The 144,179-nt window shown below is 42.2% G+C and overlaps 1 protein-coding gene across 1 annotated transcript; it reads left to right on the forward strand.

Annotated features, from left to right (window-relative positions):
- Positions 1 to 20,567: 20,567 nt before the first annotated feature.
- PUM3 (pumilio RNA binding family member 3) lies at positions 20,568 to 85,371 on the forward strand. The gene is made up of 19 exons (XM_075827597.1): positions 20,568 to 20,709; positions 23,371 to 23,465; positions 30,550 to 30,750; positions 31,434 to 31,569; positions 32,679 to 32,754; positions 39,318 to 39,411; positions 40,194 to 40,260; positions 42,072 to 42,246; positions 44,265 to 44,368; positions 50,170 to 50,248; positions 50,510 to 50,608; positions 55,986 to 56,039; positions 60,384 to 60,464; positions 67,256 to 67,398; positions 75,713 to 75,935; positions 77,337 to 77,424; positions 79,889 to 79,979; positions 81,571 to 81,769; positions 84,885 to 85,371. The coding sequence occupies exons 2-18, from the start codon at positions 23,381 to 23,383 to the stop codon at positions 81,701 to 81,703; spliced, it is 1,929 nt and encodes a 642-aa protein (XP_075683712.1). The 5' UTR covers positions 20,568 to 20,709; positions 23,371 to 23,380; the 3' UTR covers positions 81,704 to 81,769; positions 84,885 to 85,371.
- The last annotated feature ends 58,808 nt before the right edge of the window (positions 85,372 to 144,179 follow it).

Here is a 144,179-nt window from a genome sequence, read left to right on the forward strand (position 1 = left end):
TCTTTATTTGTGAAAAATTGCAAAATTTAGAGAAAATTTACAAAAAATAGCATTTTTCAGAATTTAAATGCATCTGCTTGTAAAACAGACGGTTATACCACCCAAAATAGTTACTAGTTCACATTTCCCATATGTCTACTTTAGATTGGCATCGTTTTTAGACCATTATTTTATTTTTCTTGGACGTTACAAGGCTTAGAACATAAACAGCAATTTCTCATATTCTTAAGAAAATTGCAAAAGCCTTTTTTTGAAGGTGCCAGTTCAGTTCTGAAGTGGATTTGAGGGGCCTATGTATTAGAAACCCCCATAAAACACCCCATTTTAAAAACTAGACTCCTCAAAGTATTCAAAACAGCATATAGAAAGTTTTTTAACCCTTCAGGCATTTCACAGGAATTAAAGCAAAGTGGAAATGAAATTTGCAAATTTCATTTTTTTCTGCTGAATTTCAATTTTATTCAATTTTTTTTTAGTAACAGAGAAGGTTTTACCAGAGAAACACTACTAAATATGTATTGTCCAGATTCTGCAGTTTTTAGAAATGTCCCACATGTGGCCCTACTGCGCTCGTGGACTAAAACACAAGCCCTAGAAGCAAAGAAGCACCTAGTGCATTTTGAGGCCTCTTTTTTTTTTAGAATATATTTTAGGCAGCATGCCTGGTTTGAAGAGGCGTTGAGGTATCAAAACAATGGAAACCCACCAGAAGTGACCCCATTTTGGAAATTACACCCCTCAAGGAATTCATTTATGGTTTTTGTTATCATTTTGACCGCACAGTTTTTTCACAGCACCTATTTGAATTGGGCTGTGAAATGAAAAAAATGATATTTTTTCCAATAAAATGTCATTTTTGATCAAATTTTCTTATTTTCACAGGGAACAACATACCCCATTTTGTTGCCCAATTTGTCCTTAGTGCGGCAATACCCCATTTGTGGTGATAAACTGCCGTTTGGGCCCATGGGAGGGCTCAGAAGGAAAGGAGCGCTATGTGTTTGTTGGAGTCCAGATTTTGCTGGATTGGTTTTCGGGTGCCATGTCGCATTTGCAGAGCCCCAGAGGTATCAAAGCAATGGAAACCCACCAGAAGTGACCCCATTTTGGAAACTACACCCCTCAAGGAATTCATTTATGGTTTTTGTTATCATTTTGACCACACAGGTTTTTCACAGCACCTATTTGAATTGGGCTGTGAAATGAAAAAAATTATATTTTTTCCAATAAGATGTCATTTTTGATCAAAATTTCTTATTTTCACAGGGAACAACATACCCCATTTTGTTGCCCAATTTGTCCTTAGTGCGGCAATACCCCATTTGTGGTGATAAACTGCCGTTTGGGCCCATGGGAGGGCTCAGACGGAAAGGAGCGCTATGTGTTTGTTGGAGTCCAGATTTTGCTGGATTGGTTTTCGGGTGCCATGTTGCATTTGCAGAGCCCCAGAGGTATCAAAGCAATGGAAACCCACCAGAAGTGACCCCATTTTGGAAACTACACCCCTCAAGGAATTCATTTATGGTTTTTGTTATCATTTTGACCGCACAGTTTTTTCACAGCACCTATTTGAATTGGGCTGTGAAATGAAAAAAATGATATTTTTTCCAATAAGATGTCATTTTTGATCAAAATTTCTTATTTTCACAAGGAACAACATACCCCATTTTGTTGCCCAATTTGTCCTTAGTGCGGCAATACCCCATTTGTGGTGATAAACTGCCCTTTGGGCCCATGGGAGGGCTCAGAAGGAAAGGACCATTTGGCCTACTGGAGCTTTTCTGGTGCTAAGTCATGTGTGCAGAAGCCCCTGAGGTACCAGTACAGTTGAAACCCCCGAGAAGTGACCCCATTTTAAAAACTACACCCCTTAAGACATTCATCTAGAGGTGTAGTGAGCATTTTGACCCCACAGGTACTGTGTAAAAGATAATGCGCAGCAGATGGTGCAGTGTGAGATTTGCAATTTTATATATGTATATGCCATTTCAGTGTCCAATATAGTGTGCCCAGCATGCGCCACCGGAGATATACACCCCTTAAATTGTAATGTGGGTTCTCCTGGGTACGACAATACCCTACATGTGGCTGTTATCAGCTGCCTGGGCATACGGCAGGGCTCAGAAGGGAAAGGTGAGGGGGGTAAGCTGTGCGGAGTGCATCAGGGTAAATTAAAAATCAAGGGATGTATGATACATTTTAAAACAATCTTTTATACAGAGCCCTGGTTTTTCGGGACACGTGTCACATTGGTATATTGTGTTCTTCCTTATCCCCCTCTTATAGCAGACTCTGCACCTCTTTTGACTCTTTCCCTTTCCACCGGTTTGGGGACCTTCTCCTGGAAAGTGTTGCCCTGGTACGATGCGTGTGGCCTCGCTTCCAGAAGTACTGGGTGCCCCCCCTTCCTGGTCCCTAAAGATTAGATCTTGAAATTCCAGGAAAGTTCCCCTCTGGCCTGCACATCGACGTAGCACATACGCATTGTACAAAGCCATCTGTATGATGTGCCCGGCCAGCTTCTTATACCACACCGCATGGCGCTGTAGGGCTTCAGGACTTGATTTGACAAGTCCATCCCTCCCATGTACCTATTGTAGTCCAGGATGCAGTCTGGTTTGGGGGTGGCCTTTCCTTCATATATCCTAAACCTGTAGGTATACCCTGATGCACTCTCGCACAGCTTATACATCTTCACGCCATACCTTGCCCTCTTACCTGGCAGGTACTGGCGGAATTGAACCCTCCCTTTAAAATGTACCAGGGACTCATCAATAGAAAAACACTTCTCGGGGGTGTATGCTTGGGAAAACCGGGCACTGGAACGGTCTAATAGGGGTCTCCGTTTATACAAACGGTCAAAACTGGGGTCATCTCGGAGTGGGCACGGCTCATTATCAGTATAATGTAAGAAGCGAAGTATTGCCTCATTTATTTATTTTTTTAGGTTCCAGTTCATTTCTGAAGTTGCTTTGAGGGGCCCATATATTAGAAACCCCTATCAAACACCCCATTTTAGAAACTAGACCCCTCAAAGTATTCACAACAGCATTTAGAAAGTTTATGAACCCTTTAGGTGTTTCACAGAAATTTAGAGCAAAGTAGAGGTGAAATTTACTCTTTTTATACCATTTTTTTTATAACACAAAAGGATTTATCAGAGAAACGCAACTCAATACTTATTACCCAGATTCTGCAGTTTTGAGAAATATCCCACATGTGGCCCTAGTGCGGTAATGGACTGAAGCACCGGCCTCCGAAGCAAAGGAGCACCTAGCGGATTTTGAGCCCTCTTTTTTATTAGGCACCATGTCCGGTTTGAAGAGGTCTTGTGGTGCCAAAACTTTGGAAACCCCCCAAAAGTGACCCCAATTTGGAAACTAGACCCCTTGAGGAATCCATTGTAGTTTTCATGGGGTGCATGCAGCTTTTTGATCAGTTTTTATTCCATTTTTAGGTGGCGTGGTGACTAATAAACAGCAATTCTACTATTGTTTTTGTACACTTTTTTTTTTACAGCGTTCACCGTGCGCTATAAATGATATATTAACTTTATTCTGCGGGGCAATACGATCACGGCGATACCAGATGTTTATAGTTTTTTTTTATGTCTTATGGCGTTTGCACAATAAAATACGTTTTGTAAACAATCATTCACTTTTTGTGTTACCTTATTCTAAGAGCCAGAACGTTTTTATTTTTCAATCAATAAAGCCGTGCGAGGACTTATTTTTTGCGTAACGAACTGTTTTTTCCATCAGGACCATTTTTAGGTACATGCGACTTTTTGATCTCTTTTTATTCCATTTTTTGGGAGGTGAAGTGACCAAACAATTGTGATTGTGGTACGGTTTATTAATATTTTTTTTTACGGCGTTCACCGTGCGGGATAAATAACAAAATAATTTTGTAGTTCAGGCCGTTACGGACGCGGCGATACCAATTATGTATAGTTTATTTGTTTGTTTATATATTTTTATTAATAATAAAGGACTGATAAGGGAAAAAGTGGGACTTTTACTTTTATTACTTTTAAAACTTTTATTTTCTTATTTTTACACATCTTTTTTTAACTTTTTTTTTACTTTATTACTTTGTCCCACTAGGGGACTTGAGGGCAGGAGGCCCTGATCGCTATTCTAATACACTGCACTACATGCGTAGTGCAGTGTATTAGAACTGTCAGCTACTCACTGACAGCAAGCATAGTGGGTCCTGACGTTGTCAGGACCCACTAGGCTTCCGTCTATGGCATAGCCGGACGCCATTGTTTGGTGTCCGGTTGCCATAGTCACCATCGCCGGCCGCTATCGCGTAGCAGGCCGGCGAAGGCAGCTTAACCCCTAAAAAGCCGCGATCTCTATAGAACGCGGCTTTTAAGGGGTTAATCAGCGGGGACACAGCGATCGGTCCCCGCTGTAGGAGCTGTGACAGCTGCTGAACAAGACAGCAGCGTCACAGCTCCTGTATGTGTCGGGAGGACGGCCGAAACGGCCGTTACTCCCGTGACGTACTATTACGTCATGGAGCGCGAACGATACAGCTGCCATGACGTAATAGTACGTCAAGGAGCGGGAAGGGGTTAAACAAATCATCCACTCCTAAATTCATGTCCCCAGATTTAGAGGGAAATATTTCTTCACTTTTCCATTCTGGTGAGATACATAGTTACATAGATTGAGACACAGGTCCATCAAGTTCAACCTTTCTCAATCAATTACCCATCATTCTTTGCTTGATTAAGTATAACCCTCAATGCCATTTGTCAGTAAATAATGAACTAGCATTTTTTTAATTGCTGACATAGTATCTGCCATTACTACCTCTTGGGGTAGGGCATTCCATAGTTTGACTACTCTAACTGTAAAGAACCCTTTCCTATATTGATATTTGAAACTTCTTTCTTCCACATGAAATCAATGTCCCCATGTCCTTTGAAGAGCCCTTGGAAAGAACAGACTATGTGCTAATTCTTTGTACATGCTAATAAGATCACCTATAAGAATAATCTAGTCACCCGCCGTAGAACCCTCTCTAGTTAACGACTCCTTGTTTCGGTTTAACCAATTCTTTACCCACGTGCATACATGGTCCCCCAGTCCCTGTGTCTGTAGCTTCAGAACAAGACTGTTGTGTGAAATAGTATCAAATGCTTTTGCAAAATCCAAATATATCACATCAGCCGCATGACCAACATCCAGATATGCACTTACCTCCTCACTGAAAACCGAGCATGTTAGTTAGGCACAACCTGTTTTTCATGAGTCCATGCTGGTTATCAGTTATTAGACTGTAGCTATTCTCCGCTATATACCTTTGCAGTTCATCTCTTAGAATACCCTCAAATATTTTACATACCACATGTCAAACTTACTGGACGGTAGTTACTCGGTTCCACCTACTTACCCTTTTTAAATATTGGTACAACATAAACTGTCCACTAATCAGGTGGCACTGATCCTGTTACATGAAGATGCAATATACTGGTCTGTCCAATACTGAGTTCAGTTCCCTTAATGCAGCTGTACTTCCTCCTGTGTTAAGTAGTTAATATTGGGTGGAGAACCTTTATTACTGTCCCCCTGAATATCAGCGAATAAGTCTATCTGGGGAAATCCCGTTTTGTTTTTTTTGGTTAAACGCAGAAAATATCTTCTTTTAGACTCCACTCTCCTGCATTTTTAGATGTTTCCTGCTTAAAAAATTCCAGATCATTGTCTGTCCCTTTCACGTGTACTGCAGACAGTGATATCACATTCTCTTTTGTCAGAGAAAGATTTTGTCTGACAGGGATTGCAGCAATTTGCTCCTTGTACCATCTTGATAGGTTATGTATTAACCCCTTAATGACCGGGCCATTTTGCGCGTTAATGACCAAGGATTATTTTTTGTTTTTTCACCCTTCGAATTCCAAGAATCGTAACTTTTTTTTTATTTCGTCGACATAGCCGTATAAGGGCTTGTTTTTTGCGGGACGAGTTGTATTTTGTAATTGTACCATTTTTAGATGCTTATAATATATCGATTAACTTTAATTAACTTTATTTTAGGAGAGTATTGAAAATAAGCAGCTATTCCAGCATTGATTTTCACGTTATAAATTTACGCAATTTACTATGCAGCGTAAATAACATGTTAACTTTATCTTAAGGGGATACCAAATATGTAAAAGTTTTATATGTTTTCCTACGTTTCCACAATAAAAACCCTTTTAGAAAAAAATTACTTGTTTTTGCATCGCCGCATTCCAAGAGCCGTCATTTTTTTATTTTTCCGTCAATGTGGCCGTATGTGGGCTTGATTTTTGCGGGCCAATGAGTAGTTTTCATTAGTACTATTTTGGGGTACATAGGACTTATAGATTAACTTTTACTTCATTTTTTATGGGGGGGAATGAGAGAAAAAAAGAGAATTTTGCCGTTGTTTTTTGCATTTTTTTTTGGACGCCATTCATCCGGCGGTTTAATTAATGTGTTCATTTTATTATTCAAGTTGTTACGATCGCGGGGATACCCTATATGTGTATGTGTTATTTGTTTTGGCACTTTTACTAAATAAAACCACTTTTTGGGCAAAAAAAGTAGTTTTATTTGATTTTGACTTTAATTTTTTATTTTTTTTCACAAACTTTATTTAACTGCCTTACATATTTTTTTTTAGTCCCACCAGGGGACTTCACTATGCGATCTGCTGATCGCATATATAGTGCTTTGGTATACTTAGTATACCAAAGCATTATTGCCTGTCAGTGTAAATCTGACAGGCAATCTATTAGGTCATGCCACAGGCATTTGCTAAAGACAGACCTGGGGGTCTTTGTTTGGCCCCCGGCTGCCATGGAAACCCGACGGCGACCCGCAATTTCTTTGCGGGGGCGCCGATGGGGAGACAGAGGGAGCTCCCTCCCTCTGTCAAACACATTAGCTGTCGCTGTCGCTATTGACAGCGGCATTTAATGGGTTAAACTGCCGGAATCGGAGCGCGCTTCGATTCCGGCAGTTGCAGCAGGAACCAGGCTGTGTATAGCAGCCGTACTCCTGCCGCTGATAGCGTGGGTACAGTGGCAGTACCCGCGCCATCACAGGACGGATATATCCGTCCTCCTGCGCGAACTAGCAGCTGCAGAGGACAGATATATCCGTCCTTCGGCGTTAACAGGTTAAACCAACCATAATGTTGTCTGATCGTATCTGAGCATTTCTGTCATGTATTGTTAGGGTATGTGCACAAGACCTCTTCTCAGACGTAATGGGGGCGTTTTACGCCTCGAATTACGCCTGAAAAGACGGCTCCAATACGTCGGCAAACATCTGGCCATTGCTTGCAATGGGTCTTACGATGTTCTGTGCAGACGAGCTGTCATTTTACGCGTCGCTGTCAAAATACGGCGCGTAAAATGACGGCTCGTCAAAGGGCAGAGCAGGGCAGGGCACTTCTTGGGACGTTTTTGGAGCCGTTTTCTCATAGACTCTATTGAAAACAGCTCCAAAAACGGCCGTAAAACACGCAGCGAAAAACGCGAGTTGCTCAAATAACGTCTGAAAATCAGGAGCTGTTTCCCTTGAAAACAGCTCCGTATTTTCAGACGTATTTTGTTAATCGTGTGAACATACCCTAACTGAAAGAACTTTCAATCCTTCCCAGACTGCATTTTGTTTCCTGAAAATGTTGGCCATCATTTGCAAATGATCCCATTCCCCTTGGAAAGAAAGATGAGGGAAAGATGAGACTTGCATCTGCTGTTAAAATTTGCAAGTCGTGTTTTACCGAGAAAACACCACTTAAGGCCTGATGCACATGGCCGTGCCTGTAATCATGGCCCGTGATTACAGTCACAGCCCGGCCGCGGACACCCACTCGCATTTTCGGCCCGTGCTTCCATATATGGGAGCACGGCCCGTAAAAAGCACAAAGAACGGACATATCCCAACATTTGCGGTATACTTCCACGGCCCGGACACCTTCCCCTAAATAAACGGGAAGGTATCCGTGGTCAATAGTAAAGAATAGGTCCGTAACTGCGGACCGTAATTACAGTCCGCAATTACGGACGATTTTGATGGTTGTGTGCATGGGGCCTTATAGGTTGTCTATGGACTCCCACCAACTTAGGGAAAAGCTGATATTAACTCTTTCACGTCGCTAATCTGTAGATTAACGTCCGGAAAGGGTATTTAAACATAGCGACCGCTCAGAAGCAGAGCGGGCACCATAGCCACCGGGTCTCTGCTGTGTTACACAGCAGGCACCCAGCGGTAATGCTTGCGATCAGAAACATCTCTGATCGCAAGCATTTAACCCCTCAGATGCTGGTATCAGATGTGACCACCGGCATCTGAGTGATTTTCACTTTCACATTCTGTTTGGAGCCGGTCACCGGCTCCTGCGCGGCAAGATTGCGTGAGCCGGTGTGTTCCACTAGCAGCTGGGAGCTTTGTGAACGCTCGCAGCCCTGCTACAGGAAGATTGCTATTGAGACCTGCCTGTGGCAGTGCAGACAGTCCGTGATTTTTGCGCAGCGTGAGTGCGTTGCGTAAAACTCACAACATGTCCTATATTTGTGCGTTGTTCGCGCATCACGCACCCATTGAAGTCAATGGGTGCCTGAAAATCACGCATGCCACACGGAAGCACCTCCGTGGGACGAGCGTTTTTCACGCATCACTTGTTGACAGCATGTAAATGACTTTGAAAACTTGTCCAAACAAGCAGAAACCAGGAAGTGCTTTAGATTCTACAACGTGTTTGGCCCATAGCTACCTGCTGAGAGAGAAGTGCAGTCATGCCGCGTGCTCTTGATGTAGGAGAACTCATCTGCCTTGTGCAGGAGAGGCCCGAGGTGTGGGACACCCGCGAGGGGAGTCCTACCATGACCGGTCGGCCAAATAAGTGGCCTGGGACCACATCGCCACGGCGCTATTCAGCAGCGAATGGGAAAAAAGCACCACACGAGACCGGCAGAGAATTGGTGAGTACATGTCTTTGTAGATGAAATGTTCTCCCTATTTAGTAGTGTGTCCGTGTGTAAATACTTTTCCAGAATGGCCAACTTTGCTTTTCTGTCGTTGCAGCATCATCTTGTGAAATGTACTTTTCTGTGTAAGGACCGTAATGTTTTTGCCAGTCCAGTTGTTTGTGCTGGAACACAATGAGTGACCATGTTTTTTTGGTTCATCCTACAGTCCATGATGTTAAGACCCAGTGGAGGAGCTGCAGGGATCAGTTCTGGCGGGAGTACGGCGACAGAGGCCGAAGTGGCGATGGTGCCTCTAAGAAAAGGAGGTAACTGTACACCGATCAACTTATGTTCCTCAAAGACATAATGGAGATGCGAGAGTAAGTACATGTACTCTTGCCTGTCAAAATGTTTGTTTGCAAATGTCATGCCCTCACAACAGCCTGTTTGTTCGTTGTTGATAAATCGTTTCTCATTATGCTTTTCTATTCTAGAACCACCGACAACCTGAACGACTCGGAAGAGAAGCCTGACCATGCGGAGTCGCAGCCGCAACGTCACTCCAGTCGTCTGCTGCCCCTAACCCCGGAGCCGACACCACAAGACCCTGCGCCACTAGAGTCCGGCCCACCAGAAGTCCCACCGGAGGATATTCCTCTACATCGTGCACCAGCCAGATGCCGACGCACTCAGATGGCATCCGCTGGTGCGCAAGTGGATGGAAGGGTCCTTGAATACCTGCGTCGTGTAGCAGATGAAGACGGGTATGATTACTTTGCCCGCAGCATCGTGCCTCTGCTGTGCAAGATACCAGACAATAGGCTGGCGCGCCTGCAGTGCGCAATCGTCACGTTAATTGACTCGGCAACACCACCGAACAATCCTCGACAGTGTTTCTCAGCACTGGAGCATTCGCGAGTCTTCCCCGAGCATTCTGTGGTCTCAAATTTCCCTGGCCAATCCAAACCAGCCACCCCCAGCGCACGCCAAAAAGCAGTATCGGCCAGTGCCTGCCCGCTTTTCCCCTGGTCCACTGCCTGCCTGTGACCGTCATTGTGCACCGTACAGCAAAGCACCAGAAACCTATGCACCGCCTTTCCCAGGCCACAGCTACCAGGCGCAGCATCAGCACCACTATGCTGTAGAGGAACATCCACTGTAGGTCCGTGGACAACATAGTGGTGCTGAAATGGGCGCCTACAATTCCCCGCCTCATCAGTACCAGGAGTTATAGATCTGTGTGTGGGATATCGTAAACTACTGGGTTTTGTTTTATGCCTTCAGTGTTGGGCTCATATTTGTGTTGCATCATGTTGGTGCCAAGTTACCAGTTGTATGTAAATATTTTTGCACTTGTGTTTTTGTGTGCTGACAACATAAAAACTATCTATGTTTGATTTGCAATTGCGTGTGGACATTAATTATTCCTCCAAATATTCACAATGTTTACCTAACTTGATGTTACTGTACATTCACACACTGTTTACCAGGGCCCAACATAGTAGCATGCGTTCATTGAAGTATTAGTTCATGTGTTGGGGTTTGGCATTATTCCAAAGAGATGTGAATGTTGCGGTGAAGTGCTTTCACATTTGCCACACAAAGGACAGTTGGGATTGTCTGAGAAATCAATGGGTTAGAGCAAATTTGTTTCTCATGCAATCACTTGTTTGCTTGTTAAATGCCAACTTCAAACCCAAACACATGTAAGCTCGCAACCCACGTCAAGGGTCCTCATGTATTGCGAGTCCCTAACACTACAAGCCCCTAACATAAAACACAAAACACGGGCCACTTAGGACCTGTGGACGCAATAATAATAACTAGGCCACCATTTAAATGGCATCGAGCTGCCATGGTACGGCTCCTGCAGGGCTCTCAAAATATGCTGCAAAACTTTCCCGCACTCGGAGTCCAGATGTTACAGATCTCCCTAGTGGAATTGGCGGCACTGTGTTGATGGTGGATGCATTTGTTTGGATATATTCAGCATCAAAACTTGCGTCATGGATGCGGCTGAAGTTATGCAGAACTACACACGCTTCGATGATACGTGTCACATTCTGCGGTGACATTTGCATTGTTGTCAGAAACACCTGCCACCTGTTAGACATAATGCCACAGGCGCATTCGACACATCTTCGCGCTCTGCATAGTCGGTAATTGAACATGTGTCTACGGTCGGTCATCCAAGCCCCTTCTTGCAAATGGACGCATTACTTGCCTTGTCAGGGCAAAACCCTCATCTGCAACAATGACATATGGGATTGGGGAGCCGCTTGAGCCAGGGAGGATTGTAGGTTCTGGCACAGCAAGTTGATTATTCCTCAGACGTTTACCCATTCTGGACGAACTAAATATGCGGGCATCAGCAGAGCTTCCATACGACCCGATGTCTACTATGGTAAAACAATAATTACTGTCCGCCAAGGCCAACAACACGATTGTAAAAAACTGCTTGTAGTTATAGTATCGGGAGCCAGTGCGTGGGGGCTTCTTCACACAAATGTGCTTGCCGTCTAGGGCACCAATACAATTAGGAAATTGTGTTGCGGTTAGAAATGCGTCCGAAATACTAAGCCACTGTTCTGCCGTGAGCTGAGGCATGACTGTGGCCTTTAATCTCTGCCACAGCACAACACAGGTGGATGTCACAATGAAGGAAATGATGGTCACTCCCAGAAGGAATTCGAAATGTAACGAATGGTAACTATTGCCTGTGGCCAGAAATCTACATGACGGCAAAAACACAAACAACAAAGAACACATGTTATGTGTGACATGAAATCCATACAGCATCCTGTAAGCAGTAATTGCAGAAACACACATACCTCAAGGTCACAAGCAGTCGTTCCTCAGGGGAAATGCAGCGCCGCATGTTTGTATTCTGGTAGGTGATTCCTGTTCGAATCTGCGCAAGCAGCATATCAAAACTGGCCACAGACATGCGGCAAAAGGATCTAAATTTCTCAGGGTGCCGCCGTAGGTCCTCATAGAGGGTATGAAAGTGGCCTTTGGAGGTACGTTGGGCCACAAGTGGATGAACCCAAATCCTACTTCTTGTACGCGGATGGTGCTGTAGCATGGCACTGCGTTCGCCAAATCTCCGCTAAATCATCCACGCGAGCAGCACACGTGCCAGAGACGGAGAAGGCATAAATGTGGATTGCAAGACAAGGCACGTGTCAACTGTTTGAACAAACAGTGTTTTTGCTGAGGAGGAAATAAGGCTCACAACCTGTTCACCCAGCAAGCAGGGGTTTTGCAAGGGTGCCTTTTTGTAGGCTGGCCTCTCATGAACGCATCCTTCCTTTTTTATGCGTGTTTTCAACGCTGGTCACACGCACGTAAAAAACGCATCAATGCAGCGTATACGCATGGCAAACGCATGTGCAACGCGCGCAAAATGCTGTGTTTTTTGCGCGCGCAAAACGCACACGCTCGTGTAGATTTTTGTGACCTCAAAACACAATGAGTCTCCCTCCCACATTTACAGTAGCTGTGAGTCAGGTTGCTTCTGCCTGATTCACCTTGCTGTAATTCTTGGAAGTGCTCGCTCTGTTGGCCAACATAGGAAAACATGTCAATTTATTTTTTAATTTTTAATACTTTCCACTTTGTGGAAGAAAAAACCCCCCAAAAATGAAAAAATATATAATAAAAATAAGTAACTTGCTTGAATTTTTTTATAATTCGCTACACATACCCTTTAAATCTCAGAATTTATTAGAAACCCGAAAAAGACAATCTTTTGTGTTGCAGAGACATTGGCATGCCACGTGTTTTTATCATATGATTTTGTTGAATCTTGTATTATTAATACCATTCTTGATTTGCGCTGTTGGTGCGGTGCTACACTGTCAGCTTTTTCTTGAACAACTTAGGCTTGTTGGAAAAGATCCGGACAAGCTATTTTTGTCAACTGTGGAACAACATAGCCCAGCTGACCATCATCCGTTAAAGTGCCGAGCGTCGCATTTTTAAATTTCCACGTTGTGCAAGGGAATTAAGCCCTAGTACAAGGAGTATTTTGCAGGCAGAAAAAATCTGCCTCTAAATTCCTTCAGTTATTTTGAGGCAGATTTAGACCTGCATGCGCTTTTTTGACACGGCCTTCGCAGCATTTTTTTGCCTGCGCCCATTGAAGACCGTGGGCAAAAAACGCTGTGAAAAACACTTTTTCTGCATTCCATTGATTTCAATGGGAGGTCAGAGGTGGATAGCCCCCCTGGAAAAAAAAGGCTGCGCCTCCCATTGAAATCAATGGGAGGCGATTTTGGATGTTTTTGGCGCTGATTCTGACGTGGTTTCCGCATCAAAATAAGCGCAAAAAAAATCCATGTGAACTGGGCCTTATACTCCCTAGACGTAGGACTTGCTCTTTGTGAACTCACATTTGGTCATTTGAGCGGTAAAGTTTATTATCTGTTTTATATGTGTTAAAAAGGAGGTTGTTTCTTTGCCTGCTCGAATGCTAAAAAGTGTGCGTGGTACATACCCATTTTATTTTTTAAAAGAGACCTTAGCATTGTAAGAGGGGAATTTATATATCTTACCTCCAGACCTCATATCAGAGGGCAACTTCCAGCTTAAATCCGATGCCAGTTTTTAGCCAATAGCGGCGCTAGGCTACTAGTCATTGCAAGAGATCCATCTGCAATTTAGAAGGCTTACTAAACGCCCTGGATGGACCCCACTGGATGTCCAGGTACCCCAAACCCCTCTCCAGATGTTGGAGGAATAGGAAGTGGACGGTCAGATCCTGCGGCAGCATCCAGAAAACAGTAAGCTTACTTGGCCAAAGTAAGCCTGCCATGGCAGCACCTACTGCCGCTAGCAGATTGCTCCTCTCCCCACAGAAAGACGCTGAGGAAATGAAGGAAGGCCATTTTGAGCTTCCGCTTCCTGTCTTAATCTGGTGGGAGGATGATAATCTCATTGTCAAGGTGCCGTCATGAAGGATGAAGGGGAAAATGTCCCTTAAAGAAGTTTTCCCAACTTAAAGTAAATGTAAACTTTTGAAAGGGATTTTTTTTTTAATAAAAATGTCAGTCAGTGTATTTTGTGCAACTTTATAGTTGTTATTAAAAAAATATTTTTACTTTTTGAGATACAGCTGCTCTGTATCCTGTATACAGAGCAGCTGTATCGTGCGCTAAGACCTGAATCCTAAATTATGAACTTAGATGTGATGGATAACAGGTGGATCCACCCGCTGACACTGAACCCGTCAGCCCCGCAGACCTGACAGGTACAGGATTCAGCATAAGATACAGCAGCTCTGTATACAGGATACAAAGCAGCTGTATCTCAAAAAGTCTAAATTATTTTTAATCAAAATTAATATAAAGTTGCACAAAACACACTGATTGTCCTTTTTATAATAAAAAATCCCTTTCAAAGGTTTACATAGATTTTAAGAATTTATGGCCCATAGGACTTGGTTCTTTCAGTAACACTGATAGACCTCAACAGAGAGCGCTTTGCAAAAGAGCGGCCCCCTCTCCAATGAATTCAATGGAGCATGTCACAAACGTGAATTGGCAAACAGGAGTCAACTAAGGCTACAATCACACGAGCGTGACAGATTTACGCGCGTAAATCTGTCCGTGTGCATTGCATTATTGCATCTGTGCTTTGCGAGTGGCATGTGTTTCACCAATATAGGACACGCAGTGAGCTTCACGCAGCGGACTCTCGCTGCGTGAAAACTCACGCATGTATGAATAGCTCCATTGAAATCAATGGGGCTGTGTGCTGTGCGTTGTTTCCATGCACAGCACACGCACAAGATTCACGTTTGTGTGAATGGGCCCTAACTCCTTTTCTCCAGAAAGGCAAGGGTCCCAGAGATGGGACCCACACCTATCAGACGTATATATGACTGTGGATGTGCCAGAAATTCTGAAGATGGGAATCGCCATTTAAGAATTGTTCATTCTGTGCAAGATTACTCCAAAGTGAGGTGGCAATGGAAGAGCGTTGCACAGTAACTTACACCAAGATTGACTTTCCTGGATCTTTCTAACTTAGGGTATGTTCACACGGCAGCGTCCAATACGCCTGAAATTACGGAGCTGTTTTCAGGCGAAAACAGCTCCTGAGTTTCAGATGTAATAGCTCGTACTCGCGTTTTTCGCGTCCATTACGGACGTAATTGGAGCTGTTTTTCAATGGAGTCAATGAAAAACGGCTCCAATTACGTCTCAAGAAGTGACATGCACTTCTTTGACGCGGGCATCTTTTTACGCTCCGTTTTTTGACAGCGGCGCGTAAAAAAAAAAGCCCATGTGCACAAAACATCGTAACCCCATTGATTTCAATGGGCAGATGTTTGCCGGCGGTTTGGAGCCATATTTTCGGACGTAATTCGAGGCGTAAATTACGTCCGTAAATAGGGCATGTGAACATACCCTAAGGGTGTGTGCACACGTAGTGTTTTCAGGCGTATTTCGGGGAGTTTAAGCCTCGAAAAACGCCTGAAAAAATGGAAGCAGAACGCCTACAAACATCTGCCCATTGATTTCAATGGGAAACACGGCGTTCTGTTTCGACAGGGCGTTTTTTACGCCTCATTTTCGCAAAAACGGCGCGTATAAAGACGCCCGCGAAAAAGAAGTGCATGTCACTTCTTGAGACGTTTTTGGGGCTGTTTTTCATTGACACTATAGAAAAACAGCCGTAAAAAACGCAGTGAAAAACGTGAGTTGCTAAAAAAACGGCTGAAAATCAGGAGCTGTTTTCTCCGTATTTTCAGACGTCTTTTGTAAGCGTGTGAACATAACGTTAATGTAAAGAACAATAATATAAATCCAGCTATTATCATTTGTCATCTTCATGTGTAATGGTCTCTAATTTGGGAATTTCCCAGTAGTGCACAAATGAACCTAAAGAATGTGGAACAATGTTCTCAGAATCTAATAGCAATTAGCACTTTGTGATGTGCCTCTAATTCCTAAGCTTTTCATCCAGAACGGTGATGGGCTATATATATGGTAATTAAAGTGTAATGATCCACTATCCTTAATGGACGTATGAAATATGTCTTCAGCTTCATCTAAGCACGCAGGTAATAGCAGCAGTAGACAAGATCTGCTATACATCTTGTTACACTCTGGATTTAAGGAATAGATTTTTATGTAATGTATAAGGCTATATGTCCAATGGTTGTGAAGGTAATGGTATTAGTATAGCACCAAAACCAATTCAAATAAATATTTGACATTATTTCTACATTTGCAAGCTTTGCCCCTATTTTTTTAATCAAGCAGTACTAGGAAATTTTTTCTAGAAGCTTCTCTATTAAAAAGTAATTGTATATTTTAAAATCAGTAGAATAATGAAGGCCGCAAACGCTGGGATCGAATTAAGGGCATGGCCAGACGTGGCGGAATTGCTCTGTAACTCCGCTGCGGACACTCCGCAGCGGAAATCCGTAGCGGACCCGTTTCTCCATTGCCTTCCACAGCTTTTTAGTAGGGTTCGTTTGCACGTTGCGGACAATTCCCCTGCGGAGCATGGGCTGCGGTGCGGAATTTGGTGTCCGCAGCATACAATGGTTGTTGCGGACTGGTTGCGGACTCATTGCGGAATTTCTCCATTGACTTCAATGGAGATTCTAAATTCCGCAATGAAGTCCGCAGATGTCATGTACATGGTTATGTGTGCTGCGGAGCGTATTGGTTTTACTAACATGACATTTCTTCATTCTGGCTGGACCTATGTATTTCTAGGTCTACAGCCAGACTGAGGAAGTCAATGGGGCTCCCGTAATTACGGGTGACTATGTGTGTGCACCCATAATTACGGGAGCGTTGCTAGGCGACGTCAGTAAATAGTCACTGTCCAGGGTGCTGAAAGAGTTAAGCGATCGGCAGTAACTGTTTCTGCACCCTGGACAGTGACTTCCGATCACAATATACATCAACCTGTAAAAAAAAATAGAAGTTCATACTTACCGAGAACTCCCTGCTTCTTCCTCCAGTCCGGCTTCCCAGGATGATGTTTCAGTCTAAGTGACGGCTGCAGCGGTCACATGGACTGCCGCGTCATCCAGGGAGGTCGGGCTGGATGGCGAAAGAGGGACGCGTCACCAAGACAACGGCCGGTAAGTATGAAATTATTTTACTTTCACTAGGGAAAGTGCTGTCCCTTCTCTCTATCCTGCACTGATAGAGAGAAGGGAAGTACTTTCACCTCAATACGCAACGGCCAGTCCGCATCAATTTACTGCACATTTTGGGCAGAGCCGCAACAGAATCTGCAATGCAGATTCTGTGCGGCATTGATGCGGACAGTTGCGGAAGAAATCCGCCACGTCTGGGCATGCCCTAAGAGGTTTACCAGGTCCCCTAAGGGTATATTCAGACGATACAATTTCATACCGCGTTTTATGTAGTAATTCACGGCGATTTGACCGTACCGTCTGAATATAACCTAAGTGTGAGTTTCGACATAGTAGAATATTTCCGCAGATATAAATATACGTATATATATATATATATATATATATATATATATATAAGGAGATCCAAACATAGGAGCAGCACTGTGTCAATAGCCAGAAACGGTTGGTGCTAGCTTCAAAATATCAAGGAGTGACGAGCTCCTCATGCATATATCCAAGAAAAAGAGACTGGAAGCAGCACTCAGCAAAAAAATGTGAATTTATTCACCCAACACAGCAACGTTTCACTTCCTCCATGGAAGCGACAAATTCCAACACGGTAATGGGTGCAAGCAGGTAATCCAGATCCGTGGATTATAAGACATAAACGAAAGAAATCCCACAGCACTGCGGTGGTTCCAAAAAGTATGTGATTTATTCAGTCAACACCTGCAACGTTTCCGTCCTGCTATAGGACCTTTTTCAAGCATTGAAAAAGGTCCTATAGCAGGACGGAAACGTTGCAGCTGTTGACTGAATAAATCACATACTTTTTGGAACCACCGGAGTGCTGTGGGATTTCTTACGTTTTTTTATATATATATATATATATATATATATATATATAAAAATACAGAGTCTGAACGCCTCCAAACATCTGCCCATAGATTTCAATGGGAAAAACAGTGTTTCCTTCCCACCGGGCATTTTTTTACGCGGCCATTTGTAAAAACGTGTAAAAAGTGCATGTCACTTATTGAGACGTTTTTGGAGCCGTTTTTCATTGCGTCAACAGAAAAACAGCTCCAAAAACGACCGTAAAAAAACGCATCAAAAAACGATTGATGCTTTAAAAACGGTTGAAAACAGCTCCGTATTTTACAGCCGTTTTTAGTTTAGCGTGTGAACATACCCTAAGTGTACCACACTAAGTACTGACACCCCATTCTCCCCAAGTACAGACTGCATCCTGCAAAAATGGTAAACATGGTAGGATTATAAATTGGACTTAATAGACCTGTGTCTTTTTTCAAATTTATCAACTATGTAACTATGAGGTATTAGTTGATATTTTGGCCAGAATACGCTAGCTTGCAACCCTCTCTCTCCTTTCTTGCTGTAAGACTGTCCGTAGCTGATTGGACAGTGTCACAGCCATAGTAACCCGCCCCCTTGCCAGTACACGCCCCATTGACTGTTCAGGGGGTTATTTAAATATCGGGCGCCAAATATAACGGCACCAATATCTAAATAACGGGGGAGGGTAGAAAAAATAATGTAAAGTTCCCCAGGGATTGTGCAGCCCTCCCCATTACATGCTGCACATGTATGGGGTGGTGAAAGGTTCTCCATAATACTATCCTGGCAGTTAGAGAGGGGTATCTGTTGTATAATGCAGCTGACAAATGCAAGTGATGGTGCATCTGTTCCCGCACCATTACTGCACCGTAAGGCCGGGTTCTTACGTAGTGGAAACGCTGCACAATTTCCGCAATGGAATTGTGTGTGGAAATTCTGCAGCAAAAAAAAAAATCTCATACTTAGCCAGAACTCTCTGCTTCTGCGCCCAACCTGGCCCCCCAGGGATAAAATTTAATCCCATGTGACTTGTGCATCCAATCACAGGTTGCAGCGGCCTCATGGAATGAAATTTCATCGCAGGATCCCGGGCTTCAGGATGTCATGGGATGCATTGCCATGGTTACGGCCGGAGTATGATCGTGGATTTTTTTTCTAGCGCTGATTTCCGCAGCTGAAATTCCACCCGAAAAACTGCACCACAATGTGGTGCAGTTTTTCGGACAGAATGTGCTGCGGGTTCTAGGTCGGATACGCCGTGTAGTTTTACGTAGCGTATCCGACCCGTGGGAACCTGGCCTTAGGGTGCACTCACACGTGGCGTACTTTGTATTGTGTTTCGTTAGCATAAATATACGCTGCGGAAAACTTTACAATGTATACCTATGGGGAAAATATTCCACAATGCAAGAACTAGAGAAATCTGTCTAGTTGATGATTTTTGCGGTGTTTTTTACGGACGTTTTTGGAGCTGTTTTTCTATAGAGTCAATGAAAAACGGCTCCGATAACATCCCAAGAAGTGACATGCACTTCTTTTTACGGGCCGTCTTTTTACGGGCCGTTTTTTGAAACCGAGGTGTACAAAAACGCCCCGTCGGAACAGAACCCCGTATTTCCTATTGAAATCAATGAGCAGATGTTTAGAGGCGTTCTGCTTCCGTTTTTTCAGGCGTTTTTCGAGGCGTAAACGCCCCCCGAAATACGCCCGAAAATACTCTGTGTGAACATACTCTTACACTAACGGGAATTATTCAAAACGTACTATAAGGCTGAGTTCACACGTTGCGGATTTGTCACAGATTTTGTTGCGGTTTTGACGCAGATCTCACTCTTTTGCATTGAAAAGTGTAAAATCTGTGCTGAAAATCTGCGTCAAATTCGCGACGTGTTAACTCAGCCTTAGGGTGCAGGCGGAAATTTTGCCAGGATCTGGCAACGATCTGTGTATGGCACAAACCAACGATACCAGGAAGACAGGAGCGGCATGTATTATGTAAGCAACAGGAAATATATATTTTTATTCCATGAGTAAAAGGGATGGCCAATGTTTCATTTGGAACATAACATACAAGATTTTTTTTTAAAAACTATTGCTTGGGGCACTCGGTGGTTGAGAACCTTTATCTTTACTGCCTGTGATCTACGGGCGAAGGATGAAATCCACATATTACACATCCTATATGGGAAATGTTGTGTTCCAGCTAATAAAATGCTCCAGACAGGCAGGAAACACTGCCATCTGCTGGAAGCACTGGTTACTACATATGTGAAACAGTACTAAGCATACCGCGTCTACACAAATTATATATATATATATATATATATATATATATATATATATATATATATATATATATATATATATATATATATATATATATATATATATATCAGTAAAATCTATAGATATACACACACATTATGTTGCTCATGTTCCTGGACGAGCATTTATAAAGCTCGACCTTGTTTTTCCACGCAGCGAGTTAACGAATGTTCCATCGAAAAACTACAATAGTCACGTGTTATCTAACGTACGCACATACAATCATACATTCCGAGGGACGTATTAACTGCCCACAACCAATATGGCTGTGCGACGTTCATCCATTCTCAACAAGCTTTATTTCATTAACACAGTCTGAGGTTTCGCTTGACGACTTTTTACGTAGACGTAAGTCGCGGACATTACCCATGCGCAGTAGGGTTTCTTCTGCGTTCGGGCCACACGTGTGTATCGGTTGGCACGGAAAGCGTACTCATTAGAACGGGGCTGCATCTATAAAACGGTGAGTAGTGTAGTGAGTAGGTAATTATCTCCCTGGTAACCGTTCTGCCGCTTTTCTCAGCCTGGTTTTTGCATACACATACTATATAGCCCTGTCGTATCGGCATGGCCTCTCCCGTATATAGCACGTTTGTACATATAATAAACTGTTCCCATGCCTGTTGCTCCTGCCGTCACCGCTCATAAATGAATAACTTTTAAAACTAAAATTCCTTGAAATCGTTATTTGCTAGTAATAGACTGTAACAATGAGGACCACTCAAAAATGTTCCAGTAAGTCTCACACTAGTCTGCTTTTTAGAGCCAAGTCGTGGCCACCATGTCAGGTTTTGTTTTTTTAATGTTTCCCAACAAATCGTGACTGACCCCATTGACTTAGGGCTTATTCAGACGAACGGGATATACGTCCGTGCAACCAGCGTGATTCGCACGAACCTATATCTATGGGGCTGTGCAGACAGTTGCGTGAGACTGCTGTGAAAAACTCACGACATGTCCGCTCTTTGTGCGTATTTCGCCTATCACGCACCCATTGTAGTCAATGGGTGCGTGAAAATCACGCGCACCACACGGAAGCACTTCCGTGGGATGAGCGTGATTCGTGCAACAGTTGTCAAACTATGAATGTAAACAGAAAAGCACCACGTGCTTTTCTGTTTCCAAACGGAGTGTCATAATGATGGCGGCTGCGCTAAAATCACTCAGCCACGCATAATACGGGGCTGACACACGGAGCTGTTAAGTGCCTTTTGCGTGCGCAAAACTCACACACGCTCGTGTGAATCCGGCCTTATAATGCATTCTGTCTGGTTTCCGTTACAGTTCCGGTATTGTTTTTGCAAAAAAAAATGGGGCTGCACACTGTGACCCCCAATGAAAATAAATATTGCCAGTAAACAGCCTAAGTTTGTGAAAGTGCATGGCTTCTCCCCTTCTCTCAGTACAGTTGGGGCCTGTTCACATCAGCGTTGTCTTTCCGTTGAGGGGTTCCGTCTGAACTTTACGTCGGGGAAACACCTCAACGGAAAGGCAAACGGAAATCTTAGCTACCGTTTGCATCGCCATTGATCTTAATGCTAACGGTTTCCATTTGTCACCGTTGTGTTTGACTAAATCAATATCGCAGTCGGAATGGAAATAATAAAAGTAAAAATCCCCCTCTTTCCCTTATCAGTCCTTTATTATTAAAAAATAAACAAACCATACATAATTGGTATCGCCGCGTCCGTAACGGCCTGAATGACAAAAGTATTTTATTTATCCCGCGCGGTGAACGCCTTAAAAGAAAATAATAATAAACCGAACCACAATCACAATTGTTTGGTCACTTCACCTGCCAAAAAAATCGAATAAAAAGAAATCAAAATGTCGCATGTACCGAAAAATGGTGTTGATCGAAACTACAGTTCGTTACGCAAAAAATAAGTCCTCGCACGACTTTATTGATTGAAAAATAAAAAAGTTCTGGCTCTTAGAATAAGTATTTTATTGTGCAAATTCCATAAGACATTCAAAAAAACTATAAACATCTGGTATCGCCGTAATCGTATCGCCCCGCAGAATGAAGTGAATATGTCATTTATAGCGCACGGTAAAAATAGAATAAAAAAACAATAGTAGAATTGCTGTTTTTTAGTCACCACGCCACCTAAAAATAGAATAAAACTGATCAAAAAGTCACATGCACCCCAAGAAAACTACAATGGATTCCTCAAGGGGTCTAGTTTCCAGAATGGGGTCACTTTTCGGGGGTTTCCCCTGTACTGGTACCTCAGAGGCTCTGCAATACATGTGGGGTGTTGCGGTAATCGGGAGAAATTGATTTCCATATGTTGGGGGGGCTTTTTCTTCTTTTTAAAAATAAAAAATGTGCACGTTTTATCAGGAAAATGTGATTTTCAGTTTCACAGCCTAATTCCATGAAATGCAGCAAAAAAAAACCTGTGGGGTCTAAATGCCGACTATACCCCTCAATAAAGTGGGTTAATGAAAGTTTTTTCCAGAGATTACAAAGCAACTTTCATATGGCTCGATGGCGGAAACTAGCTGGTACTCTTTAAAACTCCTCAGAAATCTCACCTTGTAGTGATTAAAAAAAAAAGAATAATTACTAGTGACTCACTTGACTGAAGGGATTTTGAAGCTACTCAAAACATTCCTATGAACAACAATTTAAGAGTGATTATTATTATTTTTAGCGAGCGCTAAGAAGTGTAGGTTTAACGCAGCACGTATCGGACGACCACCCTAGAGTTATGCCATCTGTTATCAGTACAGAGCCTCTTTATTATTGGACACTAATGTGTTTTTGCGCCCGCAAAAGTCTGGATGAATTGCGGACCCATTTATTTCTATGGGCCCATACACACGACCGTGGTTTGCACGGACCTTGTGGGGGCCGCAATTGTGGACCGCAAAAACTCAGGACAAGTCATTTTACGGTCCGCCATTTCGGTCCGGCACCATTAAAATGAATGCACATCTTTTATGTGCATTGTCAGAGATTGCGGACAGCCCGCGGATGACACTCCGCGCCATCCGTGCCTGTAATCGCGGGCTGTGCACACGGTTACGGCCGTGTTCATGAGGCCTTAATGTCATCTATTTATTATTCGCTGCCAACATGTTCTAAATGCCTCACATTTCTTGTTTTTTTTTATAGAGCTTTCATTATGGAAGCAAAAGGCAAAAAACAGATGAAAACAAAACCGAAGCCTCAGCAGAAATCACCTAAGAGTGGCGTGTTTAAGAAAAAAGGTAAAACTATATTCATTTTCTAAATGGAATTGTACGTATTTATGAACGGAGCTTTCCGTCGGAGTGGAGCCCATTGATTTCAATGGTGACGGATGCGGTGCCAATGGTTTCCGTTTTGTCTCAGTTGTGCGAGTGTTCCATCGTTTTGACGGAATCAATAGCGTAGTCGACTATGCTATTCATAAAGTCAAAACCACGGAACCCTTGCACAACTGAGACAAACGGAAACCATTGGCACCGCATCCGTCACCATTGAAATCAATGACGATGGAAACAGAAACCTATGGTTTTTGTCAGTCAGGACACCATTCCGACGGAATTCAGATGTGAACGAAGCCTAACCAGTGCTTGTAAATGGTCATCAGATCTAGCCCAGCTATTATCAGACCTACCAAAACCTTTTTTCAATCTGATCACCGTGGTTGCTATAGGATACATTTTTCTTCTTCCTATCCTAGCAAAACCACTCTGTATGTATATGCGGAGCTCAGGTCAGTGTTACTATGGTTAGCCTGACATTTGTTCAAGCGAACATCATCAATCTTAGATTCCTGCCATAGTCTGATTTACTGTATTTAGTGTAATGTATGACTTCATCTACATCTGGGGTTGGCAACCTACGGCACCCGCTCTCAACGTGTCCAGAGCCGTTGTGTGCTGCAGCGCTGAACACATGGAGAGACACGGGCAGAGAGGGTTAGAGCGATGAGCGTGCCGCTTCCTTAGGACGGCAGAGCGGCACTTCAGTTTGAGCTATGAGATTGCTGATTTAATAATGAAGCGGCGCTCTGCTCTGCTGTTTGTGTTTCTCGGCGCTGAACACTGGGCAGCGCTGTTTTGTGTGCTTGGCAAAGACGCAATGCAGCACCACTCTTTGTCCTCTCTGTTCTCCTGATCGTCGTCGCCGCCGCCAACATTACGGGTTTACCTGTAAAATAAGAGCTACAAGTTAAAGGGGTTTTCCCACGAGGGACATTTATGACATATCCACAGGATATCAGAAAAAAGGAGATTTTTGAAGCAGCACTAGTCCCGAGTATGGTGCGGTGCACGCTGTCAAGCCAGGCAAACCCACTCCAGCACGATGTATATCCAAAGAAGTAGTAGGACAACAGCACACGTCTTCAAATCATCAAAGTGGTTTTATTGTCAAGACATCCACAAACGACAAGCAACGTTTCGACCCATAGTGAGTGAAGGGTCTTGACAAAGACCCTTCACTCACTATGGGTCGAAACGTTGCTTGTCGTTTGTGGATGTCTTGACAATAAAACCACTTTGATGATTTGAAGACGTGTGCTGTTGTCCTACTACTTCTTTGGATATCCACAGGATATGTCATAAATGTCAGATAGATGCGTGTCCCATCACTGGGACCTGTAGCTATCTCTAGAACGGGGCCCCTAATCCCTGTTCTACTTCTTTGTGTGTCGGCTGAAGGTGGAAACAGCGTAGCTCGCATGCTACGCTGCTTCCGTAACTGCTATTCACTACTATGGGAGTTACGGAAACAGCGTAGCTCTGGGGGCTATGCTGTTTTTGTAACTCCCAACCATAAAGTCAGGAAGTGGCCCGGAGTCCGTGATAGCAGACAAAGCTAGAATGGGGTTTAGGGGGCCCCGTTCTAGAGATAGGTGCGGGTCACAGAGGTGGGACCCGCATCTATCTGACATCTATGACATATCCTGTGGATATGTCATAAATGTCCCTCGTGGGAAAACCCCTTTAAAGTTCTGTTATAAATCACTGAAAATATTAAAAAATTCTGAGCAGATTTTTCTCAGGCACCCCCCCCCCCCCCCCAAGCTGGTGTTTAGCACCCCGCAGGAAAATCTCTGTGCAGCCCCCCACAAGTTGGTGTTTAGTAGCCACTCTTCTGTGAGCAGCCCCCCACAAGTTGGTGTTTAGTAGCCACTCTTCTGTGAGCAGCCCCCCACAAGTTGGTGTTTAGTAGCCGCTCTTCTGTGAGCAGCCCCCCACAAGTTGGTGTTTAGTAGCCACTCTTCTGTGAGCAGCCCCCCACAAGTTGGTGTTTAGTAGCCACTCTTCTGTGAGCAGCCCCCCACAAGTTGGTGTTTAGTAGCCACTCTTCTGTGAGCAGCCCCCCACAAGTTGGTGTTTAGTAGCCACTCTTCTGTGAGCAGCCCCCCACAAGTTGGTGTTTAGTAGCCACTCCTCTCCTGTGAGCAGCCCCCCACAAGTTGGTGTTTAGTAGCCACTCCTCTCCTGTGAGCAGCCCCCCACAAGTTGGTGTTTAGTAGCCACTCCTCTCCTGTGAGCAGCCCCCCACAAGTTGGTGTTTAGTAGCCACTCCTCTCCTGTGAGCAGCCCCCCACAAGTTGGTGTTTAGTAGCCGCTCTTCTGTGAGCAGCCCCCCACAAGTTGGTGTTTAGTAGCCACTCTTCTGTGAGCAGCCCCTACAAGCTGGTGTTTAGTAGCTGCTGTCTCCTGTGAGTATCTGTGTGAGCAGATCTCCTCACATATGAATTCCATCCTCAGCCCATCATGTAGGGGGCTTACTGTCAATCACTCTGGGGCCTGTTTTCTTCTCAGTCACCTCGTATTCACCACAGATCGATTTATCTTGGCAAAGAAAGTCAAGGACAAGGCACACGCTGAAATGTAAGTTTAATTGATTTATATCACATACCTGGTAACAGTTTGTCTTTTATGACTTTCATGTTTGCATGGCACACTGATAAAAAAATAAATTATCAAAGACTAAGTGTCTTTGATTATTTTTTTTTTATTATTATTATTTTTTTTTATCGTCACACCGTACAAAAAAGGTTGGCTACCCCTGATCTACTCTGCCGTAGGGAATAGAATCACTATCTGATGGTTATATAGGACAGCCACACAGAATTAAAAATTTCCCACCGTCCTTTAGGTTAAAGGGATATTTTCATCTCCGACATTTATAACATATTCACAGGATATGCCATAGCTATTCAACAGTGGCAGAGTGATTTATTTCCCAAGTGCATTGCTCATATGTTTCTACTGGAGTGTATAATCCTTTTCTTTCATGATCTTTATTGTAATATTTAGGGACACTGGTTGTATTCTTTGTCATCAGTGTGATTTTTCAGACATGATATAACTGGTATTGTCTGATCATTTTTCCCATACGTATACTACCTAGATAGATCTGAGTCTCACGCGATGACGCTGGCCTAGGAGTGTCTGAAGGAAACAGCCTCACGCTGATAGGTCTGCGTCAAAGGCTTTCTGCTAGCTCTGCCCGCTAGCCAGCGCTTAGTTTACATATTGTATAATAAATGAAAAAGGGTCAATATCTCAGCAACGGGGGGGACACAGAAGTAAGCAGCAAACACCACTGGACTCAGACACCGCGGCAATTACTAATAACTCACTTTGTAAGAGCTTGTGACAGCTCCTCCTCTTAGGGGTTTTCCGAGATTCTCCGCCCCCCCCCCCCCCAAATTTAATTTCCCCAACTGTAAGCAACTTGATGACCTCTTTTCTATGAAAAAATCACTACCTAACATGCCTCTCATACCCCGTAGGGTGCTGTTTGTTGACATGGCTCTGTGGGCATTTTTGTTTACTTACAGGCTCTGAGCAGCTTGTATTATGCTCCTCCCTGACATTCCGGTGTATCTCCTTACTCCCGGTTGTCACCGCCTGACATTCTGCGCTATAGAGAATAGGGATGCATCGAAACTTAGATACTGTTTCGATACTCTGCACCCCCAAACGGTTCGATACCGTTATTTCATGTATTTCGATCTCTGCGGCCGCACAGCTAAGTATAGTAATACATGAATGTTGTTAGAGCGGGGCTGCAGCTGTGTAATACAGTCAATGTCCCGCTCCTGACAAGTGCACGCCGTCTGGATGATGCGATGCGGCCAGCACTGCACTAATGAGCGGCGGCACTGAAGACCGAACATGGCGGGTGGACTGAAAAGCATCCCTATGTTCTGTCTTCAGCGCCTGAATCGCCGCTTATTAGTGCAGCACCGGCCGCATCACCTCCGGCTGACCACGCGCGCACCTAATGTCAGGAACGGGGCAATAGCTGTATTACACAGCTGCAGCCCCGCTCTAGAACGGCGGAGATCAGAGAAACCTCTTATCTCCGCCGTTATTCCCCTGAATGCTGCGATCAAAGCTGACTGCAGCATTCAGGGGAAAAGAAGGGGGGATGCCCCTGGATCGCATCACAGGAATCCCCAGGGCTGTCCTACCATATTTCCTGTTAGGGCATACTTAGGTATGTCCTAACAACTGCCTGTGTACGATCAGTACACAGGCTAATGTACTGTAATATAGATATGTCTGTGTGTACTCTCTGTATATAGATATATACCAGTACATTACTATCAGCGTATAGATATATGTCAGTACATTAACATTTAAAAATTAAGTAAAAACGTAAAGTAATATTAAATTTTAAAAAATACACATACACCTTTTTTACAATAAACATTAAAATAAGTCTGAATACATAAAATATACATATTCGGTATTGCCTCGGCTGTAATAACCTGCACAACAATTTTTTTGCATCATTTATGATGTACGCTGTAAAAAAATAAAATAAAAACTGCTTTCTTTCACTTATTGTGGGGCACGAGGTGTGATGAATTTAACCTCCATGTGCCTCACATTAATAGTAATTAACCCCATCATGTACCTCACACCTTAACCCATTATGACTGAGAAACATGATGGGGTTAATTACTATTAATGTGAGGCACATTCAAAATTCATCACGCACACCTCATGCCACACATCAGAAAATTGAAGAACTTTTTTTTATTTTTATTATTGTTGGCAAAGTATCGTTTTGGTATCGAAATCGCAATACTACACAAAGTATCGGTATCGAAGTCCAAATTCTGGTATCGTGACATCCCTAATAGAAAGTAGCGGGGACCGCGCATTTGCGTTCCCCTGCTGTGAAAGTACACGCCTCATTAGTGACATGTCGTATACTGGGCTAAGACTATTGGCTCCAAGCCTATGTGACCAGTATACAGCACCTCAGAAGAAAGTTAGGGAAATGTGACGTCCGAGGTCATGTGATGTGTGATGAGAGCAGAGGAACGGGGCACTTTTGAAATCGTAAGTTAATTAAAGAGTTAGTGTGGAGGAGAGCCTAAGAATAGTGACCACATAAAATGCAAACTCCGAAAACCCCTTTAAGGCCAAATGCACACGATGCGTATTACGTGCGGACTTGCCACACGTATTTTTGTGCGTAATGCAGTACCAGCAAAGTAAATGAGATTTCAAGAAATCTCATCTACACATTGCAGATTTTTTCTGCACGTAAATTGAAATCTGCGATGTGTAAATGAGATTTCAAGAAATCTCATTTACTTTGCTGGTACTGCATTATGCTGCGGATTTGCGCATTTTAAAATCCACAGCATGTCAATTTATCTTGCATTTCCGCTTGCGAATTGTAACTGATTAGAGTTAAAAAAAAACAAAAAAAAAACTATTTCCGCATCAAAATGTAAAAATGTGTAAAAAAAAAAATGCACTATTAGGTGCAGATTTTCCTGGGGTTTTGATGCGAGTTTTGTGCACCAAATTCTGCAATGTGTGCATGTAGCCTAATAGAAAAATAAAACAAGAGTATTCGAAGGAAAAAAGAAGGTGCCTATTTTATATTGTTTTTAAATATCATTATTGATAAATTCACAGAAGGTGATTCCTACTCTATAGCAATTTCATATGGATTCCTGAGTTTTTTTTTTTGTTTTTTTTTTAGTTCACCCTCTAGATTAGAACTGCTAGCCCATCATGGACATTTATGGCATATCCACAGGATATTCCATAAATGTCAGATAGATGCAGTTCCCACCTATGGGACCCGCATCTATCTCTTGAACGGGCCCCCTAAACCTTTGTATATGCCATAAATGTACCTGATGGGCAAACCACTTTACGGACGTTTTAGATGGGCCAATTTTCGAGCGAACGAGCGTTCACCGAACACTCGTTCCCGATCATTGCCCCGTGTAAACGGGCCAACGGTCAGCCGGTGAACGAGCAGACGCTCGTCCATCAGCTGATTGTGTGGTTTATGCAGCCCAAAATGTTTTCATTGTTGGCAGCACATCTCCCTGTGTAAACAGGGAGATGTGCTGCCAACATGATAGAAATGTGTGGGGACGAGCGATCGGAGTAACGAGCGCTCGTCCCCATACAGTGCTTCTTATGAAAGGAACTAACGAGGGCTCTCCAGTTTAATCTCCGTACTTGTAAGAAGTGTTCCTTGACAATAAACTGATCACATAGTGTACCGCTGCTGGGATCCCCAGTGATCAGCTGTAATCTGTGAGGAAACCTGACAGTAGGGGTTTAAATTTCCCTGCAGTGCCGCCACAGGGGAATTTAAGTATTACATAATGCCCATTCATATCGAAGTGTTGTCTGTATAATGCAGGACAGGTCCACCAGAGCGAGAGATGCTCTATGTAACCGCTCTCAAATCTGACCAAGAAATTAGGATCCAGAATAGGGGAAACCCCTATTTAACTCTGAATTCACGAATGGGGTGTATAACAATGGATGTTCTAAACTAGACAGCACTTTTAAATAGTAACTGCACTTATGCAAAACTTTTGTCACAGGGACATATCAGAAGATTTGAACGGTCAGGGTCCAGGTGCAGAAGTGCTCAGCGACCTGCGCTCCTTGTCAGCCTGAAGAGGGGCTCACATAGAACGTCTATGAGCCTGTCTTCAGCTTATCAAGGTGCACTAATCATAGCCAAAGGTGCAGAGCGCTCATCTGAGCGCTTCTGTCCCTTCGGTTCAGGGATGGGCCGTCACTTAGCACTCAGACCTGCACCGATAAAAACTTCTGATAGGTCTCTATGACCTATCAAAAGATCTGCGAAAATACATTTACTCTTTAAGCTCTTGCATACTGTGTGCATCATTTGTCTAAAATACTTCCTGTTATTTCTGGTTTTAGAAGTACTAGGCTCTATTTTGCCAGCTCATAGCTGTAGAGCTTAATTTTTTAATGCAGGCCCCCTCCCGCAGCCTTATTGACACTGTTTCTGAAATGAAATGTTTTTTTTTGTTTTTTTCGTTAGCACTTGGTACCCAAAAACATGGAAAAAATACAGAACAGAGCCCAAAGGTCAATCGTAAACCTATGAAGTTTGAAAAGGGCAACAAGAAACCGGACCATGCAGGAGGTAAAGCCGGTGTTAAACAGTTTACATCGAAAAACAGAAAACAGAATGATGGCTTCATAAACAAGAGAAAGCGACAAGGAGAGGATCAAGAAAGTGGTGCGTTACTTAAAACTGTCTACAGTTATTTTAGCTGGAATGGACTTGAATATAAAATACATATTTAAATATTACATATTGAGGGTTATTCACTGGTTAATCCAATTTACCATTTTAGTTTAAAGAGGCTCTGTCACCAGATTATAGGTGCCCTATCTCCTAGGCAGACATGCAGGTTGCACTCGTGTCACTGTAAACCACCCTTTTAGACTATATGTCCCAGCAACCCTTGTTTTCTAGTCCCTACACCACACCCCTTACATTGAAAACATAGCTCACAATAACAAAGTCTGACAAATTATCTTTTTATAGAGTTTTCATACAGGAGTACAAAAGAATATTTGAGAGGGTGAGGTAGATGTAAAGAATTCTATGTGGATATATGGGCTATCATTGCAAAGACTGCGCATGCACAGATTCCTTGAAACTCTGCCAGTACTTTGTTAGCTTCCTTTTTGGGGTCTGGAATAGAAGTTCTGATAACCTGACAAGCCTTTACACCGGGTTAGTTTTGAGACTATTACTAGTCAGATGTACTCTGAAATATGGTCAGGTTCTTTCCCATTATTAGAATTGGATGATTCTGCAGGCACGTGCTCTTTTTGTATGACAAAGGAAATCTGTATTAATCGATGGTTTAGAAAAGACTGAACAATTTATTAAATCACTTTCTCCTGTCACAGGCTCTGAAGCCAAGAAACCAAAGTGGGATGACTTCAAAAAGCAGAAAAAGGAGTTAAAGCAGACCCGACAGAGTAATGACAAAAGTAATTATGAAATCATGTCAAAGTCCAAGCAGATTTGGGAGAATATCAGAAGGTATGCTTCTAGGAGCCATTACATCCAGTTACCATAATGCAACGAGAATGACCCTTCTTCTTAATTGTGTTGTAACAGTATCCTAATTATACAAAAGGTTATGTAGTGGCCAAAGAAGTATGTAAGCATATTAAGGATAAAAAAATAAAGATAAAACAGATGTAGATAGAATATACCAAAAATATTTGATTAGCTGGGGTCTGGTCACGACACTGGAGGTCCCATGGCCCCTGTCATACAGATCAAAGAGGGGAGGGGAGTGGTGTCCTAAAGAAAATGTCTAATTGTATCGTAAAGACAATTCCTTATTGGGTTATTACAATTAAATTGAATACCGTAATAAGACAACAACTGGATCGGTTGTTATTACCCCAGTATTGACCATGTTTTGAGTGCCAGATTTTACCTTCCACTTAGATAAATAACATACATGTATTTTTTTTTTTATCCCCAGAAGTGTAATAACCCATACAATAAATGCAGAAACACTTTATAGCACATGCACCTGACCGTATTACTGTACCGCCATGAGCCGGTGATTTCGGTTTCACATATTCCATTGCGTGCCATATTGCGGAGCATTAGTTGTAGGGGAGAATACGGTGTCTCTTGAGTGCCTATTCATCTGTGATAAGAACCCTTAGGGACTCCATGGTGAGTAGAAATAAAACCCAGAGAGGCCAGAAAAGTAAACAGAAAAAATTATGCCTTCTGAAATGCCGAGGGATTAAAAAAAAAACCTTAAGTCTACACACACACACACACACATGTGAATTTGGTTGTGATTGCGTGGAAGATGTGTAATGTAGTACAGTACAATGCACAGGAATATAGATCAGATCTAGAAAATCCAATTAACATGCAGTGGGAAAAATTGGAGAGCATGGTGAGCTGTCATTGTATGGCCATATGGTTATTGTTTAAAAAGTAGCAGACGTTGACTATATAAATTATTTGCAGAAAACGACTGTAATGCAAATTAGTTTTATAAATTCGACACTGTTTTAGATATAGCTTTATTATTGCTTGTTTACATAGTTGGTAGAGTTTACATTTGTATTAATCCTTGTAAAGATAATTTACGTTCTGTTTTTCCTTTTTGTGTCCAGAAAAGACTGTGATGCCAAAAAGAGATCCAAACTGATGGATGAACTGGAGAAGATGCTTCGAGGGAATGTGAAAAGCGTAAGTTGAGCTGATCCTTCAGCCAGGGTCGGACCACATCATATGACAATTACACGCTCTATGCTCAGGATTTAATTGCTTTTACTTAGGAAAGAATCAATGAGAGCAGCTGAATGTAAGAAACATAAGTCAGTGTAACTAGATTACATAACTGGTCAATCTACATTACAGTTACATGTGCCTTTTTAGTTTCTCTTGAGAGCTGATTATTGGAGTGTATGTGAAAGGAAGTCTGATACATATAAGCAGTTATTCTATTTATACCCTTAACATTCTGTTGGTACATATTGGACCTCAAAATATATGTTCTCTACTCCGTACTATCATCGTAACATTCCACTTTACTGTCAGCAGAAAATATATACACACATAAGGTACAGTGCATAAAATATTAGGGTAATGCATAACCAGCAGTTTGTTGTTGCTCTAAATAGAATCCGAAGGATCCATCTGAAAATATAGCTGGTGAATTAGAGTTTTCCATTAGGTTCCCTGTCACCGTGCAAGGGTCAAAAGATATTATTTGCAGTTAAAGAGGCTCTGTCACCACAGTATAAGTGCCCTATATTGTACATGATGTGATCGGCGCTGTAATGTAGATTACAGCAGTGTTTTTTTATTTAGAAAAACAATCATTTTTGACGGAGTTATGACCTATATTAGCTTTATGCGAATGAGTTTCTTAATGAACAACTGGGCGTGTTCTACTTTTTGGCCAAGTGGGCGTTCTGGAGAGAAGTGTATGAGGCTGACCAATCAGCGTCATACACTTCTCCCCATTCATTTACACTGCACATAGCGATATAGCTATATCGCTATGTGCAGCCACATAAACACACTATAACGTTACTGCAGTGTCCTGACAATGGATATACATTACCTCCAGCCAGGACGTGATGTCTATTCAGAATCCTGACACTTTTCTAACACAATCCCGACACTACAGCACAGGAAGCGTAATCTAGTTTGAAATGACAGGTTACATCGTAATCTCGCGAGATTACACTTGCATTGCTGTAAATATCACACAGACGCTACAGAAGTATCAGGATTCTGAATAAACATCACGTTTCGGCTGGAGGTAATGTATATTCATTGTCAGGACACTGCAGTAACGTTATAGTGTGTGTATGAGGCTGCACATAGCGATATAGCTATATCGCTATGTGCTGTGTAAATGAATGGGCAGAAGTGTATGACGCTGATTGGTCAGCGTCATACACTTCTCTCCACAACGCCCACTTGGCCAAAAAGTAAAACACGCCCAGTTGTCCATTAAGAAACTCATTAGCATAAAGCTACAATAGGTCATAACTCTGGGCACCGGATGTCTATGCCGGAAGCAGATGGCTCTGGTTACAGCATAGCGGCCGAGCTGCAGTACTGCAGCTCTTCTCCTATTCAAGCAGAGTTGCTGTTCTGCAGCACGGCCGCTATGTGGTAGTCTGAGCTATCTGCTCCTGGCTTATAATTCTGCATACCCTTCATAACATCCGTGCGCACAGGCAGCTGGAGCAGCTTATCGGTGTGCGGTCCGGGTGTTGGACCCCCACCGATCATATACTGATGACCTATCCTGTGGATAGGTCATCGGTTGTCTGTGCGTGGACAACCCTTTTAACACTATGGTAAAACTAGGTCATATCTTTTTAATAATCTTACTCGCTTTTGATATTCCGTGTGGCTCAACAGTATCTATTGTATTTAATAGTGGCTCACCACATACGAAAGGTTGGGAACCTCTGCTAAAGATCGTACCACAACAGTGTATTGTCTACGCCACACTTGTACCTTTTTATAGTTCACTGTATATGGAAACGTTTAGTTTGCTGAAAGAAATCGGAGCAGTTTGAATTTCCCTCACTGATTCCTTTTTGGATTTCTTCCACTATTAGTGGGAGTAATTCTGTTTAAGTGAAGTGTTCACTGTGAAGTCCCTTTAATAAGTTAGGGAATTGCATCTTCCATATATAAATGATTTGGCAATGGGGAGAGCAGCAGGAAGGGAATCCAAATGTTCAGATGCTTTCCACGTTCCAGGTTGTGTTTGTTCTGTGCTGATTTGAACAGCCTCTCTGCTCTCCATTAAGGATACTGGGAATGTGGGGAATTTGAGCTCCTCACATCTGCTATATTATCCCAATTGTTATTAGGTTGGACTAACACCAAGATCAATGCGGTTTCTAAATTCACTACAGGGAAAGGCACTTTCATTGTTAATGGCCATGTGGTAAACTGGCGTCTAGCTGCGTAACGGTGCGGCCATTTACAATAAGGCCTCATTTACACAACCGTAGAGGTGTGCACGGTGCGTAAGTACGGCATAGATAGGCCGCGGAGTGTCATTCGTGGGCCGTCCGCAATGACTGACCCTGCACACACAATATGTGCATGGATTTCGATGAGCCCGGACCGCAATTTCGGACCGTATAATGACATGTCCTGTGTAAACTACTGTCGTGTCTATTGGCCCATAGGATATCATGTGTTCTATACTATCCGCAATTGCGGATAGTATATGGCCGCAAATTCACGGCCGTGTGTGTGAGACTTTAAAGTAATTTTTTTCCTGTAGTCAATTTTGAAAAATGCGCCGATCTATGTGTTGGCACGATTTCGGACACAATGCGTCCACACATAGTTTTGCTGCGTTTTTCATAACATTTTTTTTAGGTCAAAAACGCTGCAGCCAAATGTTGTTTTAATGTTTCTATAGTGAAATATTAACTCCTTAACGCCGAAGGACGGATATATCCGTCCTCAGCAGCTGCTGGTTCGCGCAGGAGGACGGATATATCCGTCCTGTGATGGCGCGGGTACTGCCAGTGTACCCACGCGATCAGCGGCAGGAGCACGGCTTTTATACACAGCCTGGCTCCTGCTGCAACTGCCGGAATCGAAGCACGCTCCGATTCCGGCAGTTTAACCCATTAACCCCTTAGTGACCAGCCCATTTTAGGCCTTAATGACCAAGCTATTTTATTCGTTTTTCTATAGTCGCATTCAAAGAGCTATAACGTTTTTCTTCGTCTACATAGCTGTATGAGGACTTGTTTTTTGCGGGATTAGTTGTGCTTTTTAATGGCACCATTTTTGGGTACATATAATTTTTATATTAACTTTTATTAACCTTTTTGGGGGGGATTATAACAAAAACCTGAAATTCCGCCATTGTTCTATGCGTTTTTAAATTGACGCCGTTCACTGTGCGACGTAAATAACATGTTACCTTTTATTCTATGGTTCGGTACGATTACGGCGATACCACATATGTAGAGTTTTTTTTATGTTTTACGACTTTTGCACAATAAAAACACTTTTGAACTAAAATTATTTGTTTTTGCATCGTCGCTTTCCAAGAGCCGTCACTTTTTTATTTTTCCATCAATGTAGTGATTTTTTGGGCTTGTTTTCTGCGGGACAAGACGTAGTTTTGAATGGTACTGTTTTGGGGGGTGCATGGGACTTATTGATTCATTTTTATTATGACTTTTTTGGGGGGCAATGGAAAAAAATGGCAATTTCGCCATGGTTTTTTGCGTTTTTTTTTACGGTGTTCACCTTGCGTTTTAAATGACATATTAACTTTATTAATGGAGTCATTACGGTCGCGGCGATACCACATATGTGTACTTTTTTTTTTTTTTTTGGACTTTTACTAAATAAAAACACTTTTTATGGAAAAAAATGATTTTATTTATTTTACTGTACTTTTTATTAATAATCTTTATTTCACTTTGATGACTTATTTTATTAGTCCCTCTAGGGGACTTTACTGTGCGATCTTCCGATCGCTGCTATAATGCTTTGGTATACTTCGTATACCAGAGCATTATTGCCTGTCAGTGTAAATCTGACAGGCAATCTGTTAAGTCGTGCCTCCGGCGCGTCCTAACAGGCATATGTCCAGGGCAGACCTAAGGGCTTTTATCAAGCCCCCGGCTGCCATGACACCCCATCGGAGACCCGCGATTGCATTCGCGGGCCGCCGATGGGTGACAGAGGGAGCTCACTCACTTTGTAAAGAAAGTTAAATGCCGCGGTCGCTATTGACGGCGGCATTTAACGGGTTAAACGGCCGCGATCGAAGTAAACTTCGATCGCGGGCGTTGGAGCAGGAGCTCAGCTGTCATCAGAACTTAGACTAGGCTGACGTGAAAAGGCGTCAGCCTAGCCTAAAGCCCATTAGTGACTCATGTGAAAAGGCGTATTGGTGGTCACTAAGGGGTTAAATGCCGCTGTCAATAGTGACAGCGGCATCTAATGTGTTTGACAAAGGGAGGGAGCTCCCTCTGTCACCCGATCGGCGCCCCCGCAAACAAATCGCGGGTCGCCGTCGGGTTTCCATGACAGCCGGGGGTCTAACAAAGACCCCCAGGTCTGTCTTCCACAACTGCCTGTTAGACGATGCCGGTGGCATGACCTAACAGGTTGCCTGTCAGTTTTACACTGACAGGCAATAATGCTTTGGTATACTAAGTATACCAAAGCATTATATATGCGATCGGCACATCGCATAGTGAAGTCCCCTGGTGGGACTTAAAAAAAAAATGTCAATCAGTTAAATAAAGTTTGTTGAAAAAAAATAATAATAATTACAGTCAAAATCAAATAAAACAACTTTTTTTGCCCAGAAAGTGGTTTTATTCAGTAAAAGTGTCAAAACACATGCACATACACATATATGGTATCCCCGCGATCGTAACGACTTGACCAATAAAATGAACACATTAATTAAACCGCCGGATGAACGGCGTCCAAAAAAACAACGGCAAAATTCTCTCTTTTCTCCCATTCCCCCCATAAAAAATAAAATAAAAGTTAATCTATAAGTCCTATGTACCCCAAAATAGTACTAATGAAAACTACACATTGGCCCGCAAAAATCAAGCCCACATACGGCCACATCGACGGAAAAATAAAAAAATGACGGCTCTTGGAATGCGGCGATGGAAAAACAAGTAATTTTTTCCTAAAAGGGTTTTTATTGTGCAAACGTAGGAAAACATATAAAACCTTTACATATTTGGTATCCCTGTAATTGTGCCGACCCATAGAATAAAGTTAACATGTTATTTACGCTGCATAGTAAACGGCGTAAATTTATAATGTGAAAATCAATGCTGGAATAGCTGCTTATTTTCAATTCTCTCCTAAAATAAAGTTAATAAAAGTTAATCAATATATTATAAGCATCTAAAAATGGTACAATTACAAAATACAACTCGTCCCGCAAAAAACAAGCCCTTATACGGCTATGTCGACGGGAAAAAAAGTTACGACTCTTGAAATGCGACCGTGAAAAAACAAAAAATAATCCTTGGTCATTAACGTGCAAAATGGCCCGGTCATTAAGGGGTTAAAAAAGCTTCATACGAGGCGTTTGGTTTGTGGCGTTAGTTGGGTCCAGTGGCATTTTTTTTCAAAACGCAGCATGCTCTGGGTATGGTTTTTTTTGTGGTATTTTTCCCATAAGCTTTTCGATAGGACTTTAAAAACAGCAGAAAAAAAATCTTGTTCACAGCATGCTCTGGGTATGTTGATTTTAATTTTTTTTCTGGTGTTTAAAAAAAACATTTACATACGTTTTAATGCAGTTTTTAAATGCCGGACAAAAACTCCTTATGAAGGAGGCACACGTGGCGGATTTGTAGTGGATTTTTCGCGGCAAAGCCACAGCAAAATCTGCACGTGTAACTCGGATTTTGTTACAGATTTAACCCCTTCTACATCCACGACAGAATGAGCATACTTCGGGTTTTAAAATCTGCATCCAGCTCTTATCTGTGTGGAAAATATTCCACAGCATGTGGATGAGATTTGTTCAAATCCTATCTACATAACTGGGACTGTAATCCGCTGCGGTTGGGTACCCATACACATGGCAGATTTCTTGCAGATTTTTGTAACAGGAAGTTTTGGTGCAGATTTTACCTTCTGCTTTTAAAAAGGTGAATTCTGCTGTGAACATCTATATCAGAATGATCATGCTGCGGATTTAAAAATTCTCAGCAGGCTCTGATTTCATGCTATGAAATTGTCCCACAGCATGGGGTAGAGATTTGTTCAAATCCACGTGGATGGTACTGTCATCCGCTGCAGATTTTCTGTGTGCAAAGCCGCATGGAAAATCTGCAGCATTTCTGTCTTGTGTGCAGGGGGGCCTAAAGTGAGTTGTTTGGATAATAGAAGTATGTTGGGGCATTGCTACTTATGTTGGTAACTAATATTTTATCTAAAGCACCTTTTAACTAGAGTCATTTAAGATATATCTGAGTGTGTTTCTTTCTATATAATAAACAAGTTCACTCTCCTGTCCGGAAACCTATGATTTGGGAATCTTTCCTCCTTTGAACATAAATACTGTATGTTGGTTGGGACAGGGTCCGTAGACTTTGGAAGGCCACATGTGCAGATTATGTGTTGATCAGTTTAGAAGGTTTCTTTGGTAATCTATCGAATAGTAATTTGTATTGCTGAGTTTACTGGGGAAATATAAAATATAGGTTTCTGTTTGCCCTTTTAACCATGTATTATGTAACTGGAATGTATTGTCCCCACAGATTGCATTTGCCCACGATACTACCAGAGTGATCCAATGTTATATAAAACATGCAGATGAGAAAAGAAGGAATGCTATATTTGAAGAACTTAAAGGTATCGTATTGTTTACTTGTGTGCATTGATTCTTTCATGCCAACCATTTAAAGTCTGGTATTGTTTCATTATGCAAGGAAGAGCTGATGCCATGTGTATAGCTCGAGGCAAACCTGGAACAGATCAGCCATTAATACGATTAAGTTCCTTTCATAACCTCAAGGATTATTAAGGTTTATTAAGATGAAAATGGTTGAGTTGAGAAGAGTTTAAAGTGACCCTTCAGGGAAAAAGCTGAAACTGCCACTTTAATTTGGAGGGAAGGCACCAACCCCACCCATAATTATACTTCCCTAATGCCCACCTTACAGAGATTCATGGGGGTCTCTCTGCGACCAGCGCTTTCACTGCGGCAGCTTGTTCAGGCTCTGATGAACAGTTCTCATAAGCTGTCTGGGAACCCGTTAAGGAAATAACTCTTTGACAGCGTGGCTTTCTTTCTCATCCGAGTCAACACTTTGGAGTTAAAGCTGCCGCTGGCACCCCAGACAATTAGTTGTTTTTGCCAGGGGAAGCAGTGGCCATCCAGGCGCATTGCCTACAGTTGTCATAATACTAGGATGGTTTGAGTCTGCCAGTGTGAGAGCAACTCTTTGTGAGAGGCCGCCCTTTGCCCTGGCTCATAGAGGGGGGGGCGGGGGAGTCCCGGGTCATGTGATATATAAGAGAGTTGGAGTTATGAAATTAATTAAACTGTGCATTAAAGTTTCCATGAACACAGGACATGATCTGTTCAAATGATCCATTGATAATGTATTCTAAATATTTTATGTATCCTACAGAACACATAGTGGACTTGAGCAAGTCTAAATATGCCCGAAATATTGTGAGGAAGTTCCTTATGTATGGGTAAGTTATTATATTATGCCCCGTTATATAAATCAAGCTATTTCACATGGCCTTTATAGATTCAGTAAAAAAATCATGTTTGCGCTAAGTAGTGGGTGGATGGGCCGCAAGCACTGCAACTTTACTGGCGTTAAGACGGTTTGTAACCCAATCAAAGTCTGCAAACAGTACATTATTGTGACCCTACAAAAAACTTATAATTTTAGGTTTCTAACAAATATCAATATTTGTCTACATTTAAAAGACAAAAATATCACAGCTACAATAAGCTGAGTACTACAGGTGTTCTACCAAAAAACACCGCAACCCTAGATCCACTGCACATAAGTATAGATTGTCATTGAGTGCCAGTACCAATAAATCGCTAAATGTAAAATATACATGGGAATTAGTTTTGTTTGCAGAGGATGATGCAAAGTAACAGCTTCGCTAAGCAGTACTCTGTGTGTTCTGTGCTCTACCCTATGTTTTAACGCAGCTTCGTGTGGAGGGGGAGGAACAAATGAACGAGATTTAGGAACTACCAGCTAATGGGAAGTACGAACACTGGTCACATGTGACTCATTAATCACACGTGGGGGGAGAGGAGGAGAGTGCGTTCTGTTTTATTGGAACATGCCCAGATTGTTGGTCTCATCACTTCACAAGTTACTTCTGCTTATGCGCCAGGCTGTCACCTGGTAGACACGTTTTCCTGGGTAAAACATCATTGCGCAGTCGCATTTAACTGGCAAGTTGAAGTCCTGGGTCTAGATCAAATCGAGACGTGTGAACGAAACAGGGAACGAAGGTCTTTTACATTCCGACGTCCAAATTGGTTTGAGTTACCTGTTAAATAGCCCATTTTACTGGGGAAGCTACCAAAACAATATTTACTATAATGCCGGTGGTGGTATTAGTGTATCATGTTCTAGCATGTAGCATAAGGGGTAAGTATGTGTTTACATAAATAGAATATTTCTATATCTACACTACAATACATGTATAAATGCAGGGTTGAAGATTATATGCAAAAAAAAAAACACCGCTAAATTGGTACTGCATTTGTTGTTAAAATCTGTACCACCTACAGATGAATTGAACTACTTGCCTTTTCCCATCCCTTGGTTGAACTTGACGGACGTGTCTTTTTTTTCAACCGTACTAACTATGTTACCATTGACCGTGCCTGCGAGGCCATAAATATTTTAGCAACAAATGGTAAGTCTCTTATTGTCTTGTAGTACCAATTTAGTTGGTTTCATTTTATTTGCTATATAATCTTTAACCCTGTATTTATACATGTATTTTAGTGTAGATAAAAAATATATGCGATTTTGATCAACACCCCAAGATATATATTTCTTGGTCTCTCAGAACTGCAAGTTTTTTTTTTTATAAAAAAAAAAAACCCTCCTCAGTTGTAACGGAGAATGCGCTGGTTACTTTTGTCAACAAGAATACCTAGTAATTCTCTTCTACCCATATGACACTTTAGGGACTTGATTCATACTGTCTAGGTTAATTAATATGCTAAATATGAATGGAAGTCATATGTAAATAGGAGCCCCATCAAAATATTTGTATTACATTTTCTTGGATAAGACCAGATTGATTTCCTCTTGCCATGTGTGAATTTGGTGAAATTGTGTATGTCTACATATTCGTTCTGCACCTAAAAGGACTGACTGCATAGGATTAATGTTCTATATGTAAATACTTTAGCATTCAATTTGTACATATAACCTGCTTTGTCATGTTGAATAAACCTGTATTGACATGCCATTGGTATTCCTGGTATGATAAATCCCTCTTATTTTCTCTATTAACAGATCAAAAGCCCAAGTTGCAGAAATAATCAAAAGTTTTAAAGGACAAGTGAAGAAACTGTTGCGACATTCTGAGGCTTCGTATATTGTGGAGTACGCATACAACCACAAAGCCATTTTAGAGCAGAGAAACATGTTATGTGAAGAACTGTATGGAAACACATTTCGATTTTACAAGGTAAGCTGAGCAGGAGGAAAAGAGTACACATCCTCTAGTGTATAGCCGGCCTACACTAGTGATTTTAGAAGGCCATTTTCCGTAACACATAGAAGAGAGAGTACGGATGGCCGCTTTCAACACACACACTATTTGGGATCCTGACAGTGGCCTTTGCGTGCCTTTTAGTCCAACCACGTGGTCCCCCACTTTAGCTGACAGCTCTTCGCTGCTTGGGGAACCAACAACTGTGCCGTCCAACAACCGTGAGCCCCCATTCCAGCCAACAGCTCTTCGCCGCCCAGAGAAGCTCTCTTTACGACTGTGTTGTCCAACGACGTGGGCCCCCGTTCCAGCCGACAGCTCTGAACACTGGGATTATATTTTCTAATTGCATTACATTTTCATTGAACATAAAAATCAAAATCTATATTATCAACTTATTCTGCCGAGCTTTACACAGATTGATATTGCTCACATCATTCCCTGTTCCCAATGGGACTCTTATCCTGATTTTTCTTTTTGTCACACATCCACCGAATCCCATTTCATAGGAAGCGAATTAACGAACCAGTATGTTATTTATCTAGAGGAAACCATAAAACTACATAGAGATTTTGTCCTGTTTGGATTGAATACAGGTTCCCAGTGCTGCAAGGCAAAAGTGCTAACCACCGAGCCACCACCGTTGCGGCTCCTACCTTCTTAGGCTAAGTTCACACTAGCGTTAGTATACGTTTACCTGTCTTCCATTAGAGGAAGAGCGGATCGAAAAATTAAATGGAAAGCAACGGTTCCGTTAGAATTACAATTGATTTCAATCGTAATTGTGTTTCAGTTGCTTTCCTTTTGGCTCCGTTCGCTAGGTTTCTACTTTTTTTTCATGGAAACAAAAGTGCAGTCAGCAGAACATTTTGTTTCTGTTCAAAAAAACGAAAACCTAGTGAACAGAAAGCAACTGAAACAAAAGAATTACCATTCAAATCTATGGTAATTCTAACGGAACTGTTTCTTTCCGTTTAATGTTTCGACCCTCTCTTCCTTTTTACTTCAACGTTCTCCTTAAATTGTTCCTAGCTCCCTTCTGTTGCAGGTGTCTGTTTTTTATTGGATATGGTCACTGCAGTGGTGGTTGCGGTAGCGCAGTGGCATCTGTAAATATTTCTATTATGCTTGCCGGGTTCTCTGGAGTGTGCTGAGATGCCTGACAACAGCAGACACTTGCTTCTCCTCCTGTCTACCAGGTACAACAGCTGCCGACCGCCGCTGATAACTCTGCTGCAGACGGAGCAGAAACAGGTGCCCCGCTTATGGAGTACTAGTTGCTGGCTGCAGCACTACCATGCCATCTCGTCAGTAAGCTGACCTGCCTCCTACTGGAGTACTGAAGCGCTGCAACGCCGGGGCACTAATCTGCAGCAAGCTCCTTCCATCATGGTTGTCTTTCATGGGCAGCGTGGATGGTACCCCTGCATTCACCCGGGAACACAGTCACCTGGTCATTGCTTACTCCTATCCTTGGTACTGGAGCCAGCAGTATTACATACAAGTTGAATGTCGCCAAGGCGTCATTACCGGTCCTGGAGCCAGCAGATTGTGAGAGCCTTGTAGACGCAGAGCATTGCTCTGTTTCATTGTTACCATTCATACACTGCTTGCTCCCGTCCACGTTACTGGAGCCAGCAATGTAACACACTAACATCGCACTGTTTTCAAACTCCTAAGTAAAAAGCCTCCTGATGCTGCATACAATACTGTATAGCAGCATCGGGAACACGCAAAGCATAGTCCCACGCACAAAACTGGCTCATTAGCGGAACAAGAAGCAAAGCGGCAGAGGAAAAAAATTCTGAAGTTGGGAGATAGAAATAACCCTGTGTATGCTGAGAAATCCAATACTTCAAAAATAGATTTGAGATGGTTTAAGCACCTCCATTTTCTTCCCTCCCTCTTTTTTTTGCATTGTCTCTATTTGCAGACAAACGCAAAGCAAATAATTGTTAGCATTGTTTAACTTGCTGTTTTTTATTTTGTTCCAGTCGACTGTTCATCCATCTTTAGATCAGGTGTTGGAGGCCCACCCGGAAAAGAAGGCATCTATTTTGGATGAAATGAAACAGATTCTTGTACCATTAGCACAGAAGTATGTTGTCATTTTGCAGATAAAGGCATAAATTACAACCAGATGTAGTAAAGTTGCCCTCATTCAATTGTCAAAATCTACTTTACAGAATTGAATTGTCACTGCACATAATTCAGATTGTATTAATGTTAGAATTTTAAAGAGGCTCTGTCACCAGATTTTGCAGCCCCTATCAGCTATTGCAGCAGATAGACGCTGCAATGTAGATTACAGTAACGTTTTTATTTTTAAAAAACGAGCATTTTTGGCCAAGTTATGACCATTTTCGTATTTATGCAAATGAGGCTTGCAAAAGTACAAGTGGGTGTGTTTAAAAGTAAAAGTACAACTGGGCGTGTTGAAAAGTAAAAGTACAACTGGGCGTGTATTATGTGCGTACATCGGGGCGTGTTTACTACTTTTACTAGCTGGGCGCTCTGATGAGAAGTATCATCCACTTCTCTTCAGAACGCCCAGCTTCTGGCAGTGCAGATCTGTGACGTCACTCACAGGTCCTGCATCGTGTCAGACGAGCGAGGACACATCGGCACCAGAGGCTACAGATGATTCTGCAGCAGCATCGACGTTTGCAGGTAAGTCGATGTAGCTACTTACCTGCAAATGCTGATGCAGAATCAACTGTAGCCTCTGGTGCCGACACGATGCAGGACCTGTGAGTGACGTCACAGATCTGCACTGCCAGAAGCTGGGCGTTGTGAAGAGAAGTGGATGATACTTCTCATCAGAAAGCCCAGCTAGTAAAAGTAGTAAACACGCCCCGATGTACGCACATAATACACGCCCAGTTGTACTTTTACTTTTCAACACGCCCAGTTGTACTTTTGCAAGCCTCATTTGCATAAATACGAAAATGGTCATAACTTGGCCAAAAATGCTCGTTTTTTAAAAATAAAAACGTTACTGTAATCTACATTGCAGCGCCTATCTGCTGCAATAGCAGATAGGGGTTGCAAAATCTGGTGACAGAGCCTCTTTAAAGTTTAACGAGGCATACCCCAAAATTTTTTAGGAAGCTCTTTAAAGAGGCTCTGTCACCACATTATAAGTGCCCTATCTCCTACATAATCTGATCGGCGCTGTAATGTAGATAACAGTGGTTTTTATTTTTAAAAACTATCATTTTTAAGCAGGTTATGAACAATTTTACATTTATGCTAATAAGTTTCTTAATAGACAACTGGGCGGTTTTTAATGTTTACCAACTGGGCGTTGTACAGAGGAGTGTATGAGGCTGACCAATCAGCGTCATACACTTCTCATTGTTCCAGCCCATTGTTACAGTGTGATTGTGCAATGAAAGAAGTTGGGCTGGAAAAATGAGAAGTGTATGATGCTGATTGGTCACTGATTGGTCAGCCTCATACACTCCTCTGTAAAACGCCCAGTTGGTAAAAAGTAAAAACACGCCCAGTTGTCTATTAAAAAAGTCATTTGCATAAATCTAAAATTGGTATAAAATGATAGTTTTTCAAAATAAAAACCACTGCTGTTCTCTACATTACAGCGCCGATCAGATTATGTAGGAGATGGGGCACTTATAATCTGGTGACAGAGCCTCTTTAAAGGGAACCAGTCACCAGCATTTCACCTATTGAACTCTCCTCAACTCACTATCCACTGCTATGAAAAGTTCATTGCCGTTATCCCCTCTCCTAAACTCCTCCTCCTACTGTAAATAACGGTCTGCAAACATTTTGCAACTTTTATAGTAATAATCCGGCAGTCTCGCTCGTTCCTCTTATGTCCGCCCTGAAATCCAAAATCTCGTCTGAGATAGCACGCATGTGCCTGTCATGTATGGTCTGATACCCTTCCGTGCTTAGTGCAGGCCTTAAATCTAGTTACTGTGCATGCGCCGCTATAGTGTCCCGTTGTGCGCACGCACCAGAACAGGACATCGATGTGCAAGATTTTGTGTGTGCTGGGGGGAGGCGATAAGCTGTCGATCAAAAGTAAGGGGTGAACTCAAAGGCTTGAGGAATGAAGATATGATGCTTATACTCATTAGCCTATGATAAAGGAACACAAAAAATCGGAATACTAAAGGTACAGAGCCTGCTTAGAAGATAATTATCGGTTACATAAAAATGATTTTTCACCCACTACCACCAGGTATTGCTGGTTTAATAGATAAAAATGCTGGCGACAGGTTATCTTTAAGACTAGGAATCCATCACTTGGTCACAGTTAAATTGCGGTTTACTGTGATCATCGAGCAACGATAATATTTCTCTATTTGGGGGGGCGGAGTTAACCGCTTGGCAATATAACATTGAGCCAAGCCTTAATCTATGTTATAATGAGAGAACCGTTTTTAATACTTTCTGTGCTGAGATATGGCTGCTTGACGTTACAGGCCTAAAGCTAGGTTTATGATGAATGGGTTTCCGAACATAAAACATGTGATTTCATCGTTTGAGCACATAAGGCGTCGCTCACACCTTCCAATATATAGGCATTAGGCTGGGTTCACACGAGCGTGTGCTTTTTGCGCACGCAAAAAATGTGGCGTTTTGCCTGCGCAAAAGGCACTTAACAGCTCCGTGTGGCCTCAGCATATGATGCGCGGCTGCGAGATTTTCGCGCAGCCGCCATCATTATGACACTCCGTTTGGATGTTTGTAAACAGAAAAGCACATGGTGCTTTTCTGTTTACATTCATAGTTTGACAGCTGTTGCGCGAATCACGCAGTTCGCACGGAAGTGCTTCCGTGCGGCATGCGTGGTTTTCACGCACCCATTGACTTCAATGGGTGCGTGATGTGCGAAAAATGGCCAAAGAACGGACATGTCGTGACTTTTTTTCAGCGGACTCACGCTGAGTAAAAATCGCACACGTCTGCACGGCCACATAGACTAATATAGGTCCGTGCGCGTTGCACGGACGTATATCCCTGAATAAGCTTTTAGAATGAAGGAGCAGTCCATGTATGTAGCGTTATCTGAGCTCATGGCTCTAACGTAGGAGCTGCTTACAGTAGTTGTCGGCAGTCAATATGAGCACATGAGTAAAAGCTATATTGTATTCGTTTAGAATCCTTTAACCCCTTCCCCCTGCTTGCATTCTGGGCCCTAATGACCAAGCAATTTTTATAGTTTTTCCATCGTCCCATTCGAAGAGCTATAACTTTTTTTTTGTGTGGACATAGCTGTATAAGGTCCTGTTTTTTGCGTGACAAGTTGAATTTTTTAATCGCACCATTTTGGGGTACATATAATTTATTTAACTTTTATGAACTCTTTTTGGGGGGGGGAATAGAAAAAAAACTGACATTTCGCCACACTTTTTTGCGTCGTAAATCTACGCCGTTTACCGTGGGGTATAAATAACACAATAACTTGATTCGACGGGTTGTTACGATTGCAACGATACCAAATTTGTATAGATTTTGTATGTTTTACTACTTTTACACACACTTTTAAAAACACTTTTTTTATTTTATTTCAAAATTATTTGTTTTTGTGTTTCCATATTTGAAGAGCCATAACTTTTTTATTGTTCCGCCGATGCAGTTCTATGAGGGCTTTTTTTTTTTTGCGAGATGACTTGTAGTTTTTATCGGTACCATTTTGGAGTAGATGCGACTTTTTGATCACTTTTTATCACATTTTTTTAAAGTCAGGATTCACAGAAAACAGCAATTTTTCCATTATTTTTTATTTTATTTTTTACGGCGTTCACCGTGCGGGTTAAATAATGTAATTGCTTAATAGTCAGGGTCGTTACGGACGCGGCGATACCAAATATGCGTAACTTTTTTGCTTTTAGTTTGTTTTGTTTTTTTAATAGTAAAGCATTTTGTAAGGGGAAAAAGTGGGTTTTTCATTTTTTTTAATTAACTTTATTCAACTTTTTTACTAGTCCCACTAGGGGACTTTAATATGCGATCATCCGATCGCTTTTATAACACACTGCAATACTTCTGTATTGCAGTGTATTACTGCCTGTCTGTTTTAAAGAGCGCTCCGATTCCAGCAGTTTAACCCATTAGATGCCGCTATCAATAGCGACATCGAATGTGTTTGACAGAGAGAGGGAGCTCCCTCTGTCACCCCATTGGCACCCCCGCAAAGAAATCGCGGGAGGACGTCAGGTTTCCATGGCAGCCGGGGGCCAAACAAATACCCCCACGTCTGTGTTCAGCAAATGCCTGTTAGGCCATGCCGGTGGCATGACCTAATAGATTGCCTGTCAGTTTTACACTGACAGGCAATAATGCTTTGGTATACGAAGTATACCAAACCATTATATATGCGATCAGCAGATCGAATGGTGAAGTCCCCTGGTGGGACTAAAAAAAAGTATAGCGGTTAAATGAAGTTTGTGGAAAATATAAATTAAATTTTTTTTACAGTCAAAATAAAATAAAACTACTTTTTTTTACTAAATAAAACAACTTTTTGGGCAAAAGTGTTAAAACAAATAACACATACACATATATGGTATCCCCGCGATCGTAACAACTTGAACAATAAAATGAACATGTTAATTAAACCGCCGGATGAACAGCGTGCAAAAACGACGGCAAAATTCTCTTTTCTCCCATTTCCCCCATAAAAAATTAAATAAAAGTTTATCTATAAATCCTATGTACCCCAAAATAGTACTAATGAAAATTACACCTTGGCCCGCAAAAATCAAGCCCACATACGGCCACATTGACGGAAAAATAAAAAAGTTTCGGCTTTTGGAATGCGGCGACGCAAAAACAAGTAATTTTTTTCTTAAAGGGTTTTTATTGTGCAAACGTAGAAAAAACATATAAAACCTTTACATATTTGGTATCCCCTTAATCATGCCGACCCATAGAATAAAGGTAACGTTATTTATGCTGCATAGTAAACGGCGTAAATTTGGAACGTGAAAATCCATGCTGGAATAGCTGCTTATTTTCAATTCTCTCCTAAAATAAAGTTAATCGATATTATAAGCATTTAGCGTCCCGCAAAAAACAAGCCCTTATACGGCTATGTCGACGGAATAAAAAAAAGTTACGACTCTTAAAACGCGACCGTGAAAAAACGAAAAATAATCCTTGGTCATTAACGTGCAAAATGGCCTGGTCATTAAGGGGTTAAAGAAATAAAATTAATAAAAGCCAAACATTGTAGAAAAATCTGTTTATAATAAAAAAAAATGCAATTTAAGATAATCATTTTTGATGATGCATTCCATTTAAAAATAAAACCCTGCTTTGGCTGTTGTACTATGTTGCCAACAACAGACCTTGGCTTGTACAATAGCAAAAGATACAGAACTTTTTTTTTTTTTTTTTGTAATCCGCCAAAAGGGACCGCTAGGTAAAGCAATTTGTAATGGTCTGAAATAAACTATAGATGGCACATTTGCTGCTGGTTTGTAGGGGTGGGTTATTTCAATATATGAAAAGATTTCTTATGCACTATTGTACATATACTGACCCAGACAATTTGTAATTGATAAGTGCCATGACACCTGGGTCATCCAGTTTTATTATTTTTCTTGCTTTTTATTATTTTCTTTCAACCACAATGTTCAATACTTCTTTATATATGCCTTTTATGAGGTTGTCCTTGAACCTGACACAGATCTTACCATAGGTTACTTTCCATGGAGAATCACTCTAATAAATCCTGCTAAATAGGGCACCATAAAGTTCTGTTGGTCAGCACTTAGTAGATTGTAAAACGGAGTTGTATGAGTTTCAGGGCACGCAATGCTTTACTATTTAGGGTTTGCTTTTCATGGTGGTAGGGGGGTTACTAAATCTATAGAGATAGAAAACGGTTGCATAATACTATATGCATTTTCTATTCCCCAGGGAAGCGGTAATCAAGCACTCACTGGTACATAAAGCTTTTCTGGACTTTTTTACCCATGCCAGTTCTAAAGTAAGATCGGTACGTACATACTGACTGTAAGCCGTAAATTCGGCATGTTGTGTTTTTTTTATCAGTCAAATTTTGTTTCCTTAAGTCCGGTTTTGCCTTGACTTTGAATGTTCTTTAAGAAACCATATCATGCATGTCAGGCACTTTTTCAAATGACGTCAAGGTTCCACTTTTAAAAAAATATCACAAACGGTCCATCAGGAACAGTACATTTGCGTTGTTTCTTTTGGCTGTGGTGTTTCATTTACGGTTTTGTTTGTTTTTCTCCAGGAAATGATTGAGGCGATTAGAGAAGCTGTAATTTATTTGGTCCATACACATGATGGCGCTCGAGTAGGAATGCACTGCCTATGGCATGGAACACCTAAGGTTTGTTATACTAAATCATAGACCATCCGTAGTTTTAACCCATGAGACTCCCACAGTTCGCTAGAATGAAGCTGCTAGCGCATGTCCGTTTCAGCTCCTGTCTGTTTTTTTGCTAGCTTATCTGAAAAGATGGTTAAAAGACTATAATGCAAGTATAAGGCTGTGTTCACACAGAGTTTTTTTGCAGGAGGAAAATTCCTCCTGCAAAAACTCCTCCAGACGTTTTTTGCACAGTGGTTTGATAAAAACTCGTCAAAACACTCGAGGTGTTTTTTTCCTCTTTCTGACTGATTGAAATGGGGTTTTGGAGGCGGAAACCGCCTCAAGATGGGTCATGACGCTTCTTTTTACTGCGACGCGTTTTTTTTAATTGCGGTATAAAAACTCGTCCAACTCCCATTGAAATCAATGGGAGGCATTTTCGGGCGGTTTTGTGGCGCGGTTTCCGCGTCAAAAAACTCATCTAAAAAAACTCAGTGTGAACAGGGCCTAACAATTTCTTTAGCAGCTTAGTACTAGTTAACAGTGGGGTTTCCAAACTCAGACCACCACTGATGAAAGATTCTGACATGTTTTCTGTAACTAGATTTACACTTACAATAATCGTAGTGGTTTTAGAGCAGTCTTTTTCTAGGCAGTGACGGGCTACTGAAGCATAACATTTAGGCCTCATGCACACGACCGTATTTTTTCACACCCGTAAATACTGGCGTAAATACGGGTCCGGTGTCACACGTATTCCACCCGTTTTGCACCAGTATTTACGAACCCGTGCTCGTAAATATGGGTCCGGTGTCACACGTATTCCACCCGTATTTACGAGCACGTTTTTGGCAGCAAAATAGCACTGCACTAATCGGCAGCCCCTTCTCTCTATCAGTGCAGGATAGAGAGAAGGGACAGCCTTTTCTGTAATAAAAGTTAAAGAAATTCATACTTACCCGGCCGTTGTCTTGGTGACGCGTCCCTCTCTTCACATCCAGCCCGACATCCCTGGATGACGCGGCAGTCCATGTGACCGCTGCAGCCTGTGATTGACCTGTGATTGGCTGCAGCGGTCACATGGCCTGAAACGTCATCCAGGACGTCGGGCCGGATGTCGAGAGGGACGCGTCACCAAGGCAACGGGCGGGAGACCGGAATGGAGAAGCAGGAAGTTGTCTGTAAGTATGAACGTCTTTTATTTTTATTTTTTACAGGATAGGGGATACATGTCTTTTGTTTATGGCAGAGCGGGGAGATACCTCCCCGCTCTGCCATAGTTTTCATTGTAGTCCCGGCGGTAGTTACGCCACTGGGCTGTGGCCTGCAGACCGGGTAGTCCCCTGACCTCGCCTCACCTCGCAACGCTCCCGTAATCACGGGTGAACACACGGAGCCACCCATGATTACGGGAGCCCCATAGACTTCTATGGGATGCCCGTGCCGTTATTACGGCATGAAATAGGGCATGTTCTATCTTTTTTAACGGCACGGGTACCTTCCCGTGAGCAAACGGGAAGGTACCCGTGGCTAACAGAAGCCTATGAGCCCGTTATTGCGGGTCGTAATAACGACCCGCAATAACGGGTGTTTTTACGGTCGTGTGCATGAGGCCTTAGACTTCATACATTTCACACTTCTTTATAACATAGTGCTGTTCTTCTCTGTCATAATATGCAGTTTTTGGACATCTCTGTTTAAAGAGGATCTGTCACTAGTTTAGCAATGCCCTATCTCCTAGCTAATCTAATAGGCGCTGTCACACTGATAATGCTTGTGAAAATTGTGTCCCAAAACGTTTATTATTTTAAAAGTTAGGAGCTTTTTTCTAAATATGTAAATGAGCCCTTATTAGACAAGTGGGAGGTAACCGCAGCGATTCTCCTGAGGTGGAGCTACCGAGCAGCCTCTGATGCTGTCCTATCAGCGTCAAGCTGCTTCACACTGCGTGAGAGGCTGGAGGGAAGGGGGATCACTTCAAACGGACATATCTCGGGCTGTGGACCACCTAGAACAGTTCTGGTGGCATATGCTAGAGGAGATTATAATCTTTCATGACCCCAGGATCGCAGTTCTAGCTGTGACACAACCAGAGATATCGACAGTTGAATACACAGTCGGGAATGGAAGCTGTATACTATATGATCACGCTGTGTTGCAGGACTGGGAAGGGGGAGAAGCTGTATGCTGATTGGACAGCGTCATACAGAAAACATTTTACCGCCCACAGAGAAAAGAAAGTCACCTCCTATTTGGCTATTAGAGCCACATTAGCATATTTAGAAAAATGCTCATAACTTTGCAAATAATGTTTTTTAAAACAAATCACACTGTAGTTAGCAGCAAAGAGCCTATTAGATTAGTTAGGAGATAGGGAATTAATAAACTGGTGATAGTCCCTTTAAAGGGAATGTGTTGCCAGAAAAACATGTTTTTTTAAAAAAAATTAAACATTTAGTGTGTGGGTGATTAAACATTGTTCAAATTTTTTATTTTTTTTTGCACGAGTCCAGGAAATATTATTAATTATTTCTAATTTATAATACTACCCATTTTTGGTCACTAGATGGAGCTGTTCCCAAAATTGCAACATTGGGTTAAAAGCCCTCGCTCTAGTGAGCTCTCAGCATTCCCCCCTCCTTTATCCTGGCTAGTGCCGGGATAAACGAGGGGTTTGAACGATGTAACCTCCTACACTGTGTGTCGCCATTTTTTTAGCTAACCCACAGTGTAGTAGGTTTACATACAGTAGTAAACACACACAAACACGAACATACATTGAAATCTCTTACCTGCTCCTGCCGCCGCGGCTCCCTCCGGCCCGTCCGCTCCGTTTGCTGCCGCTGGTGCAAGTGCACAAATCCGGAAGCCGCGACCGGAAGTAGTAATATTACTGTCCGGCCGCGACTTCCGGTCCACAGGAAAATGGCGCCGGACGGCGCCAATTTCGAATAGGACTGTGTGGGAGCGGCGCATGCGCAGTTCCCACACAGACGCCGTACACTGCAGTCAATGGGACCGGAGCCGTTCGCAGTCCCTATGGGACTGTGGCTGCCGTATTCCATGTCTGTATGTGTCGTTAATCGACACACACAGAAATGGAACAAAAAATGGCAGCCCCCATAGGGAAGAAAAAGTGTAAAAATAAGAAAAAGTAAAACACAAACACACAAATGAATATAAACGTTTTTAATAAAGCACTAACATCTTTAACATATAAAAAAATAATTTGTGATGACACTGTTCCTTTAATGTTCGTACTGAAAAATAAAAACGTAACGTTTTGTTCCGTATATATTTTTTTTATTATCTAATTGGGTCCAAAATTCTGTGCTTTATTAGTTTAATCTTATATCTTTATATGGGCCAGGTCTCTGTTTTTACAGAACGCTAAACTCCTGCTTCCCTTCACACAGACATAGAGTTAAGTGCTAAAATTCTGTCAGTCTGCAGCTGCCACTAGGTGGTGGTCACTGCATACATATTTATTATAGAGTTTAATTGGAACTGGATAAATATGTAAATATGCATGTAGTGAGCTCAACATAATGGTGGCTGCAGGCAGTTTGAAGTAACTTTTATTGCTGCTAGATTTGTGATTTCAAGACCAGAATTGCCTATACACACTCTGGCACGGTCAGTGGCAGGTCTTCTTTTAGGCCAGGATCTCACACCGTTTTTGGTGCAGGTTTTTTAGCCAAACACAGGAGTGGTCACAAAAGAAAGGAGATTAATCAGTCTTTATACCTTTCCTTCCTTTTGGGTCCACTTCTGGCTTTGGCTAAAAATACTGCACCAAAAACTTTATCAAAACTGTGTGTGTGATCCTGGCCTTATAAAGTTAAACCAATTAACCTTTTAAGTCTGTTTTTGTCATCTGCCGTGGATTTATAATATTCTTTGCCTTAAAACTTTCAGTAATGCTGAAACCTAAATGCCTGACCTGTGGTAAATTCTCAAATTGATTATTACCATTTGTTGTGGTAACATTTCTTTGTATAACAAAGTCTGTCTCTGGGAAAAAAACCTCAGTCAGCCAAGTGATTCATTTGTTGGTTTGCTGCTGGGGTACCCTTGGGATTGTGAAGACACTTTGTGATTTATTTCTAATCTTATTCTGAAGGATTCACTTGCAAGAGGGAGATAGATTATAACCATTCTCACTCATCTGGTTTAATGCACGTCACCATTCCAGCTCACGCAGTTATCAGACTGCTTGAGGAAATCCCTGGCAATACATATGAGTTTCACTTTTTTAATTGAATTACTGAAATAAATTAACTTTTTGATATTCTAATTCATTGAGAAGGATTCGTATACTCTGTCGGATCCATGCTGTGTGGTGTGTAGAAACTAGAAGGATATTTTCAAACAGGGCGGATATGCTGCGTAAAAGTACACAGCATTTCCACCTTGGATGTTGCGGGGAAATCCCTCTGAAAAAACGCAACAAATTGTGGTGCGGTTTTTCGGCCGGAATGTCTGCTGCGGAAAACAGCTTGTAATAAAAATCTATGCTTACTCGTAGCCATGGTGACACATCCCTTTGACATCCTGCAGCCTGGCCTCTTAGGATGACGTTTCATCCCATATGACCGCTGAAGCCTGTGATTGGCTGCAGCAGGCACATGGGATGAAACGTCATCCCTGGAGGCCAGGCTGGATGCAGGAGCATAGAGATCTGGGTATGTATAAGTTTTTGTTTTTTTCTGAGCTTCAATTTTTGCGGTGGAATTTCAGCCTTTCTACCACAAAAATCGCAACATTTGCTATTTGTTGCAGGTTTTGCCTCCACATTGAATTTAATGAGGGAAGCGCACAACAGAAAAGCAGCGATTCCGCAACATAAATGGACATGTTGCAGATTTTAAAAAAAATCATTTATGAACTGTTTTTCAGCAGGTTTTTTTACACCGCATGTGGATGAGATTTGTGCAAATCTCATCCACTGTGCTGCTGCTGAATTACGCTTCAGATTTTCCGCAGTATTTACGCTACTTGTGGACTTGCCTGAAATCTGAACATACTTCTAGCTCTATTTCTAAGACTTGTACAGAGTACACAAGGGGAGCCTTGCTGCAGTGCCCCCATGGAGTTCCCCTTATGGAGTTGGGAGAAATAACTTTTGGCTGTACAAGTGTTTTGCTGACTGTGATGTTGTGTATGGCCAACTTAACAGTTTCAGCCTGGCTCACACCCTGGGGGTAAATTCCGCTAATAACTATATTGAAAATAGAACTAACCTAGTAAGTCCTAGCTTGTTTTTTATGTTTTTGCAACAGCAGGTACACTTTAAATATATTAGTAGTAGTTATCGCATTTATTTCTTCTACGCTGGATTACACTGTATTTGTTGCTGCCTACTAATAATTTGTTTTTGCATTCTATTCTGCAGGACAGAAAAGTTTTTGGAAAAACCATGAAGTCATTTGTTGAAAAAATTGCCACAGTAAGTCTTAGGCAAACTACAATTTTTCTTGAATCATGTTTAAACATTAGTTCTAATTTTTATTTTATAGCTGACCATAAAGAGAACGCAAAGGGTTGTACTGCCGTGAGGGCCTAGCAGATCTAGGCTTACGGCCTGTACCTTTTAAGCATTGATACAGTAACTCAACTAAGTAGAACATTTCACTCATCACAAAAGGGCCCTTTTATAGTGTTTTGTTTTTTTTTTTTGTTTTTTAATACAGGTATGTGAGTCTGTTATGTATTTTTGTGCCTCTTTTTTGTAACCCTGGTCGAGCCTTTTTTAATTTTGTACACGTGAACAGAATTTTATATATTGGAGTCACTCCAAGGTTATGCTTCATAAATGAGCCGCAAAACGTCAGTGTTTTTGTAAACTCTTTAAATTAGAATTCACTTGATCCTCTATCAAGTCCTCTACAAAGGATGCTGTGGTCTTGCAACGACTAAAATTTTCGGTTCAGCGAGTCGCCGATTTAAAGATCAGGCAAAGGCCAGCTTTTGATTGAAATGAAACAAAAGACAACGTTTGTGCCAGGACTGCTGGAAGAAAATAAGCAATTCACAGGGAATTAGCACTACTTGCCCGTCTTTTCTTAATCACTTTGTTAGATTATAAGTCTCCGTGTAGTAACTGATGGATGGAAGCTATAGACTACTATAGTGTTACATTCTCATGTTAATGCATTCCAAGGAGAAATACAATTCCATTTGGAAGATCAGTTGGTTGGCAAGTATTTAAACTCCAGTCTGGCTTCTTTTACATAATACAAGATATTAATAACATTACCCGCTAACTACCTTGTTTTGTTCTCCTGGTAAATTTTTTGTCCACCTAAATTTATTTGAGAAAACTCTGTGCAATAATTTTCTGCCTTAAAAGTTTTTTGACACTACGTTTTCCCTGCACGTTTGACGTATGTGCTGGTAAAGCTCCCGGCACATACAGCAAACCTACCAAAAGGCTCCAATTCTACCAACGGAGACCAAAACAATGCTCGGTCTGTTGTTGTTTTTTTTAATCTTGCAAATAGAACCATGCACTTTTTATAACACAATTCATTTTTTTTTTTGCTAGAGTAGATCTTTATCATGTGCATTGGTGGTATATATAATATATAAGTTGTGTAAAAATTCATGTTGATGTTACAGCAATTCCAGGGAGTTGCTTTATAGCAGGCATCTAGATAGAAGAAACAAATCATTGACTTAACCCCTTAATGACCGCCGATACGTCTTTTTACGGCGGTCATTAGTGGGCTTTATTCTAGAGCGCCGCCAAACTACGTCGCTGCATTAGAATAAAGTAAACAGAGCAGGGAGCCGTGAAATCTCCCTGCTCTCAGCTGCCAGAAGCAGCTGAGGGCTGGGGGCGTCCCTGCTCTGCCGGGTGAGATCGATATTAGTATCGATCTCACCCGTTTAACCCTTCAGATGCGGTGCACAATAGCGAGCACCGCATCTGAATGGTTTTGCAGAGAGGGAGGGAGCTCCCTCTCATCTCACTGACACCCGGCGATAAAATCGCCGAGTGTCTGTGTCTTCTATGGCAGCCGGGGGTCTAATAAAGACCCCCAGGTCTGCCTGCAGCGAATGCCTGCTAGATCATGCCGCAGGCATGACCTAGCAGATGCCTGTCCGTTTTAAACGGACAGGCAGTAATACACTGCAATACAAAAGTATTGCAGTGTATTATAATAGCGATCGGAGGATAGGGAAGTCCCCTAGTGGGACTAGTAAAAAAGTAAAAAAAAGTTTAATAAAGTTAATTAAAAAAAAAGTGAAAAAAAAAAAAATGAAAAACCCAGCTTTTCCCCTTACAAAATGCTTTACTATTAAAAAAAACTACAATAAAGCAAAAAAGTTACACATATTTGGTATCGCCGCGTCCGTAACGACCCCGACTATAAAGCTGTTACATTATTTAACCCGCACGGTGAACGTCGTAAAAAATAAAATAAAAAACGATGGAAAAATTGCTGTTTTCTGTTAATCCTGACTTAAAAAAAATGTGATAGAAAGTGATCAAAAAGTCGCATCTACTCTCAAATGGTACCAATAAAAACTGCAAGTCGTCCCGCAAAAAACAAGACCTTATACAGCTATGCCGACGCAAAAATAAAAAAGTTACAGCTCTTCGAATGTGACAATGGAAAAATGTAAAAAATCGCTTGGACATTAGGGCCCAGAATGCCAGCAGGGGGAAGGGGTTAAAGGGAAAAAGCTAAACTAAAATGATGTTGACAAACAGCAAGTTTTTGAGATTACTTGGCTCTTTCTCGGGCATAGTATAGCACGAAATCTGAAGTCACATATTGGTACACAAAGGGCATAGAATTGGGGTCCTCTTACACGGCCCGACGTGGGCCGTGTAAACAAGCCCAAATCAACGAGACAGCAATGCCTGGTTATGCATGGGGACAAGCGTTTGTTACTCCGATCAATCGTCCCCATACATTTCCATGATGTCGGTAGCACATCTCCCTGTTTACACAGGGAGATGTGCTGCTGACCACGATGATTTTTAATGCTGCATAAAAAAAATCAGCCGATGAACAAGCGTTTGCTCGCTCATCGGCTAATTGTTGCCCTGTTTACACAGGTCTGTGATAGGGAACGTGTGTTCATATGGACGCTCGTTTGCCCGATAATTGACCCGTGTAATAGGGCCTAAAGTGTGATAAATGAGACCACTTATATAAAGTAGATTCTTCAATATGAGGAGGTGAGTAAGGCTACATTCACACGAACGTGGCCAACCTCGGACATGAAAAACTGCTGTTTTTCATGTCTGAGGTGCACCTGTGCAGGATGGTTATCACGCATCCCTCCATAGATTAGAGTCCATGGAGGGATACCTGAAGCGCAAAAAAATAGGACATGTGTGAACGGCCCCATTGAAATACATGAGTCCGTGTGATGGCCGCTGTTTTAACGACCGTCACACGGACTTGATACACGCTCATCTGAATGAGCCCTTCACAGTAGCAGAAGTCAGTACAAAGATAAGGGATGTGAAAGTTTTATAGTCTTTCAGATTTATTGTGATTCAGATCTGGTTCATAGTTGAGATGCCCCGCGAGGAGACTGTTGTGGGCATGCTCTGTGACATGTGCAGACTCTGCGGGGAGGTGGAGGAGTTGGTGAGCTTTTACATAGTTAATACGGTTGAAAAAGGACACATGTCCATCAAGTTCAACCAAGGGATGGGAAAGGGGAAGGGACAAATGTCTACATATAGGAGCTAATACTTTTTTGTTCTAGGAAATTATCTAACCCTTTTTTAAAGCCATCTACTGTCCCTGCTGTGACCAGCTCCTGCGGTAGGCTATTCCATAGATTCACAGTTCTCACGGTAAAGAAGGCTTGTCGCCTCTGCAGGTTGAACCTTTTTTTCTCCAGACGGAGAGAGTGCCCCTTGTTTTTTGAGGGGGTTTTACATGGAACAGGATTTCGCCATATCTTTTGTATGTGCCATTCATATATTTATATAAGTTAATCATGTCCCCCCTTAGTCGTCTCTTTTCAAGGCTAAATAGGTATAATTCATTTAATCTTTCCTCATAACTTAGATTCTCCATGCCCCTTATTAGCTTCGTTTCTCTTCTTTGTATTTTTTCTAACTCCAGGGCATCCTTTCTATGAACTGGAGCCCAGAACTGAACTGCATATTCTAGATGAGGCCTCACTAATGCTTTGTAAAGTGGTAATATTACATCCCTGTCCCGTGAGTCCATGCCTCTTTTAATACACGACAATATCTTGCTGGCCTTTGAAGCAGCTGATTGACACTGCATGCTGTTATTGAGTTTATGATTTACAAGTACACCCAGATCCTTCTCAACAAGTGACTCCCCCAGTGTAGCTCCCCCTAGGACATATGATGCATGCAGGTTGTTGTTGCTCGGTTCCAATCATCTATTGTCAATTTTGTGATTCTGTGTTATCTGCCTCCAGCTTTATAATATGTGTGTTATCCTTTCATTATATTTCTTTCTGTGATTAGTGTGATGACTGCTGCCCCTGCCCCCAATGTACACCTCAAATATCAGTCCGTTATGAGGGTTTAGTAGCCAGTGTGAAAACTGCTAAATGTCAAAAGTATTTTAATACAGTGACATGTAAAATATTTTTAACATATAAACTTGATCTAATCAATGTCATTTTCTGACTATAGACTCCATTCCAGCTTTAATTTTCACTTTTTTTTTTATTGCTGAAACATTAACTTTAAAAACATTAAAAATAGATTGTGAAGCCATTTATGATAAATATATTTGAGTTTGCATGACCATAACCTATTTTTTTTATGTTTTTTTTTCAGGGGGAATTTTCTCATCTGGTTTTGTTGGCAATGTTCGATTGTGTTGATGATACAAAACTTGTGAAACAGATAATTCTTTCTGTGAGTATAAGCCGAGTCAAGTTTTACAAGTTTGTGTTCATACAGTATGCTACTTTTGTCTTTTTGGAGTAATTCTATATGTATTCAACAGACCACGAAAAGATGAGTGATCCTCAATAGTCTATCAAGCACTGTAAATAGTATGAAAGGATTTCACTTAGAAGATCTTAAAATTCATTTTTAATCTGACCTGACAGGTGGCAGAGGTTTCTAAAATCTACTTGTAAGGATAGAGATGATCACTCTTATTAGCTGACTTCCTTTGCTCAGTCCTCATCATGTTCAGGACTAGTGGATGCCAGATTAAAGGAATTTTATTGTTTGTAGTTACTTAAATACTTGGATACCAACTTTGCAAACAACTTATGCTAAGTATATTTGGTATAAATCAACTTTGTAATGTACTTACTGTTCAAATGTAGTAGTTTTATCCATGCAAATTCTGTGTGAAGTACTGACACTAGGTATATACCTTCCTGTAATGTGCTGTCCACCCCCTGTTCTCAAGCATTGGCTGTCCCTGGTTACAGACAGACTGCAGAGGGTGGGGGGGCTGTCCCTTCACTGCCTGGCTATAGCTTTCTATGGAGAGGGGAGGGGGGGTGAGAGTGTGTGACTCAGCAACACACTCTGCATGTAAGTCTATGGAGGGGGAGGCGTCGGCAGGGGGAATAAGCAGGAGCATAGGGAAACACCGACAATGCTGCTGGTAAGAGTAATATCTCACCTCCGTGCTGGATTCTCAGCTACGCTACTCAGTACTGCTATATATTCTCCTTCATGTTGCTGCAGCTTCTATATATGTGATCGATCGAGATAGGAGAGCAGGATTCTCCTCTTCTCTATGTGTGCTGTGTATAGAAGACATAATAGCAGTTAGGCTCTTGCCCTCTAGCTCAGAGACAACTGAAAACCAGAGATAAAGCCTGCAGAGGGGAAAACTGCCAAATAATGGCCAGAAATAGTGTTATCACTCATGTACACACATATCACCGCTTATTCTGAAAAGTTAGGTACACTTTAAGGATGCATTCAGAAAAATTAAACCAGATATTTACATTATTTACTTTTCAGCATAATTTGTTGTGATTTCATGTTTTTAGATGTTGTGCCTTTCACTGTATGATTTACTTGTAATTGGAAAACATTCTGCTTTCTTAGCTGCAATGTTTCTGTGGGCCAAGAGCATCAGACATGGAATAATATAGATAGGCACTCCATGCGTTGGCTGCACTTTGTCACGTCGATGGCGTCTTTCTAACTTGACAGTAGATTCTCCACAAAGCACCCATCCTGTGAGATTCTATGCCTCATTGTGGTCACTAAAGCGCTTTTTCTGCTTCTTTTATACCACAAATCCTGGCAGTTGTGTAGCAGGGTAATAATCCAGCACATTGCATCTCAATTGCTTGAGAGGGTCTGTTGCACCAGATAAATCTGCTAGTCATACATTAAGTAACTATTCAGAGCCCAAGTCATTTTGATGGTTCTACATTTTTATTTTTCTGGAATCTATTTCTAACTTGTGTTTGTGAGTGCAACTAAGGGACAATTACAATAATGATCCCCTGTTAGGTCCTGGTATCCTTTGTAATGGCACTAGCCCTTGTCTGCTAGCATGCACGTATCTGGTGCACCAGCTTGGCAAGGAAAGCTTTAGCCAAAGGATACATGGGTTAGTATTTGGCATGAGACATTCCGGTGACACTTGATAATCCTAAATGCATAATTCTCTATAGTATGACTGTGCTTGTACTTAAGCTCTTGTTTAACCTGTTTTTAAATATTTTGCATCACTAAATGGCTTGCTTTAACCCTTTAGTGACCACCAATACGCCTTTTCACGGCAGTCACTAAGGGGCCTTAGGCTAGGCCGTCGCCTTTTCACGGTGACCCAGTCCAAGTCCTGCACGGGTGTCCCATGCAGGCTGGAGCCAGGGCTCGGCTGTCTAATGACAGCCGGGCTCCAACGACCGCGATCAAAGTTTACTACATCGCGACCAAAACTGGACAAACCCTTTAAAATGTGTTCAAAGGTGGAAATACATTTTAAAGGGGTTTCTGTGGGTGTAAAAGAATAAACTTTACTAATTTTCCTTGGTTTCCCACGGCTTGTTGTTTTTGAACGGTAGGCCATAACATTCCGGCCATATTGGTGTCCCTTACCATGACCTCGCTTGGCCACCATGGGCACGTGAGGTATCGTCACTATGGATGACACGTCATTTCCAAACAATCCTCCGAAAAAGCCTTTTTTAGAAGCTTACAGTGTAGCGCACATTGCTGTTATCTTATACCGGTAGTTTAACCTGCACATCAGACTGATCTTTTATGTGCGGTCTTTTTAGCATTTTACAGTGCTTTGTATTTCGACAGCTAACCTTGTATTTTTCAGTCAGTATCTGAGGCACAAAGCTGTCCCTAACATAAAGTCCCTTTATCCTCTTAACAACTGTTACCAGGTGAAGATTTCCGTAATGGAAACATAGGATTAAATAAAGATTAGTTAAAGATAGCAGAGTATTTATTAAACCAGCCAGCCAGAAAAATCGTCATGGAATATAGTCCTCACGTACTTTGGTGTTTTCCGAAAACATTTGTTCTGGCACAAAGAAGCCTGGGAGTAGTATCATAAGGGAGCAGATGGTAGAGCAAAATATTAATCGTAGACAGAAAACATTGTCTGTCTGGATTAAATGCATGGCTTTATTAGAAACAGTCATTTATTACTACCCTCTATGCATTGCAGAATCATCCACAGTCACGTTGGTGTATTTCTTAGATCTAGAATGTATTTTATCTTGAGCTGATGTATTCTGTTTTGAATACTTGTCTTCCTGAAGATGTTCATCTTTTTCTACGTCATGTCAGGTCTTTTGATAGATCTGCTGAAAGGTTCCCTGACTCACCCCTGTAAACCACTCTCACTGCTGTGTAGGGGCTACAGAAAGGATTGTGAACGTGACTATGTAATAGAAAGAGAAGCTTTAATAACTCCCACTCTGTATGCAAATTACTAAGTGTCATGTGATGTCGGCAGCAACCCTGCCCATGTAAGTTTGATTGACATCTTTGCAGGGAACAGTGGATGATGCAAGAGGTGTCAGAGGCGGCTATCAAGCCTTGATGGGAGCGGTTGCCGCCCAAATGGCAGAGCACTTTCCTGCTGAAGAAACGCCCAGCGGACACTTCTAAAGTAATTTGCACACCGGGCGGGAGTTATTAAAACTTGTTTTTCTAAGGTACACTTTATTATTGCTAGCACACAGGAGTATGTTCAAAAATGTCTCTCTAGCCCCTATATAGTGGTGATAGCAGTTTAGGGGCTGACTGGTTCTTAATGTTCACCCCAAAAACATACCAATAGGGAATTTAGATTGTGAGCTCCAATAGGGACAGTATGCAAGGACCTCTGTACAGGGCTGCGGAATATGTTGGTGCTATATAAGTAACAGAAATAATAATAATGTTCGATTAAACAAATCATACTGCGTGTAATTCTGGGTGATTCATTTAATTTATTTGCCCTCAAGGCCCCTAACGATTTTGTTCTTTAACGGATTAGTTGAATTGATTCTTTAGTGACGCCGTCGCGCTGTGCTGCAGGGGGAAGCTCCGCCTCCTCACCTGCCTGGTTTGTCAAACTGCGCTCCGTTCTGTCCCTGCTTCCCCTTGGAATTGCTGTTCTGTACTGAACAAAATGATACAGTACGAAATAGTAGTTCTGTGGGGAAGCAGGGAATCCTAGTATATAGCCACACCGCCCTGTAGATACTACCCCCCCCCTTTCAAATTGCACCGCCACCCCTCCTTGTAGATCGCACCGCCACCCCTCCTTGTAGATCGCACCGCCACCCTCCTTTCATCCTTCTTGTAGATTGCGCCACTGCAGCACCCACTAGGAGCTGAATCCCGGTCAAAGTGTTGGCAACCTTTGGCTGGGGATTCACCTCCTAGTGTCAGCTATAGTGGCGCTATCTAGATGAAGGATGGGGGGTGCGATCTACATGTGGTGCGATCTACAAGGGGGGTGGGGTATGTGATCTACATGTGGGGGTGTGATCTATAAGGTGGGTGGGTATGTGATCTATAAGGGGGGTGGGTATGTGATCTATAAGGGGGGTGGGTATGTGATCTACATGTGGGGGTGCGATCAAGGGACGGGAGTTCTGCAATGGGATGGGGTGGGGGTGCGATCTACAAGGGGGTGGGGGTACTATCTGCAATGGTGTGCGGCACTATATGTGGGCTCTGTGGCACTATATGTGGGCTCTGTGGCACTATATGTGGGCTCTGTGGCACTATATGTGGGCTCTGTGGCACTATATGTGGGCTCTGTGGCACTATATGTGGGCTCTGTGGCACTATATGTGGGCTCTGTGGCACTATCTACATGGGCACTGTGACAAAGGAAATTCATTTGGAGGCCCTGATGCAAAATGGACATGAAAAACTGACCATTGATCCTTTTTTAATGGCTATTTTTTTCTCACTGTCGTGTGACTGCAGCCTAAATGTCTATGATGCCAGGAGTCCCGATCACATGTACCATGGTTGGGCCAGGAAATCCGGCTGACACACGGTCCGTCACTTATTTAAAACACCATCTTGGGGCTGGTACTGCACAAGGGTCCTGCTCACACTTCAGACATTATAATGTAATCTCGCCCTAGAGTGCCCGCTCTGCGCTGCCAGGCCCTGCTGCAATTTACACTGCTCTCGCTGCAATGTCGGAGACTGGCTGAGGTGGTGACGGGCAGAGAGGGATGTTAGTGCATAATTCATTATAGTTTCTGTTAACCTGTTCCCTGCCAGGGAACACAGAAATTATAATCTATTAGATAGACATTTTTCCAATTGTATTTCTGATGGGGAAAAAAAGTATTTGCCGAGTACAATTATAGCAATATATCTTAAAAAGCTATTTATGTAGAGAGAATTATTTTATTAAATGATTGCTTTGTATTACTGTTAAAAAAATTTAAAAAATAGTCGCGATTCGAATCGAAAATGGCCATAAGTGTTGAAAAAAAATCGAGGTTTGATTTTTTTAGACAAAATTGCCCAGCCCTAACCGCGTGTGTGCGTGTGTGCGTGTGTGTGTGTGTGTGTGTGTGTGTGTGTGTGTGTGTGTGTGTGTGTGTGTGTGTGTGTGTGTATAGGTAACATTTAAAAAAAATATGTCCGTAGCACGTCTATATAAACCGTATTTATAAAACAAACGTGACCAGTGACTCCGCTTGATACATAGTGCTTTGTTACATAGTGGCAGCACTTCTAGTCCTAGGTTAAGCAAACTTGATTGATTTGGAAACTGGAGAATCCCATTAAATAAATTTTTATTAAGAGGCTTCCTCAGTGCTGCGTGGGTTATCTGTTAGCCGTTTGTTTCATAGCTAATTTCTAAAAGGAATTAGAAGAAGTTGAAAGCATATTTAGAGGCGGTGTCCTCAGGTCCGTTCTGCTGTGTGGCTCTGGAGCAGGGGAACGGTATTCAGAGACTTCATATTGCATACTTATGAATACGTTTACTAAAGCTTTCCTCGGATTCTGTTTAGTCTCTGAAACATTGATATTAGATGCAGTTTTATAAGCTGCTGTTTACTGAAAGCTAATGGAGCTCTGCGTGCTGCCGTGTGTATGGAGGTGTTTTTGTACGCACTCTGTGTGCCCCAATATTATAAAATTGGGTTGTTCTAATTTGGATGTGTTATGGGTGCTGATTTTCCCCAAATAAGTCAATGGGGCCATGTAAAAACGAACTAATGCGTACTGATCTTCTAAATGTTGGCAAGTATAACAAATTTTGCCACCGGAAGTACATCGGTACTCACACAGTACCTGTATGGAAAACCACACGGAACATCTTATGGTAAAAAATACAATACCTTATGAAACTTTACAGGTTATGGATGTACAGAGTGCCATTGGTAGGGATTTTTCATACATGACGCCGACGTTCTAAGATGATCTATACCAGTGGACAGTGTTGCAATCGTGCAACTAATGTCCCTCTTGGTGGCTTATTTATGACTTAAGTTTTTGGATTTAATGTCTGTTATACATTTGTAGTGATAAATGAGGTAGTAACCATGCTCACTTATATAAACCAGTGCAGACAGAATGCCTATAGCAACCAGTCAAGATCTGTACTAATGTTGGTACATGAAGGCTATTATGACTATGAAGGCCATGGTTACGAATGATGGAAAGTGTTTTGCAGGAGATGGTTAAAAGGCTGAGTATTAGGAAAACCTGGTAAACGTAATATCGCTATTATTGTGCGCCTTAATACTCAAAATAGCAAAGTTCAATAAACAATCCATGAATGAATTTCTAATTACATATGTTGTCATATTCCATCAATCGGTAAAGACGTGGTAGCATTTTTTTAATCCAGGCTCTTCAAATCAGATGGATACGAAATCACCAACTTGGAAAATGAATCTTAAGTAGTCTTATTTAATATCTCAAACCACCAAATAATTGAGTAAATTGCTTACTGTTCCTAATGTGCTGTTTACTTTTAGATTTCTGCCTCTGTGTGTTTATTACAATGAAGCATCTGCTTCATTTCACCACAGGAGAGACATTGATCCATGAAAAATTCAGGAGCATCATCGCCAGTCAGATTTCTATTTCATCATAGCGTTGAAGTAATAAATTGGAATTATTGATTTGCCTTTGTAGGCGGTAGCTGTGGAGAAAATGTTCTTGTTTGGTAAAGATGCATGTATTGTGCATGGGCCCATATATGTAAACTTTGTATTTCTTGTACTTTCTTTACACAGGAAATTATTAGCGCATTGCCCAATCTTATACAAGACAAATATGGGAGGAAGGTTCTGCTGTACTTGCTGAGTGGACGCAATTCTGCATATTTTTTGCCTGAAATCATTGGAGTGCTCAAGCAAGGAGATGGCAACACACACAGGTAAATGTGTTCCATGTTTTCTTATATACAAGGCACCATTTACTGTACCATATAATGTACTGAAAAAAAAATTGTGAGGTGGAATAGAGAAAAATTGTTGCTTTTGATTTTACAGGGTTCCCCATGTGGTAAAAATGACATGTTAACCCTATTCTGCGGCTCAGAATAACGCGTCGTTACCAATTATCTTTATTTTTTTATTATTTACATTATTTTATGTAAACAAAAATGTGAATACTTATGTTTTGCAGTGTATTGTCTTTTTAAGGGCCTCTTCACATCAGCGTCGCCCTTTCGTTCATGGGTTCCGTCAGACCTTTCCGTCGGAGGAACCCATGAACGGAAAGGCAAACGGAAACCATAGCTTCCGTTTGCATTACCATTGATATGAATGGTAATGCTTCCTTTGCAAATGGTTTCCGTTTGTCTCTGTTTCGGAAGGTTTCCGGTTTTTTTCGCTGGAATCGATAGCGTAGTCGACTGCGCTATTGCTTCCGACAAAAGAACGGAAACCTTACGTAACGGAAACCATTTGCAAAGGCAGCATGGTTTCCGTTTGCCTTTTCCGTTCATGGGTTCCTCCGACGGAAAGGTCTGACGCAACCCATGAAAGGATTGGCGACGCTGATGTGAACACACCCTTAGCGTTCTCCTTCTTGGCAGAGCTTAATAGACTCCGTAGCATGGCAGGATTGGGAGTCTTCATTAGGCCCCCAACTGCCATGACCATGTTTGCAGCGAGGCTAATGGTGTGACCTGTTTAACCGCTTAAATGCAGCGTTCGCTATTGACCATGGCCTCGAAGTGGTTTAAATGGCCAGGATATGAGTTCTCTACGAGCCTTTCCGTTAGAGCAGGGTGTCAGTGGTAATATACAAGTGACGCCTACTGCGTATAGAGCAGACTTAGCGCCTGAGCCCGCTCCATGCATACCCCACCGTCAAATGCCGTACGTATATAGCAGATGTTGGGAAGGGGTTAAACCTCTTTGGCACTGCTCAGAGATTACGGTTACTGGAAATCCAAGACAACATTCGAAACAAAGGTCCATTTAAATCCATGACCGTTTAGAATGTTGTCATATTTTCAGTTCCATAAATCTCTCAGCAGCTCCAAAGTGTTTTAGAGTTCTATATGTGGAAGTCAGTCAGTGGTCTGAGATCAGAGTTTACTATTTTGATTTTCTTACGTGTATCTGACATATCAGAAGATCATTTTTGACTGAATTTCCCTGTTCAGTATAAGTGTGACCCCTTTAAAGGAACAGTGTCACGACCAACTTTTTTTAATATGTTATGGGTTTTAGTGTGTTAGATAAAGAAATGTTATTAATGTATGTTGTTGTGTTGTACTTTTTTCGTTTTTAATTCATTTACTTCTCTATGGGGGCTGCCATTTTTGTTTCCATTACTGTGTGTGTCGATTAACGACACATACAGACATGGAATACGGCAGCTACAGTCCATAGGAGTCAATGAACGGGACCCGTCCCATTGACTTTGCACTATGGCTCTGTCCTGCGCAGAGCAGCTGTTTGCAGGGAGAGAGCAGGCGCCATCTTGAAGACCAGCTGCACTGCAGGTAAGATGTGCGTCTCTGCATGTCCCACTCTCTCTCTCACAGACCCCCGCTCTCGTGACCCCCGACGCCCCCCCCCCCCCCCTTGTGTGAAGGACACATGAAGAAACTGTACTGGGAAAGCACTGAACGATAAATCTAGTTGTTCTGAGACTGTTTGGGGATGTGACTAATGAACCTCTCAGTCTCAGCACAATTAGAGAGATTTATCATTCAGGGGTCTGGGAAAGCTGGGTGACCACCATTACCCCTCCTACTGGAGTATGAGAGGTTCATTAGTCACATCCCCAAACACAATCCACTAGGAGGGGTAATGGTGGTCACCCAGCTTTCCCAGACCCCTGAATGATAAATCTCTCTAATTGTGCTGAGACTGAGAGGTTCATTAGTCAGATCCCCAAACAGTCTCAGCACAACTAGAGAGATTTACCGTTCAGGGGTCTGGGAAAGCTGGGTGACCACCATTACCCCTCCCACTGGAGTGTGAGAGGTTCATTAGTCACATCCCCAAACACTCCAGTATAAGGGGTAATGGTGGTCACCCAGCTTTCCCAGACGCAGATATAACCAGGAAAGGGGTGGATGGACGGGCTGAGTGTGCACAGGGTTTTTGATGATCCCCCTCTGTCATGTGATCGGACATAGGTTACCGGTTCATCAGACGGGGTTCATGTGACTATAACTCTGTCCATAACAAGACACAGTTCACTCAGGACAAGCCCTGCCCTCATGCCGTAGTTGTGGTTCTGTCTGCAGTGATGGCGGTGGGTGGCTCTGACACCCGCCTCCCCCGTTGTGTCATCTCAGGACAGAAGGGGTGTCTGGACTGGAGACACAGCGCCGCACCTGTCCTCAGGTCGTGTCTGGTATTGCAGTTCACCTCCATTGAAGTGAATAGGACAGAGTTGTAATACCACACACGACCTGAGGACAGGTGTTACACCTCGATTTACGCCTTAAAAGACGGCTCCAATACGTCGGCAAACATCTGCCCATTCATTTGAATGGGTTTGCTGACGTACTGTGCCGACGACCTGTAATTTTACGCGTCGCTGTCAAAAGACGGCGCGTAAAATAACAGCCTCGGCAAAGAAGTGCAGGACACTTCTTGGGACGTAATTTGAGCCGTTTTTCATTGAATTCAATGAAGAACAGCTCCAAATTACGGCCGTAATTGACGCCTCGCAAAACGCGAGTACGAGCAATTACGTCTGAAATGACGGAGCTGTTTTCTCCTGAAAACAGCTCCGTCATTTCAGACGTAAATGCAGTTAGCGTGTGCACATACCCTAAGAGTATGTTCACACACAATGTTTTCAGCTGAAAAATCGGAAGCAGAACGCCTACAAGCATCTGCCCATTGGTTTCAATGGGAAATACGGCGTTCTGTTCCGACAGGGCGTTTTTTTACGTGGTAGTTTTCCAAAAACAGCACGTAAAAAGACGCCCGACCAAAATGAAGTGCACATCACTTCTTGGGACGTTTTTTGAGCCGTTTTTCATTGACTTTATAGGAAAAGCTCCAAAAACGGCCGTTAAAAAACGCGAGTTTGATTAAAAAATGGCTGAAAATCAGGAGCGGTTTTCCCTTTGTTTAGTAAGCGTGTGAACATACACTTAGCCTTTTGGTGTGTCCTAGAACACACCCAAAATGGCTGCCGGACACTGCTTAGCAATTTGAAGACACCTTTACCTGGCTTGTGAGAGGGGGGGTGAGGTTCCCTCCCACATTTACAGCAGCTGTGAGTCAGGTTGCTTTGCCTTATTCACCTTGCTGTAATTCTGGGAAGTGCTCCCCCTGGTGGCCAACATTGGAAAACATGTCAAATTATTATTTAATTTTTAATACTTTCCACCATACGGAAAAAAAAAATAAATACAGCAAAAAACTTAAAAAATATAATAGAAATAAGTAACGATACTTAAAAAAAAAAAAGGTTTAATTTGCGACACATTCCCTTTAAGTAGTATCTAAAAATATGGCCCACGGACCCGGAATGGTTGTCTACCCCTGTTGTGCACTTTGTGATTGTTCATTTTGCACTGACATCTTGCTCAAGTGATCCCCACTGTTCTGAGTGCTGACTAGATAACATGGCAGAAGATCAAGCTGTTCTCCTCAAGCTAATCTCATACAGCTTTGATATTTTTCAGCTTCTAAAACAGATGCGTGTGCTTGAACACCTGCTGTTTTCTCCTGGCTGGCCTAGTTAGTATAGCACATTATTTTGTTTATGGAACTAGATTCAGCAAGTGAATACTATGTGTCTATAGTATTGAATATTTAAACCCTTGTTAGAATGTCCATATAGTGATGAATTTTGGAAAGTAGGGAAGATTGCAAAGTATCAGTCTTGTGTTGGTAGAAGCTATCTTTTCTGTGATGCATCCTATAGAATTGTAAAATTGTTGAAAAATATATTTTTACAGGTGTTTTTTAACTCCTAGGCGCACCAGGACGCAACTGTACGTTGCGGCAGGAGGTAACTTTGCGCAACGCGACGTACAGTTACTGTGCGGTTTCCGGTGCACGCTGTCGGTGACCGTGTGCATCGGGAACTGGGAGATCAGCGGTCTCCGACAGCTGACACTCCACTCTTGCCGGCCAGCGGTCCTTTGCCTCTGATTTTGTCAATTAACCCCTTAAACGTGTTTTGGGGGCTTGTAGCACATCGGCTACCGGAGGCCTGTCATGGCAACCGGAGGCCTGACAACTGCCTCCGGGTCTGCCATGTACAGAAGCCTATGAGGACCAGAGGCTGGTCCTCATAGGCTTACTGTCAGAGTGACTTTGACATTACACTGACGGAATAAATTACACTACGTAGATGGTGTAATGTATTCTAGCAGTGATCAGTTCTGCAGGTCAAAAAAGAGGTGTAACAAGTAAAAAAAAAACAGTTAATAAAAGTGTAAAAATAAAAGTAATAATTTAAAAAAAAAAACAGGAACTGCTTTTTTTCCCTATAAGAAGTCTTTTATTCTAAGAAAAAAAAAAAGTACACATATTTGGTATCACCGCGTTCGTAACGACCCAAACTGTAATATTATTTTTCCTGCACGGTGAACTCCGCAAAAAAAATAAACAAAAAACAATGCCAGAATCGCTATTTTTTTGGTCACCACCCCTCCAAAAATATAGAATAAAAAGAGATCAAAAAGTCGTGTACCCCAAAACAGTACCAATAAAAATTACAACCCGTACCGCAAAAAACAAGCCCCTACAGAGCTTTTTTTGACTGAAAAATAAAAAAGTTATGGCTCTCGGAATATGGGGACACAAAAAAATGTATTATTTTATTAAAAGAAAGTGCTTTTATTGTGCAAACGCTGCAAAACACAAAACTATATACATTTGACCCACAGAATAAAATAAAATTGTCGTTTATAGCCCACGGTGAACTACAGGTCGTCCCACCAAAAATAAGCCCACACAACGCTCACTCAACCAAAAAATAAAAGTTATGGCTCTCAGAATGTCGTGATACAAAACAATTAATTTTTTTAAACAAATAGTTTTTTCTTTGTAAAAGTAGTAAGATATAAAAAAAAAAAACCTATACATTTAGTATCACTGTAATCGTATTGAGACGCAGATTGAAGTTAAGTTGTCATTTTTGCCGCATGCTGAAAGCCATAAAAACAAAACCCAAAAAACAATGGCGGATTCACCGTTTTTTCCAATTTCAGCCCGCAAAGGATTATATTTTTATTTTCCCAGTACAATAAATGGTGTCAATAGAAATTACAACTCCTCCCGCAAAAAATAAGCCCTCACACCGCTCTATTGACGGAAAAATCAAAAAGTTATGGCTCTTGGAAGGAGGGGAGTGAAAAAGCAAAAAAGATCAGTCCTGAAAGGGTTAATTAATTTCTACTAAAAAATCCTTTATGACCACATATGGGGTATTGCCGTACTCGGGAGAAATTGCTGTACAAATGTTGGGCGGCTTTTTATCCTTTATCTCTTGTGTAAATGAAAAAAATGCAATATTTTATTGGACAAAAATGTTGATATTCATTTTCACGGCCTAAATTCTACCAAAAACCTGTGGGGTCAAAATGCTAACTATAACCCTAGAAGAATTCCTTGAGGGGTGTAGTTTCCAAAATGGGGTCACTTTTGGGTGGTTTCCACTGTTTGGACCCTCCTGGGCGTAGCAAACGACATTGCACCAAAAAGCATCCCAGCAAAATCTGCGTTTCAGAATCTGAATAGCGCTCCTTCCCTTCTGAGCCCTGCCGTGGGTCCAAACAGTTTATTACCACATATGGAGTATTGCCGTAATCTGGAGAAATTGCTTTACGAATGTTGGGGTGTTTTTTTTTCCTCTATTTCTTGTAAAAAATTCTATGTTTTTTCAGAAAAAACTTAGATTTTCATTTTCACAGACTAATTCAAATTAATTTAGAAAAAAAAACTAAGGGGTCAAAATGCTAACTATGCCCATAGATAAATTCCTTGAGGTGTGTAGTTTCCAAAATGGAGGGTTTCCACTGATTTGGCATCACAAGAAGTCTTCATACCGGACATGGTGCCTAAAATATATTCTAAAAAAAAAAGGAGGCCCCAAAATCCACTAGGTGCTCCTTTGCTTCTGCGGCCTGTGTTTCAGTCCATTAGGACACTAGGGCCACATATGGGGTATATCTAAAATCCTCAGAATCTGGGCAATAAATATTGAGTTAAGTTTCTCTGGTAAAAACATTCTGTGTTGCAGTATTTTTTTTTTATTACAAATGAGTTTCGGCAAAAAAAAATGAAATTCTAAAATGTCACCTCTACTTTGCTTTAATTCCTGTGAAATGCCTAAGGCCCTATTCACATGACAGGGATTCCCGGCCGTGCGACGGCCGTCACACGGCTACGGTAGGAACATTAGACCCCAAATGGGGCTAATCACACTGGGGATTCAGGAGGGTCTGCAATATACTTAAATGGTCACTGTCGTTTCAACAAACTTGTTTCCATATGATGGCCAATAAAACTACTTTCAAAACCGCAATTTACTTTATCTACCAAAAATTTGCTTTTTTGCCTGAAACATAGCTGTAAGGTAGTGGCCACTAGGTGTCTCCCTTCTCTCTATCGTGGTGGCCACTACCTGTTGTCAAGACGAATCCATCTCTTGCAACAGGAAATTGGGGTGGATCCTTACAGGAATCAATTGGCGCAATATCGACGATTTTTGGGATATTTTTTGCACCATGTTTGATGTTTATATGTCCCGTTCCTGCTACAGCCGGGAGGAGAGGGGTATCAGAGAGGAGGTGTTTCAGACCAGCCCACTTCCCATTGGCCATTGGATTAAGGGGATTTTACACTGGGCAATTATTGGGCAGACAATCATTCATACAACGCTTGTTGCCGATAATTTCCCTGTGTAAACAGGGCAGCAATCAGCAGATGAACGAGCAAACGCTCATTCATCTGCTGATCGTATCGCTTTAAAAAAGGAAATATTATCATTGTCGACAGCACATCTCCCTGTGTAAATAGGGAGACTCGCTGCCAACATGATGATGATGATGATGTATGGGGACAAGCAGTCGGAGTAACGAGCGCTTGTCCCCATTTGTAGCTCCTTGTGAAAGGAGCAAATGAGCGCCGATCAGCGAGCTGTCTCGTTGATCAGCACTCGTTACAACGCCAGAAATTGGCCGGTGTAATAGGGCCTTTAGGGGCAGGAAGTGCAGCACTGTATAGTGCTGGCAAGTGTCACACACAATACATGCCTCCTGTATTTGAGTGAATGAAAAGAAGCACTGCCAGATAATCGGGCCGCTGCGAGGGGGTAGAAAACAGCTGTGAGCACACAACTCCTGGAATCCTATCAGCAGCATGTAGGCAAGCAGAATATGCATTCATTTCACATTTGGCCAAAATAACAGGTACGATTTAAGCTATTATCGTCTGTTTCTTCTACACTGAGGCTTGATGCTCAGGTCCTGGCTTCAGGCTGGTTTCAAATGTGCCATGCTGCTTCCTCTCTTACCCATAATTATCTGTATGCAGTTGCCATTTATTTGCTGTGCAGCACCTGTAAGTTTTGCAAATTGCTCCCAACTTTATATCTTATTCACAATGCAAGTCATACATTTTAGAGGCTACAATGCCAGGGTTGCTCAATGCTGATGATCATTTTATTTTTCCTCTGCACAGCACCACTCCTGGCTAAGTGCTGTACATTAACTGCAAATTAACCCCATTCACATAAATAAAGCTAGTTTGTTGTGCTCTGCACAGCACCTGGTTAGGAGCAACACTGCAGACAAAAGCCGCATGGGGACGCAGTCCATTCATTTTAGAATAGTCTTAGCAGTGTGCCACCACTTAGGCCCCATGCACACAAACGTGCTTTTGCGACCGCAATTCCCCCGAAAATCCACGGGAGAATTGCGGCCCCATTCATTCCTATGGGGCCATGCACACGCCCATGGTTTTTACACTCAGTGCATGGCCCCGGAGCCTGGACCGCAGAAAGAGCGGACATGTCTTATTACGTCATTATGTCATGTTCTGCGGTCCGGGCGACCCGGAAATCACGGCCGTGCACATGGCTATGGTTGTGTGCATGAGGCCTTACTGTGGAGACTCCTGTAAGTAAACAGTTGAGATAAATAGCAGGGTTGCATATGTCCTTAATGCCAACCGAGTAAACTTAGAACTGAGAGCGAGCACACACTTACACACTTCTAAATTGGTTTTGTTAATTTTGTTGTTCTCTCCTTACAGCAAAAAGGATCCTGCAGTGCGACACCGTGAGCTGCTGGAAGCTGTGTCAAGACCATTGCTAAAATATCTTGAGGAAAACATACAAGACTTGGTGTTGCAAAATGCTATGTGTACCATGGTGACTAATACTCTGTTATATGCACTGGGGGACTCACAGCCTGTCATGTCTGCCATTGCCAGTATAGCAGCTGAAGATTTTGTACCTGGAGGCAAAGAGGGAGAGGTATTTAAGGTTTTGTTTTTATCTACAAGCTAACAATAGTGTTTCTTAGTAGATAGTGTACCAAAGATTTGTTATATTTCATCTCCTGACACGGTCCATTATTATATTGTCATACAGTTATAGTTAAAGGGAAGGTGTCATGTTTTTTTTTGTTTTTTTTTTATCATATTGCTTTTAATATGATATTAACATAAATTTATTTGTGTTCTCATGTTCTACTTTTTACTTTGTTCTTACTTTTACTTCTCTATGGGGGCTGCCATTTATTTATTTATTTATTTATTTTTCCATCTCTGTATGTGTTGATTAACGACACATACTGAGATGGAATACGGCACATACAACCCCATTGAGAATGCGAACGGGAGCCGTTCCATTCTCTGAAGCGTACGCCGTCTGTGTGGGAACGGCGCATGTGCCGCTACCACCCAAACCAAAAGGAAGCTCGTTCACAGAGCGAAATTTGGCACCATTTTCATGTGGACCGGAAGCCGCTGCCGAACAGTAAGATGACGACTTCCGGCCGCGGCTTCCGGCCATATGTTCAAGGAAGCGAAGGCGCAAGGCATAGGAGCGGAGGCGGCGGCAGGAGAAGGTAATTTATGTTCGTGTATGTGATGTGTGTATTATGTTCGTGTTATACTGTCTGCTGAGCACTGTATATAATCCTCGTACACTGCAGTTGCTCAGAAAATGGCGGCACACAGTGTAGAAGGTTTGAAGAGTCAAAGCCCTCCTTCTCCTGGCACTAGCCAGAATAAGGGAGGGGGGATTGTGTGAGGACACTAGAGCGAGTGTGTCTACCCCAAATTTGCAGCATAAAGCAATGAGGTTGCTTTACCACATTGACCATGCTGCAATTTTGGGAACTGCTCCCTCTAGTGCCCAGCACATGGAAATGTTATAAATTAGAATCAATTTATAATATTTCCTGACTTGGGAAAAAATTAAAACAATGTGTAATCACTTAAAAAATAATTGTTTAACTAAAAAAAAAAAAAAAAAAAAACTTCTAGCGGCACATTCCCTTTTAAGTTAAAAAAGACACAAATCATGCGTTTATCCATAGGAAGGCTAAACAAAGCCCCATGCAGTAGATGCCGATTTGTCCCCATTCCTGGCTACTATCTGTCATTTGGTTTTTAGCTGACCGTTTCTAATTTTATTCAGTGTTGTTTATTGTATTCTATATATAAAATTTTGGCATTTCCTATTGTTGGCTTACCTATAAAATCCTCTGAAATACTATGTTTAAAACAACACTGGAGGCTAACTATAAAAACCCTTACTTTGTGACATTTGTTAGTAGTACATCAAAGACAAAATCCTCGCATGCAGCATTTGATGTAGACACCAGTATCCCATTTGGGTTGAAAGTAATCTTCATTGTATTTCTTGAAGCTTCACATTGCAGAGCATCCCGCTGGCCACCTTGTGCTGAAATGGTTGCTAAAGCAAGATAAGGACTTCAAAGAACATGGTAAAGAAGGTAAGAAAATACATGGTGATAGTCTTGAGGAATTTTCCAGAATATAACGTTACAGGACTACTACAGACTTAATTCATACTCTTATGTAAGGCTCTGTTCACATCTGCTTCGTGGTTTCTGTTTATAATGAAAGCCGCAATGCAGTGGCGGATTTGTCGCATGATGGATACCAACGATGCCTGACAATTCCCATTGACTTATCATTTTTTCCAATTTGAATGAACCTTCAAAGGAGACTCTCTCTAAACAAAACTTCCGACACAGATCTGAACAAAGCCATACTATATTGTGTTTGTGTATGTTGTTCATTGTTTTGGATCCAGAATGTTGGGACATGCACATTTATGTTGCTTTTGTGGATGCATAAGTCAGTACTGTAAACCTGTGCTATGTCTATGAGGAGTTACGTGAAATGTTTAAATCGCAGCTGATTGCCGCGGTTTCACAAAAGACGTATAGTTTTGTGGTGGTCTCCGCAATTTAACCGCACCGTGTGTATAGACCGATGCATTGCTTTTAAGGCCTCTTGCAGACAGTTGCACTCATAGGAATGCACTGGGTCACATAATTTGTCACTGAATGCAATGACACAAGGCTCAAAATGTTGCATTACTTAATACAGGGCTGGTCAGATGTCATAGCTGTATATCCATTGCATCTAAATATTTGTACCTAGTTGCCTAACTTTGAGGACTCTTTTTGTTGATATCTTTGACACTTTTTTTTGTTTGGCCAATCTTATTGCTTGAGTGGTCTAACTGCACCTTAATTCCACAATATTTAGCCCATGCATGGATTCATGTTAATTTGATGTGGCATAGGATGGTTCTCATAATCCTCCTCCGTCACCATTATCTTACAGGTTGCGTGACTTGAAGTTATTTAGCTTTTTATCTCATTGCATTGTGTATTCTAAGGTGGCATATTCCTTATGGCTTGGGTTTCCCAGAAAAAACCTGTTTCATACCTTGGAAATGTCTCTGGCTTTATTATCTGTCAATGATACCACTGCTCCTATTGCTTTTAATGGTGCAGGTCTCCGTATTAACATCATCTTTTGATTGGCAAAGTTTTAAAAGTAATGAAGTTGTGTTCTGACCAAGTTAGGTGCTATTCGCATCACATTATAGCCTTTGGTCGGAGGTATATGTGAGGTGGACTGCCGACGTATACCTCCGACGGAAGGCTGAAATGTATGCCACTGTACAGGTATACAGTGGGATACGTTGCCCGATCCTCTCGGGCAGAGGGCTACTTAAAATGCTGTGCCTGTGGAAGCTCTTGACGTCACTGTCCATACATGATCCGTGATTTCAAGAGCTTTTCAATGCCAGAATTCCTGGCCAGGGCATCGCAAGCGCTCTGGGGAAACCCCTGACGTCATTGTCTAGATGGACTCTGATATTGGGAGCTTTCCCAGGGCCAAAGTCCCTGGGCAGAGCGCTTGGACACCCATGTCTTGAGCTTCCTAATGTGTTGTTTGACGTATACCTGTGACAGATGCCATGCAGTGGCATCAGTCATCCATGGGCTCCTAAGGTTTACATAGACTTTAAGCACCAAGGTCTCTTTCTTGCAATTAAGCAATGGAATTTTTCACCTTTGTCACAGTCTTGACATATAGGTGTCTACTTGATACTGTTGATGCCATTACCTTACTAAAATACTTGCCGTTTTGTTTGCTCTTCCGCCAAGTTCAGGCTGCTGTTTACAATTGTCAGATATTTCAGGCCAAGAAAAAGGGTTCACAACAGTTTCCTTAAATGAAATTATGAGATTATCACCATGAAGTGTTCTATGTGAAACCTTTACAATCTCAGCTTTATGAATTGTTTGTGTATTTGTGAAAGTTAACAGTCATAGTTACATAGTTAAGTTGAAAAAAAGACACATTTCCATCAAGTTCAACATCATTCATTGCTAAATTCTTTATAAAATTATTTGTCATTAGATAATCATCTAGTCCTTTATTGAATGCTTGCATAGTATCTGCCATTACTACCTATTGGGGAAGGGCATTCCATAGTTTAACCGCTCTAACTGTAAAGAACCCTCTCCTATATTGATGTTTAAAACACCTGTTTTCCGCAACGTATATAGGGGGGAAAAAATTGTGGTCTAATATTGCTTAGAGCTGGTGTTTTTACCTTCGCGAATACTGTAATAAATCTTTAAGAATCACACATTGTTTTATTACAAGAAAGTCAATCCTATATATCTCTAACGTAGAAAGTTGTAGTGATATACTCCATACAAGTCATACCTATCAAACCTATTCCATTTTCTGATGTTCAGTCAGCCCATAATGTCCAGTAATTATCGTACAATTAGAAGATTACGGTGGATTGCTCTTGTCGGCCTTTACTGGTCATTGTTACAAGTCATCTACAGTAAAAGAGAAGCACAAGATACATAGTTCACCTTTCACGCAAAATAATTGTATTTTTTATTTCATTCTTAATAGGCTCTTTTGCTAGAACATTGGTAGAACATGTGGGCATCAAGAACCTTAGCAGCTGGGCAGAAGTAAACAGAGGGGCCATAGTCCTGTGCTGGTAAGGATTAACATTTTTGACCTGTAACGTGTTCCCACATGCCATTTATTGACCTTTAAGCTACAACCCAAAAATTATACTGGCAAAAAGAAAGAATAGCTTTAAATGGATGAAATAACATAGACGTAAGAGGGTGATCGACTGGAAAAGAGCATTATGAACAAATAAGTCTAAGTTTGAGGCAAAATCCCACTCAAATTGAGGAGCCAGTTCAATAAAGTTAGTCTGGTCTTCAGGCCTGAACTACTACTGTATGAATGAAATATTATATTGGGGAATGTTCACTCGATTCAGCTTCTTTCTCTAGTGTGACTTGAAAAAATTTGCATGTAAATGTATATAGATTTCATATAGTGAATACAACTTTATATTCTCGAGTATAAACATATATTATCGCGAATATAGGGATACAGTCCTACCATTCAAAACGGTTTGGGTGGGCCTTATAACCAGTGCCTGCCGAGTGACCCCCATAATCAATAGGGCCAGCAACATGCCCTTCATAATCCGTGCCAGCAAATTGATCCCTGACAAACAGTGCCAGTAAAGTGTCTCTAGTAACATGTGACGCATAGAAAAAAATGTACGCAGGAGTACTTGATACCTTCTGTCAAGCATGGCAGGGAAAGTCTAATGACCTAGGATGACACGATTACCAGATTTCCACGTCATGAGCTTCACTGTAAGGTCAGGGAAATAATGCCCTACAGGCCAGTCACATGTCTGGGAAAAAATTTCCCATGAATATCTTCAAAAATGCACAGTTATTGTACAAATGAAGGATTAGTTCTTGAATGTGAAGCTTGATGAATCGAACGTAAAATAAAAAAACGTTATGGCATTTTGAATGTATTAACTATGGTCTACATGATAATTACTTTAAAAAAAAAAGTTTTTCTCAAAGAAATTGGTTGGAGATGCTTTTGCATATTATTACATGTGAATTGAGATTTTATTCACGTCACATTTCCATCTATTCATATGTGTCACGGAGAAGGGCACAAACCACGCTAATTCCATCTTTCTTTAGACCGTGCACTATTCACCTCTCTCTCTAATCCTCATTAAGAATGGCTGGCTGAGTTTTGCAAGATAGTTGATCCTTAGGTGAAATAGGCCTGGCTCACACAGCGCAGATAGGCAACCCAGAAACTTGACTTGTAATGAACCACATCTCAGCATGGGCATTATACTCTTTGTTCAGTGATTCGCTCATTGTAATCGCCTACCACTCTTACTCCATTACATATGGTTAGGCAGTGGTCATTAACTCTGCTCCTGTTGGCCTTGGCTCATTGTTCAGATCGCTACAGTAATTCAAAGGAACGGTGTTGTAGAGCGCATTACGGTACAAAGTCATTGGATTGGGATTACAAGGTTTAAATATTTTAATGTTTTTCATCATTGCACAGTGGTTAGTCTTGCTTCTATTTGGTTTGTAAATTAAAGTATCATTACTACATCCAGTATGCGCTAGTGGAAGACAGTTTGTGTTTTTTACAGCAGCAAAACATAGACTTGCTGTATCTTGATCCATGTTATTTACCTTGACATTACACACATTTTTCTTAAATGTTATTTCTGCTTTCAGCCTTTTACAGAGTTCAGATGAAGAAATTGCCACCCAAGTAAAAAGTGGACTCAAAGGCCTTGTGACCAAACCAAAAGACACCAAAAACATAAAAGCCATAGAAGCTTTAATAGAAAACTTAAATTCTCCCTAGTGGTGACATTTCAACGGTGTGGATGAGTAACTGCCGGTGTTTTATCTGTAGGCTTGGGAAAGACTTGTAAGAAATGTTTTATATTTATAAATAAAACTCCTTTACAAATGTGGTTTTCTGTGTCTTTTTATTGTCATCAATGTATAACAAGCCACTAAACGTATGATTTTAGTTCTGTAGGGTCATTAAAGAGACTTTAAAGAGGCTCCGTCTCCAGTTTATTAACCCTTTCATGAACAAGGGTCAAATTTTCCATTTTTGATATGCACTTCTTTAAACGATAATATCTTTGGAACCGCTTTGAATATCACAACTATTTTTACTTTGTTTTTACAAGACTTATGAGGCTTTCATTTTCTAGTTTAGTTTAATTCAGTGGTTTAAATTTTTATTATGAGCAGACAAATCACAAAGTAAAAAAAACACTTTTTTTGTAATTTTTTATATATAATCTCTATCTATCTAGGGTCCAAGAATCAGGCAGCACTCCAAGGTATAAGCAAGGTGCTTTATTGGTCCATATAAACACGACGTTTCAGCTCAACGCAGGAGCCTTTTTCATAAAGGCTCCTGCGTTGAGCTGAAACGTCGTGTTTATATGGACCAATAAAGCACCTTTTTCTACCTTCCTTATACCTTGGAGTGCTGCCTGATTCTTGGACCCTACTACAGCAGGTCTGTTAGCCCTGACCTGGGCAGGTCGGCACCCACATACGATTAACAAGGCTCTGCGGCTGACATCGTATTTGGATTTTATCTATCTATCGTAGAGCTCTGTAACAATTAGTCCTCTTCTCTCTGCGTCACCCTGGATCGCTGTGAGGGGAGAGTGAAGAGGGCTATATACACACGACCGTGAAAAAAATGGCAGTCAACAACGAATCGACTGTTTTGCATCAATGTGTCTCAAAATTTGAATCCATTTCGGGCCGTCTGACCTTTTTTAACCAGCATTTGCCATGCGTTTTTCATGGACGTTAAAAAAAAGAATAATAAATTGATGAATTTTATTCGTTAGGGTTTTTTGTCCCAACCCCCTGAAAACACCACAGTGCCAATGTAGATAGTGACACAATACCACTGTAGATAGTGCCATATTGCCCACATAGTGCCAGTGCGCACTGTAAATAGTGCCACAGTGCCGACATAGTGCCACAGTTCTCCCTGTAGATAATGCCCACATGGTGCCACACACCGTGCCCATGTAGATGGCGCCAGTGTCCCCTGTAGATAGTGCCAATTTAATGCCACAGTACCCATGTAGATAGCGCCACACCCACTGTAAATAGCAACATCCCCCCTGTATTTAGCAATTTCCCCGCTGCAGATAGCGCAATCCCCCCCCCCTCGTAAATGGCAACCCCTTCCTGTAAAAAGCACCACTGTAGCTCCCTGTAGGAGCGGAATCTCTCTGGCCGAAGATTCCGCTCCTGCAGGAAGCATCTGATGTCTCTGTCCTTATATGGACAGTGATGTCAGGTGTTAACTCTAAAAGCGGAATCCCCTGCCAGAGCGGGGATTCCGCGCCAGGAGTAGTCCCTGACGTCACTGTCCATATATAGATAGTGACACCAGGGGCTTCTCCAGTAGCGAAATCCCCAACATAGAGCGATCTGACACGAGGGATTCCGCTCCTAGAGAGAGCTGCTGACGTCATTGTCCATATATGGATAGTGACACCAGGGGCTTCTCCAGTAGCAGAATCCCTGGTCAGAGTGTCGACCGGGGATTCCGCTCCTAAAGAGAGCCACTAACATCACTGTCCAAATGGACAGTGACGTCAGGTTCTCTCTCTAGAAGCGGAATCCCCGGCCAGTGCTGGGGATTCCGCTCCTAGAATCAGTTCAGGTGGCGCTATCTACAGTGGAGGGAGGTGATGCGATCTATAGCGGGGGGTTGATATCTGCAGGGGGGGTGGCACTGTCTACAGCAGGGATGGAGAGACAGCGAGGGCTCCCTCTAGGAGGGGAATCCTTGGCCAGAGCGCTGGCCAGGGGATTCCGATGCTGGAGTAAGCTTAGGTGGCACTATCTAAAGAGGGTTTTGTGCTGCCTACAGGCGGTTGTGGGTGGCACTATCTACAGTGGGGGGTGTATTCCGGGGCTCTCAAAGCCGCTCCCAAAATGAGAGTGCAGTGCTGCTCACACTGAAGCAGCACTGCACTCATTAAACCCGTTCCAGGCTGTCGACGTTTATACACGTGGCATCGGCAGTTAGAACGTATATAGCCATATGGCAGTCGTGAAGTTGTTAATTGTCGATCTAACTAATGTAATAGGCGCTTTGATGCTGATCTCAACAGCAGTACTGTAGTTGAGTGATCCATCACAGCTGGAGGCGATGTAGGGACCGTCTTATTGGAGTACTGCTGAGTCGCTGTGGTGAAGGCCCTGTGGGCTGAAGTGACAACACAGCGTGATCTCGCAATTGAAGCTGAGATCACGCTGGGCTGTGAAGAGGAGACCTGTATAACGCTGATTGGACAGCGTCATACAAATGTCTTTACACCGCGCAGAGTGAAAATAAAATGTAACCTATTTGGCTATTAGAGCCAAATTAGCATATGTATAAAAATGAACATAACTTTTAAAAGAATAAACTTTTTTTTTTTTTTTTTAAAACAACTCACACTAGTTATCAGCATCAAAGCGCCTATTTAGATTAGTTAGGAGGATAGGGAATTAATAAACTGGTAACAGAGTCTCTTTAAATGGGTTGTCCATTTTTGACAATCACTTATCATTAGAAGGGTCCCCAGCAATCAGCTGTTATCTGTGGAGAAACCCAGCAGCAATTGTTTGATTCCCCTGCGGCACCACCACAGGTAAAACGAAGCATTACATAGTGCCCATTGAAATCACTGTGCTGTCCATGTAATGGCTTTTTTGTAGTCAATTTTAACTTTGACTAATAGATTAGGGTCCTAAAGAGAATTCCCTAATAGGGTAATTAAAAAGAAACAAATTCCCCTTTTGTTGGAAAGGTTTTTGTTTTTCTTTAAATGTTATAAAGGTTCATATATTATTATATGAACACAAAATGTAGAAAATACACAGTAAAATAAAAACAATCCAATTCATCTTCTTATAGTGTCATCTCCTTTGATTCTATGCTGTCTCACATTACAATCAGAACTGGTAAAAACAGAAAATATGATGTAGCAATATTCTATGTGTTCTAGGTTGATCTGAGTATTGTGAAAAGGACGAGATGAAAATGGCAGATCTGTATCTGGCTGTAAGGTAACAGCCCTCTCCCACTGCTGTGTGTGCAATCGGAAACCAGGCACATAAAATTCTGGGACGATAATCAGGAGGTAACTTGGGAATCTGATTAGGAGTAGATTAATTTTTTTAACATCTATATAATGATAGATCTATTATAGGGCTATGCTGCTCCATCCCTCCTTGAAGTAGTTAGCAGTAGGCCAAAATAAAGTAGGGTGTATATTCAATGGCTCCCCTCAATGATCTTACTTGACCATGCTGCCTGGCCTAGAAGAGTAATCGTGTCCCTCTCTCCAGGAACACTAAAGAAGAAGATAAACAAAGAATCACTGTCACTTATAGACAAATCAGTAAAGCCTCATTATCCTTTTTTTGTTTCAATAGTTTTTATTAAAGATTTTGTTGTCAAACAGAACAATAAAGAAATTGACATATGCATTACCTCATGGAATACATCATCTGTGTACATTAATACAGTAATACTTATGATAGGCAATACACATTCGATTAAATTTGTTCTGGGAGCAGGGAGGGACAAAACAAACATTTGCTGTATTCAGCGAGATACCCGAGAACCATTCGGGGTACACATAGCAATGCAACATAACCATCAAAACACACAGAAAAAGAAACAATCGTGCTGAAATTTCTTCCCGCATTTGACCAGGCTCCAACATCACCGGGAAAAGTAGGACACGATTACAAATTGCAAGCCTCAACATACAAATAGAAACAATGTTATGGTGTACATAAAGCACTCCGGGTCCACGGATCCCATATGGATGTAATTTTGTGGTAAGAACCATTACCCAAGGCGATGGTTTTTTCATAAATATAAGTGGTGTTTATCAGGCCTGTCAATTCCTCCAAGAGAGGAGGAGAGATCTCCTTCCAGTGATGAGTTATGACCAATTTCGCCATTGCCAGTATTTTGCATGCCAAACATTGAATCTTCATAGGGAAACTGTCTAAGTCGAGAAAAAGTAAAGCTAATTGGGGAGCCTGAGGGATTCGGCATTGAGTTACAGTATATAAGAGACGGAACGTTTGGTTCCAATATGTAGTCAATTGAGGACATACCCAGAGTACATGATACAGTGACCCAATATGACCGCAGCCCTTCCAACACATTGGGGAAGAACTAGGAAACATTTTATGAAGCCGGTCTGGTGTGTAGTACCATCTCAAGGACATCTTAACCGCAGCTTCCTGATGTTGGACACAAGGTAGTGCAACGTGTATAAGTTTGAAGGAAGCCATCCACATGGAATCCGTGAATGAGTGGCCAATTTCCTGTTCCCATATTCTGAGAGGACGGGATTTGGAAAAACTAAAGTTAGAGTTCAGCGTGTTATATATACCTTTGAGCCCTCTTTGGCGGTTTGAGAAAATCCCAAATAAAGTAAAATGACATAAGGCCGTGAAGTTATTTTTTTAAGGAGCAGTGCCTGATCTGTAAATACTTATAGAATTCAGAGTTGGGAAGGGCGTATTTAGAGACTAGATATTCAAAAGTGACAAACTGATTGTCCTCAAACAGTTGAGAGATATTAAGTATACCTTTATCTACCCAATGAGAGATGACAAAGTTAGGGATTAAAATCGTGAGAAGATCCAAAGGGATATATTTTTTAGGGTATGTACACACACACTAAATACGTCCGTAATTGACGGACGTATTTCGGCCGCATGTCCCGGACCGAACACAGTGCAGGGAGCCGGGCTCCTAGCATCATACTTATGTACGATGCTAGGAGTCCCTGCCTCTCCGTGGAACTACTGTCCCGTACTGAAAACATGATTACAGTACGGGACAGTTGTCCTGCAGCGAGGCAGGGACTCCTAGCATCGTACATAAGTATGATGCTAGGAGCCCGGCTCCCTGCACTGTGTTCGGTCCGGGACTTGCGGCTGAAATACGTCCGTCAATTACGGACATAATTAGTGTGTGTGCACATACCCTTAGGCAACGTGACCTGGGTGGGTGTGTGTGTGTGTTACTTTGACTGTATGACCAGCATTCCAAGGAGGTTTTTGTCAACGGGGACAGTTCGCAGGAGGGAAAAGCCCCCCAATAACCAAGAAACAAAGCAGTCTTTAAACTAATTGGAGCTAAATATGATGCTTCTATTTGCAGCCATTGTTTATCCGCGTCGCTGTTCCACCAGCTAGAAATCTGGGCTACCTGAGTGGCAACATAGTAGCTGTGAATATCCGGGACTCCCAATCCACCCACCTTTCTATCTTGCGACAGGATCTTAAACGCTATTCTAGGTTTATACCCTTGCCAGACAAACCTAGAGAGAATGGATTGGGCCGCAGAGAAGAATTTCTTAGGGACTTTAATTGTAATGGCTCTAAATAAGTATAGTAATTTAGGAAGAAGCATCATTTTGAAAGCCGCTATCCTACCTAGCCACGAAACTTCAAATTTAAGGAGATTATTTGTGTCAGATTGTATGGTCTGTAATAAAGGTTCATAATTGGTTTTATATAAGTCGCGAAAGAAAGCAGTTAAAGTGATGCCGAGGTATTGAATCCCTTTCAATTTCCAATCAAACGGGTATTTTGTTTTAAGAAAATGTAATGTAGATTGATCTAAATAGAACAGGAGAACCTGAGTTTTCTGGGTATTCAATTTATAGTATGATAACTTCCCGAAGGCAGTGATCGTATCCATAGCCGACGCAATGGAGGGGTCAGGATGTGATAGAGATAGGATAACATCGTCGGCATAGAGGGATATAATATGTGTTCTATCAGCGATGGGGATGCCTAGAATCTCAGCATGGTTTCTGAGGTGCTGAGCTAGCGGTTCCATCGAGAGGATAAAAATTATGGGAGATAGCGGGCATCCCTGACGAGTACCGTTGGATATATGAAAATCGCCAGAAAGAACTCCATTGGTATAGACCCGTTCCGAAGGTGCTGAATATAAAGCCATCACAGCATTTAAGATATCTCCTTCAAGCCCCATTTCCTTCAGTGTCGAGAAAACATACGACCAGTTAACGCGATGGAAGGCTTTCTCTGCATCTAAGGCCATTAATACCGCAGGAGTCTGATGTGATTCAATGATATGTAACAAATTCAGGAGTTTCTAGTGTTGTCTGGGACCTGACGTCCCTTAATAAATCCAACTTGATCCAGACCTACCAGTGAGGGTAATAAAGGTGTGAGTCGTTGAACTAGTATTTTAGAATATAATTTTAAATCCGTGTTAAGGAGTGAAATGGGTCGGAAGTTTTGAGGACTGTCTATGGCTTTCCCCGGTTTGGGAAGTGTGACAATAAGGGCTGCTTGGTTCTCTTTTGGGAGAAAGCCCGTATCCACTGCAGATTGAAAGAAATTTCTGGGGCCAAAATATCCGAATAAGTTTTGTAATATAAATTGGTCAGGCCATCTGGACCAGGGGATTTATGTTGCGGCAGGGAGTGAATAGCTTTCAAAATTTCTGAAGTCGTGAGCGGAGAATTTAAAGTGAGGAGTTGGTCCGTCGACAGACGGGGAAGAGAGGCTCGGCTGAGGAAATCTTGTATATCTAGAGGATTGGGAGGGTCAATAAAGGGGTCATCTTTTAGGTTGTATAGAGTGGAATAATATTTTCTGAACTGATCCGCTATATCTCTGGGGTCTAGAGTTTTGTTTTGAGTCAAAGGGTCCCGCAGATATGGGATTCTAGTTTTTTGATGATGAGCCTTGAGGCGAGACGCCAGCAGTTTCCCCGATTTGTTGTTTTGAGAATAGTACCTGGCATTAGTTTTCCTAAGATTTTTTTCATATGACGTCAGCAAGCAAAGTCGGAGACGTTGTCTCAGACCGGATAGCTGCTGTGCCAAGACCACTGATGGTGAAGATTTGTTTCTTTCTTCTAGCGAATGAATTTCATCCATCAGGGAGGAAACCTCTGCAGTGTGTTGTTTTTTAACCATGTGCCCTATGCGAATAAAGGTACCCCTAATGTACGCCTTATGCGCATTTGACAGCGTGGTCGCTTTGATATCGGGTGTATCGTTTGTCTTGAAATATTCAGTAAGGTCTCTCTCTATTTGTTGTTTGTATGTGGGATGGGATAGGAGAAAGGAGTTACACCACCATAAATACGTTTGAGGGGAGTCATACTTCTCAGCAACGGTCAACGTAATTGGAGCATGGTCAGACCATGCTATGTCCCCCAATGGATGCGGACTTGGACCTGAATAGAGTGTCTCTGTCTACGAGAAACATATCGAGTCTGGAATAACTGTTGTGAGTTTGGGAGCGGTAAAAAAAATCTCTTTCAGAGGAGTGTTGGCTGCGCCAGACATCATGCGGTTCCGCTTTCCAGAATACATCTGCAACTGTGACATGGGAGTGTCGGGAATGTTAGGTTGTGTCCATTTCCGCATCCATTACGGTATTAAAATTCCCACAACAGCACTCCTCTCGCTTTAGAAGAGTGATGCGAGTGAAATATATGAGGGAAAAGGGGATGTTTAATACGGGTCGCATCTTTGTGTAACAAGTGCGTTTCTTGCACACACAAGATATCGCAGGCCAACTGTTGAGCCTCCTTCCACATGAATGCACGTTTATGTGGGCTATTCAGAACATTTACATTCATGGAAGCAAATTTAAGAGCCATAGTGTAGGTAGGAGTGCTGCTGACTGCCAGGTGCAATTGACAGAGAAATCACTGGTACAAGAAATACGTATTCACACACACCCTGAGGCACTGGGGACATGGAGACATTAGGAGCACGGAAAGTATTATGAGACAATGTCGGAAAAAAGAAAATCTGCACGAAACACAGTAACACATGAAAAAGTCGGACTGTCCATGAGAACAAAAGAAAAAAGACAACTGAACAAAACTAGTGTTCAGGAAGGCAGGGGGAGAAAGTCAGCTTGTAGACTAGATGTCACGTAAGAACTGCAAAAAAGCACTGTTGCAGATGTAGATATACAGTACCTCAACGCTTTGCGTGGTTGCGAGATTTGGCCACTCTCCAGTCGTCCCTTGCGTGCCGAAGAGGAGTTCCAGAAGCGGGTATCAAAGCTGAAGAAGAAGGCTTAACTGAGATATTCCATGTCTGCAGCAAAGAAGACCCTTCATCCAAAGACTTGATCACATGCAACAAATTATTTCTGTGAACCAGCAGACGAACCGGGAAGCCCCATTTGTAGAGGATCTCATTGTCCCGAAGTGATTGGGGAAAGCTTTCTCCGAAGTTGGAGGGTAACCGCTGAGAGATCCGCATAAATGGAGACCGACTTGTACTGAGCGGGAAACGCATCTTTTTGTCTGGATGCCGACATGAAGCGGTCTTTGATGTGGTAAAAGTGCAGGCGTGCAAGGACATCCCTCGGTATTTCTTCCGCTAAGTGCTTCGGTTTCGGAACTCTATGAGCTCTATCAATTATTAGATCTCTAGTGGTACAGTTGGGAAGCAATGCTGTCATCAGCCCTTGAATGTATTGTGTCAGATCTTTTTCGCGGCCACTGTTTCCGGGACTCCCCGAAACTTGACGTTGTTGCGTCGCGATCGGTCTTCCAAATCGGCGATCTTCGCTCTCATTTGCGACACATCCGCCTCCAGATCATAATGTGCATCAATCAGCGCTTTGTGCGAGGTTGCATATTCGCTCATTTTCGATTCTGTATGCTGTACTCTGTCCTCAATCTCATGGATAGCATCGGTCATAGGTTTGAGCAGTTGGGCAAAACCAGCATGTATTGAGCGTTGTAAATCTTGCAGCATCATTTTAAGAGAGAGTTCAGTAATAAAATTAGAAGAGGGAGGCACAGATTCAAGCCATTCTGTCTGAATAGGTATGACAGGCTCAGAGTCAGTAGCAATGCTATCTCCTACCTCCGGTTCCAGGCGTTGCTCCTTCCTCCCAGGGCTCCGAGCGTCAGGAGAGGAAGGAGAGTGGGGCTGTGAACCACGTGGTGTATCCCCAAAACGGCGGCCGCGGGGTCCCAGAGAAGGCAGGCATGATGCCAGAGGTGAGTTGCCAGCCTGTGTGGTCCCCAGCGGTGGAGTAGCCGGTACTAAGCTGCTTCGTCTCGGGAGGGCAGCAGGAGGCACATGAGGAGAAACCGGGTCAGACACCAGGGAGCCAGCCTGAGAGCAGTCGAAGGCGCCATCTTGTTCCGACATGCGGCGGTGCGGGAGGTAAAAATCGGTTAATTTCGCCGGTGTGGCAACGGACTTCTTTCTCCTGGGCATCCTAGGAGGCGATCGCTACCTGGTGAGGTGTGTTTTAGGTAAGTACAGAGGTACAATGCGGTGGAAGTCGCTTGTGCAGTGCGGAGCTACACTCTCACACAGCCATCCAGTCCGGCAGACAAGCCACGCCCCTCATTATCCTTTTCTTGATTGTTCAGACTAATAATTGTGTTTTCCACTCCACATTTTTATCATCTATTTCTCATTATCCCCTTATAAAAAGGGGAAGAGAGAGGACTAGGAAAATGTGAAAATAGGTCATTGGCAAAACAGTATGGATTTATATGAGGAGAGGAGTACAGGGTAAAAAAAAAAAAGCCACTCCGATTCTATGGGTATGTTCACACGCTGCGTTTTCAGGCGTATTTCGAGGATGTAAACGTCTCAAAATACACCTGCAAAAACGGTAGCTAAGTGCCTACAAACATCTTCCCATTGAATTCAATGGGGAAAAAAAACCTTTCGTTCAGAAGGGGCGTTTTTTTACGCCGCTGTTTAAAAAAAAAAAAATGCCCCGTAAAAAGTAGCATGTCACTTTTTGAGCCGGAGCTGTTTTTCAAGTGCATCACTAGAAAAACAGCTTAAAAAACATCTAGAAAAAACGTCTCAAAAAAACGTTTTCAGCTTCAAAAACGGCTGAAAATCAGAGGCGGTTTTCCCTTGAAAACAGCTCTGTCATTTTCAGCCATTTTTGATTTTGCGTGTGACCACACCCTAATAGTGGAAGGAGAAATTTCCACCTGCAGCAGAGGTGGCACTGCTATAAAAACGTTCATATTTTTTAATCTGTTGTGTATGGCTCGAAGATTACTTGGTACCAGACCTTCTCTTAATTCACTTTTCTGCAGAACTTGGCGTGCCGCATGAGATCGAATAAAAAGGCATATAACAGTTTGTCTTGTAAGTATGGATTAAAAACGTGGAGTTTGTACTTTCCCAAAGGTGGTGCACTATCTGTTTTTGTTTCCCTTGTTGGTGGTATAGACCAGCGATTGTAAGATCTTATATAGCACGCTGCTATATTGCTTCGTGGAACTATAAGAACCAGAACTACAGAGAAACACACCGGTGGAAGTTGGAATGGTCTTTTCTGCATGCAGGCAGGGGCATAAGAACCCTTTGTGTACACTTCAGACTTTTGAGCGGTAAAATTTATGATAATTATCCTTCCTACATGTGTTCTGGGAATGTCCGATTATTAATCATTTCTGGGCTGAGGTATTAACATTTCTTGAGACTAAAGTACGACTTCCTCGTATACTTGAACCCAGAACTTCTCTTATTATTGGTAGAGAACCTTAAACCTACTATAGCTGGTAGAACTCTTATGACACACCCATTATTTTATGCCAAAAAAAACTATACTCCTGATTTGGAAACTTCCAAGGGTTCCTACATTGTCAGCATGGGTTGCGTTGGGTAATTCTACCCTGCCACTTTTTAAACTTACGTGTGAAGCCCGCTGATTCCCTGATACGTTTTCTAAGGTATGGGGCTCTTGGATACCCAAACCTCATACCAGTTCATAGACATGACATTGCCTGGTCCTGAACTTTGCTGAGATCTCTTTGCCCGTTCCTCCAGTGACTTGTTCTCATCAGATTCTATTATACTTTTTTCTCCTGATAAGGAAAGGCTGTTGGTTAAGGTTTTTGTTTTTTTTATTCTGTAATTATATCGATATGTAAAGAAATGTATCCATATGGTTTTTGTTAATTATTGACCTTATACACTTGGTACTATTGTACTACTTGTTCTATGCAACATTATTTTGTACTTTTGTTTCTGTACCACTGTTTGCTATGAGGTCTTAATAAAATGACCTTTAAAAAAAAAAAAAATTCTCTGTACTTCATCTTTCCCTCAAATCTGACCAGTCTCCCTGTCCCAGCTGCTGAAAAACACCATGCCACTACCATGCTTCACTGTAGGGATGGCATTGGGCAGGTGATGAGCAGTGCCTAGTTTCCTCCAGACATGACTTAGAATTGAGATCAAAAAGTAAAATCTTGGTTTCATCAGACCACAGTCTTGTTTCTCGCAGTCTGAAGTCCTTTAGGTGCTTTTTTGCAAACTCCAGGCTTCCATGTGCCTTTTACTGAGGGAAGGCTACTTCCTGGCCATAAAGCCCAGATTGGTGAAGTGCTGCAGTAATGGTTGACCTTCTGAAACTGTCTCCCATCTGCACACTGGCTGAGCTCCAAAGATCCTGAGTGACCATTGGGTTCTTGGTCACCTCTCTTACCAAGACCCTTCTCCCCTGATTACTAAGTTTGGTGGGGCGGCCAGCTCTAGGAAGAGTACTGGTTGTTCCAAATGTCTTCAATTTAAGAATTATGGAGGCCACTGTGCTCTTGGGAACTTTCAGTGCAGCAGAATTTTTTTTGTACCCTTCTCCAGATAGGACTGTGTGGAGAAACCGTTCTCTGAGCTCTACAGGCGGTTCATTCCTCCTCATGGATTGGTTTTTGCTTTGATATGCATTGTCAACTGTGAGACCTTATATAGACAGGGGTGTGTCTTTCACAATCATGTCCAATAAAATTAATTTACCACAGGTGGAGTTTACTCAAGGTTTTGATACATTTCAAAGATGATCTAGAGAAATGGGGTGCCCCCAGAGCTAAATTTCAAGTGTCATAGCAAGGGGTCTGAATACTTATGTCCATACGAAAGTTGCATTTTTAATTTTTATTAAATTTGCAAAAATGTCTAAAATTCTGTTTTCACTTTATCATTATGGGTTATTTAGTGCAGAATGATGGGGAAAATCTTTTTTTAGATTTTTATTTTAATTTAGCACAAGGCCTCAACATAACAAAATGTGAAAAAAAGTGAAAGGGTCTGAAGACTTTCCAAATGCACTGTAAATGTTTATACCCTTTAGCCGGTAATGCAAGACTGACTTGATCTCCCTGTTACCTTGACTTAAAACAGGAGAACAGTAGAGCCTTACCTTACTGTTTGTCCTACCTCAAGAAGGCGAGGTCGCACAGTGGACCTTTCTAGTCCCCTGTTGTCCGCTAGTGTAGGGTCACTAAGGGGCCACTTCACTACTAAATCCAGTGTTCCCTCTCTTTTCAAGGAGAGGTACACTAATATAGGGACCCAAATGTTCTGACTGTATAAACGTTTAAAATAATTATTTATTGATAATTTATTATTAAAATATAGTAGGGCACAGGGTGCCAAAAGATCCAGGTACAGGCGTTGGCAACCAGATCAGAAACGCACAGTAAAGAGTGTGTGAGATAGACAATCAGCATGCGCTCATTAACAAGTGCCTGAAAAGTCAGATGTAAATTTCCCACAGCCCCTCTTTAAATGTGCTGGCAAATATTAGTAAAGTCTGATTGCCACAGATTCACAGGCACACTTCCCAGGGAAGACCACTTCTGGAAACCACTAAAGATGGGAGTATATGGAGGACTATGGTTGAGTATAAGCGGCACCACAATATGGGTGGTTATTTCCAAAGCCTGCCTCTCGGGGTCCTCAGTCTGCATTCTTGGTGCACTGCATGGCTTGACATTGGCGTCGCCTTTTTTTAGTCCACACATGGCTTGGGCAGCTGCTTCAGTTCTCCCCTCTCTTTTTCTCTATGCAATGCTTTTATGGTAGAAAGCTGAACTGCAGTGCTCCCCGGCAGGCTCCATTAATTTAGTCCCTGGCAACAGGCCCTCTAGGCATGGGGTAGGGTATACTTTGAGGCAGGGGTAGGAAGCCAGACTTCTCAGGGGATGGTCCTTTTTATTTTGGTGGTAGCCCCTCCTTCCCTCTCGCGCCATCAGCAGATTCAGAACAGAGGTCAAGATCTGCAGTTCTCCAGAGGATCTTCTCTTAGAACCTGGTAGGCTCAGGCCTTGGCAGCTTTCTGCTCCAGCATTCTTTCCTGCAGCCCCTTGGCCATCATATTTTATTGCAAGTTATATACATTGCTCAACATTGAAATTGCAACACCAAGAAGAAAAAGTTTTGGAATTGGGGAAATCACAGGATCGATAGACACGTTAATGATATGCAAAGGATAAAAAATGTAAACAAAATATTTCAAACATCTTGATTTATTTTGTATCGAGTATGAGCGCCATGTGCAGAAATACATACACTTACATGCCTTGGCATGGTATCAATGAGGTTAATGGTTGTCTAAGGAATTTTATGCCACGCTGAATGCACTTGGGCACACAAATCAGTAAGAATGGCTGCTGGCAGCTCCATTTGCTGACCAATGACATCCCAGATGTGCTCGATGGGAGAGGCTGCAGGCCATGGTAGCACGTTTAGGCCTCGCAGGCTGCTCACAGCATGAGCAACATGCAGCCTGGGGTTGTCCTGTTGAAAAACGGCTACTGGGATACTTTGGAGAAATGGCCGTACCACTGGTTCCATGACCAAATCAATGTAACGCCGAGCTGTTCGTGTACCTGAAATGAAGACTAGAGTGTTCCGGCTACCATACGTTATGCCACTGCACACCATAATACTGGGAGTAGGACCGGTGTGACGCTCCCTTGTGAAGGCCTCTTTATGGCATTGCCCACGTGGTGTCTAGATCAATCTCCGGCTATCATTGTGTCCTAGAAGAAAGTGGGACTCATCACTGAAGAGGATAGACCTTCATTCCAGCCTCCATTGCCGTCTTGCTGTGCACTATGATGGCTTTTGAGAGCGGTGGCCTGTAGTCAATGGAACATCTGTAGCTGGACGTCTGGCTCGTAGCCCAATGTCGTGCAAACACCTTCTGATGGTTTGTGTCGACACTAGTTGCTTGAGATTAGACGTTCAATTTCACTTGCTGTACAGAATGCATCACTAAGCTCCATTCTTCCAATCAGACAATTCATCCGTGCCGAGGTTTGCTTCTGCACACCTCTTGCTGTCATTGCCGTTCGTCGTTTGTTCTCCTAACCTCTGGGACACGCAACGTTGAACACTGCTGACAGCTCGGCCTAGGCGCATAGCGATCTGCCCGATTGATAAACCAAGGTCTCTCCGTTGAAGAATTGTGTCGTTCTCGGTTTGCGACAAGTGACGATAACTAACACGTCAACGAACAGGAGGCATCGCACAATCATCCCACACTACATGATCCGTTTTTTGAGGTTTCATGTGGCTAAAAAACTTTGCTTTCAATCTAGCTTTTATGCCCCTCCCACATGCCCCAGATTGGAGCTAGGTGCTTGAAAATTTGATAATTTGTAGAGCTTAGCAACACCTGCTACTTCCTTGATTTGCATAACCTTACGGCTTGCCATTCTTGGTGTTGCAATTTCAAAGTTGAGGAGTGTATATTTCCTAAGCTGTAGATCTTAGCCCCCCACTACCCTCTGCATACAGGGAAGTAGTGGTGTGTGGCCACCATGTCTGAACCCAAAGGGGAATCCCCCAGGCAGGGAATTGCTATTTTCACCCATTTTGCCTATTTTATCTGTAATACTACATTTTAGTGTGGCCAATCTGAACCCCTCTCTGCCAACTGCCTGAGGCCTAAACAGTTTGTTAGTGAACCAATTCCCAAAGTGCCCCCTGGCCCAGTCCTCACCGAGTCTCAAACCAAATTGGGCGGGCTCTCTTTCTATGGCAGTATTAGACCTTTCCAAGGCGTCTAAGTCTATTGCTGATATGCTGAGGAAACTATCACTACATATCCTGGCCGGGCCCTCAAATGCTGAGGATTCTTCCTCCGCGGCACTGTTATGTGGCAGACCACGCATACTAGCAAGAACTGCCTTTTCTCGTTAGCCTTCTGTATTCCCAACCTCGTCGTCCTCCCATCCACCAAGATGTCTGGGTTCTGATTTTTCCCCAAAAGGAGAAGATCGATCGGATGTTCGAGGTTTCTAAATCCGATTTAGCGCTAGACTAGAAGCAATCATTAAAACTCTCCTCCTAGTAGACTACCTTATTTCAGCAGTCAAGGACATGCTCAATATTTAAGATACAGATTCTCCCACCTTTCAGCAAGGTATCACCTTTTGTAGACCGCATTGGTCTACAAAATTCTATCCCTTTCGCCCAAAATTTAAGGAAGCCCTCTCAAAAGAAATGAGTCTTTCCGGATAGGGATTTACTAAATCAAAGTATATGGATATTATGTACACCTTTCCCGATTTTGTTATGTACCCTTGATTATCTTCTGCTGCATTTGAACCTGTAGTCACTTGTCTGGCAAAGCACACCACCCTGCCTATAGCAGACACATTTTCCATCCAGGATGACAGACTGGAGGATGGAGACTTTAGCAAAACCCTCTTGAGGTCGTTGGCTCGACTCTGCGGCCAATGTTTGCCTCCTCTTGGGTGAGCAGGGTCACATCAAAATGAACAAAACTGCTCAGAGATTCCTCAGATTCGCGATTCAGAACGGTTCTTCCGTTCTCCACTTTCAATTTGTCTCCCCTTCGGCATTTCCTCCGCCCCCAGAATCTTTACAAAGATCATGGCAGAGATTATGGCAGGGCATAGTGATTATCCCATATCTAGACTATTTCCTGCTGACAGCGGATACTCCGTCTATCCTAAACAGCCATCGGTTACAGGTTCTTTCCCTACTACAGGAATTGGGATGGATAATCAACTTCGAGAAGTCAAGTCTTCCTCCCCAAAAACAGAAGGTCTTCTTAGGAGTGCTGCTAGACTCCTCCCTTCAACATTCCTTCCTCCCAAGGGATTCATAGAACTAGAAAAAGGACCCCAACAGTTGGCGGGAATGGAAACATATTATATACAAAAATTGGCAGCAGCAAAAAAAAACTTATTTCCCAACTGTCAAATATGGTAAAAATAAAAAACTTTATTGTGCTTTATTAAGCGAAAGGACTAACCACATAAATGTTGTTTTAAAATCAGTATATATCTCCTCCGTTGGAAAATAGTAATAGACCGTGCCACTAAGTGAATCAGTATAACGTGTCAATGGGCCGGCGGCTGCAGAACGCCAGGGCCAACTAACAATGTATCTAAAGGCTACCAGCGGAGGTATACATTTGTTTAAAATAAGAATGTCAAAGCCCCCCCCGACATGTTTCGCTACACGGGGCAGCATCCTCAAGGGTACCGGGGCTAATGATAGCGCGCCGAAAAAATCCCGTACTGATATTACATCCGGGAAACACTGCAGATGCGAGGTCAGACAATCGCAGCCTGTCAATTAGGACAGGCCGACCATACATCGGAGTGGCACATGAGTAGGCCAGTCAGACTGCTGTACCGGGAGCCAATGAAAAAGTACGGCTGCCGGCCAGTAAGGTCTCGAGAGGAGGAACAAGCCTCTCTCTCTCTTTGACAGACATAATAATAGACCAATGGGGTGAGGGCTGGCGCAATAGATAAATCCCCATGGATAGAATGGATCTGTAGCCGTGTCAAATAGGGCATGCGTAAAATATAATGACACCAAATGAGTTAGCTTACCCATATGGTGAAGACACATCAGTAGACAATATTGAGGTAAAATTGCAAATTCCACGACATAACCAACCTAATGGCTCAAATCGATTGTACCAATTGCTGATGTGCTAACCATGAGGAAGATTCCTATCGGCATCTCTGCAGTGCCAGATGTCAATGTATAGATGTATGATCAACATACAAAATGAGAAGGGGAAAGGCGTGCTACAAGAAATGACATGTTAAAACAGAGTGATTAGGGTATTAAAGTAGACCATGTTAGTAGGTATAAACGTGGAGAAATATCTCAGTGGGATAGTCCAGCATTTATTAAGATGCTGGCCACGAGAGGTCTCCAAATGTTATTACTGTAAACATAGGACCAACCAGACAATTAACCAGTCAGAGGAACGCTGCGAATGTAAAGCCCTCATTTAGTCCAATCGGACTCAGTGTTCAAACGATAAATCCATCTTGCCTCTTGTAAGAGTTTCCGATCAAGGTTCCCAGCTCGTGGGCCCATCTTAATCTGACAGACACCCCAGAACTTCAATAGTCGAGTTTTGCCATTGTGGAAAGATCTAACATGTCTCGACAGGGGTGTATCCTCTTTTATTATTTATATAAAAGAAATGTCGGGAGATCCTTCTTCTAAGTTCTTGTAAGGTTTTCCCCACATATAACTTCGGGCAAGGGCATTTGACCACATAGATCACCGCACTGCTTCGGCAGTTCATAAATTGTTTGACATGATAGATTTTATTGTCAAAGTGTTTGCAGAAACTTTTTGTCATGGACATGTATGGACAAAACGAACATCTGCCACAGCGATGTGAGCCCGTGACAGGTGATTTCAGCCAGCATGTAGATGTTGATGAAGAATTGGAATAATGGCTGTGTACAAGGTAGTCACGTAGGTTTTTGCTCTTCTATACGTAATGCTTGGTACAGGAGAGATATGGTCACGTAAATCAGGGTCCTCAAGTAGAATGGACCAATACTTTTTTAGAATTTTCCTCACCTGGGAGGAACATGCATCATAAGTGCCAATGCATCTGATGATTGAGGGAGACTCAATTGGTTCGCTGCCTGAGAGAATCTGATGATTGGATTTACAGAAGAGATTTTGTCTGTCTGTCGCCCTGGCATATGCTCTGTGTAGGCATTTTTTTGGGTATCCATGAGCGAGAAATTTAGAGAAAAACCCATCGCATTCAATCTTAAATGATTTTTCATCAGAACAGTTTCTTCTCGCTCTCAAATATTGACCTATTGGGATACCCCTCTTCAAAGCAGGGGGATGATGACTGTCCCAATGTAAGAAACTCTTTGTCACTGTTGGTTTGCGACAGATATTAGTTTTGACACTACCACTAGGATCCAATGAATGTCTAGAAAAGTGATTTCAGTTTGATGTATCTCATGAGTAAATTTCATTCCTATTGAATTGCTATTCAATACTGACATAAAGTCCGTAAAAGTGGAAGAATCGCCCTCCCAGAGGATCATTATATCGTCTATATATCTACCCAAAAATAAAATGTGACAGGTGAAACAAAGTAGGTCTTCAGAAAACGCAATAGTATCTTCCCACCACCCCAGAAATAAATTGGCGTAAGTGGGAGCACATGTTGTGCCCATTGCTGTGCCTTTTAACTGATGATACATTTTTTTGTCAAACATAAAATAATTATGGGTTAACAAATACCGAAGAATTGACAGCACAAATTTATTGTGCATGTGAAATTGTGTGCCTTTTGTGCTAAAAAAGTAAGTGACTGCTGTGAGACCAATTTCGTGCTGAATATTTGTATATAATGACTCGACGTCAATACTGGCAATCATAGTAGATGAGCGGATATGAATATCCTGGATCCTAGTGATAGTGTCCTTGTTATCCCTAAGGCATGATGGTAAAGAGGTGACAAATGAGAGTATTTCGTCTACATATAAGCTGATACCTTGCGTAAGGCTATCATTGCCAGACACAATCAGTCTGCCAGGGACAGGGCGAGAAACCTTATGAATTTTTGGTAAAGCATAAAAGGTAGGTATTGTGGGACTGGAATTGAAAAGAGATCTAAACTCATTTTTGGTGATAATATTACGGGTTTTCGCATCACTAAGGAGGGTATTAAATTCTGTTAGATAGGACTCTGTAGGATTTCTATCAAGAATGGCATATGTGGCAACGTCATCCAGTAGTCTGTGGACCATGTGTACGTAGTCCTTTTCATCCATGACCACAATGTTACCCCCCTTGTCTGATGGTTTCACGACAAGCTGTTCGTTCTGGCATAGTTACTCTAATGCCACTTTTTCCATGCTACTCAGGTTACCAGAAGCCTTAGTTTTATTTGGTTTTAGTTTCTTTAGTTCCGCACCCACCATTTTAACAAAAATGTCGATATGGGCATACTGAGAAAAGGGGGGGGTCAACTTTAACTTGGGTCATAGGGATGAAAACGGACCATGTACGTTAATATCACCCATCTCATTCTCAAGCAGCAAATTTTCAAGGTCTCTGAGGGTATTGTTCTGCAGAGATGCCGATAGGAATCTTCCTTATGGTTAGCACATCAGCAATTGGTACAATTGATTTGAGCCATTAGGTTGGTTATGTCGTGGAATTTACCTCAATTTTACCTCAATATTGTCTACTGATATGTCTTCACCATATGGGTGAGCTAACTCATTTGGTGTCATTATATTTTACGCATGCCCTATTTGACATGGCTACAGATCCATTCTATCCATGGGGATCTATCTATTGCGCCAGCCCTCACACCATTGGTGTATTATTATGTCTGTCAAAGAGAGAGAGAGGCTTGTTCCTCCTCTCGAGACCTTACTGGCCGGCAGCCGTACTTTTTCATTGGCTCCCGGTACAGCAGTCTGACTGGCCTACTCATGTGCCACTCTGATAAATGGTTGGCCTGTCCTAATTCACAGGCTGCGATTGTCTGACCTCGCATCTGCAGTGTTTCCCGGATGTAATATCAGTACGGGATTTTTTTCAGCACGCTATCATTAGCCCCGGTACCCTGCCTCGTGTAGCGAAACATGTTGGGGGGGCTTTGACATTCTTATTTTAAACAAATGTATACCTCCGCTGGTAGCCTTTAGATACATTGTTAGTTGGCCCTGGCGTTCTGCAGCCGCCGGCCCATTGACACTTTATACTGATTCACTAAGTGGCACTGTCTATTACTATTTTCCAACGGAGGCGATATATACTGATTTTAAAACAACATTTATGTGGTTAGTCCTTTCGCTTAATAAAGCACAATAAAGTTTTTTATTTTTATCATATTTGACAGTTGGGAAATACGTTTTTTTTTGCCGCTGGCAATTTTTGTATTTAATATTCCTCCCAAGGGAGAAACAACGTCTACTGACAGAAGTGAGAACATTTTGGGGAAAGAGCACCTGTTCCATAAGAGAAGGAATGCAGATGTTGGGATTGATGTCATCTTGCATCCAATCCATTCCATGGAGTCAGTTTCACTCCAGACCTTTACAAAATCTGATCCTTTCCCGGTGGGATCGAAAACAGGACTCCTTGAATTCGAGAATTCAGATCTCCGAAACGGTGAAATCTTCTCTCCACTGGTGGCTTTGCCCAAACAACATAAGCAAGGGGGTCCCCTGGAGAACTTCTCCTCATGTGGTAAATACCACAGATGCCAGCAAACAGGGCTGGGTGTCGGTGATCCAAGACAGGCATTTTAAAGTTATATGGCTTGTTCAGATGAAGTACATGTCCTCAAACTTCAGAGAACTAAGAGGGATGCACGTAAGAATCTTATCGGACAACGTAACGACTGTGTCCTTTCTTCGCCATCAAGGGGGAACAAGACACACCCATCTTCAAGCCCTCTGCACAAATTTTCATTTGGGAAGAAGAAAATGTCCTATCGGTCTCCGCAGTCCACCTAAAAGGTTCAGAATACCTATCAGCAGACATCTTAAGTCGGGAGAAGGTAGACCCCAGAGAATGGTCCCTGAACAGGACAATGTTTCTGTCCTTAACCAAAAGGGAGGGTTATCCCCAGATAGATCTATTTGCCACGAGGAAAAACTCCCAGGTAAAAACATTCTTCTCCCTAAATATCAAAGACAACCCGTTGGGGGTAGATGCATCATCCCAACCCTGGGACATGGATCTGGCCTATGCCTTTCCTCCATTTCCTCTAATACCAGTGGTATTCAGAAAAATCCAGGAAGATTTGACAAAACTCATAATCATTCTTCCGTATTGGCCAAAAAGAAGTTGGTTCCCAATCCTAAAATACCTGGCATTGGAGGACCCTATCATGCTCCCAGTCGAGAAGAATCTTCTCTCCCAGGGTCCCTTATTCTTTCAGGGAATAGAAACACTGAAGTTGTCAGCCTGGATCCTGAAAGGCAGATCTTGAGAAACTACGGTTTATCAGATGAGGTAATTTCAACTATCTTATTAAGCCATAAAGAAGTTACCTCAAAAATCTAGCAAAAAATTTGGAAGAAATTCTGTTCCTGGTATGGAGATCCGGGACCAGACCCCTTTCTTCCCAACTTCATGAAGATCCTAGATTTCTTGCAATCAGGATTTAAAAAAGGGCTTAGCCCTAGTACCTTAAAAGTGCAGATTTCAGCCTTAAGTAATTTTTTCAATAATCCTTTAGCTGAACATCGGTGGATCAGAAGATTCACTCAAGCAGTTTCTAAAGTGAAACCATCCCTAAAGAAATCAGTACCTACATGGGATTTGAATGTAGTGTTAACGGCTCTTTGCGATCCCCCCCCCCTTTGAGCCGCTTGACACGATTAGTATGCATTTTTTAACTCTAAAAGCTGCATTCTTAGTCGCTATTACATCAGCAAGAAGAATTGGAGAAATCCAATCTCTGTCGGTCATAGAACCCTACCTGAAAGTTCAAAAAAACAAGATCATTCTAAAGCTAGATCCTTCTTTTATTTCGAAAGTACCTACTGCCTTCCATAGGGAACAATAAATAATTCTACCTTCCTTTTGTCCAGATCCTAAAGACAAACAAGAATAAAAATTCCATTGCCTGAATATCAGGCGAACAATTCTTCAGTATCTGGATAGAACCTCCTCTTGGAGACCAGATAAAAATCTATTTCTCCTTTATGGGGGAAAGAATAGAGGAAAGAAAACCTCAAAAGGCTCTCTAGCGAGATAGGTAAAAACTACCATACAAGAAGCCTACAAGTACCAAGGACTATGTGCCCCACAAGGCATTAAAGCCCATTCAACGAGGGCAGTTTCGGCATCCTGGGCAGAAAGAAGAGAAGCCTCTATGGACCAGATCTGCAGAGCTGCCACCTGGTCAAGCCATCATACGTTTTGCAAACACTATATACTAGATGTTCTGTCAGATACGGATTTAAGTTTTGGACGAAAAGTCCTCCAATCCGTAGTCTCGCCCTGAGCATTATAATTTGGTATTGCTCCTGTGGTGCTGTCATGAGGGATGTATTGGAAAGTAGGAATTAGACCTACCGGTAATTGTATTTCCAGGAATCCATCATGACAGCATCCTTACATTCCCTCGTTTATTGAAATTCTGATTTGTGCAAGTAACATGTCAGTTGTTAGCCCTAGAAATAATGTAGGGATGCATCCATCCTGGTGTAGTAATTGAAAAACACTGGCAAGTGGGTGGTGGGAGGGGCCTTTTATCCTCTCTGTCTTCCTGTCCCTATATAGGTCAATAGGGCAACCTCCTGTGGTGCTGTCATGATGGAGTCCTGAAAATACAACTACCGGTAGGTCTAATTCCTACTTTTTCTTACTTGTCCATCTCTGGTCATATGGTGTCACGGTCCTTTTGTGTTTTTTTTATTGTATGTTTGTGTCCTTTTACTTATTTACTCATGGTTAGTTTATGTATGCATTCCTTTGTTCAGTTTATGTACAATTCTTTGCATCCTATCCGTTCATAGTCCTTTTACTTATCTAGCTACACCGATAGTACTGAAAGCCCCCACCAAAAAAGTGTATAAAGACCTAGTGTATGTTGTATCTAGTTAGCCTCCACTTTGCCATAAACTGGATAGGTGCAGAGCAACCTTTTGTACATCATCAACAGAAATGGGTTTATATTAGTGCATAATATACAACGGGGCTCCCCATTTCATTGTGGAAATTCTTCTCATCTGTAATATCTGTAACTGCAGCTAAGTATTATTTCATGTATTAAATCTCTTTATTTTATTATATTCTTGTATATTTGTAGTCATTTTTGCCCATCATAAAAATCAATCTATTACAGCATTGCATGAGAGTCCTGGGTTTGATGGTCTTCTCTTTGGAGACGATTCCATATGCCCAGCTTCATACCCGCCCCCTTTAACAGGTGGTACTTGTTTGTTAACGCAAGCATCTCTGGATCGCTTCATTCTTATCCCCCATTTATTTTGACAATTACTCCGATGGTGGCTGCTCTCCCTCAACTTGCCTCTGGGGCACTACTTCCTCTCTAGTGGAAGGTTCTGATGATAGATTTCAGCCTCCGGGGCTGGGGAGGAGTCCTTCAATCTCAAGGAGTTTATGGTGTATAGTCAGCTGGGCTCTCCAGTGCTGGTTCAAACCGACAATTCAACGGTTGTTGCCCTTCTCAGTTCACATCCCAGGAGTGGACAGATGGATAGACGACTATCTCAGCCGAGAACACTTTGATTTGGGCGAATGAACACTTCATCCGGAGGTCTACAAGGAAATTTGCAAGGAAATTTGCACCAGGTGGGGTATTCCGGACGTAGACTTCATGGCCTCCAGACTCAGATTTATCGCTTAGACTCAGGGTTCACTAGTGCTGGCAATAAATCATTTGGTCATCCGGTGGGGCCAATTTCAGCTCCCATACATCTTTCCTCCACTTTCCCTCATTCCTCAAATCGTCAAGAACGTCAAGGCGGAAGGTGTATCGGTAATTCTTCTTTCCTGATTTGCCCCGCAGGGCCTGGTAAGCAGACCTGGTCATTCTCTGGACCAACACACTTTGGCGTCTTCCCCCTCGGACATGACCTTCTCTCTCAAGGTCACCTCTTCTACCTAAAGTTTTTGTTTTTTTCTAAATTTTTATTACATATACAAAAATAAAAGGGTATACCTCTATTATCTAGCTCCTAACATTGTATCTCCTGGACGTGCCATCTCCGTGTGTCAGTCCTCTAAACCTCAGAATAAAAAAAAAATTATCCTAATGGGGGATTCTATCATTTCCCCCTAGTCCAGTGCCCCCCCACTTCCTTGTAGTCTCATACCAACATTCCTTCTTCAGAGGAATATTTTTTTTTTCCCCTTTTCTTCTCTTTTCTCCTTGCTTTCCTTTTTTTCTTTTCCTTTCTTCCCCATCTTTTTTTTTTTTTTCTCTTCCTCTATCTTCATGGAGCTGACACCCAGGCCGTGGCAACGATGCCCCTATATTATTGACATTTGCCACGATCTAGAGGAAGAGCCAATCCATCCTCCCCTTATCAGGAGAGGGGCCTTGGCCATTTCACAGATATCCATTCAGCAGAAGGGAGACTTTACACAAACAAAACATTGATTAGTATGACCACCCCAATCTGGGTGTTACTTTTATCAGTGTCTATTTTCATTAACTATTTTCTTTTTATCCTCACCATCCTCACATACTTCACACAGACTTCCCGTTATATTCACGAGGGGACACTGAACCCTAAATGAAGCTATTCCTATGTGCCTTCAAAGGAATCAGGATTTTCCATGACCATTCCTCTTCATACTAGATTCTGTTTTGATTGCCTCTTCACCCGTGTAATGTCTATGGCCGGGGGCCGTCGTTCAGACTTACCCTCTGACGGCTCCGGCCATGGACATCTGTCTTTGTGGCGTCAGCTCCTTCCAGGGAGACGCCGGCACTCACTTTCGGGTCCTCGGACTGTTTCCCGCAGGGCGTCTGCGCGTGCATGGCCTTAAAGGGCCAGTACGCGTCCAGCTGTCACCCATCAATAATTAGCCCAAATGGCTGGACTATAATAAGGGGCTCTGCCCACTTGTTCCTCGCCTGAGCATTGTTGTTTACCTAAGTTTGTCTTGCAAATGGTCTCACAGTGTTTCATAGTTCCCAGTGTTACCCGTTCCTGCTGCCTGTACCCTGTATCCCGTGCTATCGTACCTGCTGATAAAGTCAAGTCGTGTCTTCCGCTGCATCCACGGTGTCACCTGCTGATAAACTCAAGTCGTGCTTCCGCTACTGTCTACATTGCCTCAGGTACCCGTTCTGAACTATAGACCTTATGTACCTTGTTGGCCAGCTGCTACCCCGCTACGCGGTACGGCCCAGTGGGTCCACACCTCGTGTTGTGAAAACCCGAGACTCCCCCATAACATTCAAAATTCAAATAAGTTTGACCCTGTAAAATTTTTAACACATTTTTACCCAACCCACCACCCTCTTCCTTCAGCATCATAAGAAAAGCACATACTCTCTATTATCCTTTAACAAACGTTTCTCATTTTACCCAGCGTTCTTCCCACTTCTGCTTTAAAGGGAATGTGTCGCTAGAAACTTTTTTTTTTTTTTTTGTTAAACTGTTAGTATATAAATGATTACACATTGTTCTAATTTTTTTAATTTTTTCACAAGTCAGGAAATATTATAAATTAGATTCTAATTGATAACATTTCCATGTGCTGGTCACTAGAGGGAGCAATTCCCAAAATTGCAGCATTGGCATGTGGTAAAGCAACCTCATTGCTTTATGCTGCAAAATTGGAGAAGACACACTCACTCTAGCGTCCTCAAAAAATCCCCCCTCCTTTATCCTGGCTAGTGCCAGGAGAAAGGAGGGGGTTGAATGTTCAAACCTCCTACACTGTGTGCCGCCATTTTTTTGAGCGAATGCACAGTGTAGGAGGATTAGATACAGTGGTAATCACATAGTATAACACGAACAAACATAACTTACCTGCTCCTGCCGCTGCCTCCGCTCCGTCCGCTCCCTCCCCTCCTAGTACTTGCTTCTGAACATATGGACAGAAGCCGCGACCGGAAGTAGTCATCTTACTGTCCGGCCGCGGCTTCCGGTCCACATGAAAATGGCGCCGGATGTCGCTCGGCCGAAGAACTTCCTTTTGGACTGTGTGGGAGCGGCGCATGCGCCGTTCCCACACAGACGGCATACGCTATAGTGAATGGAGCGGCTCCCGTTCGCATTCACTATGGGGATGTATGTGCCGTATTCCATCTCTGTATGTGTCGTTAATCGACGCATACAGAGATGAAAAAAAAATGGCAACCCCCATAGAGAAGTAAAAGTAAGAAAAAAGAAAAAAGTACAACACAAAAACACAAATAAATTAAATTTATTTTAATAACATACTAAAAGCAAAAACATAAAAAAAAAATTTCCGTGACACCTTCCCTTTAACATATCAGAAGTACTGGCAGCTTTTTTTTTATGAGCTATGGATCTTTTCAGCTCCCTCTTCCAATCATCCAGTTTAGGAGGTTCTTCTCTTTTCCAATAATATAATATTTGTTTTCTAGCCACATACAGAGATCTTAATACAGCCGCTCTTGCTTATATTTTATACACTCCAGATCCTCCCACCCCATAGATCAATTCTAAGATCCCCAATATAGACATCCAGTTTTGATAGAGTTGAACATTCCCAAAACATATGCATTAAATTTCTCCCGTTTTCCCACACTTCCAACATTTATCCAGTTCCTGTAGGCCCATGCTTTTCATTCTATTAGGAGTATAGTGTGACTTATATAAAATGTAGATCTGTGATATTCTTTGAGAAGTAAACACTGACATCTTACAGATATTAGAAGTGATCTTAGCCCAGTTACTATCAGAGATCTCCCCCAGATCCAATTCCCATTTCTTTTTTATTTTCACCATCCTATTACGGTCATCATCTCTTAGTTGATTATAGATTTTTGCAATTTTCTTCTTATTTTCATTGTTGGCCATTATATATTTAATACATCCAAGATCACTAAACTAAAATTACATAGGAATCCTCAACACCATATTCCCCAAATATTTGCTGAAATGATTTAATACCTTCTATGTTATAGAATTGTACCAATCTAGTAACCCCAAGTCTGCTCCAGAATTTTACCCCTCCATGTCGGATTACACTAACTAGGCTCTTGAGTTGTTTAAAGGTAGTATAAATATTCGGGTTTTCAATGCCTAATAATCTTTTAACCTTTTCCCAGAGCCTACACATCATCTAGTCAGTCATTGGTAATATTTTCTTTAAATCTCCACACTCCAGGGTTTCCATTAAAGGGGTTTTCCCACAAGGGACATTTATGACATATCCACAGGATATTCCGTTCTATCGGGCTTACGGAAACAGCGTAGCTCAGCGAGCTACGCTGTTTTCTCAGTCATGGTTGAAAATCAGCCGAAACACAAAGAGGTAGAACAGGGTTTAGGGACACCGTTCTAGAGATAGGTGCAGGTCCCAGAGGTGGGACCTGAATCTATCTGACATTTATAACATATCCTGTGGATATGCCATAAATGTGCCTCGTGGGAAAACCCCTTTAACTTCTTCCCCTCTGTATTTAATACGATTAACCAGTTATATATGTTGTTTTTAGCCTCAAGCTCCCATCCCCGTATCCACAAAATTTGAGTAGCTAGAAAGCTCTTCCATAAATCGAGAATAGCTAAACCCCCAGCTTCTTTCAAATTTTTAAGACACGGCAAACTAATTCTTGGGGCCTTCCCTCCGCATAGAAAATCTTGAAATATGGATTCAAAGGATCTAAAACTGAGCCTTACTCTTACTGTTTTAAGCTCAAAGCTCATTAGGTACATAACGTCAAACAATACTAAATGTCTACGTTCTGATCTCCCTTATGCAATTTATTAAATGGAAACCATTAACCCCCTAATACTGTCAAGTGTATGGCTGGTGATATGTTTCTGGCAAGCAAGCATCTTTTGTGTCGAGTTTGCACAAATATCTCTATTTGTGAAAACTAATGCACTGTTTTGCCTAGTACAGGGCTTCAGGAAGCAGCGTATGACACATGTATTCTTTCTTTTGTATTCATTGAATCCCTGTGTCATGCACCTCCTCCTTTAGTCTGTGCACTAGCATGACACAGTGCATACGTTTTGCCTGAAGTAGTTATCAATTATTCTAATTTTGCATTTACCAGGGGGACAGCGTTGTGTGTGTGTGTGTGTGTGTGTATATGTCACAAATATATATATATATATATATATATATATATATATATATATATATATATGTATATATATATATATATATATATATATATAATGTGTGTATATGTAAATATACATATATATGTTCGGCTACGACTGAGGGAGCTTATGATTACTTAGTTTAGTGGCCCTTTAAGGGCGGGTTCACACGTGGCGGAATTTCACTGAAATTCCGCTGCGGACACTCCGCAGCGTTAATCCGCAGCGGTGCCGTTTGTCCATTGACTTACACTTTAATTTAGCAGTGTTCGTTTAGACTAGGCGTAAAATTCCGCTGCGGAGCATAGGCTGCGGAGCGGAATTTGGTGTCCGCAGCATGCTCTGTCTGTTGCGGAGCAGTGGCGGACTCATGGCGGAATTTCTCCATTGACTTCAATGGAGAGTCAAAATTCCGCAATGAAGTCCGCAGATCTTATGTGTGCTGCGGAGCGTATTCGTTTTACTACCATGACATTTCTTCATTCTGGCTGGACCTATGTATTTCTAGGTCTACAGCCAGACTGAGGAAGTCAATGGGGCTCCCGTAATGACGGGAGCGTTGCTAGGAGACGTCTGTAAATAGTCACTGTCCAGGGTGCTGAAAGAGTTAAGCGATCGGCAGTAACTGTTTCTGCACCCGGGACAGTGACTACCGATCTCAATATACATGTATCTGTAAAAAAATAGATAAGTTCATACTTACCGAGAACTCCCTGCGTCTGTCTCCAGTCCGGCCTCCCAGGATGACGTTTCAGTCTAAGTGACGGCTGCAGCCAATCACAGGCCAAGCACAGGCTGCAGCGGTCACATGGACTGGCGCGTCATCCAGGGAGGTCGGGCTGGATGCCGAAAGAGGGACGCGTCACCAAGACAACGGGCGGTAAGTATGAATTTCTTTGACTTTCACTAGGGAAAGTGCTGTCCCTTCTCTCTATCCTGCACTGAATAGGGAGAAGGGAAGCACTTTTCCTGCAGTCCGCAGCGGCCAGTCCGCATCAATTTTCTGCACATTTTGTGCAGATCCGCAGCAGAATCTGCAACGCAGATTCTGTGCGGCATTGATGCGGACAGTTGCGGAGGAAATCCGCCACGTGTGGTCATGCCCTATGACCTGCTTTTTCCCTAATTTCCTTTTCTCACAAAGAGAGTAAGGAGAAGAGGGTTGATCACCATAGAAGACCCACTAAGGGCAGTTAGCCTCCAGCAGAGACACGTGGTTTGAGCGCAGCAAAAGCAATTAAATGCGCTGGCAGAGAACAGCTCATTTTGACAGTGACATAGTTTCAACGTCTCATTGTCAGATCATAACATTGATAAGGTACTGATTTTTAATCTCGCTTTCTCCTTCAGAACATGGGTAAGGTTTATATTGTGTCATACTTTATGCAAAATAGAAGTAAATTTAAGAGTCCTATCATTCGGAAAGATAAATTGCTAAAACAGGCGCCCATATTTACTAGTCTGTAACGCTCCCAACACCTGCATTTAAATATTACAATAATCAGTATTTTTTTAATAACTGCCATCATTCGTGTAATCGCTTGTCTTTCCTCCTTTCATGCTGTTTCAATTAAAAAAAACACAGGCAGATGCCTTTTTACTCAAGTGGATGTACAGCATAAACTACGTGATCAACGACAAATGAGCAAATTATCGCTGATCGTTCGCTCACTGCACGTGTTTACATTGGACAATGATTGGAAACGTTTGTCCGTTCTTACCTACGTCATATTGTGGACATCTAAGGGTAAGGCCACACAGAGCGGCCCTCATACGGTGGTGACGCAGCCCACAACCGCACCAGCATTATGTTCGGCGCTGCTGTCAAATACCCTGTTTATTGTGGGTAAAACGTCCCTTTATCTGCAAATTAGTGCGACCGTTAATTATTACATCCTTTATGGCCACATGATTTTTATATGTAAAGGGCTGTTTTACCCACAATAACGCCTTGTGGGTAAAACAGGGTATTTGACAGCCGCACCGAACATGGTACCGGCAACATTGGCCGCGTCACGACCTTGTCAGGGCCGCTCCATGTGGCCTTACCGTAATGCAGCCTTGATCGAAATGCAGCCTTACTCCCAATGAATGCGGCAGAGCCTTGTGCATCGAGCCGGTATGGCAGAGCACGGAGTCTGTACAGACCCACACGTCTTCTGATGCTGCCATACAGGCTCTGTTGGGTGTCGTATATACAGAGATATTCTCCCCTAGAAGCAAGCGGAGGTTCAATAAGGGCCCATACATTTGAAAAAAGATGGAGTTTGCAATGACCTATTTCTACAGGACTGCTTCCTCCACTTTGGGTGTCATCCTGTATGTAGTCCCTATTCAGGCCTCGGGGTATGTGTATGGATTGCGACCCCCAATGAAGGTAGCGGTCCCAGCACCGTAAAACAAGAAATTGCAGACTTATTCCAAAAGGAAAGTTACAATTATCTTATGAAATTTTATGAAACTGGGCAGACTAAAAGTAAAAACCTATTTATTTTTAATTTTTTTTTAATTTTAGCGCTTCAGGTACTAAACTAAAATTAGGAAAATGTTTTTTTCTGAATGCCTTTTCCCATTGTTTATAAAAGTATTTAAAGCCGCTATTATTTTTTTGTCTGTCGTGTAACCTGCATTGTTTGTTACAGTAGCACCATCTGAGTCATCTTTGCTTTTATGTGTTGTGGTCTTGCAACACATTTATAATGGGGCATTTTATCAAAACAGATGCAAGAGTAAAGTGGAGATGCTTTAAAAAAAAATAAAAAATTAATGCTTTCTCTTTATTCAACATAGGCAACTGCTCAATGCTACCTTGACACCGGTTTTGGAACACTGAGCAAGCTATATATAGCAACATCACATCCTTCCACATCTGTTAGTAAAACCGGTGAAATGCCCTGGTGCTGTATACATTCAGACACCTGCTTGTCTTTTTGTGCCCCTTTGAAGACGTCCCATGGTATCCTATTTGTGGCAAAAGAAAGCATAAAGGAAGTCCCACAGCTATGGCAGACTGTGTTGCCATTAGAGCTCATCTTGTAGCCCTATCCTACTAGCCCAATTACTAAAATATCGCCCTGTCTTTGTCATTTCCACTTCTTACCATTAAGAGACATTACATAACATAGTATGCAGTATGGCTGACCTTCATGTTGGGCACTGCACAGAATGGCATAGTGGGGCCACACATTCTCCATTCTTTTAAATCCTTTGCCAGGAAAAAATATATATATATATATATATATACAGTATATATATATATATATATATATATATATATATATATATATATATATATATAGACAAAAAACAAATGGATCCAGCAGCACCGGTAAAGTGTGGGTGCAGGCCACAGGGAACAGACCAAGTTCCCAACTATATAGTATTCAAAAAATAGGCAGCATTCCGTAGTAAATGTGAAAAAAGTGGGTACTTTATTGCCCCATGTGCAACGTTTCAGCTCTGTCCTCTAGAGCCTTTCTCAAGCAATTAACATGTGATACAATCAAGGTATATAACATAGTGTGAATCAATAATCAAATCTTAGTACAATCAAGTAAAATGTGCATAACAACATTGTAGAAACACTGTACCAAACGCACAGTATAGAGTGGTATATCAAGAGTGAACAAATAGTGACAAGATTAGATGGATTAAATACAGTCAAATATCATAAAAATAGCAACATAGTTAAAGTATCCAATTATAAGCAGTGCTAACATATGTGCAATTCATGTGTGTATCTTTAAAAATAATTAAAAAGAAAATCACCTCATGGGACATAGTAACACGGTACCGCCATAGCGGTGAGCAGAAAGCGCTACTGCGCATGCGTGGAATTCTGTCAAGTTCGAGGTATCACGGATATCCGGCTTGCAATCATGCATGCGCAATAGAGCGAAAACGGGATGCGGCCATCTTTGAAATGGGAAAAACTGCGTTCAATAAGCTGCAGTCAATCTAATTATATGTATAGCGTTAGAGTTACGGGTTTATGGTTGTATAGAGTTTGTCACTCATGTCAGTAATTCTAAAATACCTGAGGAGAGTGAAAATACATTCTGGTATATCTGTTGTCACTGTCCATATGGGGACATTTCTATAGTGTCCCGAATCAATAGGGATAGGAACGTTGGTACAATATTAACAAATCTCCCACTTTACCAGCACCAAAGCAACCCCAGACCATCACATTACCTCCACCATGCTTGACAGATGGCGTCAGGCACTCTTCCAGCATCTTTTCAGTTGTTCTGCGTCTCACAATTGTTCTTCTGTGTGATCCAAACACCTCAAACTTCGATTCGTCTGTCCATAACACTTTTTTTCCAATCTTCCTCTGTCCAATGTCTGTGTGCTTTTGCCCATATTAATCTTTTCCTTTTATTAGCCAGTCTCAGATATGGCTTTTTCTTTGCCACTCTGCCCTGAAGGCCAGCATCCCGGAGTCGCCTCTTCACTGTAGACGTTGACACTGGCGTTTTGCGGGTACTATTTAATGAAGCTGCCAGTTGAGGACCTGTGAGGCGTCTATTTCTCAAACTAGAGACTCTAATGTACTTGTCTTGTTGCTCAGTTGTGCAGCGGGGCCTCCCACTTCTCTTTCTACTCTGGTTAGAGCCTGTTTGTGCTGTCCTCTGAAGGGAGTAGTACACACCGTTGTAGGAAATCTTCAGTTTCTTGGCAATTTCTCGCATGGAATAGCCTTCATTTCTAAGAACAAGAATAAACTGTCGAGTTTCACATGAAAGCTCTCTTTTTCTAGCCATTGTGAGAGTTTAATCGAACCCACAAATGTAATGCTCCAGATTCTCAACTAGCTCAAAGGACAGTCAGTTTTATAGCTCCTCTAAACAGCAAAACTGTTTACAGCGGTGCTAACATAATTGCACAAGGGTTTTCAAGTGTTTTCTAATCATCCATTAGCCTTCTAACACAGTTAGCAAACATAATGTGCCATTAGAACACTGGAGTGATGGTTGCTGGAAATGGGCCTCTATACACCTATGTAGATATTGCATTAAAAACCAGACGTTTGCAACAAGAATAGTCATTTAGCACATTAACAATGTATAGAGTGTATTTCTGATTAATTTAATTTTATCTTCATTGGAAAAAAACTGTGCTTTTCTTGCAAAAATAAGGAAATTTCTAAGTGACCCTAAACTTTTGAACGGTAGTGTGTGTGTGTGTATATATATATATATATATATATATATATATATATATATATATACAAATCTAAGTCCTCGCTAAACTTCTCCTTGGCAACAAAACTTATTTTCAGAAAAATTGGGGTCAAGAGGCTAAGGTCACTGGGTGTCTCAGTCAAGTTCACCGCCACTATGTACAGATAGTGGAATAATACAACATAGATGAAACCAAGCTATTTCAACTATGATTTTAACCCCTTAGTGACCAGCCCATTTTAGGCCTTAATGACCAAGCTATTTTATTAGTTTTTCTATAGTCGCATTCAAAGAGCTATAACGTTTTTATTTTTTCGTCTACATAGCTGTATGAGGACTTGTTTTTTGCGGGATTAGTTGTGCTTTTTAATGGCACCATTTTTGGGTACATATAATTTTTATATTAACTTTTATTAACCTTTTTGGGGGGGATTATAAAAAAAACCTGAAATTCCGCCATTGTTCTATGCGTTTTTAAATTGACGCCGTTCACTGTGCGACGTAATTAACATGTTACCTTTATTCTATGGGTCGGTACGATTACGGCGATACCACATATGTGGAGGTTTTTTTATGTTTTACGACTTTTGCACAATAAAAACACTTTTGAACTAAAATTATTTGTTTTTGCATCGTCGCTTTCCAAGAGCCGTAATTTTTTTATTTTTCCATCAATGTAGTGATTTTTTGGGCTTGTTTTCTGCGGGACAAGACGTAGTTTTGAATGGTACTGTTTTGGGGTACATGGGACTTATTGATTCATTTTTATTATGACTTTTTTGGGGGGCAATGGAAAAAAATTGCAATTTCGCCATAGTTTTTGGCGTTTTTTTTTACGGTGTTCACTTTGCGGTTTAAATTACATATTAACTTTATTAATGGAGTCATTACGGTCGCGGCGATACCACATATGTGTACTTTTTTTTTTTTTTTTACACTTTTACTAAATAAAACCACTTTTTATGGAAAAAAATGGTTTTATTTATTTTTTTACTGTACTTTTTATTAATAATATTTATTTCACTTTGATGACTGATTTTATTAGTCCCACTAGGGGACTTTACTGTGCGATATTCCGATCGCTGCTATAATGCTCTGGTATACTTCGTATACCAGAGCATTATTGCCTGTCAGTGTAAATCTGACAGGCAATCTGTTAGGACGTGCCTCCGGCGCGTCCTAACAGGCATATGTCCAGGGCAGACCTGGGGGCTTTTATCAGTCCCCCGGCTGCCATGACACCGCATCGGAGACCCGCGATTGCATTCGCGGGCCGCCGATGAGTGAGAGAGGGAGCACACTCCCTCTGTAAACAAAGTTAAATGCCGCGGTCGCTATTGACGGCGGCATTTAACGGGTTAAACGGCCGCGATCGAAGTAAACTTCGATCGCGGGCGTTGGAGCAGGAGCTCAGCTGTCATCAGACAGCAGAGCCCCGGCACCAGCCTGCACGGGAGACCCGTGCAGGACTTAGACTAGGCTGACGTGAAAAGGCGTCAGCCTAGCCTAAAGCCCAGTAGTGAATGACGTTAAAAGGCGTATTAGTGGTCACTAAGGGGTTAAAGCCGTATGACAATATTTATAGAATATAAAAGGGCAGCAGGGCAGGTCTGTTGACACTGAATTATTATAGTCTTCAAAATGCAAAAATACTATGATTTGTATTTTTTAGGTTAAAAAATAGAATACTTGTAATATGTGACAAAATCCTACGTGACACAGGTACAGACTAGACTCTCCTACCGTCAAGCCATTAAGATATTTAAGAAACAGTTTTACATCTACATAAGACTCTTAGCTGAGTTTACAGCCTGAACACCTATAGAGACATGAGTGCTGGACCCGAGAAATGTTTACAGAATGTAACGCTTGATATATAATAGTACCTTGTGGTCTAGATTTGTATTCTGAAGCAGTTACAAGTGCCCGTAGCTACCCTTAGATTCCTTAGTAACATATTTCCTGGGATTGTAACTCACACAGCTATATCCAAGAAGAATTCTATTATCACAAAAGAAATATGTGTTCCCACAAGTGCAAAAAAAAAACCTAGTTTAACACTGCTTGCTGTTTAAGGATGTCGGCAGACCTTGAAATAATAGTCCAAATGGTCCACCTGTAAAGTGTATTATTAGGGGAAAAAAAACATCCTGTTTTTAAGAAAAGATGTAGCAATTATTTTGAATTGTGTCCCAGGAGATCCTCCTCATTATTTATGCATGAATTGTTTTCAAGAAAACCAAATAATGAAATAGTAATGCGTAATCTATTATATAACATACATTATTTAAGGTTCCATATCCCAAAATGAAAAATTAGGTTTGTAGTTCAATAGCAATATGGTGGCCGAAGTATGAATTCAAATAGTAATTTTTATGCTCATTGAGCCTCATCTACATGTTTTTGGCTGCCACTAGGTACAGTCTTGTAATTCGCTTGTTTTTTCCCAATAAAAAGTGGCATTATGGGTACATGTTATTCGTTACAAAGTTTTTTGCTTAAAGAGGCTCTGTCACCACATTATAAGTGCCCTATCTCCTACATAATGTGATCGGCGCTGTAATGTATATTACAGCAGTGTTTTTTATTTAGAAAAACGATCTATTTTCACCAAGTTATGACCTATTTTAGCTTTATGCTAATGACTTTCTTAATCAATAACTGGACGTGTTTTTACTTTTGACCAAGTGGGCGTTGTGGAGAGAAGTGAAGTGTATGACGCTGACCAATCATACACTTCTCCCCATTCATTTACTCTGCACATAGTGATCCTGCGTTGTTCGCTATGTGCAGTCACATACACACACATTAACGTTACTGAAGTGTCTTGACAGTGAATAGACCTCACCTCCAGCTAGGACGGGATGTCTATTCACAATCCCGACACTTCAGTAACGTTTGTGTGTGACTTACAGCACAGCAAGCGTAATCTCGCTGTAAGCTGTCATTTACAGCGATATCTCACGAGATTACGCTTGCTGTGCTGTAAATCACACACAAACATTACCGAAGTGTCAGGATTGTGAATAGACATCCCATCCTGGCTGGAGGTGATGTCTATTCATGGTCAAGACACTTCAGTAACGTTAATGTGTGTGTGTATGTGACTGCACATAGTGAACAACGCAGGATCACTATGTGCAGAGTAAATGAATGGGGAGAAGTGTATGACGCTGATTGGTCAGCGTCATATACTTCTCTCCACAACGCCCACTTGGTCAAAAAGTAAAACATGCCCAGTTGTCTATTAAGAAAGTCATTAGCATAAAGCTAATATAGGTCATAACTTGGTAAAAATAGATCGTTTTTCTAAATAAAAACACTGCTGTAATCTACATTACAGCGCCGATCTCATTATGTACAAGATAGGCCACTTATAATGTGGTGACAGAGCCTCTTTAAAGTTCCAAGCTACTTTAATAGGACTTCTATAGACCAGACAAATAATATATTTCTTCAAAGATGAGAGTTGCTCCATAGGCCTTCATAAGTTATAGACACTAAACCTAAAATATTTATTATTTTATTTAAATATAATGCGCTTACAAGCTAGACAGCTAGACGTTCTTGCTCATCAGAGAGCCATTGTGTGCAATATAGAACCAAATGTTGACCTGCATTTAACCTTAACGACATGTCACATACTGGTACATGGCCGTTAAGGGGAAGTATGGAGCGGGCTCACGGGCTGAGCTCGCTCCATACCCAGTGGTTGACGACTGTGTTACACAGCCGACACCTCACTGCACACCTTAAATGCCACAGTCAATCGCGACCGCTGCATTTAAATTGTTAGAATCAGGGGGGGGCGCACTCTCAAACACGTCATCGCGCCCCCCTCCCCCCCCCCCGGCACGATCGGCCGTTTACAGTGGTTGTTATGGCAGCCTGGGGGCCTAATAAAGACCCCCAGGTCTGCCATCTTTGTAATCCTTTGAAGCAGGGCTTCAACGGAGACTGTCAGAATCACGATATACTGCAATACATTAGTATTGCAGTATATCATGCAAGCGATCCAACAATCGCTGCTTCAAGTCCCCTAGGGGGACTAATAAAAAAAGTAAAAAACAGTTAAATAAAGATTTTTATAATTTTCCCCAAAAAATTAAATATTAAAAGTTTAAAAAAAAAAACCTTTTCCCATTTTTTCCATAAAGCAATGTTAAAAAATAAAAGTTAACATAACTGGTATCGCCTCAACCGTAAAAGTCGGAACTATCACAATATAGCGTTATTTTGCTGTTTTTTTGGTCTCCTTAGATCTCCAAAAATAGAAATTAAAAAGTGATCAAAAAGTCGCATGTACCCCAAAATGGTATCGGTGAAGACTACAGCTCGCCCCGCAAAACGTAAGCCTTCACACCGCTAAATTGATGGAAAAATAAAAAAGTTATGGCTCATAAAAAATTTTTTTTTTTAGCAATTATTTTTTTTAAAGTGGTATAACATAAAACAAAAACATATAAATTTGGTATCGCCGTAATGGTATCAACCTGTAGAATAAGGTGAATGTGTCGTTTTTACCACTTGATGCACGCTGTAAAAACTAAATGGTGTAATTGTTGTTTTTTGCCCATTTCCCCCATAAATATTTTTTTTTTCAGATTCCCAGTACATTATCCAGTACAATAAAAAACTACAACTTGTCCTGCACAAAACAAAACAAGCCCTCATACGGCTATGTTGACAAAGAAATAGAAAAGTTATGGCTTTTGGAAGGCGGGGAGGAAAAAAACTAAATTGGAAAACTCAAATTGGCCTGGTCTTTAACCCCTTCAAGACACAGCCTGTTTTGGCCTTCAGGACACAGCCAATTTTTTCAAATCTGACATGTTTCACTTTATGTGGTAATAACGTCGGAATGCTTTTACCTATCCAAGCGATTCTGAGATTGTTTTCTCGTGACACATTGGACTTTATGTTACTGGCAAAATTTGCTCGATACATTAAGTATTTAATTGTGAAAAACACCAAAATTTAGCGAAAAATTTCAAAAATTAGCATTTTTCTAAATTTAAATGTATCTGCTTGTAAGACAGATAGTAATACCACACAAAATTGTTGCTAATTAACATCACCCATATGTCTACTTTAGATTGGCATTGTTTTTTGAACATCCTTTTATTTTTCTATGACATCACAAGGCTTAGAACTTTAGCAGCAATTTCTCACATTTTCAAGAAAATTTCAAAAGGCTATTTTTACAGGGACCAGTTCAGTTGTGAAGTGGATTTTAGGGCCTTATATATTAGAAACCTCCAAATAGTCACCCCATTTTAAAAACTTCACCCCTCAAAGTATTCAAAACAGCATTTAGAAAGTTTCTTAACCCTTTAGATGTTTCATAGGAATTAAGGCAAAGTAGATGTGAAATGTTCAAATTTCTTTTTTTTTTGCAGAAATTCATTTTTCATCTATTTTTTTTGTAACACAGAAAGTTTTACCAGAGAAACGCAACTCAATATCTATTGCCCAGATTCTGCAGTTTTTAGAAATACCCCACACGTGGCCCTAGTGCACTTATTGACTGAAGCACAGGCCTCAGAAACAAAGGAACACCTAGAGGATTTTGGGGCCTCCTTTTTATTAGAAAATATTTTAGGCTCCATGTCGGGTTTGAAAGGCTCTTGCGGCACCAAAACAGTGGAAATCCCCCAAAAGTGACCCCATTTTGGAAACTGTACCCCTTGAGGAAATTATCTAGGGGTATAGTGAGCATTTTGACCCCGCAGGTTTTTTGCAGAAATTATTGGAAGTAGGCCGTGAAAATTAAAATCTACATTCTTTCAAAGAAAATGTAGGTTTAGCTAATTTTTTCTAATTTCCACAAGGACTAAAAGGAGAAAATGCACCACTACTTTTGTAAAGCAATTTCTCCCGAGTAAAACAATACCCCGCATGTGGTCATAAACGGCTGTTTGGACACACGGCGGAGCTTAGAAGGGAAAGAGCGCCACTTGGCTTTTGGAGCTCAAATTTAGCAGGAATGGTTTGCGGAGACCACGTCGCATTTGCAAAGCCCCTAAGGAACCAAAACAGTGAAAACACCAAAAAAGTGACTCCATTTAGGAAACTACACCCCTTGAAGAATCCATCTAGGGGTGTAGTGAGCATTTTGAACCCACAGGGGTTTCATAGATTTTATTAGAATTGGGCAGTGAAGATAAAAAAAATCCTTTTTTTCCAATAAGACGTAGCTTTAGCTCAACATTTTTCATTTTCTCAACAAATAAAGGAATAAAAGAACCCCAACATTTGTAAAGCAACTTCTCTGGAGTACGGCAATGCCCCATTTGTGGTCATAAACTGCTGTTTGGGCATACGGCAAGGATCAGAAGAGAAGGAGTGCCGTTTGGCTTTTGGAGCACAGATTTTGCTGGATTGGTTTCTTGACACCATGTCACTTTTGCAAAGCTCCTAATGTACCAGTACAGTGGAAACTCCCCAAAAGTGACTCGATTCACGAAACTACACCCCTTGAAGAATTCATCTAGGGGTGTAGTGAGCATTTTGACCCCACAGGTGTTTCATAGATTTTATTAGAATTGGGCAGTGAAAATAAAAAAAATCCTTTTTCTTCAATAAGACGTAGTTTTAGCTGAAAATGTTTCATATTCTCAACAAATAAATGAAAAAAAGCACCCCAACACTTGTAAAGCAACTTCTCCTGTGTACGGCAATACCACATATGTGGTCATAAACTGCTGTTTAGGCACAGAGTAGGGCTCAGAAGGGAAGGAGCGCCATTTGGCTTTTGGAGTACAGATTTTGCTGGATTGGTTTCTGGTCGCTATGTTGCATCTGCAAAGTCCCTGTGGGACCAAAACAGTGGATCCCCCCAGAAGTGACCCCATTTTGGAAACTACACCCCTCAAGGTATTCACCTAGGGGTGTAGTGAGCATATTAACCCCACAGGTGATTGGCAGAAATTGGTGTGCACGCGATGTTGCAGAGTGAAAATGGTTTTTCAATAGATATGCCAATATGTGGCGCCCAGCTTGTGCCACTGGAGACACACACCCCAAAAATTGTTAAAAGGGTTTTTCCGGGTATGCCGATGCAATATATGTGGAAGTAAACTGCTGTTTGGGCACACTGTAGGGTTCAGAAGGGAGGTAGCGCCATTTGGCTTTTGGAGCGTGGATTTTGCTTGTAGTAGTTTTGTTTGGAGTCTTACTGGTGTTTCCGTTTATAATGTGGGGGGCACATGTAAGGCGGACGGAGTATATAAGGGGCATAGTCAGGTGGTATAGTGGGGTAAAAAAAAACAATAAAATGATCCATAGATGTGTGTTACGCTGTGACACAATCCTTTCTGCACAGGCCGGTGTCGCACTAATAAATGGTCTTTACTTATTCGCCCTTTGGTCCGCACTCCGCACCTTTGAAGTTTGGGGAATTTTGCTGGGAAAGTGTTGTCCTGGTATAATACGGGCGCCCTCACTTCCAGCAGATATGTTTGGGCCCTCCCCTTCCTGGTTCCCTAATTTTAGGGGCCTTGATAATTCGCCACTTGAAACAGAAGAAACGTTCCCCTCGGGCCGGCACAACTGCATATTTTTATTTCCTGGCTTTTTGGTGCCTTGACTAATTTTATTTTTTCATAGACGTAGTGGTATGAGGGCTGGTTTGTTGTGGGACGAGCTGTAGTTTTTATTGGTACCATTTTGGGGTACATGCGACTTTTTGATCACTTGTTATCCTTTTTTTTTGGGAGGCAAGGTGACCAAAAAACAGCAATTCTGGCATATTTTTTTAGTTATTTTTATACAGCGTTCACCATGCATTATAAATTACATGTTATCTTTATTCTGCGGGTCAGTCCGATTCCGGTGATACCTAATTTATAGCACTTTTTATGTTTTACAACTTTTTGCACAATAAAATAACTTTTGTAAAGAGAATGAATTTTTTCTGCCGCCAAGTTGTGAGAGCCATAACGGTTTTAAATTTTTCGACGACGGAGCTGTATGAGGGCTTGTTTTTAGCGAGACGAGTTATAGTTTTTATAGGTACCATTTTTAGGTACATGCGACTTTTTGATCACTTTTTATTTCAATTTTTGGAAGACAAAGTGACCAAAAAATAGCAATTACGTCAGTATTTTTTAGTTATTTTTTTTACGGCGTTCACTGTGCGGAATAAATAACATAATATTTTTATAGTTCAGGTCGTTACGGTCGCAGCGATACCAAATATGTATGGCTTTATTATTTTTTTCAATAATAAATGACTTGATAAGGGAAAAAGGGCGATTGTGTTTTGTGTTATTATTTGAAACTTTTATTGTATTTTTGACAACTTTTATTTTAACTTTTTTTACACTTTTTTTTTACACTTTTCTATAGTCCCAGTAGGGGACTTGAAGGTCCAACTGTTTTTTTGATGTTCTAATACATTGCACTACCTATGTAGTGCAATGTATTAGAACTGTCAGTTGTTCACTGACAGCAAGCCGATCAGGCTCCGCCTCCGGGCGGGGCCTAATCGGCTAACGTAATGGCAGATAGGAAGCCGTTGTTAGGCATCCTGTTGCCATAGTAGCAGTCGCCAGCCTTGCCATCGCATGGCAAGGCTGCCGATTGCATACAAACCACCTTGATGCAGCGATTGCATTGAATCGCTGCATTGAAGGGGTTAATGGCAGGAATCGGAGCTAGCTCCGGTTCCTGCCGATAGATCGGGGTGTCCGCTGTAACATACAGCGGACACCCACTGCTGATGAAGCCGGCTCAGCTTCTGAGCCGGAAGCTGAGCCGGCGCCATCTTGCCGATGGTACCGGAAGCCTCCTGGGCCCCGCCGACGACGGGGCATAGGAGGATTCCGTTACTGGCGGACTGGGAGGTAAGTATTAGCCCTCCGATCGCCTTTGCAGCCACCGGCAACCCAGCGATCACGTTGCTGGGGCGCTGGTGGCTATAAACTCCTCATATGCTGCGATCTCTATTGAACGCAGCATTTGAGGGGTTAATCGGTCGGATCGGAGGCTAGCTCCGGTCCTGGCCGATACCTCAGGGTGCCAGCTGTAACATACAGCTGTCACCCGGCGGTGATGTCGCTGGCTCAGCTCCTGAGCCAGCTTCATCTCCATCACGTACAGTTACGTGGAGATGCGGGAAAGGGCCATCTCCCATGACGTAACTCTACGTGAAATTGCGGGAAGGGGTTAAGGGGTTAATACCACTGAAGACTTGTTCACAGGTACTATAGTCAGGCCTTCAATTCTATTAGAGAATGTGTACTGATGTTCTTTTCAACTTTTTATACACTTTTTATGAACACTTTGAAAACTTGAATAAATACTGATTTAAAGGGAAGGTGTCACGAATTTTTTTTTTATATAATATTGCTTTTAGTATGTTATTAAAATAAATTTTAGTTTTTTTTTCTTACTTTTACTTCTCTATAGCGGCTGCCATTTTTTTTTTTCATCTCTGTATGTGTCGATTAACGACACATACAGAGATGGAATACGGCACATACATCCCCATAGAGAATGCGAACGGGAGCCGTTCCATTCACTATAGTGTATGCCGTCTGTGTGGGCCAGCCATATGTTCAAGGCAGCGAAGACGCAAGGTATAGGAGCGGAGGCGGCAGCGGCGGCAGGAGCAGGTAAGTTATGTTTGTGTATGTGATGTGTGTATTATGTTCGTGTTATACTGTCTGATTATCACTGTATCTAATCCTCCTACACTGTGCATTTGCTCAGAAAATGGCGGCACACAGTGTAAGAGGTTTGAAGATTCAACCTCCTCCTTCTCCTGGCACTAGCCAGAATAAGGGAGGGGGGATTGTGTGAGGACACTAGAGCGAGTGTGTCTACCTCAAATTTGCAGCATAAAGCAATGAGGTTGCTTTACCACATTGCCAATGCTGCCATTTTGGGAATTGCTCCCTCTAGTGACCAGCACATGGAAATGTTATAAATTAGAAACCAATTTATAATATTTCCTGACTTGTGAAAAAATTTAAAAAATTAAAACAATGTGTGATCACTTTTATACTAACTGTTTAACTGAAAAAAAATTCTAGCGACACATTCCCTTTAACTCCTTAACGCCGAAGGACGGATATATCCGTCCTCTGCAGCTGCTAGTTCGCGCAGGAGGACGGATATATCCGTCCTGTGATGGAGCAGGTACTGACACTGTACCCACGCGATCAGCGGCAGGAGCACGGCTGATATACACAGCCTGGCTCCTGCTGCAACTGCCGGAATCGAAGCGCACTCCTATTCCGGCAGTTTAACCCATTAAATGCCGCTGTCAATAGTGACAGTGGCATCTAATGTGTTTGACAGAGGGAGGGAGTGAGCTCTGTCACACGATCGGCGCCCCCGCAAACAAATCGCGGGTCGCCGTCGGGTTTCCATGACAGCCGGGGGCCTAACAAAGACCCCCAGGTCTGTCTTCAGCAAATGCCTGTTAGGCGATGCCGGAGGCATGAGCTAACAGGTTGCCTGTCAGTTTTACACTGACAGGCAATAATGCTTTGGTATACTAAGTATACCAAAGCATTATATATGCGATCAACAGATCCCATAGTGAAGTCTCCTGGTGGGACTTAAAAAAAAAAATGTCAATCAGTTAAATAAAGTTTGTGAAAAAAAGAAATAAAAAATGACAGTCAAAATCAAATAAAACTACTTTTTTTGCCCAAAAAGTGGTTTTATTTAGTAAAAGTGTCAAAACAAATAACACATACACATATATGGTATCCCCGCGATTGTAACAACTTGACCAATAAAATGAACACATTAATTAAACCGCAGGATGAACGGCGTCCAAAAAAAACGCATAAAACAATGGCAAAATTTTCTCTTTTCTCCCATTCCCCCCATAAAAAATAAAATAAAAGTTAATCTATAAGTCCTATGCACCCCAAAATAGTAATAATGAAAACTACACATTGGCCCACAAAAATCAAGCCCACATACGGCCACATCGATGGAAAAATAAAAAAATTACGGCTTTCAAATGCGGCGATGCAAAAACAAGTAATTTTTTTCTAAAAGGGTTTTTATTGTGCAAAACCTTTACATATTTGGTATCCCCGTAATCTTGCCGACCCATAGAATAAAGTTAAAATGTTATTTAGGCTGCATAGTAAACGGTGTAAATTTATAACGTGAAAATGAATGCTGGAATAGCGGCTTATTTTCAATTCTCTCCTAAAATAAAGTTAATAAAAGTTAATATATTATAAGCATCTAAAAATGGTACAATTACAAAATACAACTCGTCCCGCAAGAAACAAGCCCTTATACGGCTATGTCGACGGAATAAAAAAAAAAAAGTTACGACTCTTGGAATGCGACCATGAAAAAACAAAAAATAATCCTTGGTCATTAACGTGCAAAATGGCCCGGTCATTAAGGGGTTAACCTAAAGTCTGTCTTATCTACAATTGCTGTGCACATGAATGCAGTGTATGCTTTCATGTTATCAGTTTGCAGATAAACTGATTGTAGTACTCTTCAATGGGATTACTGTAAATCCAGGAAAATGTCTACCTCCATGATTTTGCGGATCCTCCGTTCCGATTACCTACAGAGCTGTTGAGCTGTTCATCATGACACAGTTGTAATCGTTTTACCAAAACCAATACTATCGTTATTGATGATGGACTGCTTCTTCTGCATTCATGGGTCCACTTTCACATTGCATCTCAAACTCTAGGCGGTTTGTGTACCATCACTAATCTAGATCACAAACCTCTATCTACACTACATTACAAACTAAACATCAAACCTGAGTAGAACATCCATAAGTAAAAGAGGTTTTGGTGGTCTTTATTGCAGTTGTGTCCCTGCTAAAGAGATAAAAATATCCCTAAGTATAGGTGTTTTATGAATGTAAAATAACACATAATACAAAAAAATTCTAAAATATGCTCCAATCAAAACCTGGAATTCAGCTTTGGTTAAAGTGTTTGTTTAGTGTTCCCTACATCTGATTTCTCATTTGGGAAATTCCCCAATACCAGACTGTTGTGGCACCAATCTCTGCTCTTCCCATAGCTGGTAGGCATTATTCCCCTCTCTCTGTTTAAAAATTAAGCCTGTAGATGCTGCAGAGGAACACAGGTAAAACTTGTGGAATGAGAGGCCAACGTTGCAGCCACTATGGAATGTCCAGTTTTCCAGCACAGTGTTCCTCTTATGTCCAGTAAAACCGTTCAGAAAAAAAACTGACCACACAAGATTCTGACCCTCAGAACATACAGGCTTGTCATTGCATCCAAGAAGCACAGAATAAAGTGACATACAGTACTGTACAATTGTTTTAGGCGGTTGTGGAAAAATGCTGCAAAGTAAGAATGCTTTCAAAAATAGAAGTGTTAATAGTTGTTTTTTTTATCAATTAACAAAATACAAATGGAATTAAGAGGAGAGAAATCAAATCCATATTTCGTGTGACCACCCTTTGCCTTCAAAACAGTATAAATTCTTCTAGGTACACTTGCACAAAGTCATGGATTTTGTAGGATTATAGTCAGGTCTGTCATTAACGAATTATACAAAACCGGTGATAATGATCATCATTTTCATATGTAGGTTGAAACATTAGTTATTATCTGTAACAGAAACAGCTGTGCAGGAGGCTTAAAACTGGGTGAGGAACAGTCAAACTCTGCTACAAAGGTGAATTTGTGGAAGACTGTTTCATGTCACAGGTCCAACCTGGCAATACAGCATCAGGAAGGTCTTACCCAGGCAAAGATTTCAATGCAGACTGGGGTTTCAAGATGTGCTGTTCAAGATCTTTTAAAGAAGCACATGAAACGGGCAACTGTAGAAGCAGTGGTCGGCCAAGGAAACTTACTGCAGCAGATCAAAGACACAATCGTGCTTACTTTCCTTTGAAATTGGAAGATGTTCAGCAATGCTATCAGCTCAGAAATGGCAGAAAACAGTGGGACCCAAGTACACCCATCTACTGCTCGGAGAAGTCTGGCCAAAAGTGTTCTTAATGGAAGAATTGCGGCCAAAAAGCCATACCTTCGATGTGGAAACAAGGCCAAGCAACTCAACTATGCATGAAAACATAGAAACTGTGGAGCAGAAAAATGACAGCAGGTGCTCTGGACTGATGAGTCAAATAGTGAAATATTTGGCTCTAACAGAGGGCAGCCTTTTCAACGAAGGGATGGAGAGCAGTAAAATAATGAGTGTCTGCAGGCAACAGTGACGCATGGAATCAAATGGAGTTGGGGATTTAGTCAGGAATAATTTCCTCAATGCTGAAAAATACAGGCAGATACTTATCCATCTTGCAATACCATCAGTGAGGCATCTGATTGGGTCCAAATGTATTCTGCAGCAGAAGAACGACCCCAAACATACAGCCAATGTCATTAACCCCTTAAGGACGCAGCCTAGTTTTGGCCTTAAAGCTCAGAGCCCATTTTTCAAATCTGACATATTTCACTTTATGTGGTAATAACGTCGGAATGCTTAAACCTACCCAAGCGATTCTGAGATTGTTTTCTCGTGACACATTGGGCTTCATGTTCGTGGTAAAATTTGGTCGATATATTCAGTGTTTATTGGTGAAAAATTGCAAAATGTAGAGAAAATTTTGAAAAAATTGCATTTTTCAGAATTGAAATGCATCTGCTTGTAAAACAGACGGTTATACCACCCAAAATAGTTACTAGTTCACATTTCCCATATGTCTACTTTAGATTGGCATCGTTTTTTGAACATTATTTTATTTTTCTTGGACGTTACAAGGCTTAGAACATAAACAGCAATTTCTCATATTTTTAAGAAAATTTCAAAAGTCTTTTTTTTAAGGTACCTCTTGAGTTCTGAAGTGGCTTTGTGGGGCCTATGTATTAGAAACCCTAATAAAACACCCCATTTTAAAATCTAGACCCCTCAAAGTATTCAAAACAGCATTTAGAAAGTTTTTTAACCCTTCAGGCATTTCACAGGAATTAAAGCAAAGTGGAGGTGAAATTTGCAAATTTCATTTTTCTTGCTGAATTTCAATTTTATTCATTTTTTTTCTGTAACACAGAAGGTTTTACCAGAGAAACACTACTAAATATGTATTGTCCAGATTCTGCAGTTTTTAGAAATGTCCCACATGTGGCCCTACTGTGCTCGTGGACTAAAACACAAGCCCTAGAAGCAAAGAAGCACCTAGTGCATTTTGAGTCCTCTTTTTTATTAGAATATATTTTAGGCAGCATGCCAGGTTTAAAGAGGTGTTGAGGTGCCAAAACAGTAGGAATCCCCCAATAGTGACCCCATTTTGGAAACTACACCCCTCAAGGAATTCATTTATGGTTGTTGTTACCATTTTGACCGCACAGTTTTTTCACAGCACGTATTTGAATTGGGCTGTGAAATGAAAAAAATGTCATTTTTTCCAATAAAATGTCATTTGTGATCAAAATTTCTTATTTTCACAGGGAACAAAATACCCCATTTTGTTGCCCAATTTGTCCTTAGTGTGGCAATACCCCATTTGTGGTGATAAACTGCCGTTTGGGCCCATGGGAGGGCTCAGAAGGAAAGGAGCGCTATATGTTTGTTGGAGTCCAGATTTTGCTGGATTGGTTTTCGGGTGCCATGTCGCATTTGCAGAGCCTCAGAGGTATCAAAGCAATGGAAACCCACCAAAAGTGACCCCATTTTGGAAATTACACCCCTCAAGGAATTCATTTATGGTTGTTGTTACCGTGTTTCCCCGAAAGTAAGACAGTGTCTTACTTTCTTTTTATCCCCAAAAGCCCCACTATGTCTTACTTTCGGGGTATGTCTTATATTGGAAAAAAAAATTTTTTTTTTTTTTTTTTTTTTTCACAAACTTTATTTAACTGTTTTACATTTTTTTTTTAGTCCCACCAGGGGACTTCACTATGCGATGTGCCGATCGCATATATAATGCTTTGGTATACTTAGTATACCGAAGCATTATTGCCTGTCAGTGTAAAACTGACAGGCAACCTATTAGGTCATGCCTCCGGCATCGCCTAACAGGCAGATGCTGAAGGCAGACCTGGGGGTCTTTGTTAGACCCCCGGCTGTCATGGAAACCCGACGGCGACCCGCGATTTGTTTGCGGGGCCGCCGATCGGGTGACAGAGGGAGCTCCCCCCTCTGTCAAACACATTAAATGCCGCTGTCACTATTGACAGCGGCATTTAATGGGTTAAACTGCCGGAATCGGCGCGCGCTTCGATTCCGGCAGTTGCAGCAGGAGCCAGGCTGTGTATAACAGCCGTGCTCCTGCCGCTGATCGCGTGGGTACAGTCTCAGTACCCGCGCCATCACAGGACGGATATATCCGTCCTCCTGCGCGAACTAGCAGCTGCTGAGGACGGATATATCCGTCCTTCGGCGTTAAGTGGGAGTGGAAGTGGGCAGGAGGCGGCAATACCCCCGTGTTTCCCCGAAAGTAAGACATATGTCTTACTTTCGGGGTACGACTTATATTAGCCGACCCCCCTGAAACCCCCGATACGTCTTACAATCGGGGGTGTCTTACTATCGGGGAAACACGGTAGCATTTTGACCACACAGTTTTTTCACAGCACCTATTTCAATTGGGCTGTGACATTAAAAAAAATGAAATTTTTTCCAATAAGATGTAATTTTTTATCAAAATTTCTTATTTTCACACGGAACAAAATACTCAATTTTGACTGAAAACTGGGGTCATCTCGGGGTGGGCACGGCTCATTATCAGTATAATGTAAGAAGCGAAGTATTGCCTCATTTATTTATTTTTTTAGGTTCCAGTTCAGTTCTGAAGTTGCTTTGAGGGGCCCATATATTAGAAACCCCTATCAAATACGCCATTTTAGAAACTAGACCCCTCAAAGTATTCACAACAGCATTTAGAAAGTTTATGAACCCTTTAGTTGTTTCACAGAAATTTAGAGCAAAGTAGAGGTGAAATTTACATTTTTTTTTGGTCAGAAAATCCTCTTTATACCATTTTTTTTATAACACAAAAGGATTTATCACAGAAACGCAACTTAATACGTATTGCCCAGATTCTGCAGTTTTGAGAAATATCCCACATGTGGCCCTAGTGCGGTAATGGACTGAAGCACTGGCCTCCGAAGCAAAGGAGCCCCTAGAGGATTATGTGACCTCCTTTTTATTAGGCACCATGTCCGGTTTGAAGAGGTCTTGTGGTGCCAAAACATTGGGAACCCCCCAAAAGTGACCCCAATTTGGAAACTAGACCCCTTGAGGAATCCATTGTAGTTTTCTTGGGGTGCATGCGGCTTTTTGATCAGTTTTTATTCTATTTTTAGGTGGCGTGGTGACTAATAAACAGCAATTCTACTATTGTTTTTTTATTCTTTTTTTTTTACTGCGTTCACCGTGCGCTATAAATGACATACTCACTTTATTCTGCGGCGCGATACGATTACGTCGATCCCAGATGTTTATAGTTTTTTTTATGTCTTATGGCGTTTGCACAATAAAATACGTTTTGTAAACAATCATTCACTTTTTGTGTTACCTTATTCTAAGAGACATAACGTTTTTATTTTTCAATCAATAAAGCCGTGCGAGGACTTATTTTTTGTGTAACGAACTGTAGTTTCGATCAGTACCATTTTTCGGTACATGCGACTTTTTGATCTCTTTTTATTCAATTTTTTGGGAGGTGAAGTGACCAAACAATTGTGATTGTGGTTCGGTTTATTATTATTTTCTTTTATGGCGTTCACCATGCGGGATAAATAACGAAATAATTTTTTAGTTCAGGCCGTTACGAACGCGTCAATACCAATTATGTGTAGTTTATTTGTTTGTTTATATATTTTTATTAATAATAAATGACTGATAAGGGAAAAAGGGGGATTTTTACTTTTAATACTTTTAAAACGTTTATTTTCTTATTTTTACACAACTTCTTTTAACTTTTTTTTTACTGTATTACTTTGTCCCACTAGGGAACTTGAGGGCAGGAGGCCCTGATCGCTATTCTAATACACTGCACTACATGCGTAGTGCAGTGTGTTAGAACTGTCAGCTACTCACTGACAGCAAGCATAGTGGGTCCTGACGTTGTCAGGACCCACTAGGTTTCCGTCTATGGCATAGCCGGACGCCATTGTTTGGTGTCCGGTTGCCATAGTCACCATCGCCGGCCGCTATCGCGTAGCAGGCCGGCGATGGCAGCTTAACCCCTAAAAAGCCGCGATCTCTATAGAACGCGGCTTTTAAGGGGTTAATCAGCGGGGACACAGCGATCGGTCCCCGCTGTAGGAGCTGTGACAGCTGCTGAACAAGACAGCAGCTGTCACATCTCCTGTATGTGTCGGGAGGACGGCCGAAACGGCCGTTACTCCCGAGACGTACTATTCCGTCATGGAGCGCGAACGATACTGCTGCCATGACGTAATAGTACGTCCAGGAGCGGGAAGGGGTTAAGAACTATCGTAAAGAAGAACAAGGAGCCCTGGAAGTGATGATATGGCCCCCGCAGAGCTCTGTTCTCAACATCATTGAATCTATCTGGCATTACATGAAGAGACAAAAGTTTTTTGGGAAGCCTACATCCACAGAAGATCTGTGGATAGTTCTCCAAGATGTTTGGAACAACCTCCCTGCCGAATTCCTTCAAAAACCGTGTGCAAGTGTACTTAGAAGAATTGATGCTGTTTTGAAAGCAAAGGGTTATCACACCTAATATTGAATGTATTTAGATTTCTCTTCCGTTCATTCACTTTGCATTTTGTTAATTGATAAAAAAAAATATTAACACTTCTTACTTTGCAGCATTTTTCCACAACTGCCTAAAATATTTGCACAGTACTGTATGTATTCCAGTGCTGCAGCTGTTCTCCTAGTCATAGCCTAAATCACAGACAACTGCATAGCATGGATGGAAATGGAAACACAAAAAACATAAATAACTATGTTTAACCCACAGTATGTCTCAGGTTTTAGAGTCCTACTGCATTCTCATCATTACATTGAAAAAAGCATATGATGCACCATGAGTTCAGGGTATCTATCATCAAATACATAGCGTATATGTATATGTATATACATATACACGTATATACAGTGTGACAGTGTCAGAAAGTGCTACTATGGTATATATGTAAAGATCATGATAGAATGAGTTAATTTTACTGACCAAAAATGTCGGGCACAAAATTAGCACCACTGGGTTAAACGTCTCCTACTCCGAACATAAGCACATCATTATATAGCAATAGTTAGCAATAATTCAATTAAATAATCACATATCACACAAAACCTCCTGAACAAGAAACCAAACGTGTTATTGCAAGTAATTATTAAGAGGATTGATGCTGCCTTTGGGCTTGAAGTAAATATTTTTTCGGTAGATCATTGTTCATGATCCCTCAGGTCTACTGGGACAAAAAAAAAAAAAAAGAATTGGCAAACTTCAGCATATTTAGACAGTACACTTCAGCCAAATGCTGAGCTAGCAGAGATGTCTAGTCTATAGTGTTTATTAAATGTCTGAGAAAAGGCTGCTTCACACAGGTGATGGTAAGTCTGCGTTCTTGTTGGAAAGGTCATTTGCACGAGATGCCCCTTGATCTTTGATATTATCCAGGAAAACTAGTACTGCTCTTTTAACATCTTGAAGATGTAGCTCACATTTGTTCTCGATTCTCTATAGCTGGAAAGAATGAAGTTATATAAATCTTGCAGTCTGGGAGTTCCTCGATATATGGATCCATATAATAGAGGATCACAACAAGGTAATAAGGTTTTAACCCCTTCACGCTCAGCGGCATACTATTCCGTCGCGCTAAGTGCATCGTTTGCGCTCAGTGCGGGAATAGTACGTCCAAGGGGAAAATGCATCGTCATTTTCCCCCGGCGTTTCATCGAGCTGTGATGCCTGCGGTTTCCGACAGCAGGCTATTACAGCTCAGTGTGCAGGAACCAATCGTAGTGGTCCTGCCTCCGCGATCGCTGCTATTGGTTAGTTAGTGACGACGGACCAGTAGCTGCGATCGTATACGTAATTTCTTGCTCTAACCTCAGATCCTGCCGCACCTGCTCTCTGTTGGAGTTTGAGAGTCAATGAGAGCGGTTGTGGCGTGCGGCAGTGCAGTTTAGTTTAGAGAAAAACAGTTTAGCAGTAGTTTCAAAACTTTTCCCCCCTATCCACTTCCACTTCCCACACCTGTCCTTGTGTTCCCCTTGTCACCCACATTTTTGGTCAGTGATCTCTATCACTGACCACTTTTGAGTCTTCAGGGCCACATATTGGTCCCTGGGGATTATTTTTTTTAATTTTTATTTTCTTTATAAAATATAATAATAAAAAAAAAGTCAGTTTAGGGTTAGTTAGCGTCAGGGAACCGTCAAAAAGCGTAGTTAGGTATAGCGTCAGGGAATTTTGTGTCAGGAATCAGTCACAGTTAGTTAGGCTTAGCATCAGGAATCCGTCACCGTAGTTAGGTTTAGTGTCAGGGAAGAGTCGCCGTTGTTAGGTTTAGTATCAGGGAAGTTCACATAAAATCTAGTTCGGTTTAGTGTTAGGAACCCTTGCCCTAGTTAGGTTTAATGTCAGGGAAGTCCACTCGTTCTATAAAAACAAATAAAAAATAAATAAATATATATATACAGTATATAGATAAAAAGCTTAGGGGGCGTGGCTAGGTGCGCTGGAGAGCAGACGTGAGTGAGGCTAGCTCCGCTTAGGCCTCGGCTTTCCAGGCACAATCCCGTGGCAAAATGGGGAAGACCCGATGTAAAAAGCTTACCAGAGGGTCCCAGATGACAGGGGGATCGGATACCCCGATTTCAAACTTTTTTTTAGCCGCTCGGCGACCTCGGGGAAAGCGATTCGGGGTCGGTTAGACCAGCGACGCCACCATTACTGCACACTCCTGGAGTGTGTGCCGAGCAGAGCACCGGACCGGAGAGTGGATGGACGAGATCCCGACAGACACGGCAAGTGAGGGGCCGATTGGAGAGCTGGGGAGACACTTACCACGGGATGCGGGAGGCCCCACGAGGCCGAGTCAAGATGGTGGCCGCCATGTGCTGAGAGTGGAGAAGGTGAGAGAGGAGAGCATGGAGGGAGATGGTGTGGAGGCGGATCATGTGAAAGCGCAGGAGCTGGGAGAGGAGTCTATGTTGCACTATGCTTCGGTGCCAGGGAGATTGGTCCTACAAGAGCCATCTCGGTCCCCTAAAACACTGGTTGCTGCTATGCTGGACATGGAGACCTCGTCCTCGGATGAAGGGGGTGTACCCACATTGACATGCTTACCTCAGAGATCTAGGGCAGCTGCAGTAGAGGTGTCATCTCCATTGCCTCCTTCCCAGGGCAATCCGATGGCGGATTTGCCGACGCCAGACATCGCTGCCCAGACTCTGAGGGCACCTGGAGCTACAGGCACTATTGGCGCTCCTTCCCTCAAAACGGGATATGGACACTCTGGCCAAGGACTTGAAAATGGCATGGAGACGTGACTTACATGTGGTGAAAGTGGAGGTTTCTACTCTGCAATCTAAGGGTATGTTCACACGGCAACGTCAATTATGTCTGAAATTACGGAGCTGTTTTCAGGCGAAAACAGCTCCTGAATTTCAGACGTTTTGACAAGTGCACGCGTTTTTCATGGTGTCTTTTACGGACGTAATTGGAGCTGGTTTTCATTGTAGTCAATGAAAAACGGCTCCAATTACGTCCCAAGAAGTGACATGCACTTCTTTGAGGCAGGCATCTTTTTACGTGCCGTCTTTTGACAGCGGCATGTGAAAAAAATAGGCCATCAATTTTTAGGGACTGGAAAACCCCTTTAAAAGGAACCTTTTAGCACACTCATGCTGCCCTAACAATGGACACAAGCCAGTGCTGAAGCTATGATTTCTCTAAAATGACGCAGCACTTTAGAGTAACACGTAGTTTAGTTTAATCAGTGCACCTGTCACTATATCATACTGCCCGCAGTTAGGGCAACATTAACAGGCCGACAGGTTCACATAAACAAAATAGAAGATACAGTATTTAACGAAGCGTTAGGACGGTGTATGCTGCGTCTTATATAATTTCCTAATGATGCCCGGCCGGATGTGGCAGTGGGACTTGTGTACCAGGCCATGATGAGCGAGTAGTGGGAGTACATTTTTTAAAATTTTTACGTCGGTTCTGGGGTCCATGCTTAAGGTGGACAAGGCTATTCAAAAGTGTGGCATGGGGCCCAGCACAATGTAGTTACACCCCTATGTGTAAATATTCAAATTCTCTATGTAACCCATTTATTCATTTTACACTTACCTTTGCAGTCTTCTCTTCAGCAGGGGGGCATCAAGCTCACAAGTGCTTACCACACACTGAAGCTGAGCCGCTCCCACTGCCCTATCCAGACACAGCAGTTAGCATCGCTGGGATTGCTCTTCATCGCTTTGGACCTTTAGCAATAATAAAAATTATTAAGTGAAAGAAAAAATAAATATATATAAATATTGTAAGAGCTTCGTCATTAGTTCTACAGAGTTTTGAACGTTAGGGTTAACGCTTATGTTAGGGTTATCTAGCTCAAGATGTGCTAGATTGCAGCATGAGACTGCTGAGCAACTTAAATACACCCCAGCTAGATGCACACTGGAGCTGCTGCTTACTGGTTAAAAAGCAACCATTCAGTCCAAAGGAAACAACAAATTAAAAACTGCTAAATTATTGTTAACTTACCTGCTGGCCTCACTTGCGTCTGGCTCTGCTTCCTCATTCCGGTCCCCGTTTTCCAGAATCCAAGATGGCTGCTACTGTCTTAGACTTGCATATAGAAAGCATTGCCTGCCAGTCTGAGACATGCCCCCACCTCCTTCACTGCACTCAGAAGGACAAGCACCGATGTCAGCGCTGTGTCCATCTCTTCTGACACTTCTCCTGCTGGGTCCTTGACAGTGGTGCCGGCTGCAGCTACATCTTCACTGACAGCGTGTCAGTGGAGGACGGAGGAAGACAGCGCCAGGGTTGTCATGAATCATCTTCTGTATGTAAGTATATCATTGTATGCTTGTAACAGTCTTTTATGTTTTACTGTCTGTGTTTTTTTAAAGGTTTCCGTCTCTTGGCCTATGTTGGATTGTTGGAATGTGGGATCGAATTTTTACCAATAAAATGGTCAAAGCGGGCTGTACGGGGCAGTTTATTTCAATAAAGTGTTTTTTATATTTTTTTGAACTGTGTAACAGCGCTAGTAATCGAGGTGTCTGACTGACACCTCTCCATTACAATTGCTAGGGCTTGGTGTCAGTCAGTGATGTGCTATGTCCACCTTTTGCAGGAATTACCCCAGTACCCAACGCACCAGGGGTACTAGGAATAGACGAGAACCATCCGGAGCGGCCCAACCAACGTAATGGGCAGCCGCAGGCTGGTGTTTTTAGGATGGAAGGGGACCAATAGCCATGGACATTCCCATCTGGATAATCAGACTGCAGCTATTGATTTTCTCCAAATTTTTTTTATTTTTATATATATATATATATATATATATTTTTCTATTTATAGGATAGTGTAATGCCTTTCTTAAAAAAAAAAAAAAAAGTAAAAAAATAAGTAAATGATTAAACAAAAAAACATGTGGGGTCCTCCTATTTCTCTATCCAGCCAAGAAAAACCAACAACCGCAGTCTGAAATTCTCAGGATGGGAAGGTCCATGGCTATTGGTTCCTTCCCATCCTAAAAACACCCGCCTGTGTCCATCCCAGGGGCCACCCATCACATTAGATGGGCCACTCCTGATAGTCCTTGGCTCTTTCCAGTACACCTGGTGCATTGGGTACTGGGGTAATAGATTGGAGGGGTTGGTGTCAGCCAAAAGTGGACATAGCACACCTCTGGCTGACGCCAAGCCCTAGCGATTGTAATGGAGAGGTGTCAGTTATTGAAATAAACTGCCCCCCTACAGCCCGCTTTGACCATTTTATTGGTAAAAATTCGATCCTACGACGATCTGACGTAGTCCAAGATACTGAAACCTGTAAAAAAAAACACAGTCAATAAAACATATAAGACCGTTACCAGCATACAATGTGATATACTTACATACAGAAGATCATTCATGCCAACCCTGGCGCTGTCTTCCTCCATCCTCCAATGACGCGCTGTCAGTGAGGATGTTGCTGCAGCCGGAACCCCTGTCAAGCACCCAGCAGGAGAAGTGTCAGAAGAGATGGACACATCGCTGACATCATCGGTGCTTGTCCTTCTAAGAGCAGTGAAGGTGGTGGGGGCATGATTCCGACTGGCAGGCAACTCTCTCCACATGCAAGTCTGGGGCAGTAGCAGGCATTTTGGATCCCGGACAACTGGGACCAGAACGAGGGAATGGAGCGGGAAGCAAGAAAGTCAGGCCAGCAGGTAGGTTAACAATAATTTTGCAGTTTAATTTTTTTTTGTGTTTATAAGAACGAGGGTCCCAAACCCCCAGATCCTCCTCACTGCACCCCCCAAAGTGAGGCGGACATTGAATTGAGCGGCGGTCAAGCATGCACGCTTCCATTTCATTCAAAGTGTATGGGAATGACGGAAACAGCAGAGTATATTCTTGACTGCCGCTCCGTACAAGCTCCGCCTGCATGGGAGTGCAAGTTTTATTTTACTCAAACTGCCCAAAATGTAAGGCTGGTTTCACACCTGCGTTAAGCTTTCCGTTATTCTGCTCCGTCAGAGGAGCAGAACAATGGAAAAATAAGAAGCGCCTGTTCCATTGCACAACGGACAACACCTGCCGCCAAGAAACCCATTGACTTTAATGGGTTTTGTAGGATTTCTGTCTGGGTGTCCGTGGTTTTAACAAAAACAATAGTGCAGCATGCTGCACTATTGTATCTGGTATTCTCCATCAGATCTGCAACGGAGCCTCCAACGCAGATGTGAACAAGGCCTAACACAAAATTTTTGTATTTTTTTGAAGCTGGTTCACAAAAAAAAAAACATACAAATTCTACTGGACTAAATGCCTATTTAGAGACAGGCAGCAGCTTCAGGAGCGCATCATAAGGGTAGGAGCACACTAGGTGGATATGCTGAGTAAAACTACGCAGCTTATCCGCCCCGGTAGCCGCAGGAAATTCCGCCAGCAAAACCGCACCAAATAGTGGTGCAGGTTTCGTGAGGCATGTCCGCTGCAGAAATCCTGCAGGGGAAAAAAGAAAAAGTTTGGACTTAACCCGGCCGCAGTCTAGGCGACACGTCTCTCTTCTGAACGTAGCCCGGCCTCCTGGGATGACGCTGTAGACCATGTGACCGCTGCAGCAGTCACATGGGATGAAACGTCATGACAGGAGGCCGGGCTGCGCTAAGAATAGAGGATCGCGTCGCCTAGACTACGGCCGGGGTAAGTCTAAACTTTTTTATAAATTCAAAATAAAAAAATACCTTTTTTTTCTCATTTGTGATTTTTGCGGTAGAACCGCAGCATTTCCGCAACAAAGGAGCAGCGATTCCGCAGCATAAAATGACATGCTGCGGCTTAAAAAAACACATTGCATGTAAATTTTTTTTGCTGTGTGTCATCCATTCTGCTGCTGCTACTGTTATACGCTGCAGATTTTCTGGAATAAAATGTGTTGCATAAAATCTGCAGTGTTCATGCCTAGTGTGTTCCTACCCTAACGATAAGGCCCAGTTCACAGAGTTTTTTGGCCTTGATTTTGACTCGGACACTGCGTCGGAATCAGGGCCAAAAAACGTCCAAAACCGGCTCCCATTGATTTAATCTGAAATCAATGGGAGACCGTTGCGGAAAAAATAAAAAGCAGCATGTCCTTTCTTGCCGCGGTTCCGCCTCTGACCTCATGAGAAGCAGAAAAAGCATTTTTCACTGTGTTTTTTGTCTGCGGTCCTCAATCACCGCAGGCAAAAAACGCAGCAAAATCGCGGCAAAAAAGTGTGGGCAGGTCAAAATCTGCCTCAAAATTCTTGAAGAAATTTTGAGGCAGATTTTTTCTGCCTGCAAAATACTCTGTGTGAACAGGGCCATACTTATTCAGCACTTTCAGACACTACTTACTGTGTCAGAAGAGCTGCTGGCTCCCACTCCAGTCCTCGTTGTCAGGCGATGATTTCTCCACAGGTCTCCCAGGTCCAGTCTTCCAGGTCCAGGAAATGGTGGGGATCGGAGAATGCCCGCCGTCGCGCTACAACTTGACTCCTCCCCCTCTCCTTACACAGCTGCGCTCTTACGTTGTGAAGGAGGAGAAGAAGGGGGAGGAGGAGGCCCAGGTGAGTATAATGGAGGGGGGATGTACTCTGCACACAGCCTGGTGCGGTCGTGTGTGCGCTGGTGCTCGCGGGCGATAACAGGTGCACGCGAATAGGCAGTGTTTGACAGCCCCCATGATGCGCAGACAAACTCAGGGTGGAGGGGGGCCCGCAGCTCACAACTTTACTTTTGTGAAAAGAACGGGCCCCATTGCAGGCGCCTGTTTTTTTCTACCAAAGGCAAGTCGCTGCAGTTTCCGGGCCCCCCTTTCAATTAGCTTTGGCCGGGCCCCTTACACCAGTACCCCTAATACTGCCCTGATGGCGGCCCTGCGTGGCGCTTATCTCATCCAGAGGATAGGAACTACTCATTTTTCTCGTTTGCACATAACTCTTACAGTAGATTAGATTATATCATGGTCCATCATAGTTTAATTTCTTTTGTGGTTGATTCCTCTATAGGTAACATGTTTTTATCGGATCATGCGCTGGTGTATTGCGAGCTACGTTTTCCCCCACTACGGCGTAGGGAATTCACCTGGCGTCTCAACAAATCTTTATTACAGGATTCCTTGTGTATGTCACAGATGAAAATGACAGTTGAGAATTTTCAGGGGTGTCATGCAAGTGACACGACTGATTCAGCGGTTAAATGGGAGGCTCTTAAGTGTGTGCTTAGAGGAGTTCTGATTAAGCATGGTGCTCGTATTAAAAGGGAGCAGGGTGCAAAGCTTAATACTCTTCTCACACAGTTACAGACTCTAGAATGTCAGCACATCCAGACGTTGCAGGAACACACGCTTGGGGAGCTTACTAGAACGCGACATGACATACAGCTTCTCTTAGATAAGAAAGGTGCGAGACTTCGTCAGGTTTGTTTGCGTTATTATTATGAATGGGGTAATAAGGCGGCTAAGGCATTAGCAAGGGCAATGCGGGACAGGGCTGCTGTCTCTTTTATACCGTCTATTAGAAATGGGGAGGGGGAATTGGCATATAAGACGGAAGACATAGCGTCATCCTTTTGCGCTTATTACTCCAAGTTATACAATTTACCCTCGCCAACTACTGGCAATGCACCCCCAGAGCCGTTGCTCTCTTTGTCTGACTATATACAGGATACTGCCCTGCCTAACCTGTCCAGAGAGGACGCTATGGTGTTGGATGTGCCTTTTACTAAAGAGGAGTTGTCTCAGGTTATTAAGGCTCTGCCAGCTGGAAAGAGCCCTGGGCCGGATGGGTATACGGCGGGTTTTTATAAGTCATTAGTGGAGGTGCTGGTATCACCATTGTTAGAGTCGTTTAATTCAGTTTCTGAGCACACTAAATTCCCGGCTTCCTTTTTACAGGCGCATATCACGGTCATTCCGAAGGAGGGTAGGGACCCGCAACACTGTGCTAATTATCGACCGATCTCCCTCATTAATACTGATTCTAAAATGTACGCTAAGCTGATCGCAAATAGACTGGGCATGTTCTTGGGGTTACTGGTCCATCCTGATCAAGTGGGTTTTGTACCAAAGCGTGAGGCACGTGATAATACACGAAAGACCTTCTCATTGATATACCATGTCAAACAGAATAACATCCCTTGTATGCTTCTGTCACTGGATGCGGAGAAGGCCTTTGATCGAGTGGACTGGGGATTCTTGGAGGCGGCTTTGCGTCAGATGGGGGTGGGTCGGTGGATGACGACGCGCATACTGTCTCTTTATACGTATCCTCAGGCACGCATTAGGATCAATGGGTCTCTGTCTGCTCTGTTTAGCATAGGGAATGGCACTAGACAGGGATGCCCACTCTCACCCTTGTTGTTCGCCGTGGTAATGGAGCATTTATTGGTAGCGGTGAGGAACAATAGTGACATACGGGGCGTCTAGGTGGACGAGCTGCAATTTAAAGTGTCTGCTTTTGCGGATGATTTGTTGTTCTATATCACGCAGCCACACTTATCTTTGCCGTCCCTGTTGAGAACCATGCAAACCTATACTTACTTTAGTAATTATAAGATGAATCTCTCTAAGAGTGAGGCTATGAACATTTCTCTGCCTGCGGAGGAACTTAGACAGTTGCACAGTAACTATTCCTTCTCATGGAAAGAGGGTTCCTTGAAATATTTGGAGGTAAAGATTCCAGTGGATCTTGCGGATTCCTACGCTATCAACTTCTTACCTCTTCTTCAAGCTCTTCGAGTGGATTTGGCCAAATGGGAGAATAAGGATTTTTCTTGGTTAGGACGTATTAGTGCAGTTAAGATGAATGTTTTGCCTCATTTGATGTACTTATTTCAGACGATTCCATGTGCACTTCCTAGACAGTTTTTTCGGTTGTTGGATAAGGCTCTGAACAGGTTTATTTGACGTTCTAGACCCCCCAGGATTGCGAAGGCTACTCTGGTCAGGAGAAAGCGATGTGGGGGATTGGGGCTTCCCGACTGTCAGTCCTATTACTTTGCGCCGGTGAGCGCGAGAATCTTGGATTGGTTCCACCATAAATCCTCTAAATTATGATGTGATGTTAGAGGACTCTTTGGCGCCGGTTCCCCTGGTTACTATCCCATGGTTCAGACTGCGTTTTTAACCAGCTTCTAAAAATGCCGGCCTTCCTTTTGTGGCAGGACAAGTAGTTCTCATGTTTAAACGATTTGGGGTGTTGGGCGTGGTATTACCTCCAGATGGCCCATTGGTGTCGATCTCCAACAATACTGATTTCCCTCCGGGGTTAAGTCATAATTTTTCGTCTTACTCATCTAGACCTTCACCGTTGACCTTCCACCAGGTTTTGACACCCCAAGGCCTCAAGCCTTTGGATCTCATTTTGCCGGAGTCGGAAAGATTGATACTGAGACTTTGGGATTTTCTTAGGCTACAACATTTTTATAATGCTAATAGGATGAAGCTACGTTTGCATAGGGAATTGACTCCCCTGGAGCGATTGTGTATTGCTTCTTGCGCATCGGTTAAGCCTATATCTCTCATTTATAATCTCTTGCAGGACCTGAGTATTGATACTCTTCCATCCTTTGTAAACGGGAGGAAGAGGGAGCTGGCCTCCGCTGTTCAGTGGCTGATTGGTCGAAGCTTTTGTCATATGTCATAAATTTTCTATTTCTTGCAAAGCCCAGGAGACGAACTATAAGATCTTGTCCCAGTGGTATAGGGTCCCGACGTTGTTGCACGCCTTTTATCCAGAGGTACCAGATGAATGTTGGCGTTGCAACAGCACAGGTGGTACGATGTTGCATATCTGGTGGGGGTGTCCCTTAATACCTGCATTTTGGTCTAGAGTGGTGGATCTGATTCGTAAAATTACGGGCCAGGTTCCCCCGGATGTTTTGCTCCTTTCCATACTTCCTGGTTCGATTCGAAACGTATACGAAAACTCTGATTAGCTTCCTTCTAATTGCAGCTCGCATGGTTATCCCTCGTTTGTGGAAGACTGTTCGGGCTCCAACGATTACGGATTGGTTCCAGGAAATATTACAGCTGCAGATAATGGAGTAGGCTACGCAGCCTCATGAGGGGTCATATAGGGATGTGAGCTTAGTCTGGGAAGAGTGGAAGGTGTTCTGTGAGTCTGGGGAATACTTATCGTATGCATAGGGCTAGATCAGGGGGGGTTGTGGGAGGGAGTAGGAATGGGGGAATTGCTATTCATGATGGGAATAGGGGGGAAGCTTGAAAGGGGAGGGGGGTTTGTTAGGGTGGGTTATGGGGTGTCAGAGGCTGGAGTTCTCTGTGTTTTGATTTAGCTTTTATTTTCTATCCTCTCTCTGGGAAGGTGTATTTCTTAGAGAAGCGCGTTATTGAGTGATTCTGGTCGCCGTGGTGCCTACTTCATTGTTTGCATTTTCTCTTATTGCATAGTATTTTTATCTGATATGTATGTTGTAAAGGGAAGTGTCCCTATTTATGTATATATGTTTATATGTGTATGTGTGTGTGCGCGTGTGTGTGTGTGTGTGTGTATATATATATATGTGTGTGTGTGTGTATATATATATATAATACATATAATGTCATTGCCCTGCTTTGTTTGGAAACC

The sequence above is a fragment of the Rhinoderma darwinii genome, chromosome 1, assembly GCF_050947455.1.
Source record: "Rhinoderma darwinii isolate aRhiDar2 chromosome 1, aRhiDar2.hap1, whole genome shotgun sequence".
NCBI lineage: Eukaryota > Metazoa > Chordata > Amphibia > Anura > Rhinodermatidae > Rhinoderma > Rhinoderma darwinii.

Coding starts and splice junctions, on each gene's coding strand:
- PUM3 (XM_075827597.1), top strand. CDS start 23,381: ATGGAAGCAAAAGGCAAAAAACAGATGAAAACAAAACCGAAGCCTCAG. Junction 60,465..67,255: donor TGAAACAGATAATTCTTTCT/GTGAGTATAAGC, acceptor TTCTTTACACAG/GAAATTATTAGCGCATTGCC. Junction 79,980..81,570: donor GGGGCCATAGTCCTGTGCTG/GTAAGGATTAAC, acceptor TTCTGCTTTCAG/CCTTTTACAGAGTTCAGATG.